Source organism: Anabrus simplex, chromosome 8, assembly GCF_040414725.1.
Source record: "Anabrus simplex isolate iqAnaSimp1 chromosome 8, ASM4041472v1, whole genome shotgun sequence".
NCBI classification, from domain to species: Eukaryota; Metazoa; Arthropoda; class Insecta; order Orthoptera; family Tettigoniidae; genus Anabrus; species Anabrus simplex.
In genome coordinates, this window is record NC_090272.1 from 88,796,351 (window position 1) to 88,940,529 (window position 144,179).

The following is a 144,179-nucleotide window of genomic DNA, read 5'->3' on the forward strand; positions in this document are numbered from 1 at the left end:
AAATATTTCAGGTTCCCCATGGGAATCAACATCTATATCATATTTTTCTTTCATAAAGAATTAAAAAATCACATATAGAGAACGATAAATTGGCGACTGCGACAGGACACTGGAAACTCGGCAATGAAGATTGATCAAATGACCGTGGTGATTTTAAAGAAGGCACTGGTATCCTAAGGTTTAACAACGGCTGGAAGCAAGGCAGAGTTACAAGAGAGGCTGCGCCAGGATTTGATAGAAAACGAGGAGGACCCAGGCAGTTTCGACTTCGAAGTCACCTCGGAGAAGGAAACCAATGACCGGGTAAGCATTATGCTTGCACAACTAATTAATTTGATTGAGACCCAGTCTAAAAACATCGAGACCCAATCTGAAAAATTCGAAGGGAAAATCGAGGCCCAGTCTCAAGAAGTAAAAGGCCGAATAAATTGTCAAAGATTTGAAAGAAGATATTTCAAAAGTTAATGACAAAAATACAGTGTAGAATTAGATGTAGATAAAGTAGTAAGTGATATGCATACCTTGGAAAACAAAGTCGAGGAGAAGATTGGAGAAATCGAGCGGGAATCCAACAGTTTTAAAACCGAAGTAGGCCAGAAATTGACAAGGTTTGAATCCGAGGTTAATAGAAAAATTTTAACCCTGGAGAAAAACATTTCTGTAGGCAGTGGTCAACCTAGCAGAGGTATGGATCTCCCCCTTGGGATACCGGTCGATCCCAGAGTAATCAGACAGTCTAGTGGAATTTCATGGGAGACTCAATGAATGTCCTGAAACATTTCTAAAAACATAGGAGTCTCTACTGGGTAGGACAAATATACCTACAGAAATATACTTGCAAATTATCAGCCAGCAGCTAAAAGCATCAGCAGGGGCTTGGTGGCAGAACATTAAAGGGCTCAGCCTTGACTGGGAGGAATTTAAGAAAGAATTTGTCCAGAGATTTGACTCGGAGTCTGTCCAAACTTCGGTAGAAAGAAAGTTCATAACTGGCAGAACATTAAAGGGCTCAGCCTTGACTGGGAGGAATTTAAGAAAGAATTTGTCCAGAGATTTGACTCAGAGTCTGTCCAAACTTCGGTAGAAAGAAAGTTCGTAACTGAAGTGCAACCCAGTAGAATGAGAGCAGGAGCTTTCGTAATTCAAAACCTCCAGCTATTTAAGCGAGTTCACGAAAGGGAAAATATTGATATTAGCGTCCCTTATATAATCAAAATGCTACATGATAAGGTTTGATCGCTTATGAAGGTGGCACAACCTAAAATCTTTGAAGAGCTCCGTCACATTTAGACGAAGAAACAAGTTACCATACCTCAAAAATGAAAATTTCAACAGTGAAGGAACCCCGGAATGCTACCGATGTGGGCAGGCCGGGCATTTTAAAGGCCAATGCCGGAAAACTAGCTCAGGACCGTTCGAGTTGCGGTAAGGAGGGTTCCAGAAGAATGAAGAAGCCCCAAATACATGACACCTGGCTAGAAGGTAAACATATTGGTCAAATCTGTAGTGATGATGAGAGCCTCCGTGGCTCAGATGGCAGCACGTCGGCCTCTCACCAGTTGATACCGTGGTTCAAATCCCAGTCACTCCATGTGAGATTTGTGCTGGACAAAGCGGAGGCAGGACAGGTTTTTCTCCAGGTACTCCGGTTTTCCCTGTCATCTTTCATTACAGCAACATTCTCCATTCTCATTTCATAGCATCTATCAGTCATTAATAAATCACTTTGGGAGTGGCAACCCCATCGTACTAATAGCCTATATCTGCTTCATTCATTACATCCCTGACCTGGTCATTGACTGGAAAACAGGTTGTAGGTTTTCATTCATTCTCTAATCCACACCACCCGGCTATGAACTTGACGATTGATGATAAGTCTTCAATCGCTATCCTTGAGACTCAAGCTTCACACTCGTTTGTGAGCATGAATGTGGCAAAATTATTAAAACCTGTTCATCCAGCTAAGGTGGCAAGTCAGGGGGGCAACTCATCACATGCATTACCAGATTGAGGGTTGTACCTTTCTTCAAGCCAAGTACTCTACTGAAGTCATAGGTATGCCAGTGAGGGTTGTCAAGGATTTGATACCTGACGTAATATTAGGACATGACTTCTTAGCTAAATATGAGGTAGCGATAGATTATATAACCAATGATATATTTTTGGTAATAGAAACAGAATCAGGTTAGCATGGGTTGAAAATAAAGCCTTTGAGTGGGAAACTTCATAAACCAATGTACTGGCCAAACTGAAAACAGGTGAAGGAGAAGGAAGACTTTGAGAAGTTGCTGAGTAAGTTCCCTGAGGTCATTACTGATAGAAACTGATTTACCACAATTGTAAAACATAAAAAATTTGTAAGGATAATACCCTAGTTAAACAAAGGCCATACCCACATAACCCAGATAAATGGAAATTTATAGTTTAAAAAAAGTCAAGGAAATGGAGAACCAAGGATTGATTGAACCTTCAGTATCAGGATTGGCCTCTCCAATAGTACTACCTAAGAAGAAAAATGGTGATTACCTACTTTGTGTGGACCTACGTCAGGTACATAACAAGACTATATCAGATGCCTTGCCCATGCCGCATCTCCGCCATCTGATAAAACAAGTGAGTGGGACAAAAGTCTTCAGTACCCTCGATTTGAACTATGGCTACTGGCAAGTAGAAGTCGAAGAAGAGTCTCGACTGATGACTGCTTTTTCCACCCCAAGAGGACTCTATCAATTCAGAGTCATGCCATTTGGTCTTAAGAATGCTCCAGCCACCTTTATGCGTCTGATGGACGAAGTCTTGTCCGGATACACAGGAGAATTCTGCCAGGAATATCTCGACGACATCCTCGTGTACAGCAAGACGTATTTGGACCATTTGGAACATCTAGCTAGAATATTTGAGAGGTTGACGTTTTACGGACTTACCTGCCAAGTCAAGAAGTGTCAGTTCACATCAAATTCAGTTGAGTACCTAGGTCATGTATTGATGGACAAGGGGTTGGAGAGATAAACTGAGAAGAATACGGCCGTTCAGGAACAGGAAGGGCCTCGTATGAAACACCAGGTATGTCAATTTTATAGGCCTCTGTAGGTGGTACAGTAGCTTTGTACCACACTTTGAAATGAAAACTGCTCCGCTAACCAACATCCTCAATAAAAACATACCATTTAAATGGACCCAGAGGGAAGAAACAGCCTTCCAGGAGATAAAAAGATCTATTTGTGACGCTCCAAGTCTAGTTTATCTGGATACAAGCCGGGAGGTCTGCTTGCAGACAGATGCAAGTGACATCGGTCTTGGGGCTGTACGGTTCCACGAGAGAGAAGGAGGAGGCAAGGATATAATTGACTATGCCAGTAGGAAACTTTCTGCTCCCGAGAGAAACTATTGTACATCTGAGAAGGAGGCATTAGCAGTTGTATGGGCTGTCGGGAAGTTCAGAGGTTATCTGGAAGGAAGGAAGGAAGGAAGGAAGGAAGGAAGGAAGGAAGGAAGGAAGGAAGGAAGGAAGGAAGGAAGGAAGGAAGTTCAGATTCTTTACAGACAACTCTTCACTTCACTGGCTGAGCCAAGTTTCTGGATCTAAGTCCAAACTGATGCGATGTGCCTTGATCCTTGCTGATTTTGACTTCGAAATTTGTTATGTTCCTGGCGTAGCTAATCAAGCTGCGGACACTTTATCAAAAAATCCTGGGGACGGACAGAAATCAGCCACAAATTTATTAGAGAAAGAGAGATTTTTGGGCCAACTAAGAGGTCTCAAACTGACCCTGTGCTCCTTTGCTATCCGGCGAGGAAATAATGAGATTGATTTAGATTTAATAAGGAAGTGGCAGACTGAGGACATGCCCTGTAACAGAATGGCATCCTAGATCAGCAAACGCAGCACTAATTGTCAATCTGTCCCAGTTCAGTTTAAAATGTGCTACAAGAACTTCCGACTCAAAGACAGCCTGGATCTTCTCCGGTCATCGTCATTCCAAAGTCGCAAACCGCGAGGATTTTGAACAAATACCATGATAATCCAGAAGCCAGTCATCCTGGTCTAGAGGAAACCTATTCTTCGATTCGGCGATGTTTCTTCTGGGTACACATGTGCCAGGAAATCAAGAACTATGTTCAAGCCCATGCAATCTGTGCTCGCACTAAGGCGAACAACCAGAAGGCGAGTACCAGCATGAGAGGACGCGATCACATCAACCTTAGGAGTTCCTCGCCCTTGACCTTATGGGACCCTACCCTAGGACATCTCAGGGTAAAAACGGGGATCCTCGTGGTGACTGATCTATTCACCAGATGGTTGGAAGCATTCACCATCCTTGAAGCTACATCAGGACGTATCGTACAACTCTTAAGGACAGAAGTCTTCAGTCGGTATGGATATCGTCGGTGCCTACTCACAGACAACGGCAGTCAGTTCACGAGACAGCAGTTGCAGACTTTCTCGAAGTGGGGAATTGAACACTGTACGATACCGATCTATCATCCACAGGCGAATCCCACCGAATGGAGAAACCAGGAACTAAAGAAGATGTTTTGGATTTACTTGGTCGACAGAGAACATACCAAGTGGGATCAACATCTACATGAGTCCTTTGAACATGTTGTATTTATGACATTCATTTTTGTGCTTGTGTTTCACACCCTCATATCATTGGCATTATGTCATTGTCACTTTGGTATTCCACTAACAATTTTAAATGAACCATTTGAATTAGAATTTTTAACGGAATAAGTTTTAGTCTCTGACAAAATAGTTTAACCATTGACAGTCTTTCCATTAACATGTTTGTATAATGTACCATTTTTCACATTTTTTCTTGGTACTGAATTTAGTAACTGGCTAAACGTTTAGCTTCCATATTAATATAAGGTGTACTCTTAAAGATTGTTTTTAGGCAGAAGATGCCCTAAATTGAGGGCGAAACATGTCCCATTTAACTGATAAGTCTGGTTATGTAACCACTATAAGTGGAAATTAAAAGTATTGAATAGGTGGATTAAAGAACACCTTTATTATTTTTGAACTGTAAATTTTAAATATGGACCAAAAATGAGATTTATAACATGTAATAAGTGGTATGTTCCGAGTTGTCAGCGGAGAGATGGTGTGGAATGACATTAGTAGACGAATAAGTTGGAGTGGTGTCTTTAAAAGTAGGAAAGATCACAATATGAAGATAAAGTTGAAATTCAAGAGGAAAAATTGGGGCAAATATTAATTTATAGGAGTTACTTACCAAGGGAGATGTTCAATAAATTTCCAAATTCTTTGAAATCATTTAAGAAAAGGCTAGGAAAACAACAGATAAGGAAGCAGCCACCTGGGTAACTGCCCTAAATGCAGATCAGTATTGACTGATTGATTGATCTTTTGAACAGCTGAATACCGTACTAGGAATGTGTCTAATTTCAGCTGGCAGGGAATTCCTCAGGCGGACAGAAGCGGGAATAAATGAATCACTGTAACTAGTAGTGAGATGGGTAGGGAAACTTAGCAGGGAGTTAGTTAATGACCTTGTTTGGTGATTATTTCTGGATGATAGGTACTGTAAACCGGTGTTTTGCACCGTAGAACACTATGAATAACTGACACAGAAATAAAACGAGTGCACGAAGGGTAATGAGTTCTTATACGGTTTGTTTTAGGTTGAGCCATTAATTTAATATAGAATGCATATCTGTATGCGTTGAAAACAAAATTCCATGCATAATATGATTAAAATAGATTAAATAAAAAATAATTTTTTGTCTACCCCGTTACTTAACTCATGCTTTGCCACCTGGGTATACGGTATTTATTCTTCCATGTTCTAGGGTGTGGGTGTATGTACATTAGTTTACCACCATCAATTTGTTTACAGCATAAGGGGGTTAGTTTCAAATGCGAGTGTGAATATAATCAGTAATCACTCAAAGCGGTTAAATTTTATAAACAAGGTAAAAGGTACGGAACAGAGAGGTTAGGAATCCAACATGGCGCGCCTCACACGTCACAGCACGCTAAACAAGGCTGCCAAATTAGGTACGGCATAATCTGGCTAATTACAAGACTATTTGTCTGGATCTGAACTCATAGGTCCGGCTAGTGACAAGACCATTGGACTAGAGTCAAGCAAAAGGGTGTCATAGTTTACCCTGTGGGTGGGGGGCGGTAGAATAATACTCATGATATCCCCTGCCTGTTGTAAGACGTGACTAAAAGGGGCCCCACGGGCTCTAAACTTGGGAGCATGGTTTGGCGACCATAGGACCCTTAGCTGAGTCCTGGCATTGCTTACACTTACTTGTGCCAGGCTCCTCACCTTCATCTATCCTATCCGACCTCTCTGCAGCCAGTCCCTGCTATGAATGGTGTGAAAATATTGCTCATAGGGTCAGTTGGTGCATGCATTTCAGTGGGCTTGGCAGACTGATATGTAATAGCAAATTCTGGCTCGGTGAGGAAAGCAACGGGAAACTACCTCACTCCTCATTTCCCTAGTACGCCTCTTCAGTGATGCTTAGGCCATCTATGACAGCTGATGGCGGAACTGTTGAGGATCCAACCAGCCTTTGGGCTGAGGACTAAACATACACATACATCCGACCTCTCTTGGTCAAGTCTTGTTCTTTTCCGACCCCGACGGTATTAGGTTCCCGAGGCCTAGAGAGTCTTTCGTTTTCACGCCCTTTGTGGCCCTTGTCTTTCTTTGGCCGATACCTTCATTTTTCGAAGTGCCGGATCCCTTCCATTTTTTCTCTCTGATTAGTGTTATATAGAGGATGGTTGCCTAGTTGTATTATACTTCATCTTAAAACAATAATCACCACCACCACCACCACTCATAGGTTAGATTCGCTAAGTAGCCAACAGGCCTCTAGCACCCCTTGTTCAGTAGCCTACTTATTCTCTTTGGTACTGGCTAGTGACAAGAACATCAGACAATATAGATCAGTGCATTCAATGTTCGACAGTGGATAAAACTTCAATTAATGAAAACTTTGACTTACCCACGAGTCAACGAGTATAACGAATGCAACTCAATCTTCGCAAACTTCTCTGTAATAAGAGGACCAGTCGCACCCTGCTGTATTACTTAGCTTCCTACTGGATTAACGTGTAATGAGGCCCAAAGAGAATAAGTATGAGGCCTATTTCCCCACTAACCATTACACTAAGAAGGAAATAACGTTTATAGGGGAAAGGTTCCCCTCCACAAATGTACCCGTCTTCGCCGAGTGCTTAAAGATGCAGACATTTTTCAGACAGCAGAAAATTAATTTAGTTCCGTACACTTTCACTTCGACATCTCTTTACACCGTCCACAGCTATTTAAATTAAACGCTTAAGCCTTCATTAAATGAATAATCAGGGAATTTCCCTTCTTGCGCACAGTGCCAAAGAGAGTAACGTGGCAGATACTGGAATTAAATACAACCCAACCGGAACCGGCATACGTCATGACACGTCACTTTCAAACTCCGCGGTTTGATTCAAGGAAAATGTTCGAGTTCAATTATTTTCGCGGAATACAGGAACAGGAACAAAACTCGAACGTTTACGGACAAATATGATTGTACTCTGCAATTACGATTTAAAGAAAGGAAGCGCCAACTATTTCCTATTTTATTCAATACCAGTACGTACCGGTACGGTATGTGAATACATCACATACCGGTATGGAAAATGTCATTAGACAATGGCTTTCCGGTTTTCATGCATAATTAATGTAACCCACGTACCGTACTGGAAATAACTAACCGCACTCTTAAACCAGAAATAACATAAAATGTTCCAAATAATTCCCTGACAGTCGCAGAGGTTAATTCATTTTTAAAACTACCGGTACCTCTAAAAAATTTCGCCATATTTGTGGGTGGCACCGCCGTCTCGATTCTCCACCAAATACAGTCTCTAGTAGAGATGGCTGAAAAATAACGTAGCAGTTACTTTGTCCCAGTTACATGTCTGTCACTGTTACAAATGTAACGAGGACGAGAAATAACAGGTTATCGAGTAACGACAACAGAAAAACATACTAGGTGAAAACAGTAACTGGGAAGTGGGGACCAGTCACTAGTAGCAGCTTGCACACTAGTAGCACCTTACAGACACAGAATGTGACCTTCAGATAGTACGCATGTCTTCCAAGTGAGAGCGGTTTCGTAGGAGATTGCTTTAAGTTCCTGCTGTCATCTGGTAGTGGTAACTAAAGTGTAAACTGTTATCACACATTCAACTGTTCGTGCAAGGCTACCTACATTATAATATTATAAGTTTCACCCGTATAATTTTTCTTGTACCATAAATAAATTATTATGCCAACTTTCCATACTGAACTGATATTATAGAATGAACGTAGATAAAATGCATTTTGTAATACTATTTCACTTTGACATCATTATAATTGAATAAACCTGACCCCGCAGGGAATCGAGCCCGGGACCGCCAGGTGACAGGCGGGCGCGTTGCCCCCCTACACCGTGGAGCACAATGAGCACAATTGTTTGAATATTCATAACAAGTACAATAAACATTTCAGATTGTCATGAATGAAAAGAACGTGATAACGTCTCTTCACCCACTTAAGTTTTTATTAATTCATTTCACACAATCTATTATAACAAAATAACACATTATCGGTTCTTCCTCTAGATTTCAGAAAAAAATGCTATGTTGTCTTCTCATTTCATCCCCTGTCTGCCTTTTGATAACTTTATAGCAAATTGGAATGCGTGTTTTGCTGTTCAACAGTGTGTGTATTATAGTGATGCGTGCGCGCATGTGTGAGTGAATGAATGGCAATTTGCAACACAGCTGTAAGGGGACAAGCTTGAAGCCGTGACAAGGCTGTGACCAGTAAAAGGTGAGTAACGTTGGACGTTAAACGGGGACAAGCTTGAAGCCGTGACCAGGCTGTGACCGCACAGAACACCAATGTGTGACCGGTAAAAGGTGAGTAACGGTGGACGTTATTTTTCACTGATACTTTTCACAATTACTTTATTGTAGCAGTGACAGATGTAGCAGTTACACAAAAATAACCGTTTGTCACACCTCTAGTCTCTAGGGTTTCTACTGTATTTGTCTCCACTCAAGGACACCACTTTCAATGTTGCCAACGCACATGAATATGACCAACCGGCAACGAGTAAGTAATCAAGGATCAAGTTCAACAGCATTAGCGCATTGCTGCCAATGGAATTTATTTTTATAGGATAAAGGAGAGATTTATTTGGTCTGCCTGAAATGTAAAGTTTCGGGTGACCACAGGGATCCAGAATACCAAAGTACGTGTTTCACGAGGAGCTGGCTTGTTGGTGTTTCATAAGTTTGATAAAATGTATACTGGTTAGTGTTTCAATAGGAGTTGTGCAGAATACTGTACAGAACTACAGAATACAACAGTCCGTTTTGGGAAAATGCTTACATTGCATAATTTGAAGTAACGGAGATTTATAGTATAATCATCCGTGTCAGAATTCTTACAAATTCCTACTGTTATTTCCATTCCTTTTTTCTGTCGCCTTGTGTATTAAATGGTGATGGTCAGCTGATAAAATATTGTTGATAATTGCGCAACAATGCAGAATGTTACTGTAAATATTTAAATTCTGTACATTTGGTACGAATGAACGGAATACTGTTTTTAAAGTAACTGCTGTTTTATAGTTCTTTTTTTCACTGTGCCTACCCTTGTTATTGATATTGTTCTGAAGAGGACACAATAACGCCATCCTCTTTGAATAACGCGGAAGAACTTGCTTCGGTAATCGGTATGGTATAATGGTATCACCTCAGCGTCGTAGTAAGTTACAACTATTCCCTCCTTACGTCGTTTCAATGGATTTAGTGAAATTCGAAGGGCTTAAGCCGAAGTATTATGTCAGTGAAAATATTTCATTCGATTATGTTGTGAATGACGAGGTAAGTGAAGTGAAAATATCATTTTCTGTATAATTTTGCATGAGCACTCGTGTCTATTACAAGTGGGTTTATACGTTAATTGACGGTATAGCGAAAGAGAAATTACTAGTGCCAGTACCGGTACCTGCATGAAACAAGCTTGCAAATTTTTGAATGTCAATAGTTTGAGAATAAAATGTATTTGTGCTCAAATGTGTTTTTTCTGAGGAACAGAATATTTTTTGATCTTCGAACTGACGGTCATTTATCCTGTAACTTATTGGCAGGGATATTTTTACCGGTATTGTAGATTCAAAGTATAAGATCTGCCTAACATCGTTCACAAGTCCTACGGTATATCTACAAAATAGTACGTTATTTTATTCAGGAAATTACAAGGAATAAGAATAGGATGTCGTAAAACAGGTAGGTACCGGTACCGTATTTATCTTCCAACAAAGTTATGACCATAAAACTATTTTGTTTAAATTACTTATTATTGCAAAACTTTCACTGTGTGTACTGGTAACATGTTTGTATTTAGGCAAAATTAAAGAAATGTGACATACAAAAGGAACATCGTTTTATAGCATATATAATTCATTGGCACTGTACTCAATGACATACCTCGTGTTTATTTCATAAACCAGTTGTACACCACAATCTGTGCACTTCACTAAGAGTTGCTTGGGTGGGTCTTCTTTTTTCTCCACTAATGTCAGGCCTCCAGAAGTGTATTAATTTGTGAGAACAGCCCTGGTGAATCCCACTATTACACCCTGGGCAACAGTATGTAGACTTCTTCATCTTCTTTTCTTCCAAGAAGAGAACACACAGCCTGTTGTTATTATGGCAATTTTTGGAGGACATGGGATGAGTATACTGCATGACTTTCTCGCCCCACAACTCTTATAGGAATTGGAATGGGGTCATTTACCAATCCCCTAACTATACTGACCACGAAGTATCAACATGGTAAAAACTTGTCAATGTTCTTCATGTACAAGATTTATGCATCAAATAATGCCATAGGCCTATCTAGAAGATTAGAAATAATTTGCTTTTAGCACATTCTAGTCTGGAACAGATGGCATAGTAAATGGACTTTTTAGCCTACTCAAGACGATGTCAACAAAATTTCATGCTAATCCTCACCAGCCAACAAATTCTGTCCGTCAGATAAACCAAGAAATAGCTTGATATAACCGGATATTACTTACATGAGTTGATTCAGAAGGAAAACTAGCAACTAAATGTAGCTGGCTCAGAACTATTTCCCAATAATGATTAAAAATTTCTCTTTCGATTGACATGTAATTAGCACATTTCAATGATTATTGCGATAAAATAAAGAGCTTCTCCAAACACCCGATATCAGGCGCTGCCGCGGGAGGAACAGATGAAATCCCTGATATCAGGCATTTGCCACTTTGAGGGTTAAACATTTATGTAACATCCTAATCTTCTAGCTATTCTTTCATTCTTATTTTAAGCTTCCATTAACTATCCAATTACCTACATATACTGTGTTTGGAAATATGCAGGATTCAATATACTGTACTATGAACGATAATGATCTCTGTCAGAGATGACTGAATGAAATGATCAAAAATATACTATTCTAAAATATTCTCATCACAAGTGTTAGACTTTTATAAATGGTTTAGGTCTTACTAATTCCCTCTGTGGGTGGGGATGGTAAAATAATACCCACGGTATCCCCTGCCTGTCATAAGGGGTGGCTAAAAGGCCCAGGGCTCTTAACTGGAGGGTGTGGGTTGGTGACCACGGGGCCCTCAGATGGTTCCTGGCATTGCTTCCACTTACTTGTGCCAGGCTCCTCACTTCCATCTATCCTATCCGACCTCCCTTGGTCAACTCTTTCTTTTCTGACCCGATGGTATTAGGTTAGAGCATTCGAGGCCTAGGGAGTCTTTCATTTTCGTGCCCTTCGTGACCCTTTCTTTCTCTGGCTGATACCTTAATTTTTGAAGTGTCGGATCCCATCCATTTATTCTCTCTCTTTAGTGTTATATAGAGGATGGTTGCCTAGTTGCCCTTCTTCTTAAAACAATAATCACCACCACCACCAGGCCTTACTAAAACCCCCATTAACTCACTTGCCTTTGCTTATTTGCATATTTAGGAATAATGTTTATGGCATTAACTCATATAATTGATTTTGCTCGGATATTCCAAAAATATTATTTCTTAATCTTAATACTAGTACCAATATATAATTGTGCATGGTTAATAACTGCATGTCTTTGGGTAGGCCTGCCTGTTGTCATCATGGCAACCCGCAAATACTGTAGGAAGATTTTCAAACAACTAAATAAAGTCAAACAGATCACAGAGACTTTTCTTTTAATAGGACAATCCCATCTTAGACTCTCACCTGCAGAGAAACTAAAAATTTTGTAAACTATGTCATCTTACTTACATTTGCATTTAGTACAAGGTTTTAATGTTTTATTGCAATAATTGAGTTCAGTAACATTTTTTAAATAAATTTACTCTTAATTTGATATTACTGAACCATGTTTCTAATTTAGAAAGGTTGTAAATGAAATGTCGTATGGCTGTTAGTGCTGGGATATCCCAGGACGGGTTCGGCTCGCTAGGTGCAGGTCTTTCTATTTGACTCCCGTAGGTGACCTGCGCGTCATGATGAGGATGGAATGATGATGAAGACAACACATACACCCAGCCCCCGTGCTGTAGGAATTAATCAATTAAGGTTAAAATCCCCGACCCGGTCGGTGGGGGGGGGGTTAAAATAATCTACATAATACAAGCTAAAAATGTGCTAAAAACATAATGGAGGAGCAAGTGAAAAGCAAAAGAGACAGATGGAGAAAAGACAATAACACTGTACAATATTTACATCACTAGATGGAGCAATAAATAACTCGCTGAGACAAAATCAGTGGAAAAAGGGGTTAATATAAAACATAATTGAACGCTCAGGTCATCAAAGGTATCAGTGAGGAACTTCATGAGAATGGCAGGTATCAACCGTGTGAATTGGCCAGCAAATTCACCATATATGAACTTCATTATTAAGCATATATGAGACAAGTTGAAAACGATTGTTCATAGGCACTCTCAGACCACATTAGAGTTGCCTAGATAGATTGTGAGAATGACATCAATTACTAATCGCAAGAACGCCACGGGGTGTCAGAGACCTAAACGATGTCAGAGGAGGCAATACATGATACTAAGGCAGAGTGAAGAAGGGACAACCTTCACTAAAATTCAATGGTGTGGAGTGGGAATTTCCTGGGTGTTGCCGCTTCAAAACAGTCGAGGGGAGGATGAAGTTCTTTCAAAGGTTCTTCTAATGTTTTATGAGAAAAGAATATTTTCTCCAAATATAATATCCAGTTTATAGAATTATATTAAGAAAAATAGAATTATAAGAATAATAATAATAAATGTGGAAAAAATAATCTAAAAATTCTGTATTTGAAGATCTGCCAGAAGTTATGCTGTGTCTACTTGTATTTCAATACAGTTTGTCGATCTGTTTCTTTTCATAGCTTCATTGTATTTTCCTGTTGATTTTTTAAATGCCTCTATTAATAGTCTACTCCCATTTTGCCAAAACACACACGAGAAATAATGGATACAACATGATTTTTAGCATTTCCATGACATGCATAGAACATGGAAACTATTTATGTTCTTGATACTATCTTTGGTCAAGGTGATATTTTCATTTGAAAAAACTAAGCACAACCAGCAAAAGAGTCTTGATAATTTTTCACTACTGCACAGACATGGTGATTCTGTATACCATGATACATTAAAATATCTTTTGAAACCTTCAAGTCTTTTAATGCAGGAGTTGGTCTGCCATTCAAAATAATATTACTTTTCTCACTAAACTTACATGTTCCTCAAGAACAGTTTAGAAGGTTCTCTATAACACAGTCATAGGAGAAGACTTCACCAGTCAGTTTAGAAGCCATGTTTGGAGAGTGTAGGGGATGGAAGAAAAATACAGTTTGCCTTTGTGTCTTACCAGCAAATAATGCAGGACACCAAGTGAGACATCCTCTCATTATAGCACTGAAGCTCACTGACACCTAGCCTGAGCGAGTTTGCCATTGAATTGCTGCAGGCAACACGTGATGTAAATCGGAAAGATTAAAGATTTTTTATCTTCTTTTTCTAGTACAGTTTTCATCATTGGACGTAGGTGATTGGTGGATTTTGGCTATCTTGGTTTTGATGATCATGATGCTTGTTGTTTAATGGGGCTGTAACATCTGGGTCATCAGGCCCTATCTTAGCTTTGTTGGTGGCTGCCCAGAATAGTGAAATTTTTGTTTTTTTGAACTATTATTGCAGGTCCTCCAGCCAAGACACATGGGGTCTCTGAGGATCTCCTTTCCCCTCGATCTTCCCTGGTATAATTTTTTGGAGGAGGGTGCATGTTTCTGGGTGCCTCATGATACGACCAAATTAGGCAAGCTTCTTGATCTTAATAGCCCTGCACAGTTCTTTTCCTTTGCACATCCTGGTCAATACCTCCTGATTCTTTACTCTGTCTACCGAGCTGATGCAAAACATGTGATGGTAGACCCACATTTCAAATGCTTCTATTCTTCTGATGGTGGATTTTGTCATAATCCAGGACTCGATCTCATACACCACGATGGAGAACATATTGCATGGTACTATCCTAACCCAAAGTTGCAATGGTTGTTCTCTGCTACAGAGCACTTGACAAAGGCTCGTAAATGCTGCCCTGGCCTTGTCAATGCAGCACTTTATTTCTTGGGAATGGTCCCAGTGCTCGTTGACAACGGTGCCTAGGTGTGTGATTTTCTCGACCCTCTGTATCAGAAGTCCGTTAACTCACAGACCAGGATCTGCGACAAGGCCCCTGTTCATAATCATATATTTGGTCTTCTTTAAGTTCAAGTCTACATCAAATTTTTCGCATGTCTCCACCACTCGACAAGATCTGCTGCAGGTTCTCCATGCTATTTGGCCACAGAAACAGTGTCATCAGCATACCTGATGTTGTTAATCGTCACTTCATTCGCTTTGATGCTACTATCTATATCATGCAGGGCCTCTGTAAAGCAGGTCTCTTGAGTACAGACTGAAGAATAGGGACAAAATACAGCCTTGCCTCACACCTCATTTGATTGTAACTTTGTGAGTCAGTGTTCCACTCGAACACAGGCCTTCTGTTTCCCGTATCAATCAATCAATCATGTCTAAAGGCAATGACTTGTCGATTCAAGCATTTTCTTCTCTCTTCAGCTTGTTGTTTCATCTGACAGTAGGAACTGCTTCCAATGTTTTGCATCGGTACTTGAAGGAATTGCTTCCTAGGTCAACCTCTCCCCTTCTTTCCTAAGAACTTTCCTTCTAGTAGATTGGTCAGAAAGGTATTACTCTGTGTGTCCAATGAATTTAGCTGTTCTTCTATGTATTGTTATCATCAGCTGTTTCTTCTCCTGTATTTCTCACAGGATACTTTCGTTGATTCTTTTCTCAGTCCAACTGACTTTTAACATTCGCTTCCAGATCCACATCTCAAATGTTTCAAGCCGTTTCCTATTCTGTTCTTGGATTGTCTAAGATTCACATCGGTATAAGAGTACACTCCACACAAATGACATCACATCATATCGAGATGTATATTTGCTGCTGCATGCTTGTTTGGCAAGTTATTCTTCTTCTTATCTCTTTGCTGCAATGGTTGTCATTTGTGATTAGGCTTCGCGGTAAGGGAAACTGGTGACTTGTTCCACTACTTTGTTAGTAAGCCTGATGTTGGTGTAATTTCACTCAGGATGTTTACTTACAACTAATATTTTTGTCTTCATCACATAAATGTTCAAGTATAAATCTACTAAATTTGATGACAGTATATTCAGCATCTTGGATAATTCCTTTTCTGAGTCTGCAACCACTGCTATATCATCTGCAAATTGAATACAATGGATTTGTTGTCCATTTATTCTAACATTAAAGAGGTACGGTGATAGTGGGCACCCTATCTTACTCCCTCCTGATTTTTACTACCTGGCTGCTTCCTTTGATGTCTACTATTGTGGCATGATCTTCATAAAGTTGTAGTATCAGCCTCCTATCTTTCCAGTCTAATCCCGAAGATTTAATAATTTTGAAGAGTTGGTCCCAATTTACATTATCAAAAGTTTTTCATCTCCATTCTTCTTTCTAATATTGCTCTTAGAGCCAAGTTTGCTTCTCCTTCTCCCATCCCTTTCCTGAAAACAAACTGGTCTGGGTCAATTTGGAAATTAAGTTTGTTATTTATCCTGGCTTTTAATACTGACAATAATATTTTGGATGCATGAGAGAGCAGTGTTATGGTTCTGTGTTCAGAGCATTCTACACTACTTCCTTTCTTTGTTATCATAACTGTTCTGCTATTGGTGAAGTCTTCAGGAATTTTGCCACTGTCATAGAATCTGCATATTACATCATAAAGTAGATCTTTCATTTTCTCACCCATATTCTTTAGTAATTCTCCTAGTATGTTATCTGGACCGCAAGCTTTCTTGTCACTTATTCTCTCAAGTGCTGATTCAAATTCTCTTCTTGTGATAACAGGGCCCTTACTGTTTTCTTCTATATCATTTTCCACTTCAATATACCACATTTTATTAGATACATTTCCATCATACAGTTCTTCAAAGTATTCTTTCCACTGCAGGCTGACTTCATCTGCATCTATGAAGATTTTTATCCTTTATTATAGAACTTTTCACTTTTGGTTTCTGGTTTAAAGCTCTGATGTGTCGATGAGCTCTGTCAGTTTTTCCTTCAGCAATATCATTTCCAATGTTCTTAATTATCTCAGCCATCAATTCCTCCTTTGCTTTTCTACAAAGAGTTGTAATTTGATTTTTAACAAGTCTATATTGTTCCTGACTTCTTATGGTATTCTTCCTCCTGTACTGGTTTCTCTTTACTATCAGATACAATATTTCTCTTGTAATCCACGGTTTCCTTGGTTCCAAAATTCTTGTTCCCAGTGTTTCATGAGCTATATTTATCAAACGTTCTTTAATATTTTCCCATTTTGATTCTTCAAGTCTATCAACCAATTCATTTGTTTTATGGGTGAAAATCTCTATATTGTTGTTGTCCTTTAGGTTGGTCACATCCAGAGGTTTTGTTTCGATGCTGGTTCTCTTTCAGTTGGATATTGCATTTGGCCATGACTAGGCAATGATCACTATCAATCTCTGCTCCAGGGTAGCTATGGCTTGTTTTAACTTGAGTGCGATAGCTTCTCTTGACAAAGATATAATCATTCTGATAACGAGCAATGTCACCCGGGGCTTTCCAGGTATATCTCCACCGTAATGGTACATCAGATAATGTGTTTGTCATGATCATATTGTACTGATGACAGAAATCAAGTAGTCTCTCTCCTTGTTTGTTCCTGATACCCAGTCCGAACTTCCCAATTCCTTCTCGATCTTGATGACTTCAACAATAGCATTAAAATCTCCCATAATTATTACATTATCTGATTCCTTTGTCAGATTCAATATTTGGTCAATATTTTCATACATTTATTCAATTTCTTCATCCGAGCTGTTTGATGTGGGAAAGTACACTTTTGAACAACAACTATATTCCTGAGATTCGTTTCGATTTTTTCAATTAGTGCCCTTTCATTTACGTGGTAGTTGTTCATCACATTTCTTACCCATTTGCTTCTAAGCAGAAGTCCTACTCCATTACTTCCTCCACTTGTGCTGCCATTGTAGATCATCCTGAAATCATCACTGTAGAAATCACCATTCCTGGCCATCTGATTTCACACAAGCCCAGAACATCCATGTCTTTCTCATTCGTTACATTTTTGGCTTTTTCCAGTTTTCCTCCCTCTAGTAAGGTTGTTACATTCTGCGTTCCGATGTTCATCGATTCATTCTTTTGAGGATTTCGCTGGATGACGACCTGAGAAGCCTCATTCCTTCCCCTGCCGAATCTTGGGTTCTGTGCCTTATGATCAGTAGACTGTACATCTTGCTGTGACAATATCATGGTTGTTTATGTACTAGGGAAACAAACCTTGACAGAAACTTTCTAAAAAGTCAAACACTTCGGTGAAATTTCTAAACCATCTATATATAGAAAATAAGAGTTTTGTCTGTACATTGCTCAGAATTTGAAAAAAATGATATTTCTGTATTGGTCATGTCCATAGTAACAAGGAAATGCACTTTTTAATTTTCCGTAATTTCTGTCTGTCTGTCTGTCTGTCTGTCTGTCTGTCTGTATGTCTGTATGTATGTATGTATGCATGTATGTACGCGCATCACTAGAAAACGGCTGAAGAGAATTTAATGAAAATTGGTATGTAAAGTCGGGGGATGAGCCGCTACAATCTAGGCCATAAATCATTTTACTCACGCTGAGTGAAATGGTAGTTTAGGGGAAGGCCTAAATTTAATTCTCAAATATTTATTTTATTAGTGATCCTATCGATAAATACTGCATAACGAAAGTTATATATAATTAAATTTCCGATCATTTATGTCATACATTGTTATCGTACCGGCTTCGATAATACAGATATTCATCAATTTGTATTTTTGTTGCCAAGTCCACATCAACGCCGAGCCACGAGAAAATGGGTTAACAGAATTTAATGAAAATCGATATATGGAGTCGGGGAATAAGAAACTACAGTCTAGGTTGTAAACAATTTTACTCACCATGGATGAAATTGTAGTTTAGGGGAAGGCGTTTAAAATTTAATTTTTAAATACCCATGTTATTGGTCCTACCGAAAAGTGCTACATAACATAAGTTATAGAGAATACAATTTCCGATCATTTATGTTTTATTCAGTTTTACCGTACCGACTATGATAAGAGTGGTATTTCAGAGTCGGGAGGAAAACTAAATGTGGAGGCCTACAATATTGAAAGTGCATAACAATGATCAACAATAACATTACATTGATCATTGTTTGCTGTGATGTTCTTTGTCTCTTATGCTGCTGCTCAACTCAAATAGATGGGATTAATGCTGCGTAACGAGTATAACAGCCTGACTGAATATTGGCGGAAAATAGATAGGGAGTTAGAAAACTTTCTTCTCTAGCATGCCATTCCTCTGGTTCATATATTTTCTGATACTACCGGTACGTTACAGACTGGTTCATCAGAGTATTCCAGCTATTCGATCCCTACTCTGACGCACTGTTTTGAATGAGCAGTGTGCACGCTTAAGGCAAACGCTCACTTAGTAGTATTAGTATTAGTATGACCTGGTCTAGGATTACAATTTAGAACTAATCCAAATTATAGCACCACAATTCACGAAATAACTCAAAATTCAACCCTGAAAAGAGCCGTTTCTTAAGGAAAGATTCTTCCTCTTCACTTTCATTAAATTCTACGTGCATTTTATTCCAAATTAGCAGTGAGGTGGGGTTTCTCCTCTGGCTTGGATGAAAAATTTGTCCGCCGCCGGCGTAGTGAATTGAGATTTTCCGACTCAACGGGTGAGTAATATTGAAAGTGCATAACAATGATCAACAAATAACATTACATTGACCATTGTTTGTTGTGATGTTCTTTGTTAAACAGATTAGTAAGAGGGCATCGTTTTTGCCCTGGGAGTCTCCACTATTCGACACCCCCACCCGGCCGAAGATAAGACGAAGTGTGTTCACGGATCACGGCTCTCTGCGGCTTGGTCATTCCAGCTCTGGAACTTTGGGCTGTTAGATCGGCAGAGAAAATAAGAGGTTTTTCATTTGATTTCATATAAAAACATTGCTTTTAATCGCGCCGTTCATACTGACGTCATTGTAATGACCTATGTTCATTTAAATTGGGGAAACTACTAAGATAGTCCTTCTGAGGATGTAAAAAGGCAGATGGAGAGTGAGTGTCTGTCATTAAAATGAAAACTCCCCAACCTGATTGTGACTGATGGTAGGCAAGGTGGCCTACCCTTACAATGAAAATTCCCTAACCCAGTCTTCATATGAGAAAAAACGTTTGGTGACTTTCCCGTCGTGTTTCTAGGGTAACGTTAAGTGCTACGCAATTTAATACAATCTTGCTCACAACGTGTACACTACGTAACCTAGAATACTGTATACAATGTAGAATTCCGTAGCGAAGCACTGGTACATCAGCTAGTTTGAAATAAAAGTGGGAGTCAGACAAGGAGACTGCCTATCACCAATTCTCTTTAACATTGTTCTAGAAAAATCATTAGAACCTGGGAAAAAGCCTTGGAAGTGAAAGGAATAAGAGGAATATATTTAGGGAGGAAAGGACAGAAATTAGAAATTAAGTGTTCGGCTTTCGCAGATGATCTTGCCTGCCCTCTTGGCTCACAACCGAGAAAATGCCCAAATTATGCTGAATACTCTATGTGAGATCGCTGAGAAAATAGGTCTCAAAGTCTCATATGATAAGACGAAATACATGGAATGTAGACATCAGGGGGAGAGACACTTAGAAGTGAAGCATGGGGCTGTAAAAAGAACTGAGAAATTTAAATATCTAGGGGAACATCACTGATTGAGGTGGGTGAATCAGTCTTTCACTCACCCCGTCTAAAATCAGACGTGCCCTAATGACCTCATGAATGTAAAGCCCTATCTGTAAGATATGTAAATATGTAAATGTTACTAGATGTAGTTTAATATTGTCAATTATTTAAGAAGATTTAGTTTTATTTTATTTATTTATTTATTTATTTATTTATTTATTTATTTATTTATTTATTTATTTATTTATTTATTTATTTATTTATTTATTTATTTAAGGTGTTGTAAATATACATATATAAAGGTCTAGATTTAGTTTGAACTTGGTTATTATTTTAGGAAATTAGTGTTATTTATTTAAGGTTTATTTGTAGTATATTATGTTTTATTGAATCATCTTAATTGGGAAACAACCTGTTGATGATAAATAAATCTATTCTATTCTATAGGCCTACCTAGATAGTTGTTGCAATCCTTCCTGTTCCCTTGCTTATAGATAGGTACAATTACTGCTTTTGTCCAATCAGAAGGTACCTTATTAACATACCATGCTAATCTTATTACTCTACTAGCAAGATACCCGTGCTTCGCTACGGTATTATACTGAAATTTACAATTGAATGCTTATTGTTTTAGATATATAATCCGCCGAAATTCGCGGTCTGACTCGTTTTCTGCGAGAACCCACCAAAACTCCCGATCTGACTCGTTTTCTATTAGATTACGGCATGTTTCCCCCCATTTTTCAATCTTCTTTTCCAGCAATCGATTTCGTACTTCCCGGGCTTTCTTTGTTTTTAAAGGAGATCCAAATACGAATTTTCACGTCTGTAACAACTTTAGTTTTTATTAGATGTATGTATTATCATTCAATTAATTCAATTAATTTTTCAAATCTTTCACCCCACCCCCCTTCATTGGATTTTCCGAGAATACGTGTTTCTTTATTTTTAAAGCAGATTGCAAATATCAAATTCCCGGTCAGTTGGGTCCGTAAATCTTTGCCATCTTTTCCTATAATCATTTTTAATATGGATAAAATCCTTCAGGAGATCCGGCGTTGTGTCATATTGGGTGCCTAGAAGGCACTGAACCCGCGGCCGGACTGCATTCTTAGTTATTACCCGTCCAGGAGCCGTTTCCAGCGCGGTCCGCACATTTGACGACGGTCCGGAACATTATTATTATTATTATTATTATTATTATTATTATTATGTGTTGCTGGAATGCATGATGACAGGAAAACCGGAGTATCCGGAGAAAAACCTGTCCCGCCTCCGTTTTGTCCAGCACGAATGTCACATGGAGTGAACGGGATTTGAACCACGGAACCCAGCTGTGAGAGGCCGGCGCACTGCCGAGGATCCTTATAAGTACATTAAGAACAGTAAAATCAATTGGTCTCACCTCCTTCTACACCCCACCGCCGTTAAGTTTATTTACCGGCACCCCCCCAAAAAAAAAAAAAAATTTAAAAGAATGCTTGTTTCTTATGTTTAAAGAAGATTTCAAACACCAATGTTCACGTCTATTACCTTCAGTTTTGAGATATAAGTATCCCCATAAAAATAATTTACTTTTTTCACTTCATTTCACACTACTCCCCCCCCCCCAAGTGAATTTTCCCGCAAAAAATACTTGTTTCTTTAATAGTAAAGGATCTTCTAAATACCAATTATCACGACTCTAACTTCTTCAGTTTTTGATTTATGTGTCCTCATGAAAGGAATTCAACTCCTTTACACTCCCGCCCAAGATGGTTTCCCCCCAAAACGCGTTTTTCTTTGTTTTTAAAGGAGATCCAAATACGAATTTTCACGTCTGTAACAACTTTAGTTTTTATTAGATGTATGTATTATCATTCAATTAATTCAATTAATTTTTCAATTCTTTCACCCCCCCCCCCTTCACTGGATTTTCCGAGAATACGTGTTTCTTTATTTTTAAAGCAGATTGCAAATATCAAATTTCACGTCTGTAACATCTTCATTTTTGAGATATCAGTAGCCTAATTAAAAGAATTCAACACCATTTTCAGTCACTTTTACCCCCCCCCTCCACCCAAGTGGTATTTCCGAAAGCTAAAAATACACGTTTCTTTATGTTTAATAGAGATAAAAAATACAATTTTTCACTTTTGTAACATGTTAAGTTTTTTTAGATAAACTGTAAAAATTCTCATTTTAAAATTTCACCCCTTTTGAGTTCCCGTTAAGTGGGGTTTCCAAACACAAATCACCTATGTTTCTTTAGATTTACAGGAGATTACAAACATCCACTTTTTACGTCTGTAACATTTTACGTTTCCAAGATATTCTGTAGATATAGTCTTTCAAAAATTCACCCAATTTGTCACTCTTGTTTAACCGCCATTAATTGGATTTTCCAAAACTAAAAAATACGTGTTTCTTTATTTTTAAAGGAGATCCCATATACAAATTTTCAGTTCTGTAATATCTTTCGTTTCTGAGATATATGTTGTAACCGTACAACTAGGTTACAGATTCCATTCAGTATTTATTATTATTATTATCATCATTATTATTATTATTATTATTATTATTATTATTATTATTATTATCATTATTAACCCGACTCATTAGATTTTATATATTATGTTTCTCATCATTTAGACTGTAATAATTAGGTATCGCGTATATTATTGTATTTAATCATAGGTTAAGTGAATATGTTTGTAATTATTCTGTATTGTAGTAAGTGAGATTTGTTGGTTTCATATTGTCATGCTGTGGCTTGTAACTTTGGCTAGATGAGCTGGCATAGTATTTTGCAATCGAGGCTATGTTTAACTGGGAATGTTGTGTACAAGGAGATTTCCCGGTGACGCATTCGGTATAGTCATTCTCGGACCGCTTGGGTACGCTTAGACGACACATGACTGATGACATCAGTGCGTGGACACGTGATTGCGACCAAGTGTCAGTATTCGCCAGCTACTGTATGTGGAAATGGAAGGGATGAACAGGAGTAGGGAGAGGAGTCGTCATCGCGAGGTTATATAAAGTCAAGGCGACGGTGGGGAGAGGTATTCTGTTCGTACTCAGTTCATAAGCAGTTGATATCGTGCAGATCATATGTAACAGTCAGATGTATCAAATGGAAGAAGTGGTCTTAGTGTGATGGTCAGAGCTAAGAGTTGTGTTTGAAGAGGTAATCATCGAGGAAGTCTACAAGTGGTGCTTGTATCCGAGCAGAGACGGGTACTATGCTGATAAAGAAACATCATCTTCTTGTGAGGATGGACTTCACAAGATGTTTCAATAATATTTTCCAATTATTTAAAATATATTGAGTGGACGTAATTACATTGGAGCTCCCTACACGCGTACATGGTATGTAGGCCAACTCCTTGTTATATAAGAAGATTACAACAGACGGCTCCCGACTTCAGCTCACAGGTTTTCCCAAGAATTTCAAGTTCAACAGCGGTGTATGCAGACAACAGGTAATTAAAGCATCAGACATGTTATGCATTCATAACATGAAGAAGAGTGTAACCAGCGGCGATATCACATCTCACTTCAAGTTCATGCCAATAGCTTTTTTTGTTTAGATTAAATTTTCCTTTTCTTTGTACCGCAAATCTCACGATATATTTCTTTTGTTAAATTAAAAGACGTAAATGATTGTTCATTGTGACGTAAATTTAGTCATAAACTCAGTTTTATTTTTAATTATAATAAGTGATTCCAGTTCCATGTACAATCCTCAATTGTGGAAATGCAACAGTAATTTAATATTGTCCTGATCCATATCCCTGTATATTGCCAGATATGTGAGTTTATCACCTCACGCCTTGAGATAATTGATATAAGAGGTATGCTCTACCGAATTTTTGTTGTTTTTCTTAAAAAAAGCAACTGGCGCTCAAACAAATGTTATTTATATTATGTGGAGGAGATGTAAGTATAAGAGTAGTGGTCGGAGTAGCCACAATGTATCCTCATTAAAGGCATTCAACCCATTTTTCACCCTTTTACAACCCTCCTATTGGGATTTACAGGAAACAAAAAATACGTTTTCCTTTATTTTTAGAGGAGATTCTAACTACCAATTTTTACATCTGTAAATTTTAAAGTTTTAAGATGTATACACACTCATTTTAAAAAATTTACCCTCCCCCCTTTTTACCCCCCAATATTTGGATTTTCCAAAAACGAAAAATTACGTGTGTTTATTTATTTTTAAAGGAGATTCTAAATACCAATTTTCACATATATAACCTTTAAAAATTTTGAGATAGATACACTCATTTTAAAATATTACTCCCTTTTCACTCCCCCCCCCCAAATTGGATTTTCCAGAAACAAAAAAATACGTGTTTCTTTATTTTTAACGGAGATTCTAAACACCAATTTTCAGGTCTGTAATATCTTCAGTTTCTGATATATAAGTAGCCTCATTTAAGGCATTCAACCAATTTTTAGCCCCTTTTCGCTCCTCCTATTGCGATTTTCCGAAAACAAAAAAATGCGTGTTCCTTTATTTTTAATGAAGGTTCTAAATACCAATTTTTACATCTGCAAACTTTAAAAGTTTGGAGATATAGATTCACTCATTTTAAAAATTCACCCCCTTTTCACCCTCCCATTAATTGGATTTTCCAAAAACAAAAAATTACGTGTTTCTTTATTTTTAAAAGAGATCAAAAGTACCAATTTTCAGGTCTGTAATATCTTCAGTTTCTGAGATATAGGTACCGGTATCCTGATTAAAGGCACTCAACCCATTTTTCCCCATTTTCACCCTTTTTCACCCCTCCTATTGGGAATTTCTGAAAACAAAAAAATACGTGTTTCCTTATTTTTAAAGAAGATTCTAAATACCAATTTTTACATCTGTAAACTTTCAAAGTTTTGAGATATAGAGCAACTCATTTTAAAATTTCACCCCCGTTTTCACCCCCTTAGCGACGGAATATCCAAAAATCCTCTCTTAGCGAGCACCTACGTCTTAATATGAATATATCCCCAAAATTTCATCTCTTTATGTCCAGTAGTTTTGGCTCGGCTATGATGAATCAGTCAGTCAGTCAGGACAAGTTATTTTATATATATAGATGAGGCCATTTCATCCCTGCCTTCCCAAGAGATTAGTGGGTGAAAAACAGTGGGAACATGGAAAAGATCTGGTGATGGTATTCCTTGATCTAGAGAAGGCATATGATAGTGCTAATAGAGAAAAGGTATGGGAAACCTTGGAAATAAAGGATGTGGGTGGAGGGAACTAGTGAAAGTATTGTATAAGAATTGTTTCAATTGTGTCCAGACTCCAGTGGGGAGAACAGATTGGTTTAGAAACCAAACTGGACTAAGATAGGGAAGTGTATTGTCTCCACTTATGTTTATAATGGTTATGGATGACATTCTGAAAGAAATAAAGGCAAGATATGGAAGGGGATATGAAAATATTGTTTGCAGATGACATAGTGATCTGGGGAGTCAATAATGCAGAAGTGAAAGCAACTAGAGGCTTTAAATGACAGTATTGAGAAATGATATGAAAATCAGTGTAGAGAAGAGCAAAACAGTGGTGATGACAAGAGGAGAAAGAGAAGAAAAAGGAACTGTTAGTATCAGGGGACAAAATTTTGAGGTTGTTGAATACTTCAATAATGAAAGATGCAAGGTTGAATAAGGAGATCAGCAGAAAGGTACAAGCGGGAAATATGTTCTACTAGAATATAAGGAACCTGGTGTGGAACATAGAAGTTCCTTTGAAATTAGACTGCAGGCTTTTGGCCTATTAACATATGCACCCAGAGACTTGGACTTTGACATCAAGAAATGAGAGTAAAATTCAGGCCAGTGAGATGAAGTTCCTGAAGAGTATGGTAGGGAAGACAATGAGAGACAGAGTAAGAAATGTTGAGGTCAGAAAAGAGATACAGATAGAAAACTGAGTGATAGGATGGAGATGAATAGATTGAGATGATTTGGACATGTTATGAGGATGGAGAAGGGAAGGATACCAAAACATGTGTTGGAGGCTATGATGGAAGGAAAAAGGGCATGAGGGAGGCCCAGTGCAAGACTCTGTCATGAACAGTATAAGAAAAAGAAGACTGGACTGAATACTGTTACTGAAGAGGAGTGGTGGAAGGAGGGGCAACATTGGAGAAGTGCCGTCAACACCCCGATCTGGCAGGAGCTGGACAATGGGCAATGAAAATGATAATTGGAGGAAAAACATTTGAGTTTGTAAAATCTACTTTTCCAGGTTATATGTGTCCGTGATACAATGCCCAACTTTCTGTAACTTTGTTATTGGATTGCATCCTTCATATTAAATATATATTGTGGTACATTTACTCAAATTTTTATTATTTAGATATTTAAACTAGTTACCTCAGTGAAGCATTTTTAGCCACAAATATGTTCATTATGTTCACTCTACTAAATGTGATTTCTTTGTAGTATATGTGGTCCTTGGTAGTTTATTCAGTAGGAAAAATCAATATGTAATGATTGATGATTCAGTTTGATGACTTTTTTCATGGCAGAAAATGCTGGGGATTTTTTTCTTTTACAGAAGATATGTTTCCCTAACTGCAAGTGTTATGCACCATGGAAGGTCTAAAGTTACTTAGCTTTCTTGATACAAACAAAAAAAATACATTCCATTAAATTGCCAGTAAATAGTGATAAATATTTGTGAATACTAGTATGTGCATTGTATCATGCAAGGCTGTGTTTATACTTACAAAATTCATTACAACAGGATGGCTATTCTTTATACAAGAAATTTGATGCAGTCATTAATTTTCTAATCTTTTTTTCTAGGTTCACCACTCATCCCATAATTGGATTGGATTATTTCCAAGAGGTTCTACAAACCTTCAGCAGTTTTTAATTTTTGAATGGACTGTTGTTTGTCCCAAAGATGTGTCATCAAATAGACAAAGTATGACTTTACTCTCCAAACACTTTACACCATATATCGAATTCAACAAGGAATATCAGTTATTATTTGTCAACAAAAAAATGCAGGTAATGTAAAAAAATTCCAGGTATTATTAACTTAATTTCTTTGCCATTGGGACCGATCTTGAGTCATATCACAAAGACACAATCATGGTCTCCATACTATATTCATTGTACGTAAAAGAATGAACAGGAGACTCCATAAAAGTAAAATATTATACATTTTGTAAAAGGATTGTTCAGATATGAAAGTTGACATTTAAGATATATCGTACGTATACTCTTAACTACCACCCTATACTTTATGATTGTTGAACTTTTTCAGTATCCTGTTACTAGAACATGGTTTCTGCCAGCATTATTTACCAACACACAACAAAAAGAACAATTGAATGGATGCATGCCAAAAATGGGCTAACCATCAAATTTGTGAAAATTGAGATAGAGCTGCTAACTACATTTACTGAAGTGGGCTACCATCAGGGAATTACCTGTAAAGAAATACAAGGCTTCAAAGCTCATGGGTTATCTAAGTCATCTTGACAGAATTGCAAAATTGGATTAACTGATTGTTACTAAAATTTTGCGTATGATGGCACCACAATACCAGCAGAATGGCAAACACTACGGAATTTGGTAGTCCATGGTACATGTCTGTTTTGGTACGATGTTAATCCAAAATGGAATCAGAAATGCTGATATTATTTTAATTTTAATAATGCATTGCCTAGAAGAGTATTCAATGCAGTAAATTAATGTAAATTTTGAAGTGTTATATGGACATTTATAGTTTCTTATTGGCCATATTAATGTCTGTTTACAAACCAACTCAAGATGGCTTCTGCTTTTGAAGGTGATGATAATTTACATGAATATAATCGGAGTTCTACCAGTGGAAGTTGCAGAAAACATAAAATAATGTGAGAAACTGGGAAAGGGCAAAGCAGAAAAGGAAAAGAGTTAGTGGTGTCCTCACATTATATACAAGGGTGAACCAAGGAAAAATAAAAGCTTGGATGGAGACTGTAAATATGCGTGAAAGTTGATGCTGTCCCCATTTTTTTCCATCAAGGTAATCAGCCCCAGACTAGTCAGTCGCTCCCAGGCATTCTCAGTTCGAACAATTCAAACTATGAAAATAACTTAAAATTACACCCTGGATTTGATGGGGAACATATCTCTAATATGAATGAGATGAGGTCAACTAGTAGCTATAAATGATGCAAGTTGAGGCATGACGTCAGTTTGAGGAAAACATGTTTATTAGAAATAAACAAGAATTATGAAAGTTATAGCAAAAAAAAATAATCAAATGAGACAAGAAAATACACGACTCAGAACTTTCTCGGTGGTTATAGAGTTCATCTTGAGGATCAAAAATACATTATTACAATTAATCAAGTGTATGCCAACATACATGCTTAATATTTAGCAAGAAAAACCCTGAACTTTTGCACTTTAACACTAACCTGCATGCATGCACCATGCTTCTGGCTGGTTTGTTATTTCTTTCCACTTTAGACAAGTATTTCCCCTTTCCTGCACACTTTACATTGCAGTAGGGGTCCCTAACCTTAAAAGAAAAACATGTTTTAATGTGCTTTGTGGTGAAAATAACTATTCTAACTGCACACATACAACTACGCTGAGTGGTAATACATCCTACCAAAATATACACCTCGATAACAAGTATCCACTTGGACACAAATCACCTGTGGATCGGAGCCACACGCAATAAAAATCACATAAATGGCAAAATGTACACAAATCAAAGAACAAAAACATGTTGTCATATTTTCTTGGCATCGCCAAGAAAAGCATGTCGCATTCAGGCAACTCTCAATCACACAGTCTCGATAGAAAATATTAATTAAAATACCTAAATTTTATACTTTGAACAATCACTTCCTATTCAACGTAAGTTCCTGAAGTAGATTACATGACACAAAACCAATTGTTTGGTGGACCTTACAACATCAAGCATAAATCAACGTCGATTCTTGAAATAAAATGCATGGCACAAAATTCAAGAAAATAAACAGAGTGGGCTTTGACCATCGCATAACTCAACATTGTCTCTGAAAAGATTCATCGTCATCATTGTTGACCAACTCCAGTTTCCCAGGTGTGGTATATGAGCCCCTTCCATTTTGTTCTGTCCATGAACCATTCTTTGTTCACAATCCACTCCCAATCCTGACCTCTCTCCTCTACATCCTTCTCCACTAAGTCTGTCCATTTTTCTCTAGGTCTGCCCACTGGTCTCTTTCATACTCCTTTCTTGCAGACCTGATGGCACTCATTCTTTTCACATGACCAAACCACTTCAGTCTTGCCTTTTGGATCTTCTGGAGTAAGGAGTCTTCTAGTCTTACGTCTTCTCTGACTTTTTCATTCCTGATTTTATCCCTCCTGGTCTTCTGGATCATTGTGCGTAGGAACTTCATTTCTGCTGCTTGCAGTTTCGAGTTGTCCTATCTTCACAACCAAGTATTTACTTATTTTCCACCTAGTCGATACAATGATTGCTTAAGGCAATTTAATGGTTAAAAGTGGTACATGTTTCGTATATTATCAACATCTTCAGCCACATAACACTGTTTAGATGAAAAATACATAAATTGACAAAGTAATGCTTTAGAGGAAGTGTCCTTAAAATCAACTGTCCTATCTTGTTAATGTAGCAGTTTCCAGGCTGTATGTGAGGATAGGGGTGTAGTATGATTTATACAGTGTCATCTTGGTTTTGAGTGGTACTTGTTTATCCCATATAGCTGTCTTACTTGTAGGTAAAAATGTACTGCTTTGCTGATTCGACTGTTTACTTCATATTTAGCTAAGTTATCCTTGGACATTATACTACCCAAGTACTTAAATTCTGTGACTCTGTCCAGCTTAGTGCTATTTAGCATGATTTCTGGCTGATTGTCACCCTTCTGTACCTTCAACGCCACCGTTTTACCCTTGCTGATGTTTAATCCATATCTCTCCAACTCCTGACTCCACCCCTGCAGTCTCTCTTCTACATCTTTCTCTGAGTTACCCCAAATTACATCATCATCTGCAAATGCAAGTACTTTTAAGTCTTGTTGCCCCTTTTCTTTTAGCTCCTTTAATATGGTATCCATTACAATGATAAATAATAGGGGGGACAAAGCACTACCTTGTTGTACTTCCCTGTTTGTCTCAAACCAGTCTGACAGTCCAGAACCGACTTGTACACAGCTTCTGGTTTTTTTCGTAAAGCACCTTAACTTTTGAAATTAGACTGTCTCGAACTTCAAGCTTTCTCAGGCACTCCCAAATAAGCTCCCTTGGTATGCTGTCATAGGCCTTTTCGATGTCAAGGAACAGTAGATATAAAGGCTTCTCTTTTTCCCAATGTTTTTCCATCAGCATCCTGATAGCAAATATAAGATCTGTCGTTGTTCTTCCAGGCCTAAAGCCATATTGTTCATCTTCTAAAAGTGGTTCTACAATTTTTTCCTACTGCCAGAGCTTTCCCGAAGATACATAAGGCCGGTGTTCCCATTTGACCAATCATTAATATATAGACCGAGTCCATTGTATAAAACATCGCAATTTATCCAAAGGTTCTTAAGGAATAATTACCAATTCTTATCTAAGAAGTTAATTAAAAACACATATGAATTAATAGACAAACTAAATAAGTTCAGCATGCAACCCGATTATTCACTTCACTCTTTTGATATTATAAACATGCACCCCAGCATCTAAATTTCCAAGTTAATTCCCATCATTGAAAATAACCTGAACAAAAATAGTCATTTGAGTAAATTAGAGATTCAAGACTTCATTATGTTACCTAAATGGGTCGTAAACAATAACTTTTTCACGTTCAGTGGCATCATCTACCAACAGAACGGTCTGGCAATGGGTTCACCTGCCTCAGGTATTCTTGCGGAAATTTACCTTGACTTCCTTGAGAACACTAAAATCAACAACAAATTCAATAATATCCTCTTCTGGGCCAGGTATGTTGATGATGTCCTAGTAATTGTAAATTAAAAATTAGAATCAGAAACAGATCAAAAGATCAACTTTCTAGATCTTACCATTATTAGACATCCAGATACTTTAACCTATAAAATTTATAGAAAACCCACCCAATCAGCAGTTACTATTTGTCAAGATTCAGCTCACCCCCAACCTCACAAAAGAGCAACATATAATAGCCTATTTCACCGAGCATTCAACATACCCATGACCAAGGAAGATCTTTCCATTGAATTGAATACTATTTGTGGTATAGCAAAATTCAACGGCTTCGGTAGCCACTTCATAGAAAGTATTATCAATAAACATAAATTTCGTCCCAAAACAACGCTTAAGAAAGAACTACCTAAATTTGAATCCTTTTCTACTTTCACTCTTAATAACGAAATTCATAAGATCACTAATATTTTCAAGAGAAAAGGTGTAAAAATAGCATTCAGAACCAATAATAGCAGTACACACATAACACGTCACGCATCAACAAGGTAAACAAGTATGCAAAATCAGGTGTTTACAGGCTTAAATGCAACTCCTGCACTAATATTTCTTATGTAGGGCAGACTGGTAGAAGCTTTAATATAAGATATTTGGAACACATCAATGCAGTCAAATATAATAAATTTTCAGCTATCGGCCAACATATGGTCGATTATAATCATAAATTCACGAACATTGAACTAGACATGGACATTCTTGAAATAGCTAACAAGGGCCTTCTGCTTAATATAATCGAGAATTTTTATATACATCTGGACCAGTACTTTAACGCTAACCTTAATGAAATTACGGAAAAGTCTAATATTTTATTTGATTTATTCATTACCTATTTCAGAAAAAACAAGTTAGCAGACCAAAAATCTTTATTTAATTCAATTAAAGCTCCTCCGCTAATACAAACACCAACATTTTCCCACCCGCCGGCCCCGCCTTAAGCCACTTCCTATTCCCCGCCCCTCCCTTCGCACGTCACTCACTGGATTGCTCCTCCCTTCACTAACTTCTTCCCCTCCTATTCCATGCCATTCTCATTCTCTTAGTTGCACTCCACCGGTAATCTTGTTCACATTGTGCGCAAGGTGAGTCTTCTGGGATGGTATTTTTCTGCCATGCTACATTTAGGAGTCTATATAGCCACTGGATTGCTGGGGTTCCTCCTGCTTTTAACATGTCTACACTTAACTCATCTATTCCTGCGGCTTTCCCTTTCTTCATACTTTTAAGGCTCTTCTCTATCTCCAGCCATGTGATTGGTGGTTCCATGTTTTTACTGGGCTCTTCACTATCTCCAGCCATGTGATTGGTGGCTCCATATTATTACTGGGCTCTTCACTTTTGCAGATTCTTTTCTGTTTTGAATTACATTTGATGCCTCTCCATTCAGGAGCTTGTCAAAGGTCTTGAATTCTCTTCTGATTCCATCTTCCTCTCGTACTACTGATCTACTGTCCTGCTCTATTACCTTGATGTCTTCTAGGTTATTTTGCTTGTTTTTAATTACTCTGTAAAGAAGTTTCTTGTTTCCTCTGCTGTCCTCTTCCACCTTTTCCACAAACTCATTCCATTTTTTCTCTTTCTCTTCTCTTACTATCTTCTTAGCTGTAAGTTTTTTTGCCCTGTAGAGTTCCTGTAGTTTAGTTATTTCTTGGCCACCTGGATCTTGTGAATCTCTTTGCTTTTTTTTTGTCTAGCATCTTTTTTGCCCAATTTCTCTCTTTTATAGCCAATCTGACTCTGTCATTCCACCATGGTGTCTCTTTTTCTTTCTTGGTCAATCCTGTTACTCCACACAGGTCTTTAGCTTCACCCATCAAAGTATCCTTAAAAATTTTCCATTCTTCTTCTACTGTATTCATTTCCCCTTTTGGTAAGTGTCTCTGTATCCTTATTTTATATTCTTCCTTCAGCTTGGCTTCTTCTAATTTCCAAGTCTTCACTGTACGTTCCTTTTCTTTTCTTCAGGGTTGTGTTAGCCACATGATTTAGGTCTGCAATCAATAATCTATGATCACTGTCCATACTCTCACTGGGGATAACTTTGACATTAGTTACATATTTCCCTCCTCCTTTGTTAGTGATGATATGTTTTCCATCCCAGCTTATCTTGTTGTCTTGTGGCTGTCTTGTTTTTCGAAGAAGGTATTTTTGATGATCAATCCCATTTCTTCTGCACAAATCAAGCAGTTGTTCGCCTTCTGTATTTCTGTTCCCAAACCCACGTGGTCCAAGTCTGTCTGTCCCAGCTTGTGCATTTAAGTCCCCAATGATAATAACATTTTCTTCATCAATTATATCTTCTAGATCTTGACAAAATTGTTCCTTCTCTTGAGCACTACATCCAACCTGTGGTGCATATACCTGCACTACCGTGTAATTTGTGGACTCCAGCTGCATAGATAATTTTTTTTTGCTAGTTGCTTTACGTCGCACCGACACAGATAGGTCTTATGGCAACAATGGGACAGGAAAGGGCTAGAAGTGGGAAGGAAGTGGCCGTGGCTTTAATTAAGGTACAGCCCCAGCATTTGCCTGGTGTGAAAATGGGAAACCACGGGAAACCTTCTTCAGCGCTGCCGATAGTGGGGTTCGAACCTACTATCTCCCAAATACTGGATTCTGGCCGCACTTAAGCGATTGCATAGATAATTTAATGATCCTAACATTCTTATAGGATACTTCAATAATGACATCTGTGCCTTTTGTTATCAGGAAAGCTACACTATTTCAGGCCTCTTCCTCGCGTCCAATCCATACTAATTTGTAGCCATCTCTGAGAATCTTGCTACCTGCCTTTCTCCATTTTGTTTCACTCATTCCCAATATGGATAGATTTTTCCTCTTCATCATATCGATAAGTTCTTCAGTTTTTCCAGTCAGGGTCAAAATATTCATAGTCCCAATTCTTACATTGTTCTTCAGACATATCTATCTTTCATCGGAACCATGTTGGCCGTCATACCTGCCAGATCTGCTCGAAGACTTTGTCAATTTCGGTATTATTTTTTATCTCCATCCAAGGCTCGTTTGATTGTTGAAAGCAATTCGAAGACGCTACCACTGGCTTGCTAGGCCTACCATGGATCTTCATGTTGATACTTTGTTATGCACTAGATGGTCAGTGCCTGACACGCATTTCCTCATGTCAGCTAAAGTCTATGGTTTACCCGCCAATACTCGGGAGGCTGATTGCAGTGGTTGCCCACTGGGCGATGGGTTCGCCACATCCCTACGCCTCTGAAACCGATTACATGACACAAATAATCCTCAGCACAGTCACATCATAAATGACTAATCAAACTCTAAGCATTGCACTGTAAAAGCCTCATCTACATCATCAACTGTAACGGCATGGACAAATTACCAATAAAATTAACAAAATAGGCCGCTATACAAAACTCTCCTTGGTAGAAACACAAATTGTCCTCGCCTACCACACAACCGAATGACTCAAAAGTGGAGATTCGGTCTCCCAAAATTGCAGCAAATACCAAAAATATCCGGGGTCCAACCTTTAACACAAGCTGCTCACAAGTCTACCCAAGGCAAGTTACTCAAACGTGAAAATGCAGGCCTTTAGGAATGAGGATCGCATCCCTTTACTCATCATCACACAATAAGTCACATGTCCTAAAGTGACCAAATCTGATACAAATATAAATGACGTCTTACTTTCGCTCTCAAGAAAACAATAATGCTCTGGTCACATACAAGAGGACTTGCGCTCGTTAAATTAGACTTTAAATAAAATGACCAACTCTGCTATAATACAATAACTAGAAAACTGAGAAATTACACCATCGACATAATTCGTATTTAAAAATCTGAAAGTTACTGAAATATCTTACACGTTCAACTCGAGAAAATCGCATCAGTAATTGTAATAGCCTAATAATGATAATAATAATAATAATAATAATAATAATAATAATAACCTGGATTCAAGAAGTCAAGAAAGACCTGGAAAGGAACAACATACGAGAAGAAGAATTATTGGAAAGAAAGATTTTTAGGAAGAAAGTCTTACAAATGGAAGGATTCCAAGGGAGGAAGGAAAAGAAAACAGGCACAAAGTGGACTGAAGACAGGAAAAAGAAACACAGTGAAACAATGAAGGAATACTGGAAGAAAAGGAAAGAACAACTAAGGAGGAACAATTGAAATTGTAACGTGGTCCTTAGAAGGCCGGAACGCAAGAAGAAGAATAACAAGATTTAAAGAAATTTGATTCTAATATTCGGAACTTGAAATATGAAACTGCGATCAAGGAAATTATGAACCAATCACAAATTTACACCCATAATGACAACAGGTTCTTGACGCCACCAAGTACACTCATATTTACATTCAAATAATCATGAAGATGACACTAACAGGTCGTGGATCCAAGCTCCACCAACACACACATTCTCATCCGTACTTCATGCAATAAATCATAACAACATGATGGCATGTTCTTGCACACTTTGAAATCCCATTATCTAATTAATCTAGTCTTTCCTGAATTTAATTTAAATCCCTTTTACATTTACATTTAAGCTCCGAGATGTTCACTGCATCTCAAACGTCAAAGAAAAACAAATTATGAAATATGGCTGAAAGCAAGAATCTGACTTATAAAAACAGTGACACTAACCACTGAGCTGTAAAATCACAATGAAAGGAAAAGGCAAGCTGTGACCTCATGCAATCGGTCCACATGTACTTCACAGTTATTTACATTTTAATATACAAGCTTCCGTACAGTTTACTGAGATAGGACGTAGTCCTCCCAAACAACAGCTAAAACTACTGAAATTACATAATAAACCCTTACCTATTTCCTTTGCTACATTAAAACACGTGCACAAGTACATTATGACATTGCAGATCTAATACTCATCTTTAGTCGATTCCACTGCCTGCCTTCGGTCAGCCGCCTCCCATTCCTTTTTAGCCAGCCATCCTCACTGTGATGTCTTCAAACTGAAACTTGTGCAGTCCGTGGATCTCCATCCTGGTGTAGAAATCACGTTCTCGATGTCTTACTGCTTCCGCTGGCTCGGTATTTGACTACAACATTCCATTCATTCGTGGTATTACAACTGGGTCAATGCAACCTGCCACATACTATTACAAGACTCAGTTGCAGTTTTTCCTGTGACTGTGAAAACCAGTTCTCATTCAGCCGCGTGGCAACTCACTGTTTATCTAACACCGTAACTATGTCAATTTTCCCTCTCACTCTGCACTTCACCCTATTATGTCATGACTCGACACATGGTCACAGTACACAAGCTGGACTAGAAACTGTGCTGTTTAGCAGGCGTTCGTGTCCTAGGAAAATCTATTTCACTCCATCTAGGTATAAACTTGAAATAGGCCGGCAACCATACAAGTAAATGTTCACATCGAATTGTTCTTTCCACCTAAATTTTGCAGGCACTAAAATGTTGAATTTATCAAGTTCACTTCCACCCAGTAATGATAGAGTTGTTATCTTGGCATTGTTCTTACAGACCCCCATGCGCACAAAATATTCTTAGTTTGCTTCTAATTATGAATAACTGCATAAAATCTGAGCATATTGAGCTAGTATTAGAATGTCCCAACACACGACCAAGACTTATAATACCTGACTTCTCCAACTCCGCACATGTGGTAAGTAGACACTTCTTCTCATGACTTGACTACTTCAAAGACTCCTGCCCAATAGACAGCTAACCCATGCGCTGGTCACTTTTATTAATTCACCACCACAGACGATGCCCTATGCTCGTTCAGGGCACATCTCTCGTTTTAACCAATGCATTGCCAATATTGAAATGATGCTTCCTTTTCATTGGTTCAAATCATCGCGTCACCTACGCTTACTTTAAACTCATCTCATATGACTTCTAGTCTCATGTTGGGCTTCCGAAATGTGGTCCGTTGGTCTCTGCAATTGTCTTCTGTCATTCCCTTGTTCTAAAGCATGCACGTGAAGGTCGTGCAGTGCCAGGTAACCCCTTTCTTCCTTAATTTAGCTTGCAGACAATAGACCCCCAGCACCAAACTTCCTATCGAATTGTGAAACATATGCCCTGGTCACTCCAAGTTACCAAGACATAATAAAACGAATGTTAATTGTATTCTCAATAAATGATAGTACAGCAGTAAAATGAGCACTTTAATAAGGGCTCAATACTATCGCTAAAAAATGGTAAAAGCATTTTGTGTTTTCACGTTCTGGCCCAGTATTTTGTGTTCCATTCACTTCCGTAACTGAGTGTGTTTACTCACATTCCACGAGAGGAATGAGGAGCTGCAACGTCTTCAGTGGGCTGGATTATGATTAAGTGGCTGCATCTGAAACCCTCATCCATTGTGATTATCACTAAAACTGTTAAAGTTGTATGTCGTGTTAAAAATAAAGCTACTTCTTTCAATGAAAACAAAATATATTAATTTTATCCTCCAAAATTTTTTCCATCAGTGAGAAAGTCTCTTTTCCTCCAATGTAGGAAAATGATTGTTAACCCATTTTTACGTGCATCCATTCAATTAGAAATGGAAACTACCCCAACCTCCTACAGTACCTTGCTTCAGAATTCCCTCCCCTCCTGGCTGCACATTGCCCTCTATGAGAACCCTTCAACCTCGATCCGAAGTCTTCCTAGTCATTCTCACCCGAGAATTCCGATTCTCACTAAAAATCTTTCCTACCCTTCAGTGATCACTATAAAGAAATAGCTGAAATCCATCCAATTGGGAATGATGAAAGAAATGAAATGGTGCATGGCTTTTAGTGCTGGGAGTGTCGAAAGACATGTTTGGCTCGCCGGGTGCAGGTATTTTTTATTTGATGCCCGTAGGCAACCTGCACGTTAAGATGAGAATGAAATGATGATGAGGACAACACATACACCCAGCCCCCCTGCCAGCGAAATTAACCAATGATGGTTAAAATTCCCAACCCTACCAAAGGCCAGCACGCTAACCATTTAGCCATAGAGCCGGACATTGGAAATTATGTCATCAGCATAACTGGAGAAGCAGCCACCCAGAAACTTGTAAACACTATTGGTTTATCTCAACTAGGATCTTCCATCCCTTTTAAATCCCTGTACTGACCCACCCACAAGACTCCACCTCCATGACATAGCCCCTTCAATTGCGTAGTTGGGTCGACCGAGATATTCCAAAAGAGACAACTATCTTCATGCTCAACTCTGAAGGAATCCTTGTGCAGAAGGCGTTCTGTATCAGCGACTCATCTGGGTCAACCTTCATGGTACAGATACTGCTCCCCATGCTGGAAGATGTAACATCTTCAGGCAGCACTATTGTGTTGAGCCCTCCTGTGCCCCACGACCTCAGTCCCTTTGCTGCAAGCAGTGTCTGAGCTGTAATGAGCACAGTACTGCTCAACACAGGGCTGAGAAACTGATCTGTGGTCATTGCAGGCAGGCATAACCAACTCCTTGATGCCAAATTACTGAAATCCTACCTAAGTGCCATGGTTGTGACCAGTCCCATCCCACCTATTTACCTTTATGCAAAGCCACACCTTCCCCTCTCAAAAACTGACTAAACCTTGTTGCTCCTATCATGACTATTGACAACCTCAGCCAACTTGATCTTCCCTCCCTCACCCAGCAGTCAGGTCATGGTTAGATTTATAACTGTCTCCTTTTTCTTTTCTCCTATTTATTTTATGTTGCACCAACACAGCTAAGTCTTATGGCAACAATGAGGGAGGAAAGGACTTAGACTGGGAAGGAAGTGACCCTGGTCTTAATTAACGCTCAACTGATATCGCATCATTTTGTAATGTAACTGGTATCAGTCTGCCTCTGTGGTGTAGTGGTTAGTGTAATTAGCTGCCACACCTGGAGGTCCGGGTCAATTCCCGGCTCTGCCATGAAATTTGAAAAGTGGTACGAGGGCTGAAACGGGGTTCACTCAGTCTCGGGAGGTCAGCTGAGTAGAGGTGGGTTCGATTCCCACCTCAGCCATTCTCAAAGTGTTTTTCCATGGTTTCCCCACTTCTCCTCCAGGCAAATGCTGGGATGGTACCTAACTTACAGCCACGGCCGCTTCCTTCCCTCTTCCTTGTCTATCCCTTCCAGTCTTCCCATCCCCCCAAAGGCCCCTATTCAGCATAGCAGGTGAGGCCACCTGGGCAAGGTACTGGTCATCCTCCCCAGTTGTATCCCCCGACCCAAAGTCTGAAGCTCCAGGACACTGCCCTTGAGGTTGTAGAGGTGGGATCCCTCGCTGAGTCCAAGGGAAAAACCGACCCTGGAGGGTAAACAGATAATGAAGGATAAGAAGAAGAACTGGTATCATGGTGTCTGTCGATGACTCCAGAAGAAGTAACATTTAATAGTAAAATTATACAATATTTTCTTACTTTTTGTTGTTTATTAAACTTAATAGTTGAATCATGTTTTCAAACAAGTCTCAGCTAAACTTAGGAGAAAAATTACAAATCCAGAGGAACAAAAATACTAAAATGAAGCACCAAAAAAAGTGGACATTCCCATTTTTCTCAAAAATGTAGAAACAAAACTTTTAATGATTACTTTTCTCCTATGTCAATCATTAAGAACTTAGAATTGGAAAAGAATCAAAGTTACTGGAACACTCAAAGTATTAATTCTTTTTTTTTGTCTAAAATTAATAATTTTTTGGTCATTTTCACCTGTTTCTGTGTCCTCCCATCCATCACCTGCTTCCTGTTCTGAATCCATTTCTTCATCACTTTCTATCTCATAATCTGGATCACTATCACTGTCGTTTAACATTTCATTTCTTCTAAACCAGTTTCGAAGTTTGGTTGATTTCTTCTCAGAACTTGTTGAGAATATCCAGTTTGTGTTTTCACATTATCAATTTGTTCTGGGATTTGATCTCACTATCTCCTGAATGTAAGCTCACAATAACTATCTTCTTAATGAACATCTACCTGTACCACCGTCCCTTCCTACTCACCCACCTCCTAGCTGCAGGTGTTAAAGCTCCATTTTCAGCCTTAGCCATTGACATTTCTCTCCCTACCCATACATACCACTCCCTCTCCTTCCTTGAATCAATCACCCCTACGGTCTAGTTTGATTCCCAAACCCTGTGCCTCACCACAATTTAAACTTAATTATCGCACCCATACCCAAAGACTTCCTGGCCTACTTCCACAGCACCTTCCCTCTTCCTTCTCCTGACAGATCTCAACCTCCACAACTGAACCCAAAAGGTAATCCAAATCCTTCGCACCTTCCTAAGCCATACAAACTCCTCCCTTGTCCCACTCCACTTTCTCCTTCCTAACCTTAGAAATTCTCCGAATTCCCATTCACTCTGCCTGGCCTGTCCATCCTCCACCCATCCAAAGACCCAACTTCTCCCAAGTTAATTGACTGCCTACTGAAACCATATAATCACCTCCCTAACCTAATCTCCTTTCTCCACAGACTTCCCATCAACCACAACATTGCAGAATTCCTCCAGATCGTCATCCGATCAAGCCCACATCTGCACTACCTCCTAAAACCTGTCCAAATCCAGACTTCTTCCCCAGTTCCTTCAACTCCAATGACTTTTACAGTTATACCTACAAAAATATCTCCAGACTCACAACAGGTATTGCTTGTGACTTCACAGATGAACAAGACAGACTGAACAAAATTATCTGAAGGCCCACAAATGACAATCATGGACATCCATTTGCACTATTCTCAACTGCCTTCATGCCACTCCTACCTATTTCTGGCAACGACTCTCTTCACTACTTGGACAACATAGCTCACCTAAGTACCTCATAATCCACCAATGCAGACCTCCAAGCAATATCACGGAAAAGCTTGAGATATTCAAAGTACTCTAACACAGAACTCTACAACACAATATGAACTACACCTCCTATAACATCCTCACAGTACACATGCTAGACACCTCCATTACAGACATAGACATTACTGACGACCTACACAGGACATGCGATACCACCCCTGGACCAGATAAAATCCATTATAGGCACCTGAAAAAAGACCCACCCACCCTACCAACCATCCTAGCTCAGTTCTTAATCTTTATCCTCATCACCAGATTCTACTCCTCCCTCTGGAAAAAGACCACCGTGCTCCTATTCCCCAAACCAGGAAAGAATCGCACCAACCTTGATTCTGCCTCGCCCAGTTTCCATCATTGCCACAATCCTAGATTTAAAAAAAATCCTTGTCCACTGCCTGTATCCCTACCTGCAGCCCACTAAGACAGAGAGTCTGATAAATAGTTGAAGAGTGCCCTTTGAACTCTTGTGCTGGAAACTTGAGATTTCTTGGACACTACACGAGTGGGTATAGACTATACAAATAAGTTATTTGTACATTTGTAGACATTTTTTTATAGTTCATATTATCTTTTATTTTATGTAATAATCATAAATGCATATGATGTATAATGCCATATCCGTCATAATTATAATACTGAATCACCTTGTTTGTAAATGTTGTCTGTAAAAAGACATATGAGTCATCTAGAACAAGCCATGTTACAGGTTGTGGGAGGCAGTACATTCTTCCGCTTTTTACCTGATGAAGAATCAAACATCTCAGAATCAGAAGATAACCTTCTTTCAGAAGAGGAACATAGAATATTACAGGTATCTTTAGGAAACAAGTTATAAAACCCAATAAACTTGCATGCCAAATATAGCCCATAATAGGCCTTGGCCTACCAAGACATCTACTGCCCATCCAGGGAGCCTGCAGATGTTGGAGTGTTGCCTGATTTGCCTGACAGCATCCTGTCATATTGCTTTCTTGACTGAAACTGCTGCCTCTCTTATCGGGTAACTCCTCAGTTGACTCCATGAAGCTGAGTGAAACCTGTTTCAACCCTCAGTCCAGGATTTAAATTCTTGAACCAGCTGGAAATTGAGCCCAAGGCCTCCTGGTAAAAGACTAGTATGCTACCGCTTCACCACGGAGCTGGCATTTAAATTATATTCTGCTCAAAATAATCTGCTGACCCCACAGTCTATGGCTAACCAGCCAGCCTTTTACCGGGGAGAATAGGGTCCGATTGCCTGGCCAGGTTCAGGCATTTTCTTCCTGGATCTGAGGGTCGGTTCAAGGTTCACTCAGTCTATGTAAAAACTGAAGAACTATATGAAGGTTAGATAGTGACCCCAGTTTAGTAAGCCAAGAATAACAGCCGAGAGGATATGTCACACTGACCACTTGTCATGTCATAAATTGCAGGCCTCTGGGCTGAGCATTGGTCACTTAATAGGCCTAGGCCTATTAGTGCTGTGGTACCATGAGGTTTCTTTTTATTTCATTGATTGATTAAATACAAAATTTTTCAATGTTTAACCAACGTTAAAGTTTTTATCTCTGTGGAAGGTTACTGTTGTTTGTGTGTTATTCTTTCATCACACTTGAGAATGTCTGCTACACACCAACGTGCAAATATCAAATTTTGTGTTTTGTTTCACAAATCTCCTTCAGAGACATTAACACTTCACTACCAGCTCCTCAGCGGGTGATTTAAACCTTCAGCCCAGCCTTTTTAAATCCCCTCATCTCTGTGGTGCACTGTTTTACATTAATGTTACTGTACGAAAACAGTCGTAGGTACAGTATTGAAAATTTCAACATACCTTGAGGAGTGCTTGAGGCTGTGGTACCGGGTTTGATATTTTCCTGGATGGAGAGACACTCCACACTATCCACAGACCCACCTGATTTCGTGCTGGATGTTGCATTTCACACACACTCTACACTGTCTGGTTGAGAAATTGATTTGATGCCTGGGAATTTATGAAGTACAGGCTCTTTTTATTTTCCCATCAAGTCGAAATGGTGGATCAGTAGCCGGAATTTGCTTAGGGGGCTGCACCGGTGGACCACACACAGATATCCATGAGCCTACTGAAAATTGAGATGGGACCGGCAACACAGAAATATTCGCGAGCTTCTGAGGGTTCTACATGTTCACTATCTTTTAAGAAGTTTCTGCATATAGTCCGCATGGAGTCGGCTGTATTCACTCCATGCATAAACTGATTATAATCAGTAATACTTACAGGTTTCTATTTTATTTTCCCAAACCTGTTCAGAACTTCAGCTATTTCTGCAGAATGTACTGTTGAAACCATGGTAATTACTTTTTTGTCCTTTCATGAACATGGTAGTACTTCATTGTCTCTATCCAAAGTCATTTCCCCTGTTTTCAACAACTTCTGTTTTTCACTGAATTTCTTAGAAAGTCCCCTATTCTGCCTTATTGTCCCACATACAGCTGTTTCTTTTTCATGCAGTTCCTTAGCTAAGCCTACACTATTGTTAAAATTGTCAAATATAGTGTCTCGGATGTTCATGCCACTTGCATCATATATCTTCAACTTACATATGCACCCTGCAGCGGATTCACACACCATCCTTACCAAATTCCATACTTGGTTATTTTTCCTGTATTATAAATTCGGAAACGCAAGCGGCTCCTCCTTGCTAACATTCTATCATCAAGGGCGATTTTCCGATCCGGAGTACACACAACTGAAAGCTGATCGATGAGCCTTTTGAGAATCGGCCTAATTTTATATAGCCTATCAGGATTTCCCTCATAATGACTGCTGTCGCTAAAGTGCAAGAACGACTAAGTTTCCAAAAAAATTGGCGACCCAAAAATAGTGTCCTCGTTCCAGTACATTTTCAGATCTGGTTTTTGAATCATTAAAAATTATTAGTTAAAACTTTTTCTTCTCATTTACATCGACTGGTTTCTACGTCTGAAAAATATAATATTTAGTGAATGGACGCGGTGCTGCACTAATAACTTGTTCTTCGTAAAGATTTGTCTGATGGCATATATATTCAAGGAAATAGTCATTTACAAATACATTGATGAAAGACATAATTTTGTTGCTATTTTCGATGTCAGCATTTAATCCTATCTGGCCTGTGAAGTTGATTGCTAGCGAGCAATAAGATGGATGCATATCGGTTATTTGAATTTGCTGAATTTCACTTTGTCCAGAATCTGGTATATCATCATCGGAACTGCTATTGCTATCATTGAAATGTGGGATAAGCTCATCACCAGAATCGTTGTTCACTAGTATGTCTTCAATTTTCTTACTTCGAATACTGCTTTTGTAACTCGTCATCTTATCGCGACGCAATAACTCACTCCACTACGCACCCTCACAAGACTATCATGACTGGCTTAGGTCTGTGTTTACTCAAAGAAAAAAGATAGAAAGCATTGGAATGTACCCTCTGTTCAGGTAGTCAGGGTGAGGGACTGTTCGTTTATATGCCATCTATGGTTTTCAACACGAACTACAACTTCATACAAATTTAGCGCTAAATTCGAAATGACGTTTACATCATGCAACCTTAAACGTCTTTTAACTCAGATACGGTCCAGCACATAGGCAGTTCTTAAATGCCTTAAGGCGTCTACGGGAGTGAATGTAGAAGCTTTATAGAGAAGCAGCAATGAAAAAGGAAAAAAAATCACTGTAGTCATTTCATTCCCACGCTTGTCATATAAAGAGTGGGTGGGCCGGGTCATCAACTATACTATGTAGCTCTTAGGCCATGGCAAATGAATGTGAGTAATGTAAAGCAGATGTGAAGGGGGATGTATGTCTAGTACATACATGGAAAGGAAGGGATATGAATGATTGGCGCAGAGGCATCGCGACAACAGGCCGGACCCCAAGGAGAAGCCCGCAAATACCCCGTTTATTGATGAGAAAGGAAAATGCAGGTTAATGCTTGGCATAAATAAGTTTTTGTAACGTCCATGCAAGTATCAATGACAATCCCTGCAGTGGTGAAGCTTACATATGCATCCTGCAGGGGATTCACACACCATCCTTACCAAAATCCCATACTTAGTTATTTTTCCTGTATTATAAACTCGGAAATGCAAGCGGCCCCTCCTAGCTAATATTCCTTCATCAAGGGCGATGTGAGGGGTGGCAGACTAAAGACTATTGAAAAGATATAGCAGAAGTTGGAATTTTAGCTGGAAATTTTCACACTATTCTTCACAACAATTTGAAAATGCATTGTGTTTGTCAAAAGTTGGTCCCAAAGCATTTATTCCTGAATAAAAAAGAACCATGAATGACTTGCTGGGAATTTAATGTATAACTGACCAAGTTGGTGATTTTTTTTTTTTTTGCAACATAATTTGGTGCTCTTTGTACGACCCAGTGCCTCAATGTCAGGCGTAAGTGGAAATCCAAAACATCTTCTTGGAAACAAAAATTCCCAAAGGACATTAGTTTAGGTATTTTCCCTCCGAAATACCCAAATGTCACCATACTTATATGACTTAATTGCATGCTTGCTTGTCACTGCTGGGGGGCTGTGTTAACTGAGGTAGTCCTATGCTGGATTGACCTCAAAGCACAACCAGATGAACGAGGAAGAATTTTGCTATCATCATCATTTGGTGGACTGAGGACATATTGTTTCTCATGTGAGTGATATGTAGATGGTTTAAAAGACATGTCACCGAGCTCGATAGCTGCAGTCGCTTAATTGCGGCCAGTATCCAGCATTCAGTATTCAGGAGATAGTAGGTTCGAACCCCACTGTCGGCAGCCCTGAAAATGGTTTTCCGTGGTTTCCCATTTTCACACCAGGCAAATGCTGGGGCTGTACCTTAATTAAGGCCACGGCCGCTTCCTTCCCACTCATAGCCCTTCCCTGTCCCATCGTCGCCATAAGACCTATCTGTGTCGGTGCGACGTAAAGCAACTAGGAAAAAAAAAAAAGACATGTCAGAGACAAACTCTTTTATAAAAGTTAAACTGTATGTCTCCAGACCAGGAACTACTGATGATGTAAAAATTACCCCCTCCCCTGTTAACCCATTGGGGCAGTCATTGTTGGAACAACAGTGCTTCGAGGTAAGGAATAATTTCAAAAAAGATTCCTTGTATTACATGCCATGAGAAATGTTATACTTAGCAGATCTCTATTAAGCTTTAAACATAACAATATTATAAAATACATAACATTACACGCTAAAATGTCTTTCTCAGTCATTTTAATGATTCAAGAAGGTGTGATAAGCTTCAGAATAGTTATCCAAATGCAGGGGAATTTGACTTTATTTTTCACAGCCATACTTTATTTTTCACAGCCATCTCGCTTCCTTACTATTCATATGCTTTATGCATATATGGCAAGTTCCTGAGGTGAATTGCTTAATTGCAGTGGATGGGATCAGAATAGGTAAATTAGCCCAGTTCCTGGAATGCAGCCTGATAGAATTATCAACGAGAGGAGGTCTCCCTGAAAGTCTCTGCTCCAGAAGTATAACGCTGTTGAGTATGCTCTCAGCTTCATCTGTCCTGAAGTTAGCGTAGTGGAGCTTCTAACGACAACATACTGGTAAACTAGGTAGCCATTGTACAGGGCCATGTCCAACAGATTTAAAGAAAAAAGAATTATGGTATCCTTTTACTATACAATTTATTTATTTAATTGTGTCAGAAACATACATTATACTTACATTAATAATAACAGGACAATAACAAATCTGGTACTATAATCATTAATCACTTCTGATGATGGCAGGTAACGATGTGATTTAAGCTCTCCATAAATACAAAATTAATTAAATGTGGTGTGACCAGTAAGCGGCTAATTTACATGCTTCCTTGGTAGCGTCCATCACATTCTGGAGAGAGCAAGTATTTGGACACAAGTTACAAACAAGGAGATGGTTCATTATCTGTTCTTCACCACATTCACACAGAGTGGAGTCACAGACAAAACCCCACAAGAAAGCCAGAGAGAACCTGATCCAACATTCCACCATTATAGTTTAAGATGGGAAGTGATTTCACAATATTCTCCTCACCACCAATCCTAAGTTTCCTTCTTTTTCTTACTAGTTGCAGAGATATGTCAGAGTGTACCTTGGAAAGAACACAGACATCCTTGTGATCTCACTACTTCACTGCTAGAATATACTTGCGGTGCTTGGAGCCACTGTTTTAACATTTATGAAGTTGTGAAATTTACAGACATGTTGTTTCTAATTACAGTAAAACCTCGTTAAGACGTTTCTACACGAGACATGGAAATAGAACGTGTTAAGCAAGAAAATGTACTACTGAATACACAAATAAAAACTATCCAACAGGGATATGAAAACACTAGATACGATTTTTTCCGACACGAGGGCATTTTAAGTTGTATATCCGCGGGTATAGTGATCAAAGATGACAGGAGAGTATTAGCACATTCACTCCTATATCCGACCCTGGTTGGATTAGGTTTTATGTGTGTAAAATACCGTATCTGACCTTGGTCGGATTTGAATTCGCGCCAACTTTGTACATTCAAAAATACGTTAGATGACGCAGTATATCAGTTTTCCGGTAGATAGCGGGCACATGAACATTTTTGCTACAGCTTATGGGTAATTTCCCGCATTGTGGGTTTTGTGATCTAAGTAAACACGTGTTAGTCTTGAGTTCTCTTATCTGTGCAGTTGAAAATCAAGTGGCAGTGAGTGATGTAACAAGTAGATATGGCCAGTAAAGAATTTATATCTCTCAAGCAAGTGACCGAGTTATTGCAAGCTGAAGATTCGGGTGATGATCTCACTCCTGAATTAGATTCTAGTGATTTAAAAAAAAAAAAAATTAAAATGCTATTTGTTCAGGGCGTTGACCCATGTGGATCTTTTGCCCCTACTGGCACCATATTGTATCAACCTGTGTGTAATTGGAATGTCAGTAGTGTGGAATGTTGTGTGTGAGGAAAGGAAGATTAAGGATATCACAAACACCCAGTCCCCAGGTCAGGGATATTAATCATTACGATTAAAAAACCCTAACCCGGCTGGGAAGCGAACTCAGGGCTGCCGGGTGACAGGCAGACGCGTTGCCACTTACACCGCGGGGCTGGACAGATTCTAGTGATAGTGAAAATGAGGAGGCAGAGACTTCTTTATTTCGTACTGACAATGATATACCAACCATGTCTGACGAGTCGCCAAGTTATCATCCCCCTTTACCAAAGTTCATGGCCAATGCAGGTTTAAATATCGATGTCAGAACAATAAATTTTTGTCAGAGGATTTTATCATGTATGTTTGTGATCAGATAAATCTGTATGCAGAACAGGTAATTAGTACCATGCCATGCCCATTCACGAAGTATTCAGTAATGCTGTCATGGAAACCAGCTTCAGTGTCGGAAATGAAGCAATTTTTAGGGCTAATGTTCATTACTGGTATTATTAGGAAGCCAGATATAAAAATGTACTGGGCAGAGAAACCCACTTTTGAAACTCCATTTTTTTCTAAAACAATGCCTAGGAACCGCTTTGAAAGTATAATGTATTTCCTTCATTTCAATGAGAACAGGCAGCACGACATTGCAGATAGGCTCTACAAAATTAGGCTGATACTAGAACAGCTTAGTGACCAGTTTCCTTTAGTGTACTCCCCAGAGCAAAACCTGTCACTAGATGAAGGATAGTTGGCTTGGAGAGGGCGCCTTCGATTTCAGCGTAACATTTAAAAATTGTTGGGCTGCAAGACACAGTGCCTGTGGACGGAGCTGGGAGCGAATGTGTTAAAAAGTATGAAAAACACAATAGAACAAACGTGAAAACCTTTTCTGCTGAGGCTTATAAATGAATAACAGTGCATTGAAAGGTGTAAAAAAAACACCAGATAACAAATATGTAAACATTTGCTCAGGTGCCCATAAAAATATCAACATATTATTGCATATCACATTTCTAAAACAAATGTTAGTAGAAGCCTTATATTTTGGACCATTGAGCTATTAAATATTATTTCCTGGTCACACTCTTAGGCAATGAATTGAAGGTTAACACTCAACCATGTGTAACTGTGAGAGAATGACTTTTCCCACCATTTTGAATCAGACAAAAGTTCGACCAACTTGAGTGATCAAATTGAAACTAAAAGGTGCGAGTTTCAACATTCGCACCAACTCTGTGTGCTTAAAGAAATGGATGCCAGTCCATTTTCTGAAAGCTTTTAATTTTGTCTTCATTAGTGAGGAATTTCCTAACTTTTCCGTATCCATAACTAGGCTATCATCACACGATTATGCTATCGCCCGACAAATATTCGCTACCTTTTACTGTACCATTCACAAAAAAAATTTCTACTGAATGGAATGCAAAGATTAAGCATAAACAGGCTCACTGAATTATTCAGCTATTAACGTGTTCACTACCTCCTCCTCCTCAGCAGGACATTTGAATGCCTGGACTAGCCATTTTCGTGCCCAGCCCTCTTAACATGCAACACTTAATGAAATTTACCATTACTTCTGAACTATAAATGTTGTGTCTGTTAGGTCATCAGCCCAGAGGCTGGTTGGGTCCTCAGATAGCACCACCAAAGGCTATGCAGTTATAGGAAAACCACAAAAACCAATGGCAGAGCCCTAATGAGGCGTACTAGGCAAGATGAGGAGTGAGGTAGTTTGCCATTGCTTTCCTCACTGGACCAGAAGGTGCCACTGCAGCACGACTGATCCTTTGAGTAACACCTTTCATTACACTCGGGACACTATTTGTGCTCCAAATGTCATTACTCAGCACCACTCATACCCCAGCAGCTTCCATATTGTCACAGCCATGGATGAGACTGGGACTTTGGTGGAAGCTACACTTTGCTCTGGCCTGTGCCAAGAGACGGATACAAAAATACTGCATCCATCAAGAAATGGCAACAGGCCTATAAATGTTAGAAACATGATAATTTGTGCTTACTTCTAGTAGATATTGAGGGTGTGATATCTGAAGTGAAGAAATGAAAGAATATGAAGGAAGAGTGTTCGGGACATTCTTTAAAAAATATTGGAATTTGAAAAATGGGATCTTCATTCGAGTACATTTTTATATCAGGCTTTTGGACTATTCTTGTTATGAACATCAACCCTGAAAACTTTTTAACTCAGAGACATCAATCGGTTTCCAGAATTGCCTGATCAAATTCTTTGTGAAAGGCTAGGGCACTGCACTTATCACTTGACTTGAACATAGATTCATCTGTTCATACTGATAACATTTTTTATTCATGAAAATACATAACTCATAATTCCCTGCTCATTTTCTATTTGAACATTTAGACTTGAATTTCCTGTAAATGGTGGAACAGGAGGACAATAACTAGGATGATATGTGTGAGGTACTTCACTTTCCTGTATAGGCCTGTCAGATTCGGGAATCAGAATTTCCTCGTCACTTTCACTATCTGAGTTTGTTTCAGGAATAAGTGCATCACCAGAATCATCATTGTGAACAATATATAACATTTCTTCTTCTGTAAGAAACTTTGTTTTATAAGCCATGAATACAAATTATCTTACATTTGGTGAGAACGACATGTACTGCATTTGAATCTCAAGTACATATTTGATGTGCCAGGAAGTGCCAAGATTTTCGCGCTAAAACAGCAAGATAAACAAGGGTGATCTCATTCAGGAAACAAGGTCGACCAACTTCCTGTTACAACCAGTAACGCTGAAGATGTAAGAATGGATAGATGCCGAATGCAAACAGCGTTGCTCCACACCCAACATTAAACGTCTTACACCGTCCACGGCCCGAAGCATAGGTGGAAGCTTAAATGTCTTCTGCTTTCTGTGGTCCTCAATGAGTTAAGATGTTCCAAATTTCACATTTTTAAGGATTTAAGTAGAAATAAACATTAACGTTTATATATTTGAGTGTGATTTAATAGAATATGATTATGTTCTTTCAAGAATGAGACATGTTGTTCTATTTTAATTAAGTTATTTATTTTTCAGGTATAATTTTGTTACCATATGTTTTCTTTTTCAGGTAGTTTATAAATACATTTATTCAAAATTAGTTTTGGCAGACTGAAGAACCTTACAGTTATAAATTAACTGAGTCAAAACTGAAAAGAGATGGTGCAGGATATTAAAAAATAAAAAGTGTGTTTAAATGAAAAAATTACAGATGAAAATCCATTATATAAACTAACATTATATATATTTATTACATACTAAAACTTCCTCAATTTAGAAGTTACTTAAAAGACAAAGAATACTTAATACCAACTAAAATTGTGTAACAGAGAAAATATGCATAGAAGTCTATTGAATGTTAAAGGAAAACACCGAAGCTGGTTCGGGTTGAGGGTATAAGAAATCAAATTGTAGTATTAATAGTTTGGCAAAGCAAAGTGTTGTGGTTTTTTCTTTGTGTGTGTGAAAAGGTAAGTTTAGTCCTTACAAAGCATGTAAGAGTGAGGAAGTGTGTTTGATGGTAAGTTTTTTTTTTTTTTTTTTTTTTTTCTGTGAAAAGGTAAAGAATGAATTTGAATGAAAGGAGAGTTCAAAGAGAAATCAAAGTGTGTAAAAACGCTTACCTCTTTATTAATGTTGAAATTGAGATTAAGGCTGAAGGTGCCCTTAATAAAAGGGCAAAACATGTCCCTATAATGTTATTCAAGATTTAATTTCTTAATTAAAATATCTATTTATGTATTGAATAGGTGGAATAAATAAACATGTCCCTATAATTTTATTCAAGATTCAATTTCGTAATTAAAATCTCTATTTATGTACTGAATAGGTGGAATAAATAAATTTTAATATTTATTTGACTTCATTGTACATTTCAACATGGACCAAAACATGAAAATTTACCTTTTCACGGAAAAAAAAAAAACTTACCATCAAACACACTTCCTCACTCTTACATGCTTTTTAAGGACTAAACTTACCTTTTCACAAAAAAAAAAAATTCTTTGCTTCGCCAAACTATTAAATATCAGTCATTTCAATGCTGCCATAGCAACTATTTAACACTATTACAATTAAAAATAAATGAAATTACACACAACATTTTCTCTCCAACTCATCTTTACGTTAACCAATTTCAACATTAATAAAGAGGTAAGCGTTTTTACACACTTCGATTTCTCTTTGAACTCTCCTTTCATTCAAATTCATTCTTTAACACGTATTTCTCCTATTGTTACAGACTTCAAACCTAATTTTCCTTTCAACTATATACAAGAGACTTCAATCGTTCCTTTCAGCTAATATTTAACACAGCTGCTTACCATCAAGCACTCTTCTTCACTCGTGCTTTTAGAAGACTACAGTTTTATGTCTTCGCATGAGAGTTACACCAATCTAACCATTTTTATATTATCATAAAATCCACTTTTTAGCAGCAGAAACATCTCTTGACTATTTTTAAAAATTGTGTTTAAACTCCACTCGGAGTTATTAAGTACATTCTTCATCATTATCCTTGAAGTGTTCAAAACTCGATAATTTTATCTAAGACCCTCAACCTTCACAAGGCCCCGCTTTACTTGTTCCAATGTAACAATTTTATTATAAACTTCACTTGAAGTGAGCAACGGTAACGTCTCTTTACTAACTTCAATATGTTTTAATACTCCATTTGGAATTAACAACTACATTTTTTTTGTTTTATCATTATTCTAACGCCCTCAACATCCACAGGACGCCACGTCACAAGGTTTAATGTAACAATTTACGCTCTTATAAAATTACCAGCGTACAATTTGTTACCAATTTTTAAACAAGGACTTTCAAGAAAATGTATAAATTTGCGACTATTTGTTTTTTAAGACTTTATTAAGGCTTCATTTTAAGAATATCATAACTATTGTTAACCATTTGCTCACCATTTGAAGCACATTTCCAACATCATCCTCACATTCATATGTAATTTTAATACAATTAGGTACCTGATTAATTACCTTTCAGATTGAGATTATGGCTGAAGATGCCCTTAATTAAAGGGCGAAACATGTCCCTATAATTTTATTCAAGATTTAATTTCTTAATTAAAATCTCTATTTATATATTGAATAGGTGGAATAAATAAATTTTAATATTTATTTGACTTCAATGTATATTTCAATACGGACCAAAACATGAGAATTGTAACATGTAATACGTCTCCCAATACGGAAGATATTGAAATTGGATGCTGTTCCTTCCCAGAAAATACCGAATGGTCATGGAAATAAAACTGAGGCTAGTGCAGTAAGTCACATTCACTTTCCTTAATCTCGGCTTTTATTTTTATGTTTTTAAATTTAAAATTAAATTTTAGACTTGAAATGCTTGTTATTAAACCGGGCGAGTTGGTCGTGCGGTTGAGGGCTGTGCAGCTGTGAGCTTGTATCCAGGAGATAGTGGGTTCAAATCCCACTGTCGGCAGCCCTGAAGATGGTTTTCCGTGGTTTCCCATTTTTACACCAGGCAAATGTACCTTAATTAAGGCCACTTTCTTCCCACTTCTATTGTCGCCATAAGACCTATCTGTGTCAGTGCAACGTAAAGCCAATTGTAAAAAAAAAATTTTTGTAACATACCAGCACTCAAACCAACAATACCTTTCTTTTCTGTTTAGGTTATAACGGAGCGAGAACACCGCAGTGACACGAGATTAGTTAGGAAAAGGGCCATAACAGCATTAGACTCCTTATCTCTGAAGAAACTGAAACTAGACCAGGCAACCAACACAAACCCGCTCCTCATCCAGATATATTAAAGAAAGAATTAGTGATTCTGCGGAAGAAAAATACTCTCCTGGAGCAAAAAATTGCTGCTCTGAGGAAAGTTAAATGTAAAAAATGCATGATATCTGCCAAGAGACCTATGCCTTACAAAATGAGATGTGAAACTATAAGTAAAGAAGTAATGGCAATTTTTCTCCCAGTGTTTTACACCAGGTCAAATACGGTGTTTGCCGAAAAGGAAAAAACATGTCAGATGGAGCCCTGAAGATATTGCAAATGCACTCACTTTAAGAGCACTTTTCCCTAAAGCGTTCGCTTATTTGAGGAAAAGAAAATACCCTTTACCCTGCCGGTCAACTCTTCAGAGATGGACAAATGAGTTTAAATGCAGACTGAGCATTTTGAAAGAAGTGTTAAATTTAATCAAAGCTAGGTCACAAATGTTTAAACCATTCGAGGCAATGGCTGTTTTAAGCTTCGATGAAATGAATATTGACGGTCGCGTGAGATTTGATTCCCCTTATGATGTGATACTCGGGCCGCATAAAAATGATCAAGTGGTGATGATTCGCAGTTTATTTTCAAAATGGAAACAGCCTGTGTATTATGACTTCGATGTTACGATGACAAGCACATTGTTGCATACAATTATCAAAGATCTTGAAAGGGCTGGAGTGCGTGTAGTTGCTGTTTCTTGCGATATAGGGGGAAAAATGCAAAAGTATGGAAAGAACTTGGGGTATCTACAAGCAAGACATATTTTACCAACCCTGTGGACAGTAATTGGAAAGTCTGGTTGTTCTTTGACGTCCCTCACTTGATATAGATGTTGATTCCCATAGGGAACCTGAAATATTTGTCCGGAAGTAGCCTACACAGTGGCCTCCACGGTATGCACTAGCCAGCATCTTGGTGGGTGTGCTAGGTACCAACTGATGAGCCCAACCTAGCACATGGGGGTGAATCGCTGGCAACCAGGAATGAGTTAGCTGAAAAATTTATAATGTCCAATAACGCATCATTTATATTGGTCCCTCACTTGTTAAAACTATTATGTAATCATTCCCATGATGCCAGATGGGACTACTGTGACAAAGACTCTAATAGAAGATCTCCTAAGGCATCAGAAAAGTGACCTTTCAGTCGTACACCATATATCAGAGGTTCACCTCAACGTTACTGGACGTGCTCATCAAAATGTCAGAATGGCTGCACAGCTGTTTTCACGTCACACTGCCCAAGCAATTAAATATCTTCTACACAAACATATTGAGGGAAAAGCTCCCCTTAGAAGTGGTTATGGCCTCAAACATCAAAGTCAAGAAAATACTTTAAAACGATTTTTTGACATTTGCTTGAGTATGCAGCTGGGGAAAAGAAGCAGTCTCCTTCCATTCCAGAAAGGGTTTTTAATATCCATAAACTCCCTTATTGGACTCTTTTGAGACGTGAAAGGCATTGGAGCAAAGTACATTTTGACTTCCAGACTGAATCAAGACTGTCTGGAAAATTATTTCTCTAAACTTAGGAGTCTCAGTATATTTTATAACAATCCCACTCCTTTCGAAGTGAAGTACAGAATGCGCCTCTTAATACTAACTGGGAACGCAAACGACATGTCTCTATCTCATGGAGCCTCCGTTGTTCAGGACAGAAGTCTTTTATTATTATTATTATTGCTAGGGGCTTTACGTTACGCCGACACAGATAGGTCTTATGGCGACGATGGGATAGGAAAGGCCTAGGAGTTGGAAGGAAGTGGCCGTGGCCTTAATTAATTTACAGCCGCAGCATTTGCTTGGTGTGAAAATGGGAAACCACGGAAAACCATTTTCAGGGCTGCCGATAGTGGGATTCGAACCTACTATCTCCCGGATGCAAGCTCACAGCCGCGCGCCTCTATGCGCACGGCCAACTCGCCCTGTAGGACAGAAGTCAACTTTCTACATTTTCTGACTCCCTGACACCTGACGAAGGAACTGAAGATGAATTCCAGAATTTCCTTTTCAGCGAACTTTGCATCGAAGTGACCTACAACCCGTCCGATGTTTTGAGTTTTGATAGAAGTAAAGAAAACTTGCTACATGATACTGACCTAAGCAGTTTTAACGATTCCTAATGAAGATGTAACAGACGATGTTTTAAAATACTTGTCAGGTTACGTCGCCTACAAGTGTAAAAACATTGACAGTTCATTGGGAACAAAAACGGATATATGTTGTCTTGATCCGAAACTATTTTCTGAACAAGACTGGATCACTATTATTTCACTTCTCCTTTCCCGGAGTGGTTTGCTACGACAATGGAGTTTGAAGTTATTTTTGCTTCTTTCCACAGGCACTGTATTTCAAGGTGCTACAAAGTAATGGAAACATTAACATCAACTATATACTTGAAATTTCCCGAAGTTGATAGGAAAATCACTGCCTTATATGTAAGGACAAGGACTTTCATTCGTATCAGACATTTGAACAAAAAGGCCAAATGGGAAGCAATGAAGAAGAATGCAGTAAAGAAGAACCAACAGCCCACTGAGCGCCGTAGCCTGCAGATAGTGGAAGGATAGCCTTGCAAAATCCACATCTGTCTTGTCTGATAAAGAAGAAAAATGTTAAAACAATTTTAAGAACTACCTATTCATTGTAATATGATTATTAACAACTAACATGCCTAACTGAGGCTTACGAGGCTGGCACATACATTATGTACTATAATTTGCCCTAAGATAAATATTTTCTATTTTGCTCTCATGCACTAAACATATTCATGATTTAAATATATGTTCCAAGTCATAAAAGAAAAACATTCCAGTTTGAAAACGCAAAAGGAACGATAAATGTTGCTTTACGTACAGCATTTAATGCAAGAGGAGATTACAGACCGCAGATGTGTTCTTTCCGATGACGTCACAAGACGCTGACCAATGGCAGCACACATGCCCAGAATGGCCTACCTGTTGAGTATTCTTCCTTGGCTATCAGCCTGCATTCGGAAGATAGTGGGTTTGAACTCCACTGTCGGCAGACCTGAAGATGGTTTTCGGTGGTTTCCCATTTTCACACCAGGCATATGCTGGGGCTGTACCTTAATTAAGGCCACGGTCACTTCCTTCAAACTCCTAGATCTTTCCTATCCCATCATTTCCATAACACCTATCTCTATCAGTGCGACGTAAAGCAAATTGTTGTAGAAGTAAATACTAACATTTCTCAATGAGATTATTAAATTGCGTCCGTAATGTGAGAACACGGAGCAATTCCATGGCCCCACCATAGGCCCATCACAGTGGAACACAGAACAATTCTGTGACTGCGCCAGTGGGTTAATCTGGCTGTTCTTTGAGGTTAATCCAGCACAGGAGAATCTCAGTTGGCACAGCCCCTAAGTTCGACAAGATTTCAATCCATATAACTTCTTGTTGGAAAAAAAAAATTACGTATTGGTACATTAATGACTAATAGTGGTTGCCTTGCAGATGTAACTTTGTAAGCAAAAAGAGATATGGTGAGGTATGGTAACTGAAGTGAGTAGAACACTCACCACAAAGTTACCTACCTCATCAAAAGAAGTCCCCCTATGGGTGGGGGCAGTAGAATAACACCCACAGTATCCCCTGACTGTTGTAAGAGGCGACTAAAAGGGACCCCAGGGTCTCTTAACTTGGGAGCATGAGTTGGCAACCATGGGGCCCTTAGCTGTTTCCTGGCATTACTTCCACTTACTTGTGCCAGGCTCCTCACTTTCATCGATCCTATCCGACCTCTTTTGGTCAACTCTTTTTCTTTTCTGACCCTGACAGTATTAGAGCATTCGAGACCTTGGAAGTCTTTCTTTGGCCAATACCTTTATTTTTTGAAGTGTTGGATCCCCTCCATTTCCCTCTGATTAATGTTAATAGAGGATAGTTGCCCAGTTGTACTTCCTCTTAAAATGATAACCACCACCACTACTTCATCAGAAGAAAATACATTTTCTGTACACAAACTTCTTGTCCACCTTTATATTCTGGCACCAATGAAATGTTAAGAATAGCAGAAGTTTGGCCTCACCTCAAAGTGCTGGCAAGGAATGTCAATTTCTATGCCCTGTGGAAAGGAGGAGTATTTTAATGTTGAATGCACCCCTCCATCAGTGGGCGTGAGCACGTTGTGAGAACATGCCCTTTTACTTAAAGAATGTCTGTGTATTTTAAAAAAAATCATAAAATTTAGGAGATTCAGACATTGGTAAACCATTTAATCCAGAGGCTCAAAGAAATTTTGGATCTGTGGCTGCTGTAGATGTATCTATTTCCTTTGCCCTTTATGCTGCCAAAGAGTGAATTTCCACAGGAGACTTTGTTATGAATTCCATTATAAGTCTCACAATCGATTGGCTTATTTTTCATTTGCATGTCAGTATCAAGGTTAGAATAATTACTGAAAGCAGGATTGCATTAAGTTATAACTGTATTCAATATTACTTCACATCTCACTTGATATTTTGTTCTGTTTACAGCGCTTGGAAAATTTCCTTGCTTCGCAATCGGCAAGTCCTACTCATCATCAGGAGCAGACTGAAGGCTATAAAGACTTCTCTCATGGTGACTGCAATGGAATATCAGAAAGAGACCCTGATCAAGATCCTGGTGATACAGGGACGAAAGTAGAAGTCAGATCTTTTGAACTACCTTCGCCTCTGCGTGTTCGGTGTTCTCGTATCAGTGGAAGGACTAAAAATCGTGAACACTTTGAGCAGAAGTCACCTTTACACTCATCTCTCAGTGATAATTCCAGCACAGAAGTTGAGACTTCTCATAAACAACCTCAAGTATCTGATTTTAGTTCAAAGAAGTATAAACAAATTAAAAAGATTAAATCTCAAAATATCTCAATTAGTGAATGTAGGTCCCCTCAAGAAAAGCATCTGATAGCCACACCTCAAAAGAGATCGAACACAACTGAAAAGCACAGGTCCAGCACGCCTGTCTCAAGACATCCGTATGAGCCAAGTCAACAACTAAGGAATAAGTCAGCTGATTTTTGGGTTGATGGATCTAATGTGACCATTCAGAAACCTCCACAAGTTTCTAATGATATAAGATATACATCATGGGATTATAAGCTAAGATGCTCCAACCAACTTACAAAAGACTGTCAGAAAGACATCAAGTTTATAGAAACTTCTGGTTCTCCCAGCTGTCCTTCAGGATTGGTCACAACAAGACCTTCCTATACTCCTCCAAGTTCTACCAACAAATTCTTAAAAAGTGTTCCATACACTCCTCCTAAATCCCGTAGCAAAATAATAGCCATTGATTCCTCCTTCACTCCTTTTACTGCTGAAGACTTACCAGATATGTCAAAAACTTTGAAGACTGATTCATCAATTCCAGCTGGTAATCAAGACACACAAAGAGTTTCCCCAAAGTTAAACTTTTCACCAGGTGGTAATTCCTGTGATAAAGATGCTCAGACCTTGAAAAATGGACTTATTAAAACGACTTCTCCTGATCTTTTCAGCCCATCAAATACACAGTATCATAATTCACCATTTGATCAATATAAACGGTGTGTTGATAATGAGGATACATTTGTATTACCAAACTTCCAAACATCAGTTTCTTTCAGTAGATTACCTGGTTCACCAATGAACACCTCATTACCAACTTTTGCATCACCTGATCTTCCATTGAATACCACCAAAACCTCAGCTGCTCATAAGTCCACCTGTGCTCAATGTAAGCAACCAATGGAGTTCTCAGTGGTCCTGGAACAATATTTAGCACAGGTAAGTGGCTTTCATAGATTTACTTGGTCATTCCATAAGTTCTATCCCTCATACAAAGGCAACTAGTGTATAGAGAATGACAACTACAACATTTGCATGTTTGTTATTTAGACGTATAGTTTGGCTCCATGACTGAGTGGTCAGAATCTTGGCAACTAGCAATAAGTAATAATAATAATAACTTAAATGTTTCCACCTTTTCAATACAATATATTCACAAGATTACAAAATTATACGGTACTAGTTTCGACCCATCTAGGGGTCATCATCAGCCGTATTGGAGCAAAGATCATTTGTGGCGAAATCCTAAGACAAATGATCTTTGCTCCAATACGGCTGATGATGACCCCTAGATGGGTCGAAACTAGTACCGTATAATTTTGTAATCTTGTGAATATATTGTATTGAAAAGGTGGAAACATTTAAGTTATTATTATTATTACTTATATATTGTTCAATACGGACCAAAAACATGAAATTCATAACCATCAACTAGCAATAGACACAGAAAACTATTATTTACTTTATTTATTTATTTATTTATTTATTTATTTATTTATTTATTTATTTATTTATTCAGTCATTTCCGACTACACAAAGGATACTTTACATGAATTCTTGAAAATATTTATCCTTTGCTGTGAAACACTTCTTGAAGTGATTTGACCACTTGTATATCATCTCGCGCACCTTTTCTAGCGGTACTAAAGTTGCTGCCTTCACCAAATCTGTTTTTAAAGACTTGCACTTTAACACATGAGGTCAAAGGCCGTACACTGTATGGGCTGTGTCATTTATTGAGAAGAACGAAGTCCACACTGCAGACGTTCTCTGGTTTTCATCGTTGTTACTACAGGGTGTCCACCCATATGGCAAACCAGGAAATGTAAGGGAATTCTATAAAACACGGGAAATATCAGGGAATTCAATAAAATATGGGAAAACTGGGAAATGTCAGGAAATTTAGAAAAGATCTCAAAATTAATTCTTCTGCCAGATAAAATGGACGTAAATTTTAAATGTTTAACTTGACTATCATGTAGTGTCGTGCGAGAGGGGTGTCTATATTAGCATGGGATCATATGTGAGCATTCGCTTCCACATGCAGTCGGTAAGACACGAGGATGTGCACATGTATATATTTGTATGTCGTCTGCATACACATGATATTGACAATGTTTAATTACTTGTGTTAGTCCTGAAATGAAGATCGAAAATAGGAGTGGTGCTAGCACTGACCCGTGTTGTATTCCAGTATCTACAGATTGCCATGAAGATAAATTTTCACCTGTTGATACACACTGCCGGCGATCAGAGAGATAGGAATACATCCAGGATAGTGTGCTTTGTGAGAAATTAAGAGCACGTAATTTTGCTATTAGTATGTCCGTGTCAACGCAGTCGAAGGCCTTACTAAGGTCTAGAAGAGAGAAAACAGTAACTTCTCCCTTATCCATAGCTACTCCTATGTCGTTTGTAACTTTAAGTAGTGCAGTAGTTGTGCTATGATTGCTTCTAAAATCAGACTGGTATTTGTCAAGAAGTATATTGTTATTTAAATATGCGGTTATTTGTCTGTGAACTATTTTCTCCAAAATTTTGGAAAGAAATGGTAAAATGCAAATGGATCGAAAGTCTTTGGTTTCCACAGGATTGTTGGTCTGTGGGAGTGGGCGAACAATTGCACATTTCCGAAGGGAAGGGAATATGCTAGTTATCAGTGAGGTATTAATGATGTGGGTTGGAGTTGGTAGGATTATGTCTAGAGTTTTTAACAGTAACTGTGGAACAATCTCGTCACATCCTGTCGCAGTTGTCTTTATTGATTGTGCAATTTGTCTCACTTCTGCAGGAGTTACGAGTGAAAAATATAACTGTCCTCCTCCATTGTTAGTATTGCCATTGTGTAGGATTTTGTTAATAGTCTGTTCTTTTGTTGTCTCGTCAGTGTTAACGGGTCTTGTAGTAAGGTATTGGTTTAAATCATCCATTGGTAGTTTAATGTCAACAGTATGTATTTTATTTCCACCTATGCCCATTTTCTAAATGGTTTTCCAGATTGTTGTCGTGTTCCGGATTAGCAAAATGTTCTGTGAGTGTCTTATTTTAGCATTCCGTACGGCCTGTGTGGTCCTGTTACGAAGGGTCTTGTACAGGTCAAAATCGTTTGGTACTTGGCTAGTTTTAAATTTTCTGAAAGCTTTGTCTCTCTCTGTCATTAAGTCTCATATTTCCTGAGTCATTCATGGAGCCGCAGGGCGTGTTACGCGAGCAGTGCGTTTTGACGCGTGTTTATTGAGAAGAGCTAGCAGTTGTGTGTTTAAGAATTCCACTTTGTCATCTATATTATCTAAAATATGGACATTATGCCAAGGTATGCTTGCAGCATCGTCTAATAGGGATTCGTTATTTATACTTTTTAGGTCTTGGAATGTAATTAATTTAGGTCTGTACTTGGGGCATTTAAGTGAATAAGCTAAATAAATTAAGTCGTGATTGGATAGTCGACAAGCAGACATTTGCCCGTGGGTCAGTACCCTGTCAGGGTTATTTGTCACAATTACGTCCAGTAATGTATGTGACGTGGCTGTGTGATGTGTTGCGTTAAGTGGCAAAATCGTCATTTTACAAGATTTAAATATGTTGATTAGTTGTTTAGTCTCAGTCATTTTGTCGTTAAGGATGTCAGTATTGAGGTCTAGTAATAAAACATGCTCATGCGTGGGTAAGAAGTCTAGTAGGATGTCCTCAAGGTCGGTGATGTATCCAATCTTTGGTGGATGATACACTTACTTTAACCCTTTGTTTCACTGAAGATGGCTCAAATGAGTCGAAACATGTTTGAATTTGATTACTCCATCTAATGATGGAATTCTTTACTGATGTATTGGCTTGAAAACGATAGTGTGACTTGGGGAATTTGTGAATGAACCGAGATACCTCATAGGTTGGACTATTTCTGAAATTGATAATGCGTCTTATGGGGATATTAGATTTATGAATCTGATTTATGATGTATTGAATTAGGAGGATACACTTAATTTTTCCTTTGTAAAGTGAAAACCGTCAATACAGAATGATTCTAATATCTTGTAATAGCTATGAGCCAATAGTAAAATTTGGCAGGGAGAAGCAATCAAGCCAACATTATATTATGGGAAGTGATATAAAGAGTAACTTCATGGATTCAATTTCTAAAGGGAAACTGAATACAGATTCATAATGAGGAAAATTTTAGAAGCATGACTTAATATTAAAAGTTGGTAATTAATGGATATTTAATGTTGTAATTCTCAGAAATCACTGATGCTGTTCTCTGATTGGTTTCAAGCAATGGACGCGAATAATGGCGTGAATGTGCCTGCCAAAAATACAGGAGCAAAAATTTTAAGTATTATAATTACTAACAATCGAAATGAGTTGAGATTTGACATAGAGGCAAGAATCATATAATCACATTAGTGGACCCCAAGAGCAAGCCACCAGCAGGTCTGCATATAGTCAAAGGGGGAAATTGGAACTGCTCACTCTAACGTGACCTCTCATGAACTCGGAGAGGGGATGAAACTCACATAAATACCAGTTCAGGCAACTGAGAAGACACGCTTGTAAAAGTTTGTTCGAGCGGTCACTACGTTCTTTTAGGGTAGTGATCCAGTGCATGTAAACACACTCTGTGAAAGTTATTAGAACCGTCAGTACGTGTAAACTACTCTGTAAAATGTTTGAAGCTGTTACTTCGTCTTTATGATAGTGGAACTTTGCCTCCATAAATGTAGTGTTACTAGCAGTAATTGCACACCGACAGCTCGCTAACAACTAATAAACATTTGCAAAACTGAGTAAAAGTAAAATTGACTGTGTTAGGATCGAGGAAAGACGATTCTGGAAACATGAAGTTTCGCCTGTAGACTTTCCAATATGAAAGATACCTGATCAGTCTCACGGCCGTTGACATTACAGAAGTGCCGTGTTCGGACAACGAGTGCGTGCCAGACCGTCAAAGTGATCGCAATATATCACCGGCTCCTAAAGTGCCAGGAGGAACAAAGAATGAATGTGTAAAATAGAGTGGGTCAGATAGAAGGCCATAAGTGTAGAGTTTCAATTAATAGCTCTGTGTATAAATTGTCAAAATGTTAAAATTTTAATACAAAAGAATGTATAAATCTCCAAAGTGCACTGGTTGAGTGTAAATATCAATGATTATGTGTGCAGCAAAGTTTTGCCATTAGACAGCATGAATGACAATCATTAGAAGTATTGGAGTGGTAAATGGACACGACTTTAAATGAACTAGACTTTGAACAGTATTGTCTTTTACATAACCGAACAAAGCAATTAATTCGCAATAACAAATTTAATCACATCAAAAATGTAACAAGGAACTTAAATGCATGTGAACCCTGGAACGAACTTCGAGCTATGGGAGTTGGAAAATACAAAGAGCCATATGTGCCAACTATATCTCTCGATACTTAACTCTCACTTCGTAACTAACAAAATAAAGGAATCTCAACCTCAAAATCATATCAATCGAAATAAAAGAATCAGCGACCCTACAGAAAACGAACATAATTTCTCTTTTCACCCTGTCAGTGTAAATGATGTAAAGCATATTTTGAATTCAGTGAAGTCACAAGCTAAAGGAGCAGATAACATCCCAATAGGCTTTATAAAAATCATTATTGGCGCGGTCCTACCAATTATTACCCACATTGTAAACCACTGTCTCACTACAGGGACGTTTCCAACTGCATGGAAGGATGCTCTAGTAACCCCAATATTAAAGCATACCAGTATCACAGCAAATGCGCCATCTGATTACCGGCCTATTTCGATTCTTCCCCCTCTCTCGAAAGTTCTTGAACGAGTTGTACATGAGCAGGTAGTAGAGTTCTTAACCAGACATTCTCTTTTTGACCCTTTGCAATCTGGCTTCGGAAAGGGACACAGTACTACAACTGCACTTCTTCGGGTAACAGATGACATAAGACTAGCAATGGACAAACGGCAGGTGACGATACTGACACTCCTTGATTTTAGTAGTGCATTCAACACGGTAAATATAGACATACTATTATCCAAGCTACTCTCCCTGCATATTGGCCCGATAGCCCTAAATTTCTTCAAGTCGTACCTTACAAATCTTCGCCAGTGCATAGTGGTAAACAATCAAAGATCCCAATGGGCTGTAAAATCATCCGGTGTCCCTCAAGCGTTTGTTCTAGGGCCCTTACTGTTCGTCTTGCATATTAATGACATATCTTCCTCACTTCAGTATTGCAATTACCACTTATATGCTAATGATATGCAGATATACAAACACACCACTACAAACAATTTACATGAAACAGTTCAGCACATTAATTCGGATATTGAAAGGCTTACCGCCTATGCTAAAAACAACCACTTAATCCTAAATCCTCGTAAAACACAAAGTATTATCATAGGAAACTCTAAATTATTACATGTAATAAGCAATATCAATCCTCTTCGAATCATAATCAACGATATTGCTGTACTGTACCTTAAAAATGTAACTAATCTTGGACTCTCCATCAATGAGAATCTGACCTGTAATGGACATGTAACAAATGTACATAGAAAGGTTCATGCAGCTCTATATCCCCTGAAACGTCACAAGAATTCTTTTCCTCAAAAATTAAAATTAATCCAAGCACTACTATTCCCAATTTTAGACTACTGTGATACGGTACTAGTCAATCTAAATGCTGAACAAGCTTTGAGACTTCAGCGAGCACAAAACTCATGCATATGATATGCCTTCCAAATGCGACATGACGCTCATGTTACACCATATTTCAAAACATTGAGATGGCTACGCATAAATGAACGAAGGAATTTTCACCTAATGACACTTGTTTACCAAGTGCTCTCGATGAACACTCCTACTTACCTCTCTTCTAATTTTCGTTTCCTTTCCTCATTCCATGAAATTAGTACCCTTCTGGTTTCCTACTTGAAATTCCATTAAGTCGAGCAAATTCCTGCAATCATTCCTTTTTAGTTACTGCATCGAGACTCTGGAATACACTCCCAGTGGACATAGTAGTAGTAGTAGTAGTAGTAGTAGTAGTAGTAGTATTGTCACACTACTGTACTGATATGTAGGCCTAACTTAGTCTTAAAATTATCTGTCCATAGTATTATTTCTTTTTAGAATTTCTATGTCTTACTTTTATGTTTACATTTTTAAATTTTATTGTTTATAGTGGTTAAGTGTAAGAGAGCCGTGAGCCCTAACTCCGCCACAAATGTAAGTCAGGAATAAATAAATAAATAGTAATACTTTGTGAATAAGGCACAGGCTGGAGTTACGGAATAATATTCAAAGTAATTTAAATGTTGAGATAACATATGGCATGTGGAAGCCTTTAATTCGTGCAGTAAAAGTGATTTAAATAATTATTTGTTGATTTAATGTTTTTGGACACAGTAATAATCAAAATCATGTGTTTAGAAGCGATAGAGGCACTAGGATATGATGGTCATGTTATGTTGAAGGCCAGATTGGGTTAAGCCCATTTTTTTATTTTGGAAGTCGTGCAAGACAGAAATCCGGCATGAGATAAAATTGAGTCGTACTTATGTTGATGATTTGAAGAGTTCCACTGGAATAAATGGACTTCAAAGGAGAAGGGAGGAATAATTTAGCACTCGCAGGGACTGGATGGAGATTCCCAGCCATGAGGTGCCATGGGATTTGAGATTTGTCTTGGGAAAACATGGTGTCCTATAAATTAATGACAGTACGAAATGAAGTAAGGTTGCGGTTCGAGTACCATTATTGTGTCCCGACCGATATGAAATCGGATCTTGGTTGTTCATATGGGATGTAACATGTGTGACTAAATTCTAAAGATTGGAAATTTAAATGTAAAAATTAATAATAATTATAATATTCCAAGTAAATCATGAATGAACTGATCGCTTAGTGCCAAACAGGATTGGAACTGTGAAGGTTATGGATTAATAATTGTTAACTGCTGTGAAACAATTGACAATCATTGAGAATAATAATTGAAGAAGCACAAGAAGAATATACTTTCTTATTTCTGCGAATAATAATGTTGAAAAATTAAATTAAATACTAAATCTATGATGATTACGGGTTAAGATAATAATGATTACCACTGATCATAATAATAATAAAAATGTTAATTTAATAATTTTTATTATGGATTCATTCGGATGATGTTGACATTGAATAAGGAAGTCAGCTGGTAAAATGACATAATAATTGTCAGGGTGTTGTAAATAGTAAGTTAAGTTTATGATGATAAATGTGATGGCAAATCCCTACATCTGGACGTTTAGCTTAAAGTCCCTTTGTCGTTTTCCTTCCATTAACAGTAGCATATCTTGGGTAGGAATCCGGGAAGGTATTGTATAATCCTGGGTTGGTCTCATCTCAGGAAAGGTAAAGGCAACAACATATTAAGTGCTCGTGCTCACCTTTCCAACAGGTATAGGGTCTCGACCACATTTGGTCGTGGTATTGTCATGAGGTTCGTCGTTTCAACCCTCGGAAATCTATGGTTCAACCACCCAAGTGGATGGGTGGTCTACAGTGTCAAATTTATGTAATATTTCAGAAATGATTTGCCATATTAATAGGTAAATAAGGATCTACAGTGTCAAAACTATTTATATAGTTTTTCAGGAATGATTTGCCAAATAAGGGGAAAATAAGGATTAACAAATTTTGTGTATGATCCAGTTTATCAGTAACAGTACCAAGTTCTTGTTATTGTAGAATAGTAAACCCTTGATGACCGTTTAAATATCCGTCCCCCTTTTTTTTTCTAGGAGGTAGCCTCCCAATTATCCCTTGTGATCTGTGTTAGTATAATTTTTTTATTTATTTATTTATTTACTTTTTTTTTTTTTTTTTTTTTAATGATGAGCCTTAAAGTTAAATATTTGCATGCCCCATTCAACCCTGCAGTACTAATTTCTTGACGCCCATATTTAAATTGGAGATTCTGTATCTTCATTGTTTGTTTTTATTTTATTTTTTATTTGTTTGATAGCGCCTTATCACGAACCGTAACACCCCTGAGATTAATGCTGGTTGGGACTCAGGCTTGGACGGGTGCAGTACACTCTTGAGAATGAGAGAGGGATATGTGTCATCAAGTGGCACGACAAGAGAGATGTGCTGCTTCTATCTACCAAGCATACAGGTCAGATTGTTGAAATGCAGAGGTGCACTGGAACTACACAAACCAACAGGTATTGTTGATTACAGTGCAGGAAAAGGTTCAATTGATATATCTGACCAAATGTCCAGCTACAGCACAGCGCTGAGGCGAACCGCGAAATGATACAGAAAAATTGCCATTGAACTTTTGCTGGGAACAGCAGTTGTGAACGCACATTTTATTTTTCGAATGGTGACAGGCAAAGAAATATCTATCACTAAATTCAGGGAAGCGGTCATAACAGGTTTGCTGGAAGACACCAAGAAAGATCACCTGCAGGATTCTTGTCCGAAACGGAGATCAAAATCATCACACTGTTTTGCACGGAAAGCTGGCCGAGCATGTGACAACCGGAAGTACTGTAGAGGCTGTTACTCCAAGAAGATGAAGGGTATCATTGAAAAAGCAAAGTAAAGAAAGTGAACACCTACTGTAGAGACTGTGTAAGAAAACGGGTATCATTGAAGAAAACAAAGTAAAGAAAGTGAACACCTACTGTAGAGACTGTGTAGGAGGACCGCATTTTTGTTTAGAATGCTTCAACGTGGAACACAAATAAAAAGTTTGTTGTTGTTCCGGCTGTACATCCAAGGCATCTGTGTACATTTTCTAATTCCATTGTCTAATTTGTCTATGTTTGTATCAGTATATCTTATAATTTTCTAATTCCATTCACTAATTTGTCTGAATGTCTATCACTATTTTTTTCCTTTGCGTTTAGGCCATCTGCGGACCACGGTGCTTGTGGTCTAGCTGTGTTTTTGTTGTCTGCCCCTTTTGGCATACTGGATTGTGTTCTTAGTGGCCTCTTGAGCCTTCCTGTTGGCCCAGTATTCCTTCATTTTCTCGCTGAATTCTTTCCTGCACTCCTCTAACCAATTCCTGGCTCCTTTGTGGCTACCTAATGTAAGGGATGTTAGGAACGGTTCAGTTTTGACCATTAAACGGTATGCATTCCTGTCAGTTATGGTTGCTTGATTAACCCTTTCTGCTCGTGTGTTGACCTGAGGTCGACAGCCGTTACTCAGCGTTATAGCTCGTGTGTCGACCCTGGGTCGACACAATGTTTCGCCGCTCGTTGCTAGGTTACCTGGAATGCCAGGGCTTTTGTACTTTGTTTCGTAAGTGCTGGTCCCTTCCGGAAACCGAAAGAAACCAAATAGGTGTGTTTTAGTTTCTCTTTGCTTGGCAAAACTGCTACGTTTCCTTGACAATGGAAAGCAGTTGCGTGAAGCAACATGGCGGTGCACAGTCTGACCGAAGCTGAGATTCTTGCGTTTATTTCGGCTGATTGTTTTTATAGTTACCATGAAAGTGATGAAAATTTTGAATCTGGGGATGAAAGTGATATATCTATTAGTGATTCAAATGGCAATATTGATATCAGCGTCGCAAGAAATCATGGAGGAGGCGATAGTATTTTGACTCGTCCTGGTCCCAGTGATACAGTACTGACTTCAAACATACCTTGGAGATCGTGGAGAACGAGTGATGCAGGATTACCCAAATTTCCTTACAGATTAGTCAGTGTATTCATAAATTGTCGCAATAGACTTAAAATAGAACTAGAGTACTGGTAGCTATTTTTTACTGATCAGTTGATAACCTCTATTGTCCATGAGACAAACAAATTTGCCGAAATGAAATTACAACAAAATACTCTAATTCAGAAGAGATCTATCTGGTTTTCTTGGAAAGCTGTGACATTAGAAGAGCTGAAGGCATTTACTGGTACAATTATCAACATGGGGATGAACAGTAAGGCAGAAATGCAGGATTATTTTAGTGCAGACTGGTTGGATAAGCAAGCAGGGCTCCATCCAAGCATTTGCTTTGAACGCTTCCACACACTCAAGACATACCGTTAAGAAAGTGAAAAACATGATTTTGTGTCATGTAAACAGCATACATTCATTAATTTTGTAGTTTCTTCCTGTATATATTGTTACAACCAGTACTTAACACCAGGTTTTAAAATATGAAGAGACCGAGCTTGATAGCTGCAGTTGCTTAAGTGCGGCCAGTATCCAGTATTCGGGAGATAGTAGGTTCGAACCCCACTATCGGCAGCCCTGAAAATGGTTTTCCGTGGTTTCCCATTTTCACACCAGGCAATTGCTGGGGCTGTACCTTAATTAAGGCCATGTCCGCTTCCTTCCCACTCCTAGCCATTTCCAGTCCCATCGTCGCCATAAGACCTATCTGTGTCGGTGCGATGTAAAGCCACTAGCATACATACATAAAATATGAAGAATGCTGACAGAAAGAAATGCGAGTTGGGAGAAATCAGGACGTACAAATAATTCGAGTGGAAAGGGTTAATATTAAGCTCTGCAAGATCTTAGTCCACTTGCTTGGTCCAGGGGAATCCAGTAACTTTACCTTTTTTAGCAATCTTGAAGATCTTATAGGATAATCTGTTAGGATCCATTCTGTGTAGGTGTCCATAGAAAGAAGTTTTCTTCTGATGGCATCAGTGAGGTTTTCTTGATGCTGGTTGAGCTCATTGTTGGGTTTTTACCATCACCTTCTATCTGGTAGGATCCTTGGCCCTATTATTCTTCTCAGGAATTTCTGTTCTTGCACTTCCAGGGCTCTCAGTGGGGTCTTTTTAGTTAGGGATAGGCATTCTGCTGTGTAGAGGACTGATGGTCTGACTACTCCATTAGAGTGTCTCAGTTTTACATTCTTTGATAAATGCTTTGAGGCATACAGTCTTCTGCAGGCATGGTAGGCCTTGTCTAATTTGATTTTCCTTTGTTGAAGAGCCATCATTTCACTTAGGTCCTCCTACATCCACTCTCCAAGATACTTCACATTTTTAGCTCTCTTGAAATGCTTTGTACCGATATCCACTCTCCAAGATACTTCACATTTTTAGCTCTCTTGAAATGCTTTGTATCACTGACTCCCATTGTTGGAGAGGCATCTTTGATGTTGGTGATAAACTCCGTCTTTCCAATGTTGATCAAGAGACGCGCTTTAGATGCTATAGAGTGCAGTGTTTGAAGCTGCACAGTGGCTTCATGCCTGTCGTTCGCTAATAAAGTAAGGTCGTCAGCAAAGGCCAGGCATGGAATCCTCAAATTGTCTGCTTTAAACCCCATGCTTAATCCGGTGTTCTCAGGTAATGAATGACCTGGTTCATTCTCTTATGATCTTTTCCAGGACACAGTTAAATAATATGCATGAGATACCATTTCCTTGCCTCACCCCTGTTTTGATTGTGAAGCTCTCTGATAATTGACCTCTAAACTTAACTTTGGAAGTGGTGTTGTGCAGGGTGGCTTGCACCAACCTATTAATTTTTTCATTTAGTCCCAGTTCTCTTTAGGTGTTGAAGAGTGTGATTCTATCCACGGAGTCATATGCCTTCTGATAGTCGACAAAGATAGCTACCCACTGTCGGCATCTTTTCTTGCTATATTGAAGGATGGTCTTCAGATTTTTAATTTCATTGTCTAATTTGTCTGAGTTTGTATCACAATATCTTATAATTTTATAATTCCATTGTCTAATTTGTCTGAGCTTCTACTAATATATCTTATAATTTTCTAATTCCATTGCCTAATTTGTCTGAGTGTGTATCAATATATCTTATAATTTTCTAATTACATTGCCTAATTTGTCTGAGTGTGTATCAGTATATCTTATAATTTTCTAATGTTATTGCATAATTTATCAGAGTTTGTACCAATATATCTTGTGTTTGTATTTTCATGGGAGGGTATAAAAGAGCACAAAACCGTACAAAAACAGATAATGTACGTTATCAATTCTGAGCCAGCAGACACCCGTGTCCTTGAAAATAGAATTTATTGTACCTGAATGTATAATTTTGAAGCCTGGTGCATTAATTATAACCGAATGGGATCTGACAGATATTCTATATGGTCATATTCCATATAAAGTGAGAAAAGTGCGTACTTTACCAATTTTGAGCCAGCGGACACCCGTGTCCACCATGGCCTAGCAGGAAGTCCAAAAATAAACCCCGGTGTCCGCTGTGGTGTCCAACGTGTTAATAAATGATTCATATCCTGAAGGAACTTTTTATTAACATTTGGACCATCCATTGAAATTTGTAAGAGTTTTTTTTTTTTTTTTTTTTTAGACTGAGTCCTTGCAGTGCGTGCAAAAAACCATTTAACAAATCTGAGGAGGTAGAGTGACAAAGGAAAGCAGGAATCAAAACAAGAAGTGCATACCTCATTTGTGTCAGGATTAAAACAACAAACTACAAGATCCAAAGGCCCATCTGAGAAATTTTATTCAGTGACTCGTCAAAACCAATGGTGAAATGTGTGCACTTACTACACATTCCAAGAACTTGTTTATGAAAATAGGGAACCAAACCATGAGTGACTGTATATGCAACTTTCGTTTTGTGCAGTTGTGAAGCTATTAGAGTCTTGGAACAAACGTACACTAGTTTCACTAGCATGTAAAGAATGGTGTTGCACAACAGTATGCATGCACCATATAATCTCAGCTTTGATTACTTGTTCTCTTAAAAGATAATTCTGCAGACATCTAGTCTCTGGTGGTTCATAGGGTGGCGATCCTTCATTAATGGAAGTAGAAGGAGAAGCAGTGGTGGAGTCATGTGTGACAGTGTTTTGTTGTGGTAGCTGCATTGTAATCAAAATCAACTTTCAACCTATTAGGTCGTGTTCCGTACATATAATACCTGTTGAATAGATGTTGTGCCCGTTGCATTTTTGGATGTATTCCAAAATGGCGCCTACGGAAGGTATAGACCACTCAAGCTAAAAAGAGTACATAACAAAGTCTTAACATTTAAACACAATAGGAGGCCATGACTTACTCGAAACTACTATATTATGAAGGTGGTGCAGAACAGAGTAAAGTCGAGTAGATTGTTTCAAAAACAAGTAAAATAGAAGAGATTATTGAGAAAAAAATCACTTGAAAAATTTAACTCAAGAGAATAAGAAGTGCACTGATATCGCTCTGTGGAAATAAGGAGATTACCAAGATTCTAGTAGAAATACCGAGGAAAAGCTTCAATAATATTGAAGAAGACGGTGAAACAACGCATAAAAATACGGTGGAAGATATAAAATACACCGAGAATTATGAAAATTCATCCAAATACGTGTACTGATTGTCCCGAAGTACAAGATCAGTTATACTACGAAAACAGAAACTGGAAGCCGTAGGAAGAGGAAACGATAGCAGAGAATTACTGTATTAAAGGAGAAGTCGTGGAAGAAACAATATTTCTGAAATTAAATAATTTAAATTCTGAAGATTAGAGCAAGATGAGGCACAAATTATTTTACGCGAACTTAGAGAATCGAACGATTATTTCATGGAAGAAGATTGAGAAAAAATAGCTTAAAAGAAATATTACTTTAATTAAAGTCTAAAATGAATATGTACTTCTCAGAAATATTTGATCTTATCGGCAGTTTTTCCAAGAAGATGATGGTCTGCTAAACACCCAGATGGACCGACCTAGAGGGAGATATCATCCGAGCAGTTAAAACTACCCGAAAGGAGAGGAGGATGTCGCCCAGCCAGATCAACCTAAGATGAGGAATCCAGACAGACATCGAACCATGGCCAACCAATTAGCCATGTGACGAGCAGAAGGAGAGCAACTGAGGCCCGAGATGATGAAAGACGAGCTAAGTGTTTATATTAAGTAACATAATTCTTTATTCATGTATTTTTTGTGGTACATGCGGTAGAATAGAATAGCCTAAGTATGAGATAATTAAGTGTGCAAGTGAAACGTTTGAAGTGAAGTGCATTATACTTAAGATACTAATGATATATTAAGTCAGTGTAGAATTAGAAGGATATCTCGTGGAGTATGGTTACGTATTAACAAGTGATTCGACGAGGTAAATGAGAATACGGTTAAGAAGGAAAGTAATATAACAGCTGATTTCAAAGAGTGTCAAATGATGAATAATATCTATGAGTTTCGTAAGCCATCCAGTTGCAGATTACATCATAGGTGGATCGCGTATTGAGAAGTGATATTTAGAGTCAAATTATTCCTTGTCGAATAATATTGTTAAAAGTACATATACGGTATTTAAGGTTATGCATCGTATTTTTATAGTGGATTGGTCAATGAAAAGGAATATTTACGCGGAGAAAAACGTTATGTGTCAACAGTAGCAAATGATATAAAGAAGGTTATACGTGTTGAGTATAGATATTGAGGAAGTTAAGAGTGTATTAATTGAAGGTTATAAATGATAATAAGGAGTTTTATTAGATGAGTTAAGTATAATATTACGCATCATGATAGTTAATGAGACATATATGCGATGAATAGACGTTAAGTATGAATGGAATTGTTGCAGTTAGACGATGCAAATACTGAAAAGGAACACGCCACGGGAGTAACTTATAAGGTATGGATGGTTAAAATTCGTATACAGTTGAGAATTGAAGATGATTTGATAATAGTTACAGCTGTTAATAGATAGATATGTGAGTTTCGAGATGTATTCTCAGAAAATATGAAATGTGAGGTAGGCAAGATGATATATGTAGCCGACGTACAAGCATAATACCGAGATGTTACACTGAAGATACTTGTTGAACTTCTTGCACACAAGATATATTTAAGATAAGCTTAACGGCTGAACGCATATTGAACCGAGATACAATGAATTAAGAATTATACAGGTAGGATAGGGAGATAGATTATTTTATATGTTGAGTATTGTTTTATATTTTAAGTTAGAATTTTAAATGAAGAGATATTAGACTAGGAGCCGTAATTTAAGTGGCAGTAGGGACGAAAACCTTAGCACGTCAGTCGTCATAATGCTGTTCATCAGAGTGATATTCGACGTTAACGAATTCAGAGTTTAATATTTTAAAATGTGTAATTTATGTGGAGGAATCCTGAATTTTTCTTAATGATGATGTAATTGTGTCATATTAATGCACTTGAATGATTAACTTAATTTTTTTCAAGGATAATTAGGGATATTTTGACTTCATTTCAGAAATATTGTATTCATAATATCATGATAATTTAAAAATAAGCCAGCGCTGACTTAAACTTTAATTTCAATGGAATAATATTTATTTCAATCAACAATTAAGGATTTCATTAAGATATTTATTCTAATTTCTTTCAATAATTTATTAGTTTAATAAATATGTTTCTTGATTATTTTCATAATTCAATGAGTGATCATTTATAGTGGTAGATAGTAGACTGACTTAGTATGTGAGGTATTTTTAAGTGAGTTGCGTTATGAAATTATGGTCGAAGATGAATTTGTGAATCTATGCGGTAAGATGAAGACGTTCATCGGATGGTATCGCGTACGGACGTTGCGTCTTTCTAGAAATTCACGTAAATCCTGACTTATAGAAAAATTAAACATTTTTCTTGCTTGTGTATACCCTGAGACTACATCTGACTAGCCGGAGTGATAGCTATGTCTCACCTGGACGCGGGTAGGGTCCAATGTTATGTACAGAACAAAAAGGGTCAACTGGACACCAGTAGGATCCGAACCTACAACCTCCCAATTCCACGCTATTTGCTCTACCAATGGAGCTATGGTGGCCTAGGTCATATTTGTTCTGTTGGAAAGGATCTAAGCTATAGGTGTGGCACTACTGCCATCACACTGTAGAATGTATGTAAATATGGAACAGGATTTCTTCTGTAATATATACATCTTATGTAATTAATTAACAAGCAGTATTTCACTCTGTCAAATATTAGTTACCCAGGCTCTCTGAACAAAATACTATTTCAATATTTATACAGTATGATTCAGCAGACGCTTTCAATATTGTTTGCTGCAGCCTTACTAACGTGCACATGGTTATAGGGGTGCTATTCCCCTGTAGGCATACTGTATGGTACTATTGTTCAGCGAGCACATTTTGCACATGACTCTGAGCCTAGCGAACTGTTATACCATCTGTTCGCAAAACATGATGTCTTGAAATCATGTAGCAACGTCCTTTTACCATGTAACTACCGTATGTTAATGTGTCGTGCCTCATCACCGGGTTTAATGAAGAGAGGAATCAATGCATAATACTAGGTAACAGTGCAGTAATTAATGTCATAAACACCGAACCGGATGGCATATGTACTCTGCTCTCGTCATACGAGGACGGTTTGAAAAGTTCTCGGAATCACCACTAGATGTCAGTGCTAGAGCAACAAGGTTCCCGCACAATAATCACACATCCTTTGTGAGTGAACACGTGGCGCGTCAGTGCTCCAGCTGGAGGAGTGTGGTAGTGATGACTCTTTGTTGTTGTTCCCGCATAGTGATTTGTGACAGTGGAAGAAACTGAGATTCAAGCAGTGATTAAATACTTTGTAAAGAAAGGTATGAAAGCAAAGGAAATTCATGCCGACTTTCAGAACACACTGGGGGACTCTGCTCCTTCATTTTCAACTGTTGCCAAGTGGACCAGCGAGTTTAAATTTGGTCGGGAGAGCCTGGGTGATGATCCGTGTAGTGGACGACCCCAGAATTCATCGCAAAAGTGCATTAAATGGACATGGAGGATCGTCGACTGAAAGTGCGGGAGATTGCTGAAGCTGTAAGGATGTCTTCTGAATGGGTATATTATATTTTAACCGAAGAATTGGGTATAAAAAAATTATCTGCAAGATGGGTGCCGCGGCTCTTGACATTGGACAATAAACGCACCAGATTGGAAATGTCTGAACAAAGTCTGGCCCGTTTTCAGTGCAACCAACAAGATTTTTTGCGCCGGTTTGTGACTACAGATGAAAATTGGGTCCACTACTATACCCCAGAGACAAAGCGGTGGAAACATACTGATTCACCACCACCAAAGAAAGCAAAGGCAGTGCGTTCGGCCGGAAAGGTCATGGCCTCAGTTTTCTGGGATGCAAAAGGCATTCTGCTGATATATTATCTTCCTACTGGCCAAACAATTACAGGGCAATACTATGCAAACCTCCTAGACCAACTACAGGAAAAGATACATACGAATTGTTGCCACATCCACCTTATTCACCTGATTTGGCACCATCAGACTTTCATCTAATTCCCAAAGCTGAAAATTTTCCTCGGTGGACGGAGATTTTCTACAAGGGAAGAACTGACAGCCAAATTGGAGAGGTATTTTGCAGGCCTGGAGGAATTTCATTTTCGAGTTGGGATCAAGGCATTGGAACATCACTGGACCAAATGCATTATTAGTCTACAGGGAGACTATGTTGAAAAATAAAAGCAGTTCCACCGAGGTAAGATACTTAATTCTAGTACATTCCGAGAACTTTTCAAACCACCTACATACTACCAGCATGTTTCCAGCAGATGTGGTTAGGGATTCACCTAGCAATCGACAGAATGTGCCAGCGGCGGTTTGAATCCTGCATCATTCAGATATTTTTTGCATCAGTATGATGTTGGAATACATAAACAGAGGCCCACGTTTGTCACATTCAAACAGTAGAATGGTGCTATTATTTATCTTGTGCCTTGGGCATACTCCGCTGGTTAAGGCCTGAATGTACTGTCATCTCTGCTGTCATTCGGCAGGTTTTCCACAGAGGAATACGTTGACATGTTCCTCATTTATGGGGAAGCAAGACAAAACGCTTGCGAGGCACTACGTCTGTACCAGGAATGGTATACCAACAGGCGGCATCCGGCTGCTACAACATTCCTCCGTGTTGAAAGATGCCTAAGGATGAAAGGCGTGATTTCCAACCAGCCGTCAGTCCGTGATAGGCCTGTTACATCGGGTGATACAGAAGAATCCATTCTGGAGGCAGCTCGTAATAATCCACACATCAGCACAAGGGAGATTGCACGACAGGTGAACACCAGCCAGCGAATACTGCATGAACATAAATATCACCCATACCATCTTGAACTACACCAAGAGCTCCATGGGTGGGATTTCGAAGCTCGAATGGAGTTCTGTTGGTGGCTATTAGGCAGGTCGGACAATGATGCAGCATTCATATCGCATATCTTGTTCTCAGTTCAATCATTCTACAATAATGGGAATGTCAATCACCACATCATGCACTATTGGAGTCTGGACAATCCTGACTGGGTGCGAAAGGCGGCCCATCAAGTACGATAGAGAGTGAATGCTTGGTGTGGAATCCTTGGGGGATCGCCTGATTGGACCTTATTTCCTTGAGGGCCATTGGATGGGCCCACGCTACCTGCACTTTCTGCATCAGGAACTCCCACTGCTGCTGGAGGATGTGCCCTTGCACGATCGTTTGACGATGTAGTTGCAACAGGATGGAGCTCCACCATATTCGACTTTGCCCATTCGTAACCATCTGAACGAGGAACTGTCAAGGAAATGGATAGGACAAGGAGGCCCTGTTTCTTGGCCCACCAGATCACCAGATTTAACGCTGTTAGATTTCTTCTTGTGGGGACATTTGAAGAACGTCGTTTATACTGAAGCGCCGGAAAAACCTTTCCAGCTTTGGTTACTCATCACAGATGTCTGCCGAGCAATTACACCTGGAATGCTTCGGCGTGCAAGATGATCTATTGGACACCGGGCCCGAATGTGCATAAACCAAAAGGATCATCACATCGAGCATTTGCTACGATAAAACATTGTCAGGGCAGTTGTGTTCCTATTATTTCCAGTCTGCCAGTCTGTATGTGTCCGGCCTGCTAACTAATCGGCCCTTCTTAGGGCCACAAACACATTCATTCACATACAATTTGCATGAAAGCGGGTATTGAACTTACAAATATTTCAAAAATTTGTATTCTTCACCCCAGACTCGAACCTCCCACCTGACATGCAAACCTGCTCTGCCACGCCTTTACCAACTACACTACGGTTCCGTACGGCACAATGGGCAGCTTATAGCAAGTGTTAGGTTTACTGCGATTGCAATATCAATTTAGTGTTTCGGGGCGTGTCACGTTCATATGATCTAGAAGGCACACGCATGTCTTCCAGTGTTTAATATGAGTATAACATTATGGCGTCCTATCATGATGTGGCGATAAATGCCAAGATATCCGGTTGTGTTGTCTGAGCATACCAGCAGGGCAGATGTTTTCAGGACAATGAATGTTGTGGGTTGCATAAAACTACATTGGAAGGGGTGGCTGAATCATGGTGTATAAACCTAATTAGTGTTGCTGTAAATATGACAATAAATTTAATGCATTATGGAATTATTTATGAGAATTAGAAGCAAAGGGATGCATATTGTAGATACAAGTGATATATATTTTTAAGATTCACATATTTTAGAATTGTAATTTTGCCACTTGCTCTCTTAGTTTGTGATCCCCTCATACATAGTGCATCTTAATATTTAATGCATGGACAAATTAATGTTTGTGTGTATTACTGTGAGGTCATTAAGTCTTAGTGCATCAAGACGTGAACAATTCTTGCTGAGTAAATTTCTCGAGCAACTGAAGACTCTCACTGGAGGCACTTTTCCCGCTACAGAGGCAAGTTAGGAAAGCCTTTGGGAATTTTTTTCTGCCACAGCAGTTCATTTTTGTCACCCTTTTGCCAGTACCTTTTCGTCACCTATTTGCAAGTACCTACTGACCTTAGCATTGGGAACTTTTTTGCCCCATCATCAAATTTTGCATTTTTGCCCTGAATCTTCATTTGAAGAGGATGGGGCTTCTTGTCTATTTTGATTGGACAGCTGTTCCGAAAATGCAGTATCTATGCTCAAATTCTTGACATTCAGTTAGAATATTACGGTGATTTAATTTGCATATAATTATAGCACAAAAGTAACCACAAAATCTTACCTTCAGCATACATCTGTCAAGCTGCCTCAAAGGCAGACATTTGTTCTCCTCCATTTAGTTTTCTTAATGGGTGAAATTTAGGTACCAAACAGTTGAAATTTTATGTAACATAGTGACATTCATTTTCTGTTCAAGGAAGCCACCACCAGCTTGTTTCAAAAGCTTCAGGTACCAAAAATACATTTAGCATGAAAACTTTTTTACACTTTAACATAAGGAGATTCACATTAAAATTTGATGTTGGTCAGTTGAAGAAATGTGATACCCCTCTACCATGGTGCGGTGGTTTCTCCATATCTCGAACTGTTGGTCTGTTAACATCTTCCTGAATCTTCATGCACTAGGTTGTTCTCACTGTATGCTGAGATGTATTAAGCTTACCTAAATTTTTTCTTGGGGGAGTTTTTTGTTCGACTTAGTAGTGGATCATGAAGGGAGCTAAGCTAATTACAGATGTCGATGCATTGAAGAAAAGCCTCCCATGACGCTTCATACTTGCTGAACTCCAAACTTCCGTAGAAGAGTAGAACATCGAGTCTGGACTGTCTGTTGAGAGACTAATTACTTCCTTAACAGCACTTCTGATTAATTTGTTAACATCAATTAGAAAAGTACATGTAAGTTTTGGAAGAGGGACACATTGCATGTAGACCAAGCTGGGCTGAATATACTGATTTAATATGTTAATCTACTTGTGAATGAATGAATGAATACTGATCTGCATTTAGGGCAGTCGCCCAGGTGGCAGATTCCCTATCTGTTGCTTTCCTAGCCTTTTCCTAAATGATTTCAAAGAAATTGGAAATTTATTGAACGTCTCCCTTGGTAAGTTATTCCAATCCCTAACTCCCCTTCCTATAAATGAATATTTGCCCCAGTTTGTTCTCTTGAATTCCAACTTTATCTTCATATTGTGATCTTTCCTACTTTTATAAACGCCACTCAAACTTATTCGTCTACTAATGTCATTCCACGCCATCTCTCTGCTGACAGCTCGGAACATACCACTTAGTCGAGCAGCTCTTCTTCTTTCTCTCAATTCTTCCCAACCCAAACTTTGCAACATTTTTGTAACCCTACTCTTTTGTCGGAAATCACCCAGAACAAATCGAGCTGCTTTTCTTTGGATTTTTTCCAGTTCTTGAATCAGGTAATCCTGGTGAGGGTCCCATACACTGGAACCACACTCTAGTTGCCATTTTAAACAGGTTTGAGTCCACAATCTTCAATATGCTACTGTTTAATTTTGATATAATGGTGTGTTTTTTAAATTTTTTGTAATGAAAAGAAATTTCATCATTAACGTGATTCCTAGTTATTTGAATTTCTCTCACTCACTGATTGAGGGTATTTGATCATGCTAATAGTCCTGATAACCATACTCTTTAATTTTTCTTTTTCTACTACTATGGCCTCAGATTTAGCTGCATTTAACCCTCTCCTGCCCATCGCGTAGTAATGCATAGCGCAAAAGCTGAGGGCCTCCCAGCCACAGCGTAGTAAAGCGTACTTGTACTTCTAGTCGCATTTATGAGCCATCTATTGGCAGATAGACAAATATAACTTACTGTTACTAGCATGTGCACTTCCTAGAGACCAAAGATATTAGTTTTCTTCTTTTAAAACCTGTGCGCATGTAAATGGAGAGACATCTGGAAGTGCCACATAACACTGAACACACAGAGTTTGTGTGCTGCAGCCGGTCGAGTGCGGTGCACTTGAAGACTTGTCATATCGTAATGAGTGGAACAACACAAAGACAGAAGTTTTGTTACAAATTGGGAAAAACTGTGGCAGACACACATGCCATGTTTATGCTAATGTACAGAACAGAAGTTGTAAGCAGAACGGGTGTGACAAATTTTCAGTTTTTAACAAAACTTTGCTGACGGGACCTAGTGTTTACAGTGCACTATGTCTTCTGGTGTAGGCTAGATCAATTTTGTTACTTTCATTGACCTGTCTGTCTTATCCGTGGCTTTGACAATATGAAAGTGAATGAGGTATCAGCGATGCTAGTAATGTCATTCCTTATGCAACCAGTCCCTGCTATGAATGGTGTGAAAATGTTGCTCATAAGGTCGGTTGGTGCATGCATTTCAGTGGGCTTGGCAGACTGATATGTAATAGCAATGGGAAACTGCCTCACTCCTCATTTCCCTGGTACGCCTCTTTAGTGATGTCTAGGTCATCTATGACAGCTGTTGAGGATCCAATCAGCCTTAGGGCTGAATACCCAATACAACATTTAAACCTTAGCAGGCATATTAGAACATGAAATATGGAAGGCAGTGACATTATTGTAAACAAACATGTCGGCGCTTTTGTGTGAAAATATTTTATGCAATAATGACATTGAACGTTTGGTGAACGATAACAATAATTCTTACTGTGAAACTGCTAGTAGTGGCTTAAGTGAACTCAGTGAAGTGGAAAGTGAAAATGAAAGTGACGATGGAAAATATCACACATCATTAACTTGGACAGTAGTGCTGTCATCTGGTGACATAGGCTACAACCCTAACTAAATACTCTTAATGGTGAGCATACAGTAGTTCGTTCCCTGTTTTTAATGACTTGTCAAAGCCTACTGCGGGGTAGCAATCAATCAATCAATCATTGATCTGCATTTAGGACTATCTCCTAGGTGGCAGATTCCCTAGCAGTTATTTACCCCCATTTTCGTAAGTGTTTTAAAATGTCAAAGAAGCTAAATCATGTTTCTATGTTCATTAGTTTTTGCACAATTTTTTTATTTTATTTTATAGATGTCTACATTTTTAGAATGATGGCTGTAAAGAATTCCTTTAATTCTGGGAAAACTTGCCAATATGGGCAGGAGAGGGTTAATGTGAGACCAGCTTAATTTAAGCACTGCTTAACTATTTCAATCATGATAGCAGCAGACTCTTCATCTTTCAATACTAAAGAAAATGTCATCTGCAAAGTCAAGTGCAGCCACTTTGTACTAGGATTGAAATTTTACATTCAGAATAATATCTGAAGTGTAAAACTTGATTGGAAGATTATGATGATAAGGTACTCAAAACTCCTTTTCTATTGCTGAAATAAAAATTAAATTGGAAAAGAATATATCTTCAGTTCAATTCCCCTCGTCACATACACTACTTTGCTTCCAATTACTCTAACTTTCTCCCTTCCCACATGCCATGCTGCTTGGATGATATTCTGTTTGGTAAATAACCTCTCACAAATATTGGTCACTACAGCTATCTGATGAGATTAATGGTGGCTGAAGCTGCTTTAGAATACAAATTCATCTCACAATGGAGTTCTGATAATGAATACTGATTTTCTGAGAACACCAATAATATATTTATCTAACAAAGCATCACAGATGAACTTATTTCCCCTGCCAGTTTTATTAACTTACAGATTAATGTATTTTGTGTTTCAGATAAAGTCATCAGCTGAACTAAATCAAGACCTTCGCAAAAGAATTGCAGAGTTAGAAAAAGAAATGGAGAAGTCTGAAGTGGCTCAGCAGAAACTGAAGCTAGCAGCAGAACACGCAAAGCAGGAGAAGTCAGCATACCAGAAATTTGTCGGAGAAATGCTATCAACTATATCCCAAAAGGGATTTGCACGCATCATTAATGCAGAAGGGGCTGAGGTATGATCATGTTATAATATACATCATTACAATGAAAGCACCATATCAACTGCTAAGCCTTTATATTAGTCTTTTAACTTGATACAAATTTTAAAGTGAAAGCATACATGTCTGATATTTATTTTCATGTTATACATTCACATATCTAAAACTACAATCTAGTGAGGATATAACAAATATAATAGTAATCATATTCCATTTTCACATCAGGCAAATACTTGTGCTGCCCTTAATTAAGACCATTGCCACTTTCTTCCGAGTTCCATACCTTTCCCACCTCAGCATTGCTGAAAATGTGTCTGTGTTGGTGCGATGTTAAACCTCTCAAAAGAATCTTACCTAATATCACTAATTCCGTACATATCCAGATATGACCTGTTTGTTGACACAGACAACCCCATTGTTGTTATTATCATCATCATCATCATTATCACTTGTTTTCTGGTGCCTTAGTTTATTTAGAATGTTTTACAGTGACTATGATTAGAACATTTTATATTTTCACTTATAGTAAAGTGGTTAAGTTGACGAGTTCATAAAAAAGAATGAAACAAATATTTAAAATTCCCAAGAGATTATTAATGTTATAAGTCATATTTAGAAATTTATATTGAAAAATTATGTGGAAAAAAAGTGTTCTTTTGGCAAGGGTATTAACACCCTGCTGTTGTATGCAGTGCTTTCTGCCTCCCAGTAAGAAACAATAGGAAATAGGAAGTCATCAGGAAATTTTAGTAAGCCTTTATTTTAAAATAACAAGCGAATAAAATTTGAATTCTGAATATAAACAAGCAAGCTCATAGTTTTATATTCTTCTTAGAGTGCTGATCCATTACCAGGTACTGGTGGTCCACATGACAATATTACTTTTGTTGACTGCAGTTTGAAGTTGTAGTTCTGTCGATGAAGTACTATGATGAAGACTGTGTATATTAGTGCAAATGAACAGTAGTGGAAACTAAGAGAGAGAGTGTGAACTGTGTAATTGTATGTTATGTGTGTAAGTTGTGAGCTTGGAAATCCTGTGTGTTAATCTGTAGCATTAGTAGTAATAGTAAATAAATTTTAGAAATAGAATGCTACCAGGTTCTGTACTTATTCATTTACCCTGCCAACAGATCACAATACATTCTACTCTGAACTGGACACCTAGTTTTCTCATATTTTCCATTGTCGGTGGATGCCAGAAAGGAAGACCATAGAATAGTATGGGTCGTACTAGGGAAATGTATGCCATTCGTAGGGCTTTACTTCTTCCTCCGGAGAGACATCTACGAACAAAAGATCATGCTCTGTATGCATTAAACCTCACTTTCTTCACTTCCGTATTCCATTTTAGGTGTTCGTAATGTGAATGCTGAACAGTTTGATGGAATTGGAAGGCAGTAGTTGGTTTCCACATAGCGTAGGCTGTCTCTGTAATGGTTGTTTAACTCTGCTTAGTCGTGTATATTTACACTTCTTAACATTTATACTTATTTTAATTACATCACACAGCAAAGCTGTACTATCCAGATGCGATTGGAAGTGTACCATATCATCATTATTTTCCATGGCTCTGTAAATTACTGTCATTGGCATACTGTGCCACAGTAAAATTTACACAATCCGGAAAGTCGAGAGCATAAAACATGCACAGGAGAGGCCCTATCACACTACCCTAAATTACTCGAGAAGTAATTGTGTTTTAGTCTGATTTGGCTGCGTACACAACACATTGCGTTCGACCCACCCAAAATGACTTCAACCGTGCCAACAGTTTACCCTGAATGCCATAGTTAAATTTTAACAAAAGTTTCTGATTGTGGCATACCAACAATCAAACACAAGGGCAACGAAACAAGTGACGGCACAACACTGCAAACAGTCCATTGCCAGCACTACCACAGGAAACCCTAGAGACTATCCCAGCGCAAAATCACGCCAACAACTTATGGTAGGCCTCGACTAATACACAAGGAACAGGACTGGGAAGCGATGTAATCTGGGCAAACCAAGGTCAAAAGAACCTCAGCAGAGGAGTAGATCTTAAACAATACATGGAATAGGACAATTACCTGGAAAAAAAAAAAAACATAAATATTTTAAACTGCCCAAGATATTTAATAGAAAGGAAATTCAAAGAAGAAAATAATTGGGTAAAAATTTTAAAATATTTAAAATTAATGAATTCAAATTCAGATTAATAAAATCATCTAGAAAAAGAGAAAATCATGAACACTAGTAAAGTTATAACCAATACATTATTACCATTTTCATAGTAGGGATTTCAGATTACCATGTTTTCCTTTATCATAACAAGAATATTTCAGTGTACCTCAGTGCACAGTTTCAAACACAATAAGGCCTTGAAATGTGGAAGGGACCCCTCAGTAAAAATTTTTAAAAATAAGAAAGTTTACAATACCTTAAGAACACTGAAATGCCCAAATTTAAACCCAAAACTAATTAAAATACCATACCCGTTTGATCTTACCCAATAAGCACATACACATAAAAATATCAAGCCCACGTCTTGGATTGACGCTACCAGAACAATACACAATAATAAAAGATGCAACCAAATATCATAAATAAGATCAAGATAATACAATCTAACGGTCTCAAGAGTGATGTAACAATGCATACAAGGCCAAGATGCCAGATACATGAAAATACAAAGCAAAATAATATTAAGAAAATTAGCAATTTCAGTGTCCCTTAGAAGGAAGAAAATATAATGAATCTACCTAAAATTTCATCTTTACAACAAATAAGTGTGTGAGAGTGTCCTTAGCAGCTAATACACATATGCTGTAGGCTCAAAACAATTTCATAATGTTTGGCATACCATCATTATTATATCACCAAGATTCAGTTCAATTTTAATTTTAACCCTTGCAAGTTTCGGGAGTTAGACAACCTTAAGAATGTTTGCAGAACCAGTAAATGAACCTCACCTAGGTTTTATGAGTTTTCAACAGAACACTGTTTTTATTATTATTAATTGTGACATATTTAAATGCCAGTCTTTCAAATAAGTTAACACGAAAATAATTTCTGAACATTATTTTGTGAATAAACATTGCTTTCCGGTAAGAAGTAACTTGAAGTTGTGGTTCACAAAACGTCTCTCAAAAATATTAATTTAAAAGAATCGATGACGGTAGATATGTTAGCATTTTAATCACTGCAGAAACATGCACCGTGGTTTACGTAGATAATGTCTGTTGGAGTTAATAAATATCAAGCCAGATGATCACTTACCAGAGTGGTGATGAACAATTTCGAAGTACTCCCTTATACCATTTTACTCAAAATATTTCCAAGGCTAAGTATTCTAGTTAATTGCAGGCATTTGGAGTCACACATGAAGTTGCATTTCAAATGTACACAGAACTTCAAATTAAAACACTCCCAAAGAAACAAATTTCAATATAAAACAATTTATAAAAGCGTACGCCTTCTTTTCACTATCACCGTATGGTGGTTTCAAATCATTCTTGCCTGCTGTAGAGAATAGCAGGAAGACACGCAACATCACACCTGCTCTTGCCGAGCACTGGAACAGAAGTCCGGTTTTGAATTACGGCCGCTGTGGAGCGCCGTGCAGAACAGTTGAAGATTGAGTGGCGAATTTAACCAATTGCAAGTTCGTAAACAATCGTCTTCGTCGTTGGCCACTACTCGTATCTCAGTGTATGTTTTTCACTTGCAATTTATATACAATCCATTTTGTGTAAATGCTGTTGATGACTCATCAGGCCAATTCTTACATAGAACATGCAATCACATTTGGCACACCTGAGAGAAGGGGGTGGACGTGGTTGAGTTGGTCTAAGTTTTCTTCTAAGACAGGCCTCTTTTTGCAGTCTTCAACACTCAGTTTCAAGCTGCAATACAGCAGTGGATGTGATTGCTGCCAGCGAGGGTGATCTTCAGCAAGTGTGTGCCAATTGCTGGGGTCAATGTTTGTGCTCTTCAAGGTTTTTTTGAGCTGATCTTTGTAGCATTTCAGAGGTGCACCACGTGGCCTCCTGCCAGAACTGAGTATACTGTGTAGTATTTGTCGGGGTATTGTCACCCATGCATGGGACATGACCAATCCATCTAAGCTGGTGACCTCTGATGGAAGCTTCTATACTGTTCATCTGTGCCCTTTCAAAAACTACAGCATTGGAGACATAATCCTCTCATTTGATATTCATAATGATCGTAAGCTTCTGCTGTTGAAAGCGTTCCAATTTCTTGATGTTACAGCAGTAGAGAGTCCATGTTTCACATCCATACAATAAAATGGAGACAACGACAGCTTGGTACACCATCAGTTTAGTGGATATATTTAGGTCTTTATTAGAAAAGACTTAGTGGGATAGACGTCCAAAAGTACAATGAACAGTCTTAAGTTAAAAGAAGGTATATAATGGTTCCACCTTTCAATACTATTCAAATAAGAAATGTAAGTTTACATTCTGATTTAATTAAAATTGGTACTGGTTTCGACCAGTATTCGTGGTCATCATCAGCCAATTACAAATAAGTTTAAAACAATGCATAGAAATAAACTGCTAAGTTTAAATAATTTTGTTTGGTTTCTGCTAGTGAAGCACTAAAATCTTTAAGGAGCACTGTGCGTTGAAATGTAGCCAAAAAACACAAATAAGATACACAGGTAAAAATGAAGTTTAGATGATGCTGTCAGATGCAGTTTATGGAGCACTATAACACATAAGGGAGCAGTCTGCGTTGAGATTTCAAAGTTATGTAGAAGTCTAAAGTCAAATACGTATTTTTAGTTGTAGTTATTAGGCACTGTATAATTTCAAGTATCAGTAATGCGTGTCTATGAAAAAGTCATAGATCAAATACGTTATTAAGACATATATGTTAGAGAACACTGTGTGTGAAGGAGAATCAAATATGCACTTCAATGTAGTGCGGAGTAAGTACTTGAAGAGTTCAGTTGTAGTTTCTGAGGCACTGTATAATTTTAGAATATTAGCACTGCATATCAATAGATCCAAATATAATGAAGTCATAAATCAAATATGTCAAATACGTATTTAAAAGTATAGAGTAAATTCTTGAAGAGTTCAATTGAAGTTTATGAGGCACCGTATAATTTTAGAAATTAGCACTGCATGCTGATAGATCCAAAAATTCTTATCTCTTAACAATGAGCAGCTCGTATTCTATTTTCTACATCCATCTCCGAGGTACAACGAGACGAGAGAATACTCCCAAGGTAGGGAAAGAAGCCTGCTTGTTCCTGAGATGTATCTGAGATGGTAGTGTTGAAGTCCGGCAAACTAGTTCCTGGAGCAGGTTGTGCTAAAACCTTAGTTTTCTGAATGTTGATAGTCATGCCAAAATGATCATAAGCAGTCTTAAAGCAATCGACTGACAATTGCAAGTCCTCTGGAGAATGAGCTGGAGTAACATTGTCACCTGTATATTGCAGTTCAGTAACCCGGGTGAGATGGGTAAGTCTTTTAGATGATGATGATAATGCTTGTTGTTTTAAGGGGCATAACATCGAAGGTCATCGGCCCCAGGTAAGTTTTTTAGAATGGAGTCTTGACTGACTAAAAATCCCTCCATCAATTCTGTAACTAATTTCTACACCTGCATCATTGCCAGATGTCTCATAAAGCATAGCTGTCAGGTACAAGGCAAACAGTGTAGGTGCAAGCACACAACCTTGCTTTAGTCCATTGGTAATAGGAAATTCTTCTGACATGTTGTTTTGATAGAGAACTTGACCAACCATATCATCATGAAGAGCCCGGATGAGTCCAACAAAATGTTCGGGGCAGTCAAACTGCCTTAACACCCTCCACATAGCATCTCTAGGCATAGTATCGAAGGACTTTTCCAGGTCATCATAAAACACCAAGAACAAGGGTTTCTGTCATTCTCTGTATTTGTTCTGCAACTGTCTTACGCAGAAGAACATGTCAGTGGTACTCCTGGATGTGTGGAACCCACACTGCGATTCAGGGAGTAACTTTTCAGATAGTTTGAAGCCGACTCAACAGGATCCTGGCGAATATTTTACCTACTAAAGACAGCAGGGATGTGGCATGGTGGTTACCACAAATGCTTCGAACGCCCTTTTTGAAGATAGTGACTATGATAGACTTCTTCATGTTGGCAGGTATGTATTTGGTTTCCCATATCCTTAGGATCAGAGAGAAGAGCCTCGTTTTTGGAGGTAGGCCTCCTTTAAGAATGAGTTCTAGAAGAATATTGTCCAGTCCAGGAGCCTTTCTAGGTTTGAGGCTAAGAAGAGCTTTGTTATATTCATGAAAGTTTGACATCCAAGGTTGCATAGGATGTTGTGGGACATGCTGAAGAAAATTTTCAGCAGCAATTGGAACTGCAGTTTAAAAGTAAATTGAAGTGCTCTTTCCAGCATCTCAGAATGTCTCAGAATGGTGGTGTTGTCGGCAGCTTTCAAATTTCCCAATGAAGCTCTGACAGGTCCATAAATCTGTTTTAATCCCGTATAGAAATTTTGCAGGTCACTGGCATCTGACAAGTATTGTAGTTTTTTGGCTTTTTGTTGCCACCAGTTGTTCTTTATTTCTCTAATCTTTTTGGTCTGACATTTCTGCTTCGGCTCTTGAAAATGTGATCTCTTCAACTGAGAAGATGGATCTTGTACGGAGGATAAATAGGCATCCCATTTGGCATTGATAATGTTGATTATGGCTTCATTATTATCATCAAAACCAGTCTTGTCTTTTCCTTTTCTCAAAGCCAATAGCACATTCTGCTGATTGCTTGATGATTTTTTGTAGTGTGATCCATTCACAATCTACATCATTATTGTTGACTGTGTTGTGTGACAAGTGGGTTAAAATTGAATTCTGGTATTCATAGGCAACAGCCTCATTCTGAAGTTTAACAGTGTTGAATTGTCTTCTGGAAGGATACAAGAGATGGACACGTGGTTTCTGATGGATAGTAATCCTGAGTCGACTAAGAAGTAGTTTATGGTCTGTCCAACACTCATCAATGTTTCTAGCAGTCTTTGTAATCAGAATATCTCTTCTGTCGCATTGCCTGGTAATGACATAGTCAATGAGATGCCAGTGCTTGGATCGAGGGTGCATCCATGTAGTTTAGAAGCGGTTGGGAAGTCGGAATTGTACAGCACACAGGCCAAGTACTGTAGTAATAGATCATTTGAATTGCAATTTCCAACACCTTGATTTCCCATGACATCTTCCCATAGCCGGTTATTGTTACCCACTCTAGCGTTGAAGTCGCCAAGCAATAAGATCTTATCTGTTGCAGGTATCTTGGTGAGAACTGTGTTCAGATGTTGGTAGAACTGATTTTTCTTATCTTCCTCATCTTTTAGAGTAGGAGCATAGGAGGAAATAAATGTAATGACACTCTCCTTAGAAAGAGGCACGTGCAGGATCATAAGCCTTTCATTTACTGCAGTTGGTGTGAGTTGATGTTCATACACTTTGTCTTGACCGCAAAACCAACACCATGAATACAATTTTCTCCTTCCTCCCTTCCTTTCCAAAAGATGGTGTAGCCGCTACTTGCTTCACTGATTTGTCCTTCACCTGATAGTCTTGTTTCGCTCAAAGCAGCGATGTCATTGTTCAGCCTTGCTAGCTGATAGGTAATAAGAGCTGTACTTCTTACAGGCCTATTATTGGCCTTCAGGTCAAGTAGCATTCTGACATTCCACGTGCCTACAGTTAAAATTGTGTTCTTCATTTTCAATTGATTTTGACTGCATGAATTGGGGCGACCCTCTGAGTTCTGTTTCCCAGACGGGTTCAAATGTGACTACCGATGTTTAGCCCACATTTTCTAGGGCTTTCCCCTTTCAGGGTGGGCAGCGGTGATCCTAAATAGGCCTGCCCAGTCATAGATGCAGGACCGGATCCCTGAGTAATCACAAGTTCTCAGGAAGGCGACCATCACACATCTATCGCCAATGTGCAGGTCCAGACTAGAAGCTCTCAGTTTCACCCAAAACCTGCTCCCACCATCCTTATCCCATTGCTGTTGGACTTTTGAATAGCAAGTGAAATCGCCATTGGCGTGACTTTGTTTAAGGTGGACTACAACTTGCAAGGAAGTGGCCTACACACTACGATTCCAGAACCATTCACCATGGCACATATAGCATGAGACATGCGGGATCAAGCACCAGAACTGCAATGAACTGCCGCAGACTCCTCAAAATTTGAGTTGCGCCTTTGTAGCCAGTCCATCTGTCATAGCCTCTTCCGCTAGCACAGCCGTTGGGAACCAGGGTTATAGTATTGGTTCCTCTTCCGCCTGCTTAACCAGTGGGCAATTTTCATAATATTGTACCTACAGCATATACACATGATTTAAAGTGATTTGATAGAATATGAGGATGATTTTGTAGAATGAAACATGTCATTTTTTTTGTTTATTAGTGTGTATGTGTTTTTTTTTTTTTTTTTCAGGTATGGTATAATGTTATATATGTTAAAGTTAGTGTTCTTGACAGATTGAAAAGCTGTTGATAGATTTGCCCAAATAGGTGCTGTTTTCCTGTATTGACTAGTATAAACTTACTAAAAGCTATTTAAAATAGTCATCATCATCATCATCATCATCATTATTGGTTTACCGGGCGAGTTGGCCGTGCGCGTAGAGGCGCGCGGCTGTGAGCTTGCATCCGGGAGATAGTAGGTTCGAATCCCACTATCGGCAGCCCTGAAGATGGTTTTCCGTGGTTTCCCATTTTCACGCCAGGCAAATGCTGGGGCTGTACCTTAATTAAGGCCATGGCCGCTTCCTTCCAACTCCTAGGCCTTTCCCATCCTATCGTCGCCATAAGACCTATCTGTGTCGGTGCGACGTAAAGCCCCTAGCATTATTAGTTTGCCCTTCCAGTGAGCCGGATAGGGTGTTTGAAAATGAGTGTCTTCCGAAGTTGCCTATTCAAAAAGATTTTGTTGTCCATGACAGATTCCCAGTTCCACCCTCTTCACGTCTTTCCTCAGTTGGTCCATCCATCTTCTTCTTGGTCTTCCAGCTGGTCTTCTACCTGTTATTCTCTTTCCCAAATAAGCACATGGTAACCTTGTGCTATTCATTCGTTTAACATGCCCAAACGACTTAAGTCTAGATGACCTAAGTTTTTCCTCCATCAATTCATTTAGACCTAGGTTAGATCAGATCTCATCATTTTTCACATGATCAAGTCATGTCTTTTGGAGGGCAGTTCTAAGAAATTTCATTTCACTGACTTGAATCCTACTACAATCCTTTGATGTTAGTGTGCAGATCTCCAGAGAATATGTAAGGATGGGAATGAAATATGACTTGTACAGGATCGTTTTTGTTCTTTGTGGGACCTTCTCATCCCATAGTAGTTGTCTAACAATACTGTAAAAGTTAGAGCCTTTGGTTACTCTGTTTGTTATTTCTATCTCAGCTCTGTTATTACTAGCCATTACGCTTTCTAAATAACTGAATTGGTGTACTACTTCAACTTGGTGGTCCTGTATTTTTTTATTGCATTCTGAATTATATCTGCTGATTTTCAATGCTCCTGTCTTTGATGGGTTCAATTTCATTCCATAATCATCAAACTTCTTACACCATTCATTCAGATTATTTTGCACTCCCTCCTCTGTTTCATCCCATATTGCCACATTGTCTGCAAACACTAGAGCCTGAAGATCTTTATTACCTTTTCCTTTTAGTTCCTTTAAAATGGTATCCATAACTGCTATGAACAGAAGAGATGATAAGGCACTTCCCTGTTGTACTCCTTTGGTTGTATTGAACCATTCAGAGTGACCATCTCCAATACTGACACAGCTTTTGCAATTAGTATATAGCATTTGGATCTTCCTAATAACGTACTCCAGTACACCAAGTTTTCTAAGACTTTTCCAAATAGTTGATCTAGGAACATTATCATACGCCTTTTCAAGGTCCATAAACACAATAATTAGGTCTTTTCCTCTTTCGCAGTGTTTTTCTGCCAGCATCCTCAAAGCAAATATCAGATCTGTTGTGCTTCTTCCAGCCCTAAAGCCATGTTGTTCCTCTTCTGACTCTAGTATATCCCTCACTCTGGCTTCAATGATCTTTTCCATAATTTTAAGGCCATGTGATAGGAGGGTAATGCCTCTGTAATTTTCACTTTTCCTTCTACTCCCTTTCTTAAAGATAGGAACTATCATCCCTTTTGACCAATCTTCAGGTATTTTGTTATCCTTCCATACTGTTCTGCAAACTCTATACAGCCAATGTATTCCTGGTGAGCCAGCAGCTTTAATCATGTCAGCTGTTACTTCACCAGCTCCTGCTGACTTAACACTTCTGATCTTATGGAGAGCTTGCTCTACTTCTGTCCATGTAATTGGGATATCTTCCTTTATTGTTTTATGTCCTACATCCTCAACAGAGATCTCCTTAGGGCCATTAGGAGCTTGTAAAAATACTATCCCATTGTATCCCTGATATCTTTCATATTGCGAACTATATTCCCATCTGCTGTCTCCAGAGCTGCAATTGCTTCTTTATCTGATCTTTTACTTTTTACTATTCCATATATCATTTTTATATTCCCTTTACTGTCTTCTTCCAGTTTAGTTGTAAATTCTTCCCGACTTTTCTCTTTTTCTTCTCGTATAATTCTCTTGATTTCCAACTTCCTGTATCTATATTCTTTCGCCATCTCTTCCAATTTATTGTTGTCTATTTGGTTGCTGTTGTTTCTTCTGTCAGACTTAGCCACATCAAGAGCTTTTTTGGCTTTATTCCTTTTCATTATGGCTTCTTTCACTTTATCATTCCACCAAGATGTACTTTTCTCTCTAGCTCTTCTGCTTGTTCTTCCACATATTTATCTGCACTACCAACCAGACTTGCCTTAAAATCATTCCATTCTTCATTACCTTTCTTTGTGTCTGTTATTGGTATTTTAGCTCTGATTTCCTCTTGAAATTGCTGTTTGACTTCCAGATCTTTCAATTTCCAGTCTTTAATTTGTGTTTTTTTTCTTCTTGTTTACTTTAATAATAGGTTTGGTGACTCTTAGGTCTGCAATGAGGAGTCTATGGTCATTATCAAGGATCTCACTAAGTATCACTTTTACATCATGCCCTTTTTCTCCACTTGGCCTATCTGTGACGATAAGGTCTATCACTGATCTGCACTGACCATCCCAGCTGTACCTCGTTATCTTGTGGCTATCCCGTTTCTGAAACCACGAGTTCCTCACCAGAAGTTGGTTTCGTGTACGTAGATCAAGCAGAAGTTCACCCTCCTCATTTCTATTACCAAATCCATATGGACCAATAATTCCTTCATAACCTGACCTGTCAGTATTCTTGTTAAATCTGCCTTCTTAGTACACTTTCTATTAATGAACCTTATTTATTCAATGTACATGTTTCGAGAACAATAAACATTCATACGAACATCATACAAACTTCAACTGTCAAAGTATAAACTAAAACAGAAGATTTTATATAATTACAAAATCAGTGAATGAAAACAGTGTAACAATTTCATTTGTTCAGCCTAAATTTGAAGAACTATTATATCACAGTTTATAATATCAATGAATAAACACTTATTATTGGCACATTAGGAAACTACTATCGTATAAAATAGACAATATCCAGATGATGTTAAATGAGACTCACTTCTTAATTGTATTCAAGATCTTCAAATCTCATCTTTTTCTTGTTTTCTTTTCTTCCCTAAATGATTATATGGTAGTTTATATAATGGATGACACCCCTTCTCCCAAGAAGTTCATCAAAGTAATCCATCCATCCTTTTATTATCTCCTTTGGTTGTGTTATTATCTTTCCATTTTGCCCTTTAACCTGCTTTGTGTAGACTTCATTTTCTCTTCCTTCTCGTAAGTCAATTCAGGATTTCCATCCATAAAAAGCCACAAACCCATTTCTTGAATCCACCAAGAAGAAGTTCAAACCTCTAAGTTTCGACTTAATACTGTTGCCGCAGAATACCAAAACACTGTTCTAGAACAACTAACTCACGGTCCAATCAATATAAAGGATGTCGAATGTGAATGGACCATGCTTCAAAATATCATTATAAAATCTGCACAAAAAGTCATTGGCTTTGATAAAAGGAAGAGACAAGACTGGTTGATGATAACAATGAGAAATCTGAACCTCATCAATGCTAAACAGGATGCCTATCTATTCCTTTCTCCAGAGAGATGTGTTTTCATGAGTTAAGACAGAAGTGTAAGTCTGGAATCGGGAAAATAAAGAACAACTGATGGCAGCAGAAAGCCAAGGAACTTAAGAACTTCTGAGATGCCAGGGACTTTGCAAGTTTTATACATGAGCTGTATGGTTCTGTCCACTCAGGAACTCTGAAAGATGCTAATAATTTCATGATTTTTACAGACAGCCAAGACATCTTGAAATGATGGAAAGAACACTTCAGCTCATTCTTGAACTGTAGTTGTACTTCTACTGAAGATTTTCTTCAACGTGTTCCTCAGCATAGCCCCCAACCCTAGATGGAAACTCCTCCAACCTTCCAAGAGTTTATCAAAGCTCTCAGCATAATGAAACCAGCAAAGCCTCCTGGACCAGACAACATTCCTCTTAAACTCATTTGAAGTGGAGGCTCATCTCTAAAAACCAGGCTTTTCTATCTTATTCTAAGAAACCAAGTGTGTTCCTGCAGCCATGAAGAACTCCAGTATAGTTATAATCTTCAAGAAACGTGATTGCAATATCTGTGGTAATTACTATGGTATATCCATGCTCTTCACAGCAGAATTTTATTGAATCGCCTTCAAGTTGTTTCTGAGAGGATAATACTTGAATTCCATTGTGGGTTTAGTGCCTCTCTTCGCAAAATTGACATGATCTTTTGTGCAAGACAACTGCAGCGGAAGTGCAGAGAACAAACTACACCTCTGTTCTTAGTGTTCTATGACCTTGAGAAAGCCTTTGATACTGTTCCTTGAAATGCTGAGTGGATGTCCCAAACATTTCTTTGGCCTAATCCAAGCTCTCCATGATGGTATGGTTAGACAGGTATTGTTTCAGAATGATATCTCAGCAGAATTTCCAATCACAAATGGGCTCAAGCAAGGCTGTTTAATTGCATCTACACTCTTTGCCCTGTATCTGGCAGCCATGCTTTACGAGACAACATCTGCAAACAACACAGGTATGGAAATTGAATTTCAACCAGGCCAGACTGTGTTTTAAAAGATTGCATCCAGGTTACAGAATTGCAATATGCAGATGACAATGCTTCTCCGGCCCACATGCCTGAAAAACTTCAACACTGTGTCATCTGCTTCAACAGAGCATATGAAAGTTTTGGCCTGGTTGTCAATATTCAGAAGACCAAAGTGCTTGCTCAACTTGCTCCTGCAACCACAGTCCCAGATGTTTGTCACCATATCTGGCACAACTCTAGAAAGGGTGGATCACTTCTTGTACCTTGGGAGTACTCTCTCAGTGCACTGTACCTCTGAGAAGGACGGAGAATAAAATGCAGCCTGCCTATGTGGCTTTTGGATGCCCCTCACATTGAATATTCCAGAACAAAGATCTGAGGATTAGCACAAAAATGATTTATTTATTTATCTCCAGATCTTACAGTTTTTCAACCAATTTAATCATAACAGAGAAAATAATGTCCTTTCCAACCCAAGCAAGCTTACCCAATCAAATTATAACATAAACTTATACAATCAAACCATAACAAAAAGCATAATTGAATGAGCACAATAAAATAAACAGAATACTCATCAATGTGGCAAAATGGCAATTGAATGAACAAAATAAAATAAACAGAATACTTGGCAACACGGCAAAATGTCCCACGGCCACCCAGAGGAAGGGTAATAACCTTCCTTTCCTCTCCTGGCTGTATCAGCAGTTCTTTAGGTATTTGCCTTCCAGACTCGCAAGTCACACGTCAGAGCTGGCAGCCATTGTCTTACATAACATTCTAATGTTACTCGACCTAGTTGCTCCCTCCTCTACGTGACCTAACTCACTATTTCAGTAATTGCTGAAACAGTCAAACGTATCATCTCTCCGTCTGTTGAGCTCGTGCCAACAAACTAATTAACAACTTATCACTTTAAGTACATATTACATATACTGTCCTATTTCCCTTTTAAATTCCAAAGCACAAATATTACCTTGCAGATTTTTATATCTTAACAGGCCTTTATTAATCACTCTTCACACACCTCCAATCCAATCTCATTTTAACTTGTCCATAACTGAGTCCACACCACCAACTTTGCTCTTAGAACATCTTGTAAATTTATGTACTTACTTCTTTTAACTTATTTTCACATAATCTTTTGACCGCACAAAAATACTTATTCAAGTCCCCTCCCTTTCCCATTCTAAAATCACCCACCCTAAGATTTTCTGTTCATCCACTTGTTCTAATAACTCTTGCTTGCTGTTACTCAAAGGTTTACCTCTTACCTGTTCTGTACCTTTGCACTTACCTATTAAGTGTAGGTCGTTACTCCCTTTTCCACATAATATACATAGGGACTTGTTCTTACCGTTTATCACCCCTTATTCTTATATAAACCCATAAGCCATAATTTTTGCTGGCCAGCACCCCATATACATGCTTTTATTTTGTTGTTCATACGCAGCCTGTAGCACCTTCCCTTCATCCCCTCTTTTCAAACGCATCCAATATTTGATTACTCTTTTAACACATTCCACCTCTATTTCTTCCCTACACATTAACACCACCCCAGCATTCGCTGTACCTTGCAACAATCTCATTACCACCTTACCAAATTTACTCATACTTTGTCCTAGTATAACCCTCTTCTCCTCCAGATCCCATACTTCTGCTCCTTATATTACTTAATACCACTGACCAGTTATGTGAACGAATCCGATCCACTAAATGTCACTGTAATATTTGCCCCAAATGGAATTGCTTTCACTCAAATAGTGTGTAAAATCTGCGGTAAATTAACAAATACCATCGTTACTAGAGAAATATGTATACCTACTTACGGGCTGTAGACAGGACTCCCTTATGTTGCATTCCGCTGCTCGTGCCGTCTTTTGTTTCTTTCTTGAGGTCCAGGGCTAGCACCAACGAATGGGAGTGTTATGTCTGTGAATTTTCACTATCTTTGTCCACATGACTAGCACGGGCAGTTCAAACAGCAAAATAGCATGATCCCTGGACCAATAAATATATTACTTTTTTTTTTTTAAGGAAATGATCCCTGAACCAATAATAATGAATGAGTTAGGGCACAAAACGAATGAGCAACATGAAGAAAACAACACCTAATTAATTCAAACAACTTCAGTTAGCAAAGACATCGCACACAACAGTGTTAGACAAACAAAACACATACGGAAGTATTGCGACGTAGCAGAAAAAATACTTGTTAGGTAGTAAAGTATGTATCCGTATTCTTCTCTACAAGTAAAAAATTTCATACTTTTTCTTACTTTACTGCAGATTTTACACTTTCTTTGAGTAAAAGCAATTATTATCTTCCGTTTGGGACAAATAATACAGTAACATTTCATGGATCGAATTTGTTCACATAACCCTACTGACCTAAAAACTAACCTCAAAGTTTTGTAACTTATTCCCAGGAATTTTGCCATTAAAATTTTGACTACTGCTAGGGCTGCCATTCCCTTCCACTTTGCTCTTGTTATTTGGTCATCCCAAGTCCCTCTTCTGTTTAAAAACACTCTTAGATATTCTAACTTATTTACTTGTTCTATCTTCTCGCCCTGGACCACCCATTTCATTTCTTTTTTTTTTTTTCCTTTATATTTCTGCATTACTATCATCTATTCCTGTTAATTTTCAGGGCCCATTTCTTGGCATAATTTGACACCACATTTAGACTTCACTGCATCCTACCCCCAGACTACCACGCCCTCCACCTTCTATCAAATGCAACATGTGTGGCCTAATGTTTTATGCAATAATTGGCCAGAGCCACCTCCATTGAGTAGATCAATGAATTATGGAACTGCAGACGAGAAACGTACAGTCGGATATGAGTATCGGCCAACGATGACTTTCTTGCAACTTCTTTTCCATTTCCCAATACTTTCTTCTGTTTCATCCCAATTCCATACTTGCCATGCTTTCTTCTTATTTAACACAGCTTTCTTTACCCTCTCTTTCCATCATAGGGTATCTCACTCTTTCAGATGTTCTGCCACAAGTACACTCTGCACAGCGTACAAATGCCTTCTTGAACATTATCCCATTCATTTTCCACTCTCCATGTTAGTTCTGGGTATGCATTGTATGTGTTTACTTCAGTAACTTTTAATATTCTTACTTTTATTTTTTTATGTCTTTCGTTTTCACTTTTTTTCCCCTTCATTTTCTCTACCACTACTCTATAGTCTCCACCAGAGGATTCTGGCAGGACTGTTACACCTAGCAACTGTCTATAATTTGCTCTTACCACCGAGAAGTAATCAATTACTGTATTTGTCCTTCTGTTTCCCCCCATCCTTATCTTGTAATATTTCTACTATTTTTCTTTCTCAACCACATATTGCCCATATTTAACCCATTTCTTACACAAAAATCCACCAACTTCTCTCCCTCGTCATTTCTCTTTTCACATCCAAAAGGTATCAAGTTTTTCTTCCATTCCTTTTCTGTCACACCATTACACTGAAGTCTCCCATGACAGTCACTTCCATATATTTCTCACTCCAGTGTCTCCAGAAATTTGTCCATGTCTTCTTCTTTGCCTCTAGTTGGATGTGTATACATACATATGTACATAAATATATAATTTTTACTATAGTTCTTTTAATTCTGATTTGAACATTCATAGCTACTGGTGAAAAGAGTCACGCAAGCAGGAAGTGTCAAAGATGCCGGTGATCACCACCCAGTAAAGCGAAAGCTTCTGTCAACTCCTACCAGTTCTCAAGAGGGCTTGATCTCAAGCACACAATCCAAGGCAAGTTTAAATATTATATGTATATGTAGGAAATTTGATATTACTGCTCAGCTATTGATATTATTTTGCTGGTCAATCTTATGTATTTAATTATGTCTGAATAATCTCAGTATCTGTGTTATTGCAATGTCAGGTCTACAAATCAAGAAATCAACAGTTAATTCTTGGTATGTACAAGGGACTAAGTGAGAGGAGTAGCAACAGTTTGGTATGAGTATATTGTCGGCGTTCTGGCAGAAGTTACTAAGTCCAAAAACATCGTTTTGAGATAAATGGGTTTTAAGAAATCAGTGATATATGATCCCATATTACTGCAAGGCTATCGCACCTTTTGGACTAGTTCCTTTTGCAGTGCCTTCTACTATGTTACATGTATGTGGCCAAGTATTCATTTAATACTTTATCATTACCCAGTCTGTAAAAAAGGTCCTAAATGGACTTAGTAACTTCTGCCTGGCGAGGGTTTAAAAATGTCACGCGGTTTGCATCCGGCAAAAGTAACTAAGTCCCATATCTTGGACTTGGTTATTTTTGTCAGGTCTTATTTTGGTAAATTTCTTTTCATACTGAGGTTCTTTTATGGTGTGGGGAGGTACAGGAGAATGCAATGTTCATAATAATCCATTTAATTTGAGTCATAACCTTTATTTTGCTATTTAGTACTACATGTTAACATTAACATTAACTAAAATCAAATTTAAGGACTTTTATTCCACTTGATAATGTTGAACAACCAGAAAGTTCTTGAATTTTATGAAAGAGGTAAATAACCCATTCATGAAAACATTACCACTGAAAAAGATTAAACATTATTATTATCATCATCATCATCATTGCTGTCACTCTCGATGCTAGGGCCTGGATTGCGATCCTTGACTGCTAATGAGTGAGGTAGTGAATGATACCATGCATGAAATTCTTCAGGGATTACTCCTTTGTTGCATAGTCCAATCAAGTCTTTGTATTTCTGTTGAGATATTGGTAGATTTGATTTGTATGCCTTTTTCGGAGAACGAAGCTCTCCTTTTTTGTGCTGGCCTAGAACATTCAGTTCTGCGTATTCTCCCGAATAGTTGTAGCTGTATTTCACTATTTCAGGCATGCACTTTTCAAAGTGGAAGCATTTAAGCGCTGTGCATACTGTCGCATTCCATCATGGAGTGGCCAGACTCGAGAAATTTCTGCTCAATGACTACTATACTGGTAGTCTGCGTTACATAGAGCAAGAGGGCAACAACATTTTTGTTTCTGTTTTGCCCACTACAAGTGTCGGAGAAAAGAGATACTTCTTTAACCATTTCCGGTAAACTAGTCAGGTATAAATAAAGACAAGTCCCTTTTTCTACACTCCCACGCCTTCCACTCATTTCATGCCACGTGTAGCACAGCGCATTATTCGGGGGAGCACCTTCATAAATTGTAAGATTGTAAGCACATAGCTTGCTGCTGTAGTACATGGGTGACACATCACTGCTTGGAATCTGCAGAACACTTTGGAGGTCGAATGTAGCTGTAACAAAAGATGTTTCCCTTATTGCTCTCTACTTGTCGGTTTCTTTATTGCTGTTGGCATTCTTTTCTCTTTCCTTGTGCTCATTATATTCTGGTTCTAGCTTTGCTCTTTCCTCGCCAGATGATGTCTGATACCTCACACATAAGTTGTACTGGTCTTTCCTTGGTCTGAAGAAGGAATAATTGTACTTCTTCAGAAAATTCTTTTGTAAGATGTCTTGCTTGCTGGTACCTCATTCCTTTCTTTGCACCAGTCTTTATAGAGGGAAAACATTTTTGATATAGAAAGTGAACTATCCAAGTATTTTCTTGTCGATGATTTTCTCATATAACGTGACTCTGTTAGTGGGAAACTTTCAATGTGATCCCTGATTACCTTAATTTGTCGTACACTGAGCTTATTAGCTGGAGAATGTCGTCCTCGCATATCACACCCAGAAAACACACCTGAATCTGAAATTTTTTCGTAAGCTTTGTTTAATGGCCCACTACTTAAGCAGAGAGTTTTCAAGAAGAAACTCTTACAGACTCGCGTTTCTTCATTATTTTTAATGAAGAAAAACTTCTTTGCATTTTTCTTTCTCTTCCAGAATCCGTCCTTGATCTGCGTCGCTGAGGTGCAAAAGCTTTACTGTTTTTAAGTAGATAGTCCTTCTGTCGTTTGTAGTCTTCCAGTTTCCAATATTCAGCACAAATGTTCTCTCTATCATCTTGAGAAAAGATACTGCTGCACTTAAAAGAGCACTTACACTGGACTGGTTTTGGCTTCCTTGCATTATATTCTCCCCTTACGGTAGTATATGTTTTTCCTGAATTTCTTAGTTACTTTTCGCTTCCATTTGGTAGGATCGGTTGCATGCCATCTGCTTCTTTTTTCAGTACTTTCTTCAACGTCTGGAAGAAAACGATTGATTAGAGAGAAATATTTGGTGTTGCAGTTAATACAGCAAACATGAGTTTGAATTTACCTGTAACATTCATAGCTTCAGTGGAAGGAGTGGAAGGAACTTCTATTAAGGACGATTGTGGACTGTTTTCGTTATCAGATACAGAAACATCCGCACTTGGTGGCATCCAGTCTGGGTCATTGTCAGTGTCATCCTTTTGTTCGTCTTCAAAGTAATCATCATTCTGTACAGAGAGGATAGTTTTATAAATCTACTGTTGGATTTATGCTTATGGCTCTTACTGTAAATATCTTAGTAAAATTAGGTAAAAATGGAAACTTACTTCACAACTTTGGAACTCCGTTGTGTCTTTCTGGCCTCTGTTGGCACCAGAGCTACTATTTTGAAACATGTCATCAGCACTACTCTGTATCTGTGTTTCCTCCAAAAGTGCCTAAAATTAGTTATAGGTGTTTAGTATTCATCAACACAATATTAGCTTTACACTAAACATCTGATCATAGCGACAATGACAGAACAGATTCCAAGAATGTAGTTGAAGGTTGCAGTGTTCTCTGTGGCCTAAAAAAACTCTTGTTAAAAAGAAGAGTCACATGCACTTACCTCAAAACTTACTGAACTGTCTAACTTTGTGAGGTACTTATTCACTTCATCCAGATCAGAATTATTATTAGTAATTCCGTTGTCGGTATTGTTCACTGTCTGCACATCCTGCAATCGTACGCATAATAGAAATCAAATTAGATGCTAAGCATACATTAATGTGACTACATTATTTTGTTTAAAAATAACGACTGAATAACCGTGCATACAGATTATTCCTTAGCAAGCATGAAAACATCATAGTTACACTTTTCTGACCCTTGGAATATGATAGAGAACTTTTTCATGGATTTCATTGGGTAAAACATTTTGAAGGCTTGTGTAGGATTTTTCCACTGCAGGTGTTTCATTTTGAAATCCTCTATGCCCCGAAATAGTTGATGCCGAATATTGGCATGAAGTCTGTAATTATAAAATTTTATGCTGATATCAGCGATCCTTCTGCAGTAAAATATACACAAAACATTTAAAATAATGAGTTTCTAACTTACCAGTATATTCATTGTGTCGTTTCCTGCGTCAATTGTTACAGGCGTAATAGCTATGTTAGACATGTGTTCTGCACAATGATGTACCATCAGATGACTTCTGCTTTCAAATGTCAATTGCATATTCTGCAGAACATCATCTTTGTAAATACTGCCTTACAGAGCACTTGACAATCACTGACAATCTGTCACATTGCGCGGAAAAGAAAGTAACAAAGGCACAATGCAGGAAGGTAGCGCGGGATAATGCGATGTGGTAAACCCACCTAAGTGACAATGCATGAATTTATGTTGTTATAAGATAACGCAATTAAACGAGTAAACTACAATAAAGGAAGTTTGAGAACGAAGGAAAAAAATAATAATGTGAGGTTCACATTATTCACCAGAATGACAAGAATATAAACACGCAGAAGTGATTAAGTCCACTTAGTCACTTTTGCCTGGACGTCGATCTTCCAAAATGGACTTAAGATAAGAGGGTAGGGTACCGATGCCCCAAAATGGTTCATTTTATCAAAATAACTACCACGCCATCGTGTAAAATGTGTTTTCTTTACCCCAGTAGTGCATTTAACTCAAATTCGTAAAAAATGGACTTAGTCACTTCTGCCTGAACGCCGATGATATTTTGTTATGCATGGTTAAAAGGCTGTACCATTACCAGATTTCATTTGTGAGCAAGCATTGCAATATATATAATTTTATGATAGTGAACATTCATCATCATCATCATCATTGTTATAGGAGATAAAGCACAGAAGAAAGAGGAAACTTATGGCCACGTTCATTCACTCCTCATGCACCTGAATATTACAGCATTGGAGGCATAGTCAGTCCACGAGATATGTAACATCTTTTACCCACATCCTAATGGTGTTACATTTCAGAGTCCATGTTTCAGTACCATACACAAGCACTGAATATTCTTTCTTTTGCTACCGGTTTTTCCTCACACCTGTGGGATCGCAGGTGCGAACTGCATTGCACATGTGGATTTAGTCCTGTTTTACATTCGGATGTCATTCCTGATGCCAACCCTATATGGAGAGATGTAATCACTATTGCATGTTTCTGTGGTGCTTGGTAGTGTGATATGTTGTCTGAATATGATGAGGAGAGGGTTGGGACAGACGCATACACCCAGTCCTCGGGCCAGAAGAATTAATCAGAACCGATTAAAATCCCCAACCCGGCCGGGAATCGAACCCGGGACCCTCTGAACCGAAGGCCAGTACGCTGACCATTCAGCCAACGAGTTGGACACACAAGCACTGAATATACGTAGTACAAAAAAGAAAGACAGCCTACCTTGGGCATATTATGAGGAATGATAAGTACAACCTACTAAAATTGATGGCGGTAGAGGTCATGGTCGAAGGAATCACTCTTGGCTGAGGAACTTACGGAATTGGACAGGACTAGATTCGACTAGACTGATGAGAACAATCAAGTCAGGCCAGAATATATTCTGCTACCGTATGTGACAGTAGACAGTACTACCTGCACTGTCTCGCCAAGCGTCTAGCGGCCGATACCAAACTAGGCAAACTAAGGGAAAACCAATAGCTGCAAGCAGAGGAGTTTTCCCTTAGAAGGTTGGATAAGATGAGACCTTTGTGTGGGAAATAATACATAAATTCCTCAGCTGCTGCCTTGCAGTGAGGCAGTGGACTGCCAAAGTCTAAGGGAGACTACCCTGAAAGAAAATCCTTTAGTACGTGAGGTCTAGCAAGTCAGTACAGGAGTACAATACAGTTGCTTTCAAAACGAAAATGAGCCTAAGAAAGAAACATATTCTGAATGTCAACAATACTTCAAATAATCTTGGAACTAATGACGACGTCATGTCCGATGTTCATTCAAGATGCACGAGAAGAACCGCATAGAAACAGGCTTCGGATTAGAACCTTAAACGTTATGACTAGACCTTGGATTTTTAGGTGCTAAAATTTGTATTTTAGGTGCCTAAAATAGGCTCTCAAATATGTAAAAATAGGTTCTAAAAATATGTTTGAGGCAGCTTCAGATTTATGTATTTTAATAAGCACTTATCAGTTAAAATACCATTTTTGCTTTTCTAAATTGATAATAACTCTAACTGCATACAAGTAATAGAGCAATAACATGTTAATACAATATTTCACATACACAGTGGTTCACCACATTTTTTATCTCTAAATAATTAAAACATTGAATTACAAGCACTTTACTACCCATAATTTGATGCACAGTAAATCACTAGCACTTGTTCTAGATTTTCTGTTGTGAAACTACACCGCTTGTCTGACGACACTAGCTTGTAGGCTGAGAAAGTACGCTCAACGTCAACAGAGGTTACAGGGCTGTATTTGAATTTTGGTACAAGACGTGGGGAGATGTCACATTCAGTGTTAGTTTTGCCAATCAAAACATCAGCCACAGCACAAAGCGTTGACAGTCCTGGGTTCTTTTGTAGTACTTTATTAAGCTTGTCCCGAATTCTATCCCCAGCGGGGCCTGGAGCTAAGCTGAATTTTTCTTTCACCTCTTCTAACAAATCCAATTGTTCATAAACAGGTTCCCGGAAGACTCAAGTGCAGAAATAACAGGGGCCAAAAAAGTATAATGGGATCACTGATAAATTAGATGAGCTTGAGAAATTGTTTGGAGTAACAGATCTCTCACGAAACACTATCTGGTCTGGTTACTATTCTCTGAAACATGCAATTCAACCCAGGTGAAAGAAAGTGAAAAATGTTATGTCATGCTTGCATTAACTGCAGTTCAGACAGAGTTCAGCATATTTGCTAAATACTATCTTGAGTTGTTGTGGACCCCAACGAACAATGTAGATAGCGAGCGTGTGTTGTCTCATTACAACACAGTAGTTACAGACAGACGGTGCAATTTGAAAAAAAGCAATGTTGAAGTACTGACAGTCCTTTCCTTTGAACAATGAATTTGTATTGTGTGTGAACCAAGGACGATAATTGCACTTCATAAACTTGGAAACATTAAAATTAACAATACCATGCAATTATTTTAACTTTGAAAATAGATCCTAATTTTGGAAAAAATAGATTCTAATTTCGAAACACATAGATGCTAATTTTTCAGGTCCCTAGTAATACCCGTCGACTGCTGTTCTATAAAGAAAGATGGAAATGAAAGAGAACATGTTTTCATAATAAATGCGTAAATAACGTGTCCAATAGCAGTTGTTAACACATTAACAGGGCCCGGATTCATATGCACTAAAAACTCCAAAAAGATGCATGCACATATGCACTAAAAAATGTTGAAAATATGCACTAAAAATAAAACAAAATACACTTACCAAACACATTATTTAATTTCAACTTAGTGTTAAATTGATAAACATGTTTCTTTCCTTGCAAATGACTCATGGCAGTTGGTTATCTACAGTTTTTTCAATGTTTTCAGGGATCAGTGACTTTCTATTGTTGGACAGAATTAATTTATACACTGAAAATTATTGTTCTACGTCGACGGACATAACTGGGCAATACTTGTACACTGGCAACGACTGCTCGGAATAGTCTTCTGGCAAAGGCCGCCTGATTCCACTTATGTAGTTGCTTATGGATTGGATCATCTTCAGTCCTGGGTTTGAGTCCAACACTGCACTGAGTTTCCTTTTAACTTTTTCTACAGTTTTATCGCAGACACCATTTAAAGAACTAACGGGTGTTTTAAATTAACTGAAGGGATTCATGTAGGGGTGCACCACAAGTTTGTAGGCCCTTAATCGCCTTCGAAAGTGACAAATCATGCACATGGACGAAACTGATATATTTATATACAGTTTCAGATTCAAATGTGCACTTTGCTTCACGAACACATGCAGTATGACTATTATCAATACTTTTGACTATACCTTTCACTTGATTAAAGTTCTCCTGGTAGAACAATATTGCGGATAACCAAGTTCCCCATCTTGTTAGAACAGGTTCCGGCGGAAGAGAAACTTGAGGCAGATGAGTTTTGTGCAACTGTACACGAGCTGGTGCTTTTAGGAACAGATTTATTCCCACTTGAAAATACTTTGTTGACAGATGGAAAGAGAGTACATATCTTTTGTGCAATACGATGCCATCCATGGGCCAAACATGTGACATTGATGCAATTTGGAAAAAAATACCCAAAGAGACTGACCAGCTCTCATCATATACGAAGCTGCATCTGTGACTAAAAGGCGCACTTTGTAACAATCACTCTCCAATTCACTAGGCCACAGAAAATCGTTAACAAATCTTGCAAATGTAGCATGGTTGGATTTTTCTAGCACTTTGCATGAAAGTATATGAGGTTTGCCGGATTCTTCTGGACATAATTTACCCACTATGAAGTTCGCAATGTATCGACCACACGAATCGGTTGTTTCATCTACCAATATCCAGACACAGTTCTCTCCTATATCAGATCATATCGAATCCACGACAGAAGCGTGCATTGAAAGTAAATAGTTCTTCCTAAGGATAGATTCATCTGGTATCCTTTGATTAGCACAATACTTTTCAAGAAACGAGCGTAGATGTGGATTATTCAACCTTCATACAAAAGTTTTACAAATATTAGTGGGAAATGACTAACTTCACGCTGTGTTTCCACGTTGGTTAAAAGTAGGGTTGCGTATCCTTACTCTGTTCTTTTGATCTGAGATGTGAAGTTGTTTTCGAATGCTGTTCAGTTTGAAATTTTTTATCACATTTTACACTCTGCTGTTCTCTAATATTATTATGTATTGAATAGGTGGAAAACAATAATAAAAATTGTATGCAAATTATAGCAAGTTTCAATACGGGTCTAAACATGAGAATAGTTACATGCAATTTTACACTCTTGTCGCACACTTGGCAATACACTACATCACCCTCACTTGTATAGTCACTATTGCCTGATATCAACAGTTTAATTAAAAATGACCTAGAGCTCTTATCTTTAGGTATTTTTACGTTTTAATTTAGTAAAAACATTGCAATAGACGAAGAGCAAGTTAACAGATGAACGCACTTGTTTAATCAAACCTTGTGAGGCTACTGTAAGGAGGAAGAAATGTCAGAAAGAAGGAAATAGCTGTTGTGAAAAGGATCACTACCCGTATACCTGTATACCGCTTGTATTGCGACACTGAAAACATTTTCCTTCATCAGGGAAGGCTTCTCGTGTTGCCAAAGGATTTTCATTTCATTCAGAAATCTTAGATAATCGATCACACATAAGAGAAAAATATATACTGTATGAATATGCACTAACATTCAAAATATGCATTTGCATATGTGCATATGCATTTTTAAATAATCCGGGCCCTGCTCATTAAAAATGCTGCTGCTGCTGATGATGATGATGATGATGCTTGTTGTTTAAATGGGCCTAACATCTAAGGTCATTGGCCCATTCATTAAAAATAAAGGCTGAAGTAAATGATCGCTTAATTTTAATGCTAAATACTGCAATTAAGTAAGAATGGGATACACCTCAAGATATGGCAGAGCACATCATTGATTTCAGAGGTTAGTTTATATTTTCACATGTTTAGTTAAATTTCGAAGAGGCTATTCCCGTGTAAATTTATAGCGAGAATGTTATCATTTATCTACTGGCGCTTGAAATATGTTTCCATGACACATATATATGGTTAAGTTAGGTTAGTTGAAGCTGTTTGAATAAGAAAACTGAAACATTTGCCACAAAATGCTATCAATCATTTTTGGTACCGTATCATTCTCTTGCTATGTATACTTGCAGGCTCTCTCTTTGACATTCAGAGCGTCGATTAGTAATACCTGCCAACTGCTGTTCTCTAAAAGATAATTTAAAATGTAAGAGGATAACATGTTTTCATAATAAATGCGTAAATAACGTGGCCGATAGCAGTTGTTAACTCATTAGAAATGAAGGCTGAAGTAAACAATTGCTTAATTTTAATGTTATACATTGAAATTAAGTAAGAATGTGATACACCTCAAGATAAGGCAGAGTACATCACTGATTTCAGAGGATAGTGGTTTTTTTTTTTTTCTAGTTAGATTTCGGAAAACCGAGCTTGATAGCTGCATTCGCTTAAGTGCGGCCATTGTCCAGTATTCAGGAGGTAATAGGTTCGAACCTCACTGTCGGCAGCCCTGAAAATGATTTTCCATGGTTTTCCATTTTCACACCAGGCAAATGCTGGGGCTGTACCTTAATTAAGGCCACGGCCGTTTCCTTCCCACATCTAGCCCTTCCCTGTCCCACCGTCGCCATAAGACCTATCTGTGTTGGTGCGACGTAAAACAACTAGCAAAAAAAAAATTCGGAAAGGCTATTCCCATGCAAATTTATAGCGAGGAAGTTATCATTTCTCTACGAGCCCTTGAAATATGTTTTCATGATACATATACGGTTGGGTTAGATGTCGCTATTTGAAGAAGAAAACTAAAACTTTTGCCACAGAGGCCTCTGGAGTGTCCTCCTTCCCCCCCCCTCCCCCCAATTCACGTTTGTGCGTACATATTTTATAGATGACCCCTTATTCACTTCTGTCACCGAGGTATCACAGTCTATCACTTAAACGCAAAGTTATAGCCAGGAGGTCTACTGCCATTATTTACATTATCTGTATCATTTACACTGACTGACAGAGCAAATGCAACACCAAGAAGGAGTGGTCAGAACTTTATGCCAATTGCAGGGTAGACTGACGTCACTGAGGTATGCTCATGATGTGAAATGCGCCGCTGTGCTGCGCACGTAGCGAACTATAAATGGGACACGGCGTTGGCGAATGGCCCACTTCGTACCGTGATTTCTCAGCCGACAGTCATTGTAGAACGTGTTGTCGTGTGCCACAGGACACGTGTATAGCTAAGAATGCCAGGCCGCCGTCAACGGAGGCATTTCCAGCAGACAGACGACTTTACGAGGGGTATGGTGATCGGGCTGAGAAGGGCAGGTTGGTCGCTTCGTCAAATCGCAGCCGATACCCATTGGGATGTGTCCACGGTGCAGCGTCTGTGGCGAAGATGGTTGGCGCAGGGACATGTGGCACGTGCGAGGGGTCCAGGCGCAGCCCGAGTGACGTCAGCACGCGAGGATCGGCGCATCCGCCGCCAAGCGGTGGCAGCCCCGCACGCCACGTCAACCGCCATTCTTCAGCATGTGCAAGACACCCTGGCTGTTCCAATATCGACCAGAACAATTTCCCGTCGATTGATTGAAGGAGGCCTGCACTCCCGGCGTCCGCTCAGAAGACTACCATTGACTCCACAGCATAGAGGTGCACGCCTGGCATGGTGCCGGGCTAGAGCGACTTGGATGAGGGAATGGCGGAACGTCGTGTTCTCCGATGAGTCACGCTTCTGTTCTGTCAGTGATAGTCACCGCAGACGAGTGTGGCGTCGGCGTAGAGAAAGGTCAAATCCGGCAGTAACTGTGGAGCGCCCTACCGCTAGACAACGCGGCATCATGGTTTGGGGCGCTATTGCGTATGATTCCACGTCACCTCTAGTGCGTATTCAAGGCACGTTAAATGCCCACCGCTACGTGCAGCATGTGCTGCGGCCGGTGGCACTCCCGTACCTTCAGGGCCTGCCCAATGCTCTGTTTCAGCAGGATAATGCCCGCCCACACACTGCTCGCATCTCCCAACAGACTCTACGAGGTGTACAGATGCTTCCGTGGCCAGCGTACTCTCCGGATCTCTCACCAATCGAACACGTGTGGGATCTCATTGGACGCCGTTTGCAAACTCTGCCCCAGCCTCGTACGGACGACCAACTGTGGCAAATGGTTGACAGAGAATGGAGAACCATCCCTCAGGACACCATCCGCACTCTTATTGACTCTGTACCTCGACGTGTTTCTGCGTGCATCGCCGCTCGCGGTGGTTCTACATCCTACTGAGTCGATGCCGTGCGCATTGTGTAACCTGCATATCGGTTTGAAATAAACATCTATTATTCGTCCATGCCGTCTCTGTTTTTTCCCCAACTTTCATCCCTTTCGAACCACTCCTCCTTGGTGTTGCATTTGCTCTGTCAGTCAGTGTATATCACTTTCACTGTTTATTACAACCTTGATGAATTGTTCATTGCTACAAGTATTGTTGTAGCTTGAAGCCATGTTTACATGCTGGTGAATACAAACATTCAACTAAAACTAACAGAAGAAACTTCTTAGAAAATTGTACAAAATTATGTTGATTATCGTCCTAATTGATACGACAATATTTACATCTTATTAAGACAAAACTTTTCATAGACATGTTTCGAGCCAACATGGGGTCATCCTCAGTAAGACATATATATAATAAATTTAAAATATCAGACACACAATATGAAGTGCTTGTTAACAAGTTTTTCCTTAAAAATTATTATGAAAATATAAAAATGAAAGAAACAAACATGAGGTGGTGATCGTTGCAAACAGTTTTGAACTGGAGGCCTTTTTGTTTCAATGTTTTTGATGTCCCCTGATACAGTTCAACTGATATCTGTACACTGTTGGTTTAATTATTATATTCAGTCATAGGCTGATTTACGTAAGTTATTGAAGTGGTCCGCTTATTGCCCATGTTCTCTGACTATGGAGTCCAGCTCTTGACTTGTAAAAATAAAATAAATCAAAATAAATCAAAAGACCTCCATCTGGTAAGCTGAACTTGTCCTCAGATACTCCTAGTAGTAAAAGCCATACGCCATTTCATTTCAGGCTGTTTACATTTTTATTTACCATTTTCCATTCCCCATGACTCTCTTATTATCCTTATGGTTGCCTATTGCCTATTAGTCCTACTTTTACAACATTCCTTCCTGTCACATTTATTTTTAACTGTGACAAAGACAGCTTTATGATCACTTATACCAATCTATTACTTATATTTCTCTATAGAGCTCCATTTTGTTATCAAGCATCCTTCCCAGCATTCTTTCTTCAGTCATTTTCTTCATAATTCCACATCAAAGAAAAGTACAATAAGTTCCACCTTTTCAATACATTATATTATGTGACAGTTTTACGTTACAGTTAAACCTTCACATTTTTATACACTCGGGACCGGTTTCGACAGTGTCCCTGTCATCATCAGCCAAGAACAATTAATCGAGGACATTAAACCTTACAATATTTCAGGTATGATATAACAGTGAATATAAAATTATACATTATCTATCTACAAAAAGGTGTGAACATGTCCAGATAAAAAATCACGATTAAGAAAAATCATGTCCTGTAGGGTGTACATTTATAAAAATTTCTAATTAAAATAACGTGTTAAAAATCTGCTGTTATATTATAGCTATAGCAGAGTATGTTTATAGGTGTAAATCTATGAAATTTTGGCACTCAAGACATATAGCTATGTTTGACAAGTTAAAGGTGTTCAAACATTTAGTTAAATGGTGTTCCACTTAAAATATGTAATGCAGTTCAGCTGAGGTTGTAGTAAATATGTTTGTAGGCTTGGTTTTGGTATTTTTAACACTCGAGACATATAGCCGTGTGTGACAAGTTAAAAGTTGATAAAACATTTAGTTAATGATGTTCCACTTAAAATATATGGTAAAGTTCAGCTGAGGCTACAACTTGGACTTGAGGAGCAGATGATTATGTAAAATATCAATATAAGTAGAAATGAACAATTTAAATGGGTCACTGCTTGTTGATGTAGATGATCAGCAAGTCCTATTAAACAAATATACATGTCGACATGTGGTTGTATATCATCTTGTTGAGAAGTAACAAAAGTCCTGGCTGAAATGGTGCTTGTAGATCTTATATTGTAGGTTGTGATTATATAAATTGATTAGAAGGGATCCTGATCCAAGTCGGAACCTATAAGAAATAAAACGCGATATAAAGTTACCGTATTTAAGAAACGAAAGGGAGTTAAATTTCGCGAAGTATTGGTGAATGAGAAACTCACCTCAGGTGCCAAGTTGATGGTAGACGGAACGTAGTGGAACTGACAGGCTGAAGAGAGACGAGGCCTAGAAGGGAGCAGGGAGGGGCGGAGTTACTGAGTTAGGGGAAGGAGGCAACGCGGTAGAGGCGGGACTGTGATCAGGTGGGCGCGTGCGATGGTAGGGGAAATATGTAAGCGTGTTGTGTATTGTTTTGAAGATGGATCGGTTTTTTGGTATTTTAAGAGTGTTCATTATTTTGATAAAAGTGTCAAAAAGTATTGTAGGTTTTTCGGAGAGATCGTTAAGGTTAAAATTTGGGTTATTGTATTGATCGAGTGAGATGTAGAATTGTTCGGTGAAATCGAGTATGGGGCCTTTATTTATTATTTCAATGATGTCTATGTCGTTATTCATACCATAAAATTTATGTTTATAATCATGTATATGTTGGCCTATTGCGGAAAATTTTCTGTATTTTATCGCATTTACGTGTTCAGTATATCTAATTTTGAACGATCTACCGGTCTGTCCAAGGTAGGTGCTGAGACAGTCGTTACAGTGGAATCTGTAGACGCCTGATTTGTCAGAAGGGTTAGAGGTATTGATTGAGTTAGAATTGTATAGGATATCTAGATTTCTGTTATTAGTTTTGAAGGAGATGTTAGTCTTCTGTTTCTTAAATATATTTGTAATTTTGTAAATATTACGGTTGTAGGTAAAGGTTGAAAAAGATTTCGATTTAGTAGCTTCTTTAATTAGGTTCGATTTTGGGCGATGTCTGAATTTGCTGATTATATTTTCTATAAAATTCTTGTTGTATCCATTATGAGCTGCGATATTGCGTATGGTATTTAATTCTTTGTTAAGGTCTGATTTCGACATTGGGACATTAAATGCTCGATGTACTAAGCTATTATAAGTGGCCCGTTTATGGCTTAGGGGGTGAATAGAGTCTTCTTGTATTGTAGTGGCAGTATGTGTAGGTTTTCTGTAGACATTATATTTGAAGGAAGATAGAAGTCTGGTGATGGTGAGATCAAGAAAATTAATAGTATTATTGGCTTCGGATTCCAGTGTAAATTTTATGTCTGTATCAATAGTGTTAAGGTGCGTTAAGGTGGTAGCTGCGTCTGTAGTGCGTTGGTCCATACAAATACATACAAAAATTGACAATAACACAACATTTAGCAATATACATCTTTGGTCCAGGTACATCGACGATGTATTTATTATTATGGACCAACGCACTACAGACGCAGCTACCACCTTAACGCACCTTAACACTATTGATACAGACATAAAATTTACACTGGAATCCGAAGCCAATAATACTATTAATTTTCTTGATCTCACCATCACCAGACTTCTATCTTCCTTCAAATATAATGTCTACAGAAAACCTACACATACTGCCACTACAATACAAGAAGACTCTATTCACCCCCTAAGCCATAAACGGGCCACTTATAATAGCTTAGTACATCGAGCATTTAATGTCCCAATGTCGAAATCAGACCTTAACAAAGAATTAAATACCATACGCAATATCGCAGCTCATAATGGATACAACAAGAATTTTATAGAAAATATAATCAGCAAATTCAGACATCGCCCAAAATCGAACCTAATTAAAGAAGCTACTAAATCGAAATCTTTTTCAACCTTTACCTACAACCGTAATATTTACAAAATTACAAATATATTTAAGAAACAGAAGACTAACATCTCCTTCAAAACTAATAACAGAAATCTAGATATCCTATACAATTCTAACTCAATCAATACCTCTAACCCTTCTGACAAATCAGGCGTCTACAGATTCCACTGTAACGACTGTCTCAGCACCTACCTTGGACAGACCGGTAGATCGTTCAAAATTAGATATACTGAACACGTAAATGCGATAAAATACAGAAAATTTTCCGCAATAGGCCAACATATACATGATTATAAACATAAATTTTATGGTATGAATAACGACATAGACATCATTGAAATAATAAATAAAGGCCCCATACTCGATTTCACCGAACAATTCTACATCTCACTCGATCAATACAATAACCCAAATTTTAACCTTAACGATCTCTCCGAAAAACCTACAATACTTTTTGACACTTTTATCAAAATAATGAACACTCTTAAAATACCAAAAAACCGATCCATCTTCAAAACAATACACAACACGCTTACATATTTCCCCTACCATCGCACGCGCCCACCTGATCACAGTCCCGCCTCTACCGCGTTGCCTCCTTCCCCTAACTCAGTAACTCCGCCCCTCCCTGCTCCCTTCTAGGCCTCGTCTCTCTTCAGCCTGTCAGTTCCACTACGTTCCGTCTACCATCAACTTGGCACCTGAGGTGAGTTTCTCATTCACCAATACTTCGCGAAATTTAACTCCCTTTCGTTTCTTAAATACGGTAACTTTATATCGCGTTTTATTTCTTATAGGTTCCGACTTGGATCAGGATCCCTTCTAATCAATTTATATAATCACAACCTACAATATAAGATCTACAAGCACCATTTCAGCCAGGACTTTTGTTACTTCTCAACAAGATGATATACAACCACATGTCGACATGTATATTTGTTTAATAGGACTTGCTGATCATCTACATCAACAAGCAGTGACCCATTTAAATTGTTCATTTCTACTTATATTGATATTTTACATAATCATCTGCTCCTCAAGTTCAAGTTGTAGCCTCAGCTGAACTTTACCATATATTTTAAGTGGAACATCATTAACTAAATGTTTTATCAACTTTTAACTTGTCACACACGGCTATATGTCTCGAGTGTTAAAAATACCAAAACCAAGCCTACAAACATATTTACTACAACCTCAGCTGAACTGCATTACATATTTTAAGTGGAACACCATTTAACTAAATGTTTGAACACCTTTAACTTGTCAAACATAGCTATATATCTTGAGTGCCAAAATTTCATAGATTTACACCTATAAACATACTCTGCTATAGCTATAATATAACAGCAGATTTTTAACACGTTATTTTAATTAGAAATTTTTATAAATGTACACCCTACAGGACATGATTTTTCTTAATCGTGATTTTTTACCTGGACATGTTCACACCTTTTTGTAGATAGATAATGTATAATTTTATATTCACTGTTATATCATACCTGAAATATTGTAAGGTTTAATGTCCTCGATTAATTGTTCTTGGCTGATGATGACAGGGACACTGTCGAAACCGGTCCCGAGTGTATAAAAATGTGAAGGTTTAACTGTAACGTAAAACTGTCACATAATATAATGTATTGAAAAGGTGGAACTTATTGTACTTTTCTTTGATGTGAATTCTGCTTCAATACGGAACCCAAATATGAAGTTCTTAACTTTAAATCATAATTCCATGTAAATGAAATTCTGACTTTTTCTAAACACGATAATCTTTTGAGTTTATGCCATGTGAAACAAGACACACTGCTAGAAAACTTGCTGTTTGTGAAGACAGTGTCTGTTTCATCGGGAGTACACCACCTTTTAGCATTGTTAGAATAGTTGTGGTAGAAAAGTAGTACTGTTGTGAGAAAATAATCCCTTGTGTGAGAGATAGTTCAGTGGTATTTGAAGCCTTCTCTTGGTAGATTTACTGGCATACAAAATAAGCCCTGTGGAAAAAATTTCTGGACCTTGGCATTTCTGAAAACCGTAAAAAGTAGTTAGAGGGACGTGTAAGCGACAACTTTTTTTGTTTCTCTACTCTTAACCATGCTGCCCTCTCTACTTCTTGCTCATAGCTCCCACTTTTTTTCATACCTATTAACCCTCCCAGTTATTTCCTTACTCTTTTCATTCTCAGAAGTTTCTCAATTGTGTTTTAATATAATGCTGTTATACAGTATACAGTACTTTCTCTTTACATAGAAAAGTCATCAAGTCCTTTGCTCAATCATAGGGTTGCTGTCAATGTACTATGTTTGATAGTAACTGTAAAACACTCATTGTGTGTTTTCATTTACAGGCAACTTTAGATGTTCCAGAAGGAGAGCATAAAGAAAACTGGCTACACATGATGTCAGAGCTGACTGAAGTGTATCATAGGAAGTGGAAGAAAGGTGATGATACAGTAATTTGTGATCCTCCATCCTCTTCGGCATCATTGGGGAAAGGGTTCCATGAATTAACAACTAGTGCTTCAAATATCATCAAGAATAGTAGTGATGAGGCTGTAGTTTTAAAACAAGGTGAAAATATTGAGTGTAAAGATGAAAAGCTATGTCTACAGAGGGAAAATAAACCTTTAGTGGTTGAAAATAATAACTTAGTATCAAATGTGTCAGGTGAAAATAAAAATTCAGAGATGGAGAAACCAGTAACCAATATGGAGAGTGAAGCTAAGCTTCAGGACAAGACCGTTGTTCAGGGCAGTGAATCTGACTTGGATGAGAAATGGATTGAGACAAGAGAGGTTAGTAGTAAGATTATTCCTAGGAGGGAGAGTGAAATAAATAACAAGGATGTGATGAATAAGTGTTTATCAGAACTGAATGATATTCACTTAAGTCCAGTTGACACTGAAGGGAGTAGTTTTGTTCAGCCAACAGAAAAAACTGTAACAAATCAAAGTATCTCTGAATGTGAACATAAAGTAGTAGAGAATAGAATTTGTGATGAAATAAAGCAACACAAGGAGCAACAAACAGACTTAATTATGGATGAATTATCTGATATGCCTGAAAATATAAATAAGCTTTCTTTGGCTGATGAATTGTCTACAGAAGTTTTGGACACTGAAGTGAACATGCAGCATAAAGAACAACAAACTGATTTATGTTTGGAAATCAGAAACAAGAAACAGAAGGAAGATGTACTACCTGGCTAGTTCCTTTAACCATTGCTTGGCATTAAAGTACAACATTATATGTAAACATAATTCTGTTAATGACTTATTCTGTACAAATGTTAAAGAAATGCCCTATAACATTAATTTAGAATTCATTCAATTTTCTGTAACATACATGCTACTAACAAATTATATGATTCACACTAATTTTCTTTGGTTTTAAGAATATACATTATTTACTTAAGTACAGTAGAGTCTCGATTATCCGACCTAAACGGGACCTGGAGTATGTCGGATCAGCAAAAATGTCAGATAATACAGAATGACTTTGAAAATTAACTAAAACAAACAGGAAGACCATACTGTATTACTAAAACAATAACATGTTTTACAGCACTCTATTGAATTATCAGTTCAATTGTACAGTACATGCAGTATTGAACGAAAACGTTCCAAGTATTTTACGAAAAGAAACTTGCCAACAATCAAGGATGAAAGCAGTTTCCACCGATATTTCTTCTTCAGTGTTTCCAGCACACCTTGGTCCACTGGCTGGCATAATGATGTCACGTTAGGAGGGAGGAACATGAATTTGATATCACCACTTCTAAGTTGCTGTTCAATTGGGTGTGATGGAGCGTTGTCTAGTTGAAGAAGAGGTTTTCTAGGGAGAGTGTTTGAAGCTAGAAATTTTTCTACATCTGGAACAAACTGTGTAACAAAACAGTCTTTAAAGATGTCAGCAGGCATCCAGGCAGCCTTCTGATTCGTGTAATGGACTGGAAGAGCATTAACAGAAATATTTTTAAATGCCCTAGGCTTCTTTGCTTCACCAATCATAAGCAATTTTCCTTTTAAGTACCCAGTAACATTACTACAGGCAAGAACAGTAAATCTTTCCTTACTACGCTTGTAGCCAAGTGCAGACGTCTCGGCTTGGGCTGCGAGAGTTTTTGATGGCAGCATCTTGAAATTTCGCCCAGTCTCATCACAATTAAAAATCTGATAACCGGTTAATCCTTCAGCAAGTATTATTACTTGACATTCATTTTTAAATTTCACAACCTCATCGGATTTAGCTGACAGTTTTTCCCCACAGATATTAAGCTGCCTAATGCCGTACCGTTTTTTTCCACCAATGAAGCCACCCAGCAGTGGCAGTAAATTTAGGGTCCCCTTCATTAAACTCCTTCTGGAAATTCACCGCCTTTTCTTGCAGAATGGGGCCAGATATTGGCAGGTCCTTTAGTCTCCATCAAAAGTTCAAAATTAAGTCTACCAGTGTCGGATAACATGGAATGTCGGATAAGCAAAGGTCGGTTGAGCGAGACTCTACTGTATACTGAAAAAAACATAAACTGTTCCTCCAGGAGCATGGGCAGCTATTAAAACCATATAATTTTATATGTGAAATGCAATTTCCTAGCAAGGGGTTTGAAAACTCAAATGGAAAGAGTTACAGTTTCAAAATCTTAACAGAGTATCAAATCACAGAAAAACCTGCTTGAATAAGAATACAAAATCATTTACTCTGTGATATTTCTCTACAATGTTTTGGATCCCATGTGTATGTATGTGTGTACATATACATACAGGGTGGTTGGAAACAACGTGAACATGGTATATGAGCGTTAGAGAGTTGGTCATACTGATAAATAATTGGAATTAAAAAGTTAGATATCTCGCACCATTATCATTTTATCAGCTGCTGAAGTTAGCCAATCAGATCGCTCCGCGGGCATCATCAGATGGGCTTTGCGAGGCAGTGTTGCTAATGCTGCTTGTGGCTTATGACCGGCTTGAGAGTGCCAGTAGAAGAAATAAACTTCTCTGGGGGAGGGATTGGAACAAGACCTCCCTGTTAATAGGCTCAGCCCATAGCAAGCAAGCTACAGTGTCGTTGGCTGAAACCCATGGTGTGTTAGTGTTTGATACTCATTTCTCAGCATGGCTCTCAAGGCCAACCACACCAGATGCAAGTTTAGCAACACCGCCTTGTAAGACACATTTGAATTCGCCCGCAAAGCGACCTGATTGGCTAACTTCACCAGCTGATAAACTGACGACGACGCGAGATATCGATGCAAATTTTCAAATTACTTCTCAGTATGACCAACGCTCTAATGCTCATATACTTGGTTCACGTTGTTTCTGACCACCCTGTATATAATAAAACCTCTCTCTAATGGGCACCTTTAGGACCAAAAATGCTGTGTTCGCTCGAGAGAGGGTAGGAAACGGGTACTATTGAAAATAAGTAGGTATACAATAACCCATGTACTGTATGAGACAAAAACTCTTGCAAATGAACTGTACTATACATCTGCAATGTGCTGTACTCACATGAGAAAGTTGTAGATTTGCTGCTGCAGCTCCAGTGTATGGAAGACACAAAAATACTTTTACAGAAACCTCTATTAAGCACACCATATACGATTACCATACACCATGTTAAATTTAATGCTAACACTTGAGTTTTTGAAACTTTAAATCAATATGTTCATGTAACTACAGTAAAACATTTACACTTTTTTTTAAAAACCTTAATGTTCCTTGGTTTTGTGAAGTTTGGTTTAGCAATGAGATTTTCACTATATACAATTGAGGCTTGTGTCAGATTCACACCTTTTTCATTGTTTTGTGTATAATCAAATTCTTTGAGTTGCTTAACAAAGCCTAGAGCCTCACTCTACAAGGTTATTGGCAGCACATCATTTTCTATATTTTCCTCAGTGTCGACATTAGCATCACCGTAAGTTATCATTTTCATAGTGGTCCACATTGAAAATAATTATAATTCAAATGAAGAAAGAGTTCCACTTATTCAGTACACAGTTATTATAGTATTATGGTTAAAACACTATGGTACTAGTTTTGACTTTTCTTCAAAGTCATCTTCAGCCGTAAATTCTAAAAATTGACGTGACAATGACACTGATATACAACGAAGAACAATAAAATCTGGTGATGTTTTAAAATTTAAACAAAAATACATACTCCTGTTTTATAGTTAATATTATGATAATAAAAATCTATTTGAAATGTCAAAAATTCTATATTAAAACTTGAAGATGTATGATAGCTTATCATATAATGTGAAGCTATTTACTGTATGTTCTTGAAGGTGCCAAGTACTTAATGGTCAGCTGGAGAACATCTTACTGTGATACATGAAGGTACATGAGTTCACTCCAAGTCTATTTTCAATGCAGACCACAATAAAGCAAGAGGGGTATCCCCATTTAACCCTAGAACTGCTGCAGGTTTTTCTGTCAAATGCTGCAGTTATTTTGCTCAACATACACCATGAAAATAAAATCAGCCTGTAATCACATATTAATCCTAATAAATCCATATTATATACCAATAGAAAGCTAAAAGACTGATCTAAATGAAGATAATACAAATAACGAAAAATATTGCCACGATTTCTAACTATTGTAAAATGCAATTAAAAATTTTTTTAGACAAAAGAAACTGTTGAAATATTTTGCTCAAATAAAGGAATTTGTGATAGATAATTTATTTCTGAAACATGATATTCTGAAACGAACAAGTATTTTCTTACGTATTCCTCCACATTTATCCACTTTTCATTTCATTTGCAAAATAAAACTCAAATTTTCATCAAAACGAATTTGAGTTCTTTTCACAAATTTCGAACCTACAGGTTATCTTAGTTTTCTTTAGGTCAATTTCTTCTTTCCTGTGTTGTGATCAAATTCCTTATAACAATCTACAAAAATATCAACAGTTCACACTTATCCCTTCACTGGTTTCTTCAAATATTGACGTACTGCCAATAATAACATAACCTGCACCGACTTGAACATCATACCGGTCATCGGAAATTCCCATTACTTCCAAGGCACCTTGTACTTCGCTGTCACTTTCACTATTTTTAGGAATAATTTTCTCATTGGAATTAAAACAATAACCACTGTCACCATCAGTATTGTCACTAAGATCTTTGAAAATCGAGCGCTTGATTTCAGAATCGTCAACAAAGCGGGCTGCCATCTTGATTCTAAGAACATGTGAAAGTACTTTCACTTCTACAGCTAAATAAACTTGTCCAGACCGATGTTTGTGTTTCAAAGACTTTCAATATTGAAGATAAACGTATTAGTATTCAGCTGGTACCTTTACTATTGCCATCTGGTGACCAATTATAAACCTACGGCGGAAGAACGACACCGTCTCTCAGAAAGATGATCGCACTTGACGAAACAGTGCACCGTCTTCCAGAAAGACGGTCCGCAGTTCTAGGGTTAATGCATTGTCCGGCATGTATATCCTTAGATGACACTAACTACAATAACAAGGTTGTAGTTGGTAGCATCGCCTTCAGTGCCGCTTTCGTCACAATCTTCATTTTTGTCCTCCTTCTCTTGAGTGACTGAAGAATTGTTTTCATGTCTTCACATTCTGCTGGAATACCTGAATCAGTTTCAATATTAGTTTTTTTGCATCTACCTGTTCCCGCTGTAAGTTCACTGCCACCATTTTCTAAAATATCTTTCTCAGGAGCTGTTTTGGCCGTATTAGTCAATCCTAATAAATGGCACTAAATTTTATCAAATACATGTCCATCAAGTTAAAAAAGAAAATATTACGCATTTAAAACTATTTATTTATTTATTTATTGAAGCTTTAAAGCATCAGTGGCACTTCAGGCCGTGTTTCAGATGAGAGTGCCATCTGACACTTTAAAGCGTCAAGCAATACTTTTCTTTTGTACTGATTATTTGTATAATAAAGCACAACTTGATGGATCAGAGAGCACATTATTGTAAATAAACATCTGTTTGTCCCAAATTGTGACAAATGCAGTTTTATTGTTAAACAAATAATAGAAATAATAGAAACACAAACAAGCTAATTATGTCCACATAATGTTTACGAATGGCACAAGTGCTGAGAGCTTTGACTGTACATCTATTTGTGGCAGATGACACTGCACCGCAGACAGTATCTTGGCTGACCTGGACATGTTGGGCATTCGTAAACTGTCTGTCCGTCTTCCTTCTTGAACACAGAGTGTACATTTCTTCCTCGTAGTCTATTTCTTCCCTGGTGTAGGTTTGCACTTTACGAGAATGTGCTACTGTGGCACGTAACGTGATGGGCGGTTCTTTTCACTCATTGAAGGTAACAGCTGCTTGATGACGTTCAGCCTGAAATCATAAAGTGGCATAGTGCCACCAGAGGACTTATTGAACAAATAATGTGAATTCAGTAGAATCATTTCAACAAAGTGTATGAAAAGTTTCTGAGTCAATGAACTGTTTTCCTTTGGGGTGGATACTAGGATAGCATCTGATCTTGTTTATCCACGCCTGGCAAGAATTTGTTGTAAACTAATAACCGGCAAAGACTTTTTTACTGTTTGTTTCCATCTCTTTTCCACTTCCGCAAAGTCTATTCTCATACTCCGGCAAAGGCTTTTTTACTGTTTCTTTCCATCTCTTTTTCCACTTTCACAAGTCTATTCTCATACTCCGTTGAGATGTAACCTACATCTTGTTTGTCTTTCCACTTGTCTGTCATAACTCCATTAGCATATCTAGCAACTGTCTCCCCCCTTTTTTTTTTTTTTTTTTGCAACTTTCATTTCCTTAGGTGAATTTCTTCTCTCCAACCTTAGCATTCCAGCACAGAGTGTTCCTTCATCCAACAGTTTCTTAGCCAAATCAAAACTGTTGTAATAGTTGTCCATAAAAATGTGGTGACAAACGTTTAATTTTTCTGCTAATGAATGGTTAACCACCTTCTGTGCATGACCTTTATCACCACAATCATCTAACGAACCAGTATATATCGCAAATTTCTGGGTGAATCCTTTCGGTGTTGTCTGCATGTAAAATTTCACTCCATATTTATGTGCTTGTTATGGATGTGTTGACGAAATGACAAACAACCTCGCCAAAGAACCATGCTTTCATCTAGTGATAATTCACGACCCGGATAGTAAACTTCTGACATCCTGTTGTTGAAGTATGTGATCACTGGTCTTATTTTGTACAAGCAGTCACTTGGTTTCGGTTCACCTTCACCAGGATTTCTTGAAAAATGAAGAGCACGCAATATCAGAGGAAACCTGTTGTGACTCACACTCACTGAATTGCCTTTCTTCTCCTTCTTCTTGTTTTATGACCGCATAGAATCACATTATAGTCAGTCCATTGTTCAGGTCTCTTTGAAGGGATTGTTCGGGCTTTGTGGTCCTCCCTGTACCTCTTCAAGCGCTTCGATCTTCGTGCCCTTTCCTCGGTTGAAAATGTGCATGTTGTTGGTTTGTTTCGCGTAAAGGTAAAGCAGAAGTTTGTATTCAGTTTTATCTTATTTGTGGTGTCTTCTGTTGTAAGGCCTATTTCCTTCAGATCCTCTCTTATTTCTCTGATTCATTTACATCCTGTTGTGGTATTTTTGAGACGAGATTGTGTTGTACTAGTTATTTCAGAAGTCTCGAATCTTGCATCCTCATGATATGTCCAAAGAATCCCAGTCTCCTCTTATGCTTAGTATCTGTATGGGTTCTAGCTCTTTGTACACGACTTTGTTAGGTATTATCCATCACTGTCCATCTTTCTGGTATTTTTTGTTGATGCAGGTTCTTCCAGTCCTCCTTTCAGTTTTCGGAAGTCTGTCAGTCTTTAATTGTTTATTCAGGTGAAAAAGTGTTTCTGCTGCATATATAGCTTCCAGTTTTATAACTGTGTTATAGTGTTTTATTTTTGCATTTATTGATAAACATTTATTTTTGTAAATGTCCCATGTTAATTTTTGTGCTTTAGCTAATCTATTTGTTCTTGTTTGGATTGAGATTTTTTCATTTAATTTATGTGTTATTACTTCTCCAAAATATTTAGATGAGTTACTATTTTGATTTTTTACTATTTATGGTAACTTCTTTTAGTTCTGTTGGTTTTTGTGGCATAATTTCTGTTTTTACAAATGATATTTTCAGGCCTATTTTATTTGCAATGTTTTGAAGTTCTGATAACTGGGTTTTTGCTTCTTTTATTATGTCATCTGCTAGTAATACTAAATCATCGGCGAAACCCAGGCAATTTGTTTTGATTTTTCGGCCAATCTTTATTTTTGGGGGACATTTCCTAAACCATTCCCTCATTACCATTTCTAGAGCGCAATTAAATAACAGTGGTGAGAGCCCATCTCCCTGCTGTAGTCTAGTTTTAATTTCAAATTACTCTGATATTTCACCCCTAAACTTCACTTTTGATTTGGAGTTTGTGAGAGTCAATTTTATCATGTTTATTAATTTGGGGTATAGTCAAAGGTGACTTAAAATTTTAAACAGGGATTCTACAAATGTTATCACCATATCTCGGTTTCTTCTCCTGTTATAGTCCATTATCCACTTAATACATTGCTGTCCGGCCCATCTGACGTGTAACTGGCCCGTGTGGCCAGAAGGTTTTGGCAGAGACATGGAGTTGTTGCAGGGTATCATTCAAATTATTGCAGTTCCTAAACCTGGAATGAGAATGCATTGAAACTTATAGTTTTTGGAGAGATCTTATATTAGGCATAGATATCAAGGATAATTTAATAAAAAAAACACCTATTCAATACTTTCCACGTTTAATGTGGTTATTATCTACATGATTTTATGTAGACTTATTTGGTCAGGTACATGTTTCACCCATTATTTTGGGCATCTTCAGCCTGTAAACAACCTTTAGGTCAAGGTTTGGGACCTTTTTAACCAATATAAACATAGCAATATATATACACTATATACAACATATACATTATATACAATATATACAAACATAAGTTAATACAGTTAAGTTTTTTGGTCCTAATCTATCTAATATGAAAAATGTCCAAAACTAAAATGGATCTTCTTTTCGGTAAAGAGGATTGCATATCGGAGTTTATGTGACCCCTATATCATATTAAGTTCTTGACGTACCGTGTCTGGTGACAGGATGTGTCGTCAACAATCTTATATTTCGGTTAATTCTGGTAATGATATCTGTTTGATTCCTCCACCATATACTCCAACAAATCATCACCAATTATCAACTCGACAACACAACCTATATTTTCAGGTTCACTTGACCAAAATTTTAACGCCAAGTGTCCCCGAGAAAGGCTCTAAAACTGGTATAATACACTGTTCAGACCACTCACTGCCAGAAATGTCCGACTCATTGGCTGAATGGTCAGCGTACTGGCTTTTGGTTCAGAGGGTCCCGGGTTCGATTCCCGGCTGGGTTGGGGATTTTAACCTTAATTGGTTAATTCCAATGGCTCGGGGGTTGGGTGTGTGTGACGTATTCAACATTAGAAATCATCCTAGGTAGGGCCCTCATCTTCACAGACATGCAGGTCGCATAATAGGCCATCTACTAGAAAAAGACCTGCACCAGGCCTCTCCGGATGCCATACGCCATTATTATTACTGCCAGAAATAGGGAGTAGTACTTACATCTAGATCATCTTCGCTATCTGAAGCAACAGGTTGTTGCTCTGACTGCTCGCATGGTGCAATAAAGGTGTCATTCACCGCATCACTTTCACATAAATGCACCACACTAGCACTAGAATTATGATTAAACAATTCATCTTCACTCTTATCACAATCACTGGGAACATCAGAGAAATTATCTGTGTATAATTCACGTATAATATCACCGGGAGTCAATCCACTGTTTACCGCCGCTGCCATTTTTGTGTACTAGTATTGATGGATTCAAAGGTGAACACAAATGCCACTGACGCAATAAAATGGGGAAAACCAATACTAAAAGAAGCGTAGATTTTCTACCATTTAGGTACATCAACGATAATCTCCAAGTAGTTCCTCAATAACTGTTAGATGGCTTCGGAAGACAGAGCTGCACCAACACGTATTCATACGTGATCGGCTGCAGGGCACCGTGCTCGGAAACACGCATTGCTACGTGAGCGGACAGCATCTGATCAGGACAGCTACTCCAGGGTTTGAAACTTCCTTGATATTCTCCTAGTTCTTTCTCAAATTGTAAACTTATCCTATTAAGGATGATTATTGAAAAGATTTTGTATGTTATGTCTAGGAGCGAGATTCCCCTGTAGTTATTAGGGTCGGTTTTGTCTCCTTTTTTTGTGCAGTGGGTGAACGAGGGCTGTTGTCCAGTGTTCTGGTAGTTCTTCTTTAATCCGGATAGAGATAAGTTGTTGATGGAGGGCAACTTTTACAGATTTTCCTACATATTTCCAGATTTCTGCAAAGGTCTGATCTTCTCCTGGTGCTTTGTAGTTTTTTTTAATTTATTCATTGCTTGGTAGACTTCCTTTGTTTTGGGGGGGATTGATGATCTCTGGTCATGTTTTTATTGGGGTGTTGGTGTCCAAATAAAGGAGTTCTGTAGGTTCCTCACAATTTAGAAGTTTATTGAAATATTTAGCCAGAATTTCTGCATTGTCTTTATTGATATGAACCAGCTTACCATATTCATCCTTCATCAGTAGGGTCAGAGCTGTTTTCTGAAGGTTTTGTAGTAGTCCCTTGATTGAGTTTTTCTGAATTCTTCTTCAGTTAATTGCAGTGTGTCCTTATGATGCTGTCTTTTTATTCTTCTTACGACTTGGGTAGTTTCTTTTCTGCCGGGCTGAGTGGCTCAGACGGTTAAGGCGCTGGCCTTCTAACCCCAACTTGGCAGGTTCGATCCTGGCTCAGTCCGGTGGTATTTGAAGGTGCTCAAATACGACAGCCCCGTGTCGGTAGATTTACTGGCACGTAAAAGAACTCCTGCGGGACTAAATTCCGGCACCTCGGCGTCTCCGAAGACCTTAAAAAGTAGTTAGTGGGACGTAAAGCAAATAACATTATTATTATTATTAGTTTCTTTTCTCTGTTTTTGATAGGATATTTCTGATTTTTGGGACTGATGTAATAGCCATGCCTGATGTATTTTCTCCACTGTTTCATCACATTCACTGTTCCACCATTGGTGTTCTTTACATGGTTTAATTGGAGCCAGGATTCTGTGATTTGTTTAAAGTTGTGTACTAAGTCTTCAAGTTTATCTGTGATATTTTATTTTTTCAGTTCTCTTTGTTTGTTTTTCCTTGTTGATTAGCTGGGTAGGATCTATTTTCCTTTATTATGGAGTAAAAAATTTTCTTCCGATAGTCCTGTAACCTTTTAATTTTCACGTTACCCATGTGGAGAAACACACCCAAAAATACCAGTAGCTCTTCTAAAGTTACATCTTTCCACTGACAGATTCATGATTTGTCTTTAGTGTGTACCCAGAAATATCTGTATGGCATTGTAATTAGTTTCGTCTACAACTTCTTGAAAAAATAAATCTTCCAATAAAAAGACAGAAGTAGTCAATAGGCTGGTTATCGTCCAGGCAAATAGGAAGGCTTTCCTTCTTAGTAAACGGGAAACAAGTCATTCATATTGGATCACCTACCCTATTAATTTCCTGTTCATTTGTGAATGTTGATTGCACATTTTACACAAACACTGTCTTCTTCATTCAGCGCACTGTTGTCACTTTCACTCTCAGAATTCCTGCACTCATCGTCCCCACTGCCTGACAATATATCAGATTTGCTGTCAGAATCCTCTACCACTTTAATTAAATCTTCATGAGTATAAAATTGTCTCTCGTACTTCTTATGATGAGCCAGACCAGGCTCTGACCTATTCTTCTCCATTTCGAAGTAATACTGATTGTCACCTAATTGCTCAACAATGGAACCGTGTGTAGCAAATTGTTCTAAAGGTAACCTTGCTGCAGTTCCGCATAACCACAAGCATTAATTGCCAAATCAGTGCATTTCTATGCAGCTTTAGAAACATAGGGCTCTGGACACTTTAAAGTGGCAGCGGCATTGCTGCATATATTACTGTGATGCTTTAAATTGTCAGTGGCAGTGTACGTGTTAATTAACTGTTAGAGTTGCTTCCATGCTGTCAGAAATATAACAATCCATTTCAGGATTTCCACTACTGGCAGGAACTCATCTTCCACAAAGCAGTTCCAAACTATTGAAACTGTAACATTTTTCCATGCTCTGGTTATTCGCAAAATTTCTTAGAGAACATTCAGTACCTTTGTCAGTGTTTGAAGGGTTCCTTCATTTCCGTTCTGATACAGTGTACTTCTTCACTGTCTGTACATAACCTTGAGATTCTCGATCACACCTCCATCAAGTGGATGTTAAATTGGGTTGGAAAAAGACAATCTTTACATTTTGTGTGATGTTACATTCAAGGAATAATAACACTTTTCTCTCCTGGCATATAATTTTTTCTGTCGAGTTGTCTTAACTACTTGGTCATTATTTCTCTGGTCATCCCTGCTTTCCTAATCAATCCATTCATTCATTGCCATAGTTTGTAACACCCATGTTCTTAAAACATCTCGGTTTGCAGCTTTCCCTATCACAAGTGGCTTCTCCCATTATCCAGTCATACTTGCAAATAACATGACTTTCATTTGCAATTTTTCCACCATTGCAAGGGTTTCCTTTGAAACAAAATTTTGTGAGGTAAAGCATGAAAAAATAATCCAGTTTCATTGGTGTTCAAAATATTTTCTGAAGATTTGTTTTCATGTCTTCACATTCTGCTGGAATACCTGAATCAATTTCAATATTAGATTTTTGCATATACCCTGCATCCTGCTGTATTAATTAACTGTTGAGTTGCTTCCATGCTGTCAGAAATATCAGAATCCATTTCAAGATTTCCACTACTGGCAGGAACTCATCTTCCAGAAAGCAGTTAAAAACTGTTGAAACTGTAACATTTTTCCATGCACTGGTTATACACAAAATTTCTTGGAGAACATTCACTACCTTCATCAGTGTTTGAAGAGTTTTTTCATTCCCGATAAGTTCTTCTTCACTAACTGTCTGTACATAACCTTGAAACTCTGGATCACTCCTCCATCAAGATGTTAAATTGGGTGAGAAGAAGAAAATCTTTACATTTTGCGGGATGTTACATTCAAGGAATAATGCACTTTTCTCTCTTCATATGTATTTTTTTCTGTCCAGTTGTCTTCACCACTTGGTCATTATTTCTCTGGTCATCCCTGCTTTCCAGTGATGGTTAAAATTCCCGACCCTGTTGGGAATCGAACCTGGGACCCCTGTGACTAAAGGCCAGCACGCTAACCATTTAGCCACGGAACCGGACTATTTTCTGGACAATACCCATCTATAGTTGACGGTAATTTTTCTTGCCAGTTTTCAACAATCTCCATATTAACACTCGATGATTCTCCATAACTTGCTCTGAAGTTGATACCATGTTGCTTTCTGAATCTCTCTAGCCAACCATTTGAGGCTTTAAAATCTCCGATACAAATTTTAACACTTTAGCTTGTATCACTGGTCTTGACGCACGGACATTCTGACTTCTTATTTTACTGTACCATGATAGGTTGCCTTGTCAATATTAGCTCCACTATCACCTGCATCTGCAGTTAGTTGCCATTTAAATGCCATTCTTTCATTAGCTCCTCTTGGTTTTTCATAATTTCTACTGCCTATGTCTTCCCAATCTTAAACACTTCATCAGACAGTTTACGCAACACCACACAATTTACGCTTGTGATAGTCTATTATGCCTAACCTTTTCTTTTAGAGTTAAATGCTTCCTCAGAACCATGTTAAAACACTAACTACTAACATGAAGCTAAACACATAAAAAACCTGTGAAAGTAAAAATTCCAGCACTGTCAAGTATTTCACATAAAAGAACTGGCGGGGATGAGAGCATAGCTTAGTGTTGCCTTCCAAGATTGTGTACAACCTGTGCCACACGTTATGGTAACTCTTCTTCTTCTTCTTAATGTGCCATGTCCTCGCAGAACGTTGGCAATCAGTAGCATGATCTGTTGTTTGTTCATAGCTGTTCTGAACAGAGTAAGCTTTGTCAGCCCAAACCACTGGCTCAAGTTGCCGAGCCATGATGTCCTACTTCTCCCCGGACCACGTTTTCCATTAATTTTCCCTTGGAGTATTACTTGCAGAAGGTGGTATTTAGAGTTCCTCATCATATGACCAAAGTATTCTAGTTTCCTTCTCTTGATGGTAGTGAGAATTTCTGCTTCTTTGTTCATACAGTGCAAAACGTCTATATTGATCATTTTAGCTGTCCAAGGTATCTTCAGCATCCTTCGGTACATCCACATTTCAAATGCTTGCAATCTCTTGCACATGGTCTCAGTTAGTGTCTATGCCTCAATGCTATCTTAGAAATACCGTCTATACAAAAACTTAAGTGAATGCTGTACTAGTACAGTATTTTCATTCAAAATCAATGTACACAAATTTATTTTGAAAACAATTGTCTGATTAGGAGAGGGTTAATTGAAGTTTCTAGGGGCAGTGGTGTGTCCATGTCCGTAATAGAGGGTGTCCATATAAGAGGGATAAATTACTTAAACTCAACTTAGGATTTTATTAAGGACCTAAAAAATCCTCCACTAATGAGGAGTGTTCACCAGTGAAAGCTGTCTGTTAAGCCAGGTTTACTAGTGATGGGCAATACTCTCTTGAGACTCTCGAGACTGACATCACAAATCTTGAGACCGATTCTCCTGTGCCACAATTTGTGGATGTTCCAGTAACTATGGGTGTAAGTTTGACAGTATATCAAGCAATTATTGCATGAGGTAACGTTCTCATTTGGAAATGTGTGTGCCAATAAATTTTGTTAAAAGCCTGCAAAAGTATTGCATGCTCAACTATGAACCCTTTAATACCATTAATGAAAGTGAAAACAGAATGTCAGTATCTTAAAACTGTTCATTACTAATTTGAGGGAACAACATTTATTATAATCTTGGGTCCACCTTATTCAATACATAAAAATTGTTGCTTAGATGTAATTACAACATATATTTCCATCAGAACTAGTTTTGATGCCCCTCTGCGTCATCATCAGCTGATATAAGTTTGTGGAAAAATCGACATTCATATAAGTTTATCTATTTCAAATTGATCACAATTTAAAACCATATTAACAACATGAAACTGTGTTAAAATTATACTATATTTTCTACAAGGTGTACAACTTTGCTTCCGTCGTTTGCCGATGGATGGCAACAACGGTACGTAGCGGTCGAACGAAACAGATCGCAGACGTCAGGCAGTTAGCATGGACCACGGATCAACATAACCCCATTCAAACTTAGTCGGTGTGTGTCTGCATCATAAAGTTGTTCTCGATTGAGCATGGCAGTGTACGAGCCAAATTCTCTGCATTTGCGGGAGGTGTTGGTACTGTTTTGTTTCAATATGAAGAAAACGGCAGCTGAGTCTCATCGAATGCTCTCACGTACGTATGTTGAAGACGCTATTAGTGGAAGAACGTGTCGTGAGTGGTTCAACGCTTCAAGAACGGTGATTTTAACGTCGAAGACCGGCATAGTGGTGGAAGAGAGAAAGTTTTCGAAGGCACAGAATTGGAGACATTGCTGAGCGAAGACTCGCGTCAAACTCAAGAAGAATTGGCACGATCATTGGGAGTGACACAGCAAGCCATTTCAAAATGTCTCAAGACCATGGGCATGATTCAGAATGAAGGAACTTCGGTCCCGTATGAATTGAAACCAGGAGACGTTGAACGGGGACGAAAAATGGGTTCATTATGATAACCCTAAACGCAAAAAATCATGGGGATATCCCGGTCATGCTTCAACGTCGACGGCAAAACCGAATATTCACGGCTCTGTATTTGGTGGGACCAGCTCGGCGTCGTGTACTATGTGTTAAAACCCGGTGAAACAATCACAGGTGCTCATTATCGAACGCATGCGTTTGAGCAGAACATTGAAAGACAAACGGCCGCAATACAGCGAAAGACACGATAAAGTGATTTGCAACACAACAACACTCGACCCCACGTTGCAAAAGAGGTCAAAACATACCTGGGAATGTAAAAATGGGACGTCCTACCCCACCCGCTGTATTCTCCAGACATTGCTCCCTCTGATTATCACCTGTTTCGATCAATGGCGCATGGCCTGGCTGACCAATACTTCCGATCTCATGAAGAAGTCACAAATTGGATCGATTCGTGGATCGCTTCAAAAGATGAACAATTTTTTCGACACAGGATTCGAACACTGCAAGTCCAAGACTTGCGAGTCTTAAGCCATAAACTGATAAAAACATTATGCAAACCGGTTTGCTCACTTATGAAATTACATGGATTTAAAAGAACAACAACTTAAAAATATAATAGTCTTGAAGTACTTTGTGCTTAATTTATTGCGCTTCTTAAAACTTGAGGGAGACATTCCTAGCTGAACAAAACCCTGTATAATTTGTGAATATCTGTAGATAGGATGTACACCTACCTGGATACTAGAGGCGTGCCTTATTGGAATGTGAGACGAGGCAAGATGCGCCTTGTTGCATATGCAACCACCATTACGCATGAGTGGAATGTGTAATCTAAAATGCCTGAGTTTGCTCCAGTTCTTTCGACTGGGTAGTGATGGGCAGTGCTCTTGAGACCGATTTTCCAACGCTGCAATCTGTGTGATGTCCCTTTAACTGCGAGCGTAAGCTTCATATTATTATTAGCAAATGGCAAGGAAATTATGCACATTATGCACAATAACAAAAAAAAAAAAGTACTATGGCTCACTTCAGGCATAAGTGTTATCTGTTATCATATCTGCATGTCCAACTTTTGAATCCACAGTAGTGCTTCCGCTTTTGGTGATGAGAAGTCTTCCAATCTACCTGGATAAGCCCATAGTTGACATTCGTTTGTAAACTTCATAGTATACCATTAACGAAAGTGAAAACACAATGGGCCGATTGCAGAAACGGTATTTAGATTATGTCTACAGTTAAACAATGCCTAAGTATGGCTGCTGCATTGCAGAGACGTTATTTATCACTTAGACACTGATGTTCAACCGGTCATGTTTAAACACTGCTGAGAGCACTGTTTAACCTCAAATGAGAGGAGTGAATCACAATCAGAGGTTATGTACCATGAAATATGTAATTTGTATTATGTTGAGACGATTCCGGGAAGAAAGGTTAGTCCGACGGCCTCTCTGTGGGTCGCCCGCTCCTAAGTTGCAGCAATTCGTTTGAATGCACGGGGATATAGATCTTAAAATAAGGTTTCGTTTTTCGAGAGACTGACAAAGTGACAGTCCAGTAACTGCCAACTTGAATACAATTCTTGGCAACCAATATATTTAATTATATACATGGGGTAATTTCCACGGAATTATAGGTCTCTTCGACTACATACATATCAGAATTACATGTCCCGATCGTCAGAGGGCTGTCACATCAACCGCGAAGGATTCACTTATATTTACTGCCAAGTAAACACACATAATAGTGAAAACTAAAAAAATAGGATGTAGGGTTTATATATATAATCGTATAAGTTTTCAGCAACTATCGTATAGGAAAAGGCAAGTGGTAGTGATTATTGTTTAAAGAGGACTGGGGAAGAAGAGCCGTGGCCATAATAACAGCTCTAGTATTTGCCTGGTGTAAAAAAAGTAAACTACGGAAAACAATTTTCACGGCTGCCGATGATGCGTTTCGAACCTATGATCTCCAGAATGCAGGCTACATCTATATGGCCCATACAACACACTCGGTTACACATTACTATTGCTTCATCTTCCCTTCGTCGAAGCTACCGTATTTATGAGTAGATTACACTCACTGTAACGACGCTGTAATGAGAGCTACACTTCAGCTGACTGGCGTTCTGCGAGAGCGCAGACGAATTTCATGGTTGCGACAAGCAAAGAGTTGCATGAAAGATACGTCTGTCTCCATTTTCAAACCAAAGTTGAAACTTCAAGCGATGTCTAGTTAAACATGGACTGAACCTTGTTTATACAATGGAAGATCGTGCTCGACTGAAACGTTGTTTAGGTAGACGATGCCTAAGGCTTAAAACTAGTCATTGTTTCTGCAGTCGGCCCAATTTCAATATCTTAAATGGTTCATTAGTTATTTTAGGTGAACATCTTAGCTGAATAGCCCTGTGGAATTTGTTAAAAACTGTAGATAGGCTGTACATCTACCTGGATACCTCGCAATTGTTGTCGACATGACAACTTCTTGTGATGCAGACCGTGCCAGAGGTGTTCTCTGTGACGATTCCCCTTCAGCAATAATATGTGTTTTTAAGTGCTAGATCATCCCAGAAGTACTTTTGCTGATGTATTTTACTTCTTTTGAATAAACAACACAGCAGACCATGCTATGTAGCATCTCTTCAAAATAACCTACATCCACAACTTATGTTGTGTTTCGGACATAGTCTTAAAGTTGTCATGTACATTGCACCGTCATATACTGAAGTACCTAATTATGACACAAATACTATATAACATTGTAAGGAATTATTTCCTTCACCAAAATATCGGTAAACACAAGCAGTGGTCACATGATATTGAATGCTGGGTTTGAGAATGATTTACGCCTACCTACCTGTCAAAAGAATTGGAGCGAACTCAGGCATTTTAGATTACACGTTCTACTCATGCGTAATGGTGGTTGCATATGTAGCAAGGTTCATCATGCCCTGTCTCCAATTTGAATAATGCACACCTCTCGTATCCAGGTAGGTGTACGTACAGTAGCCGTCAGTTTCTGTACTTAGCCTATTCATTTGTGTACTTACTGCTGCATACAATGCCAGAATGTGTATCCTTTATAAATATGTTATACTGTGTTGAAACAGACCTTGGGTAGAAATGAACTTCCTGCTCACTTGTTGACACGTATTTGTGGAATGGAGAAGGCCCATGGTTTGCTATTCGCATACTCGGCACAAACAACATTAAGTACCGTTTACCTGTAGGCCTACGACCGCTGCTCACCACACAATGGAATGCCAATGCTTTTGAGATCTCTCAGAATTCCTTGCGAGAAACAGTGCCTGCGATAGTCTTGAGAGATCTCGAGAGCCCGTCTCAGACTTCCCATCACTAGGTTTTACTGTACTTACATCAAACCTATTATAAAATATGGCAGTGAAGTACTTACTACAGCATCCCAATCAAACTTGCAATTAAAACCACGCCTGTAACCGCCTTACAATTGCATACCCACAACTTACCAATCGAAGAACAGATGAAACAACAAACAGCCAACGCATATCTCAGCTTACAAAGACTCCCAAATGACCTGGGCCAAAAGACCAGCCCCAATCTTAAAACTCAAGAAGATTCTTTGAATCTCGCCAAAGAATATATTAATAAGAGCAATCTGCAAATAAAACTTGAACCACTCTGGTTGCCTGCAAGAAAGACTGTTTACCATATGATCTAAAATATATTCATGTAATCAATGGCTAAAAATATATACAGATGGCTCACAGGACAAGAAAAACAGAACTGGGACAGGAATACATTCATCTCTCTTCTCACTCCACTTCTCAGTAGGCCAAAACAAAATAAACTTTGATGCAGAGATAAAAGCAATTTGTCATGCACTTCAACAGTTATTAGGCAAAAATAATGATTACCAAAAATTTGTTATCCTTACAGATTCAAAAGCAGCCATCTCTTCAAATAATAGGTCTCAACAAAAAGAACTGAAAGAAATTCTGGGTATGATAAAAACCCTCCAAAGACTCCACAAACATATCTCATTTCAGTGGATTCCTTTTCATGTTGGAATAACAGGTAATGAAGTGGCAGTCAGATTAGCCAAAAAAAAAAGGTACCAAACTACAACAACCTGCCAGACTAATTTTATGTCAGCAAAAAGGATTCTGAAAAATACTATTAAAAACAGGCATGAAGAAATGGTAAAGAAAACAGCAGAAACTAAATTTTGGAAGGATTTTGATGCTAAACGAGATCAGTATAAAATAAAACCAAGAAGAGAAGCTGTTGTAGACTTCTACAAACTTACCACTGACCACAGCTGAGAGTTTCTGTAGGTGGAGAAAGCGGGGGGGGGGGGATGCTGGATTCTGAGGCAGAGTTTATGGCAGAGAGGATGAACGTGTTGAGGGTATCGACGGAAGTTTGGTTGGTGAGAGGTAGACAAGGGTTCTATAGGGCTTTGCTTAGGACAGTTTGGTAGGAGGGCCAGACGGTTTTGGGCTGTATTACGACGGTTACGGAGGAAATTAAGGATTTATTGTGGAGTGATGGGGGCATTAAGAGGGTGGGTATAATGAAGAAAGGATGATTGGAGGTGGGGGAGATCGGGATGGTAGTATTGATAAATAGTGGGCCCATCAGTGTGGTTATGTAATGGGTTAGCAGAGGGAGAAAAAACAGTAGTATAATGAAGAACAAACGCGTCAGCCTTTTCTTTGTCATTCAAACGGGGGTGAGGGGTTATGTGGCTAGGGTAAGTAGGGAGGGGTGGTCGAGTATGGGTCATGCGTCGAAAAGTAGTCCAGAATTGTTGTGAAGCACGCATTTTAGAAAGATCAGAACAAGCTGTTGCCCACTGTTTACATTTCATGGCCTTGATATAAGAGCGGGCATGGCGCAGAGTTTGTTGATGTTGGTGTAAAGTGGTAGGGTCCCGGGTTCGTACGTATGAATGATAGAGGTCATGAGAGAGTTTAAGGAGGGAAAGGGCTTTAGGCGAGATGGGTGGTAGGAGTGACGTAGGATATGAAGTTGGTCCGCTGTAGTAAGAGCTAATTCTACTCGGGAGATGACGGAAAGGATGTTGGGAATAAAGGTGGGAGGGGGACAGTCAGTAAGGAGGACAGTGATCGTCCGTCTGTAGTCGGTCCAGTTTGTTTGTGAATAACGTCTAGTAGGTGGGGGCGGGAGGTAGGAGAACGATTCTGATAGGAGATAGTAGGGATAGTAATAAGAGCTGGTGCATGGTCCGAACCTAAAGCAAGGGAGGGGGTGATGGTAGGAGAAGTAGCTAAGGATGGTGACATGATAAGGGCATCTGGGGTAGTATTAGAAATGGGGCAGGTGGGGAAGGGAAAGGGGATATGTACGACCCAAAGGTGAAAAACAAGATGATCAAATTCAAAGTAGTATCAATATACTTTATAAAATCAAGAAGGGGCAGGGAGCAGGGTGGGGGGGAGAGATAGAGTGTTACAAACACAAGAGAAGAGTTATTAGGTAGAAAAGTCTCAAGAATGAGATATTCAGAAAAATAGTCAGGAAAAGAATAGAAATGGTGTGGGTGGTAATGTCATTTTTAACGCCAATGGCCACACCGGCTCGAGTTTCTCCGTGTTTATCCGCTCGAAAAAGGTGATACTGAGAAAAACGAGCTTGTTGCCGGTATGTTAGGAAAGTTTTATTTAGAATAAAGTCTTCAGGGTCGTACAAGGAAAGGGAGAGATCAAAGGGAGCACGATTGGAATGGAGAGACCGAATATTGGCATAATAGACCTTAATTGCCATTAGCTGAGGGCACATCATTAAGTGGGGGGGAATGCTAAATGCATCTTGTTCCGCGAGTACATTATGTCCAAATGAGTATTAAAGAACAATCGCGCTGCCAATTGAATCTGGGTAAGGATATGGGGACGATTAAAGGGCAGGACGTTCTGAAGTACCATCGCCACGAAGTGGATGATGTTTTCAGATCTGGGAGAGAGGGGAGTGGAAGAGGAAGCAGGGGTGGGGAGATCCTGAGAGATAACGGGAATGATGGATTCAGGTTGGGAGGGGTCAGGAGCAGGTTTGGCCTTACAAGAAAATGCAAGATGAGGGAGAGAACAGTTAATACATTTAGGGGTAGCCTTATTGGGACAAGCTGAAGTAACATGATCCTGGCTACAGATGGCGCATACCTGTTGTTGAACGCAGGGAGCTCCAGGCGGATGGTCATATCGCTGACACCGGTCGCAGCGAATTCTCTGCGGCGGCGCCGAGCTCGACGGTTCAACCCGGTGGCGACGCCCGTAGATGACAGCACCATCGCGAAACAGCACATCCAGGGTGTTGACGTCCTTGGAGAGAATCTTGATCAGCGACGTGGGGCTTTGTGTGTTGCGGATGCGGACGATTTTAAATATTTAGTGGCCCTCGAGCTGGAGTTGAGCGGCCACCTAATCGTCAGTCCAGTCGCGCTCCACACCATAGGCAATCAAAGAAAGGATAGGTGATGGTCGAGACGGTGGTGCCGGGAGCCGTGCAGGTTGTTGCTGCGTCAGGTTGGTAGCACGGGTATGGGATCCGAACTGCGCCACCCCGATGGTAATGACAAGATGGTTGTAGAACGGCTTTGAAGTTTTAATGTTGAAATAGCCTTGCCGGGTGCGTTGAATTTCCAAATGATATTCTCCATAGTTCGGCGTGAAACGGGTGAGAATATGATAGATACTCCGGGTGTTGGCTTTAGCCGGATCAATACGCATGTCTCACCACATAGAAAGGAGCTGCTGTTAGCGGCGACGGATGGACAACGCTGCGAATCCCGATGTGGGGTGCCAAGACTGGATTCTTCGCAACTTCTGCAAATCTGCGAACGTGTGCAGGCATGTAAGGATCTGGATTAGAAGCTGATGGTGAGCGTGACGGCAGGTGGAAGGGCGCCGCGACTTTCCGTCCCAAAAATTCGAGAAGCTGGTCAATACCTGACACAAGCGACCCAGATGTCTGTTCCCGAACGGAGGGAAGAGAGTTCGGGGATGTATACATCGAGCCTGAGGTGCTAGAGGCTGATGCTCCACAGATTTTATGTCCAACCCCGTCCGGGGCTGGAGATTCCACTTCTTGAATATCTCAGGCTTGCTTTTGTTGATCGAAATCCATGTTAGGAGAGCCTTGCGTAGATCTGGGAGGTATACGAGGTTCCTGACATCGCGAAGAATGGAGAAGAGTCTCATAGAAACTAGAAGATTCTAGAAGCTTTCACACACACGTAGAAGTAACTCGATACTTGTAACAACAATGTTCCAAAATCACCAGCGACATATATAGTATATATATTTTTTATTATAAGTTGTTTTACGTCGCACTGACACCGAGAGGTCTTATGGCGACGATGGGACAGGAAGGAGCTAGGAGTGGGAAGGAAGCGGCCGTGGCCTTAATTAAGGTACAGCACCAGCATTTGCCTGGTGTGAAAATGGGAAACCACGAAAAACATATTCAGGACTGTCGACAGTGGGGTTCGAACCCACTATCTTTCGAATACTGGATACTGGCCGCACTTAAGCGACTGCAGTTATCGAGCTCGGTATATAGTATACCGTGCCGTGGAGGCATCATCATCATCAAATGCTTTCATTCCCCACCCTGAAGGGGTGGGGCGGGCCACCTAGAGGGTTACGCCCTCTCTCTGGCCAAGAGATGCGGGCGGGTTGGGGAGATGTGCGGGAAGAGGGAGTTGGGTAAAGGATGTGAGAAATGAAGGAGATGGAAGGGAGATTTATGGCCATTGGGCTAAGTTTTATTGAATTTCATAATTGATTACAATATTGTTTAAACAAAGTAAATAATTAAATATATAGAAGTAGATAAAGACATTCAACACCAGTATATTGTTTCAGGAATAACCTTCTTCCTCTCTTTCTATTTTTTCCTTATAATCCTATGCCTGATATACATGACAAATATTACAGGTAGGTTTTGAATACATGTACAGGATAGGTAATTGCGTGGTTCTGAGTGCACTTACACTCCTATTTTATGCTTGATGTGGTTGTCCTTAGTACATGGCAATGTAACATGGAAATATATGATGTTACTGTATTTGTGTCTGAGGCTGAAAATACCATAAAAAGGGTTATACAAGAGTTTCTAAAGGTGTAAAGTTGAAATGTGTATTTAAACCGGAATGTGTTGTGAGGAGGTGTAAATTGAGCGTCTGATTTGCTGCAGCCTGGAGATGGTTGAGAACTAGCGATCCATTATATGGGTGAATATTGAGCAATGAAATTCTTACAAATCTGATCAGATCTTCAGTTGTAGGATGGAGAAATAGTGAACGAGTTGGTGTGGTTGGTGGGTCGATAGTGCGAACGGGGGCTATTAATTCGGGGTGGTTGCCATGGCAGGTGCGACACCGGAGGGTTTGAAGGGTGTTCGGGAACTTGTTGGTGAAGTGGTGTTAGGTGCAATGCCCGCAGATGGGATGATTTGCTTTGCACTGTGCTGTTGTGTGTTGATTATAACGGAGACATTTTTCACATCTGAGAGACTGTGTATGTGGAGCGCGGGACGGCTCGACTTTGTGATGATGACGGATTGAGACACCACTGGCTAGTAGTCTGTCCACGTCGGCAGATGTTGGTAGGATGATTCGCACCAAGAATGTTGGCCCCGCCGCATCCACACCACGGATGACACAGCTTAGCTGATTATAACGGGGTGGTGGAAGTGGAGGTTGCACGGGTGGTGGTGGAAGGGGTTGAAGAGAGGCGTTTGATCCGAAGAGGGTTGCTCCGATTTAGATGGCGAGTTGATAAGCTGCAGTGTCTCTGTTGATTTTGATAATTATTCCTTTAGATGTCTTCCGGATATCGGCGACGTCTTTTCGGCGCAGGTTGTAGTTGAGAAGCGTGGAGAAAATGGCTTGGGGTGACTGAAGTTCTGGGAAAGGATTGGAGTGGAGAAATCATGTGTTCCAAAGGGGGTCGGCTAGAGAAAACGAAGGTGGGCGTTGTGGTAGTGGTGGGGGTAGTAGTGGTAGACGGCGGAGAGTGCTGTACTCCAGTATCCATGGGAGGAGACTTTTCGTCTGCTGTGGTCAAATGCGGTGCTGGCGCTGAATCCACTGCCATGCCAAGGTTCTCAAACACTACTAAAGGTTGGGCTCAGTGCGAGACGAGCTGCTATTGTTTAACGAAATGACGTCACATTAGGAGCAAAGCAGCCGAGCCCAGAGCGCGCAGGTTAGTAGGAATCTCATAATACCAGCAAACGTTACAGTTTCTCAGAACTAACTGCAGACCAAACATAAGGATTCCTGCTGTTATAGGAATGAAAGAGAGTACAGCATAGTAAGTTTTCATTATTTCTATTATGGATAAGGCGTAAATGTAAAGTGACGGCACACTGACCAACGCTTGAAATTTATTAACAATTCCAAGTTCCTCTATTTAGTTTGAGAAAGGTTACGCGCTCTCAAATCTGTAAACATAAATATTTAGAGATATGAAATGTTTGTAATATTAAATGTTGACAGCAGAACTTCCGTAATGGAACTACAGTGTGTTAACATACGATATACTGACTCACTTCCTCAGGTATCGAGTTTAAAGCATACCACATATTATAATAGCAGCAGAAGTAAGTTCATATTCGAAACCATGCCTAGATATTCCTACTTTTTAAAATTAAAGAATAAGAAAGAACAGGTAAAACACTTAATTAGAATACGTTCTACCTGTGAGATCAGATGTCATTAAGTGGTTGCTTTTAAAGATAAAATTCACTGGCGTGCCTTTCGCTGATGAGCTGCTATGGATTTTTCAGTCCTTGCCCGAATGTTCATTTGTCGTATGCGTATAAACGTTCTCGTTCTAACATACATTTTTACTATTTCTGGTGTACAGTGGGGAATTTACTGCTAATTATTTGACACACTTTGCGCATAATATTAGGTATGCATGACAGTTCAGCACGTCCGTGAGTGTCCGTGAAAATTAATTCAAATTTCTTTATTTGGTTTAGCCATTCTTCCGATGGAACGAGTAGACCTCCCCGAGATAACACTTCTATCCACCCCACAGGGGGTGTACCAAAAGAAATGGAAAGCATTTCCCCAGTGGGACTTCCCATTGACCTGTCATATTTTCTTCCATGGTAGGCGATGTAGCCGGCGAGGTACCAAAATCCCTCTGCTGAACAATCAGGTGTCGCTGTAGATTGCGGTGAATCATTAACGGCACGATTTTCTATCGCAATGTCCCGAATTTCTGTCTCACATTCAATCATGCGTAACGCTTCAGACATATCCGGCAGCAAATCTACAAGTTTAGACGTCAGTATCACATTATCAGTTTCTGAAATCACTGCAGCTTTATTGGATAACGGAATATTTTCTGAGTTCGCACCCAGAAGTAACAGTCTCAATCTAAATTTCACCTCGGTTGGTAGCGGATGCTCATAGAAATGTCCGAGTCCTCTTATCTGAGAAAATAAATTTTCCAGACAGTCTTGGTTTAATCGAGCAGTCAAAATGTACTTTACGTTGAGATATTGAAGGTTACTAAAAAGGTCAAATAATGAACGGAGGGTCGTCATAAAACCTTTCTGAAATGGGAGCAATTGACTCGATTTCCCAACTCTCATCCATTCACAGCATGTGTACAGCTGCCTTAGAATTCCTTCTTGGACCTGATGATCATTACCGTACCCACTTGCGAGCTTTTTCTTATCATTAGGTATTCTTGCATTGAGGATATCAAATGAGTCATTTAGAAGCTGGAAGAAGGAAGCAATATGTTCCTCACCAGGCATAAGGAAGCGAATATCTTGCGCCGTATGATTAGAAAAAAGCTGGATAGCGAAGTACACTCGCTGGCGCTCCCTTCTTTTTACATTTATGTGTTGCAACGAGAGTTTGGGACAGATCATCATCTCACCGTGGTCTAACGCGAGCAGTTTTTCAATGGTTTGTTTTGTAACAAGGATGTTTCCTGGAAGAGTCAGACCGTCATCTATGAAACGATTTCTCTTTAGCCTGTACAGGTACCCATACTCTTTTCCGTGGACTTCGGGGATTCGGAAAAAATGTGTTAGTATGAGTAACATTCAGTTCTTTCCACAAACCTCGATTTTTTG

The 144,179-nt window shown here is 38.6% G+C and overlaps 1 protein-coding gene across 1 annotated transcript; it reads left to right on the top strand.

Moving 5' to 3' along the window:
- Positions 1-9,732: 9,732 nt before the first annotated feature.
- Positions 9,733-118,590, top strand: LOC136878820 (uncharacterized). The gene is made up of 7 exons (XM_067152322.2): positions 9,733-9,910; positions 27,215-27,421; positions 41,883-41,987; positions 58,385-59,656; positions 83,071-83,286; positions 100,115-100,243; positions 117,643-118,590. The coding sequence occupies exons 1-7, from the start codon at positions 9,770-9,772 to the stop codon at positions 118,501-118,503; spliced, it is 2,931 nt and encodes a 976-aa protein (XP_067008423.2). The 5' UTR covers positions 9,733-9,769; the 3' UTR covers positions 118,504-118,590.
- Positions 118,591-144,179: the final 25,589 nt, after the last annotated feature.

Coding starts and splice junctions, on each gene's coding strand:
- LOC136878820 (XM_067152322.2), top strand. CDS start 9,770: ATGGTATCACCTCAGCGTCGTAGTAAGTTACAACTATTCCCTCCTTAC. Junction 9,911..27,214: donor ATTATGTTGTGAATGACGAG/GTAAGTGAAGTG, acceptor CTTTTTTTCTAG/GTTCACCACTCATCCCATAA. Junction 59,657..83,070: donor TGGAACAATATTTAGCACAG/GTAAGTGGCTTT, acceptor TTTGTGTTTCAG/ATAAAGTCATCAGCTGAACT.